The sequence below is a fragment of the Aethalodelphis obliquidens genome, unplaced genomic scaffold, assembly GCF_003676395.1.
Source record: "Aethalodelphis obliquidens isolate GAN/ISIS:26980383/991018 unplaced genomic scaffold, ASM367639v1 scaffold38, whole genome shotgun sequence".
Taxonomy (NCBI): Eukaryota; Metazoa; Chordata; class Mammalia; order Artiodactyla; family Delphinidae; genus Aethalodelphis; species Aethalodelphis obliquidens.
In genome coordinates, this window is record NW_020837982.1 from 15,639,665 (window position 1) to 15,776,763 (window position 137,099).

General features: G+C 45.3%; 1 protein-coding gene across 2 annotated transcripts; it reads left to right on the plus strand.

The window, feature by feature from the left end:
* Positions 1-4,005: 4,005 nt before the first annotated feature.
* COX10 (cytochrome c oxidase assembly factor heme A:farnesyltransferase COX10) lies at positions 4,006-114,589 on the plus strand. Of its 2 annotated transcripts, none has more exons than XM_027131094.1 (7): positions 4,006-4,139; positions 9,480-9,613; positions 11,334-11,655; positions 25,896-26,020; positions 79,249-79,319; positions 100,195-100,427; positions 112,747-114,589. In XM_027131094.1, the coding sequence occupies exons 1-7, from the start codon at positions 4,097-4,099 to the stop codon at positions 113,148-113,150; spliced, it is 1,332 nt and encodes a 443-aa protein (XP_026986895.1). In that variant the 5' UTR covers positions 4,006-4,096; the 3' UTR covers positions 113,151-114,589. The 2 variants fall into 2 exon arrangements, with proteins under 2 accessions (XP_026986895.1, XP_026986894.1); XM_027131093.1 differs by having other exon boundaries at positions 4,010-4,139; positions 25,896-26,026.
* Positions 114,590-137,099: the final 22,510 nt, after the last annotated feature.

Below are 137,099 nucleotides of genomic sequence, written 5' to 3' on the forward strand. Positions count from 1 at the left end.
CTGAAATACTCCACGCTTCCCACACCTGAGTTGCCTACTGTAGCAGTGGTCACCTTTGCTAAGCCTCCAGAGGAGGACAAGCGTGGGTAAACGCCAGTTTATTATCACACTGAGGCTCTGGACACACACACTTATGTGGGAGCCCTGACGCTGGTGAGCAGAGCTACATCTGGTGGGAGCCCAGCTCACTGGAAGGAGCCTGAGCATCGGCCTTTTCACAGCAGGAGGGAGGCCTCCCTCAAGCACGAAGCAAACCAGGCCTGTCTCGTCACCACCTACCCCCAACATCATGGGACCAGGGGAAGAACCCTGTCTTTCTATTGTTGAGTAAGTATGTCTTCATTTCTCCATCTAGGAGTGGAACTGCTGGGTCATATGACAGCCCTTTATTTAACTTTTTGAAAAACTGCCAAACTGTTTTCAAAGGCAGCTGCACCATTTTACATTCCCAGCAGTAGCACATCAGGTTTCCAATTTGATTTTAAGTCTTATTTCTCTGACTGCTAATGCTGTTGACCACCTTTTCATGTACTTATTGGCCATTTGTATATCTTCTTTGGAAAAACTCGATTCAGATCCTTTGCCTATCCTTGGGCTCTGAAATCTATTTTGCTTTTAGATAGATAATTCTGTGCTAACTGATTACATCCTGCATACTAGGTTGGGATTTTGCCTAGAGGAAGCTACGTCTGTATCTACTGCAGTAAATTCACCAAGGCTTTGAGAGAGTTAGCATCCACTCAGAAGTCACATCAGATGGAATAAAATGCAGATTGGATTCAGTACAGACTCTGCAAGGAGAAACTTTGAGATTCTGCTTTGAAATTCTGAAGCAAATCCACTACAGGACAAAGTGGGAGTTGAGGGTAGCTTGGTTTTTAACTGAGTGCTAAGCCATTATCTAGGTAAATCGTGATAACATTAGTTTCAAGAGACAAAGTACAAAGCTTTACATTGGTTATTCAGAATCACTGTTTAAAAATACATATGCAAGTGATAACTGTGGTTAATGACCACATTAACATAAAATTGAATACAACTCAACTTTCAGTAACTGTGGGCTAATTAAAACTATGCTTTTAGCTAAAAATAATGCTTTTAATTCTTTATGTCTCTTGTCATAAGCAATATTAAACAAAATAAGCAGGTAATTAAAAATATATTCTACAAAAATCTAAGAAACATATTTATTTTACTTGAAATGTAAAAATTTAAAAATCCAAAGTCAAAGAAATATATATAATTGTGAAGCCCTACTTAATTTCATTAGTGAAGATGCCACAGGTAGAGTCAGGGACAAGAAAGACAATATAATGAGATGGAAAAATGCTGGCCTGGGTGTCTGGAGACAAAGTTCTATCACTCAGAGTAAATTACTTAACCACTCTGGACCTCAGTTTCCAAATCTATAAGATGAAAAGGTGCAGTTATATGGCTGTTGAGGCCCATCTCTACATGTCCTATTAATCTACAGTGACCGAAGGGCAGAGCTTGTATATGGCGTTTTCTAAGGAAACCTGTCCAGGAAAAGTAAGTCGAATGAAGTTAAGATGTTCCAAATCAGGAAGTCTATTCACCTTCGAATAAGTGAAAACTGTCAACACAAACATAGTCCAAGCCCCAAATTGTTTGTTTGTTTGGCTGTGTGTGTGTGAGAGAGGCTGGCACTTCCCAAGTTTTCAGGGTATTTCACAAAAGGGTTTGTTTCCAAAATGTTTGGAAAACAACAGGTTCAACAAAACTGTGGCACACCCTTTTAGCTGCTTAACCAAAATCCATTCTCTACTTTTTTCTTAGTTTAACATCACTGTGGTTTGATTCCAGACAGCACTATGTCTGGGGGATGGATTGTGACTGGCCTAAGCTCATCACTACAATCCTGCTCTCTGCTTTCTCAGCCTCCCTTGCAGCTACAGGCAGCCAATTCACCGCACATGGCAGTGGAATTCTCTTCCTCCCAGAAGTATCTCCAGGGATTACTTTTCCGGAGACTATGCTTTGGGATTATTGACATAGGCTAACTTAATTACAAATGAATGCACTTCCTGACCAATCTCATCAGAAGTTATTCATCATTTAGGCCTTTTTTCCCATATGGCACTGACTGGTTTCTCTCAATAAATAAAAACTGATGCATTCATTTATGTACTTGACCTTGCCCCCATTTTTGGAAAGAACTGAAAATGAAGAGAAAAATCTGTTGGCCAAGGAGGAACATGTCTATTAAACTTCTTGTCTATCACAAACCTAGAGAACTCAGGAATTCATATTTTCGGAGTACATGAAACATTAACACTCATGTGAATCAACCTTTTAGACATAGCTGTGTTGTCAAAAAAAGAAAAAAAAGTTGGATTCTAGTGATTCTCCGTTCTGTGTACCAAAATCACCTGTGATACTTTAAAAAGAAAATTATACGTCCGTTCCATCCATTCCCCACCTTTCCTAATTTAATAGGTCTGGAGGTGGCTCAGGCATCTGTAATTTTTAAAGCCCTACAGGTGATGCTGACAGGCAGCCAAGGTTGAAATTCTCTGTGTTTTACAAACCACAGAGGCTGTGACTCTTCAAGACGCTTGGGTGAATAAGGCCATAAGACACGGTGGAAATCACGTGGTAACAGGTATCAGAGGTTCTGGTCTTGGTCTGGAACTCAGCAGCTAGGTGACTTTGGGCAAATAAAACTCTTTGAGCCTTAACTTGTTATTCAAAAGAGGTTACCTTTTCCTGTGGATGTCAACACCAAACGTTTCTAAAAAGCACATGGAAAATTACAAGGCATTTTGAAAGCTTGTAACATAGTATTTAATGCTGTTTACCTCTTCAGGGAATATCCTTTCCCTTCCTTGTTTGCAGGATAAATCCACTGTTCCTCCAACTGAGTACCAAGTTTAAATCTCCGAAGCCTTCCCTGACCAACCACACAGAACTGCTACCTCGCCTGGGTTTCTGAAGCACTTTCTACATCACCCCCATCACACTGACCTTGCCAACTGACAACCCCTCTCGCCCCACTGGTACCGTGTCAGCTCTCACACAGTCAGGGGGTCTCATTCTTCTCGGTACCCCCGTGCCCGGCAATGCTAGCCGAGATGACCCACATGACCACCTATCACCTTATCACTGAAGACAGAGAAATTACCCTCCTGGAACCCAGTCACCTATTTCTTCTCTTTCAAATGCCGAATCTTTTTCCTTCAGTGCACTGTTAGTTGAGGAACTCCAACACCAAAACCGGAACAAAGGAGGAGTGCTGAAACCTGCCCTCCTAATCAAACACGAATGATAACTTATCAGTTCTTGGCCGTGACAGGCGTCTGGCTGGGTACCCGCTGCAGAGGCATCATTTAATTCTCTCAACCATCTTATGGGACATATGCTATTATGATCCCCGTCGCACAGCGACATAATCGAGGTTCGGGGGACTTAGGTCATTTGCTCAACACGTCAGGAGGCCAGAAGGTGGAGCCAGGAATACAGAGGTCACTCCGGAACCTGGAACCTTAAACTCTGCACGCACCTTCCTCGTCCCGAGATGCTCCTGACGACTCCTCGGCGTGGCTCAGGGGCCAGGAGCCCGCGTGCGTCGCTCCCCGCATCTGACAGCGAATATGGTAAAGCTGTAACCGATGAGGCTGGAAGCTGGGGGCACCGTCCCCAGAACCATTTCCTCCCGGCGCCTCGGCGGCCCAAAAGTATCCCGGAGATAACTGCAAGCGGCCCGCAAGCAGCCCGCGGCCGGCCCTGCCCAAGCGCCAGGCCCCTCGGGTCCGGCCAGGGATGCCGGCCTCGGGGCGGGAGGCGCAGGTCCGCCGTCGCGCGCGGCCTTTCCTCGGAAGCATCCGCCGCCCCGCGCTCCTCACGCCCCGCGAAGGTACCTCAGATCCCGTGTCCTCGTCCCAGCGCGCTCCAGCCGGGCGGCCTGTCAACGCCCCTCAGGCCACAGCCCTCCACTTCCGCGTCCCGCCCGCCGGAAGTGACGAACCGGAAGCTTCCGCTCCTCTCACGGGGGGCGGGGAAAAGAAGATGGCGGCGCCCAGCAGCCGGTGAGGAGAGAGGACGCGGGGACCACGGGAGGCCACCGGACTTGTGCGTGATGGCCGCATCCCCGCATACTCTTTCTTCGCGCGTCATGACAGGTACTGCGCCCGTTCTCGGGCACCACCTTGGGGGAATTTTCTTCTTTTTGCCACGTGTGACGCCGTGGTTCCGCCTACCTGCAACCTTGGGAGCCCTTGGCGAGGTCGGCGGGGCACCAGTGCGGGAAGTGACTTTTGGAGTAGCCTGACGTGAAGAGGCCACGGAGCTAGGGTCTAGTCTTGCACTGGGGCCCCGGTGGTCCGCACCGTCTCCATCTCCTTCTCCCCCTGGGCGCGATGTCTGGTGCTTCTTTCAGTTTTCAGAGACTGGAGACTGCGGGAGAGAGGACGGAGTAGAACCTGGGGGCTCCACGAGCCTCTGGGCTTATTAGAGTCTTAGGTCCTAGCCATTTGTAAGTTACTCGTACGTCCCGCTTGAAGGACCGGGCAAGTGCTTTTCTCCCCCACCCCCCAACCCGGAAGCCTTGTTCCAGGATAAAGCGTCCTGATGGCGATGATAAAGATGATGACCACCACGGACAGCGGGCCACAACCACCCCCTGACCCCCAGACTTTTGTCTTTCTCCATTAGCGTGGTCCCTGATATAATCCTTCCACGCCAAGGACCTGTCACAGCTGTATGTTGAAAGTGGGATGCACTTTCCTGCCCCTTGGCTCGGTTTCAGCTCAAATGTTACCTGTTCAGAGAGGCCTGACCACCCTATCTAAGGAGAGCCCCCCGCCCCTCTGTTCTTGCATCACCCTGTTTCTTTCATGATGGTTAGCACAGTCTGTAGTTATTTATTTATAACCGGTTTATTACGTGTTTCTCCTAACTAGAAGATTGAACCTTGTGCAGGCAGGGACGGTATCTCTCTGGTTCACCTCTGTGTCCCCAGTGCCCGACACAGTACCGGGGGTACACTGTTGGTGCTGAATAATTACATGTGAATGAATGAAATTTCTCCTGATGGAGTTATTAAACTGGAGGTTGGGAACTGTTTTGCCCCCCTCCCCCCCGTAGTTTAGGATGATAACTTATGGGTCACAAATGTGTTGCTGGTGGCCCATGTTGGAGATGGACTCCCTTTGGGCCTATTAAATGAGACAGTTCAACTATTAAATGAGACAGTTCAACTAGATGATCTCCAAGGTCTCTTCTGGTTCAAAAGGAGGGCAGGAGGGTGAGAAGTGGGAGTGTGTATAGATGAAACAAGATTGGCAGAGGTTTGGTAGTTGTTGAAGCTGGGGGATCAGTGATGGGGGCTCATTGTGTTCTGCTATTGCGTATGACTGGGATTTTCCATAATGATACATTTTATCTAAAGGGTCTGTAGTTCTTTTTGAATTTCTTTGTTGCCTTCTCCCATCCCCGACTGTGCATGTTTGATCCTGACCCTAGACACTCATTCTCAGAGAGCTCATCCTTTCTTAGTGCTTGAATTACTACCTCTGTAGGGAGGTTTTTCCAGTGTGCGTTCCTCAAGATTGGCTGCTTTTCTGCCTTTCAGTTCTGTATTTTCAGCTTCCTATAGGACAAGTCCACCTGACTACTTAGAATTCCCCAGTTCAGTAAGTGGACTGCATATGGTCCACATGGTTTGTTGCTGGACCCATCTTTCTGATGCAGGTATGGGGGGAATTAACAGACAGCTTAGCTTCCTGAAGCTATGAACATAATCGCCAAAAGATCTGCTAGTAAGTGGTCTGTGCAACCTGCTATGATCCACTTGGAAGATCCACTGGAAGAGCTTGATATGGAAGCAGCATGGGGGGAAGGTGGCAGAAGGGTAAATAGGGACTGTATCAGGTATCTAGGGGTCATGCCTGACTGTTCTTCTAAAGCTTCAAAGAATTTTATAGCCATTAAAAACTTTTCAGGACCTTTCAGCTTCTTATCTGTGCACTTCATTTTTTTAAAAAACTTAATTAATTAATTTATTTATTTTTGGCTGCATTGGGTCTTCGTTGCTGCGCGCGGGCTTTCTCTAGTTGTAGTGAGCGGGGGCTACTCTTCGTTGCAGTGTGCGGGCTTCTCATTGAGGTGGCTTCTCTTGTTGCGGAGCACAGGCTCTAAGGCGTGTGGGCTTCAGTAGCTGTGGCACACGGGCTCAGTAGTTGTGGCTCGCGGGCTCTAGAGAGCAGGCTCAGTAGTTGTGGCGCACGGGCAGAGTTGTTCCATGGCATGTGGGATCTTCCCGGACCCGGGCTCGAACCCGTGTGCCCTGCATTGGCAGGTGGATTCTTAGCCACTGCACCACCAGGGAAGTCATGTGTACTTCATTTTAAAAGCCCTACGATCATGACTCAGTGTTGATGATGCATAGTGGATAAGATCATATGTTTCCAGGTTTTTTTTTGTTCTTTTTTTTTTTTGCGGTACGCGGGCCTCTCACTGTTGTGGCCTCTCCCGTTGCGGAGCACAGGCTCCGGATGCGCAGGCTCAACGGCCATGACCCACGGGCCCAGCCGCTCTGTGGTACGTGGGATCCTCCCAGACCGGGGCACGAACCCGTGTCCCCTGCATCGGCAGGCGGACTCTCAACCACTGCGCCACCAGGGAAGCCCTGTTTCCAGATTTTTAATGCATCTATTATAAGCCATGTGTATCTTCAAACCTACATTTGTTTACATGGGACCAAAATGTCTTTAAATTTCTGGGCACTGACTCATAGAGATATGACGTGTTTTGACTAAATGAAGTGTTTTTTTCCATCATTTAAAAGTACAGTTTTCCTAGCTGTTTTTTCCCCCCCGTAAAATCTCGGTTTTAACCCACATAATCTTGAGAGATATTTTCCAAAGTGGTTCTTTTCCTCACAGGAACATGCATTTCTCATTGGACCAATGGAACTCAAAACTCGTTTTGAAATTAAGGCCCAGAACAATAAAACTTGATGTCTTCTCAACATAATCTTTTAATACTGAAAATTGTATTATCCCAAAGAACAATGTCAAGGCAAAAAAGGAAATACACGCAGCATCAAATAAATAGATAACAGACCCTTACTATCAGAGGACTGAATTCAAAGGAAATTTCAATCAGTGGCCTGATTTCAACACTACTGTTCCTTCCTGTACCTATATACAGACAACACATATTCTCATGTATGTGGAAAATAAGCGTTTCATACTTACCTGAGGGTTGAGAGTATGATTCCAGTGAAGAAGGGACTTATCTCCAGTCTAAGATAATTGCCATGTTTACTGAGGGGTGGTGATAGCTCTCCTTCCCACAGTCCAGGTGAGCGATGTGGGTGACCCAGTCATCAGACATCATCTCATTCTTATATGGAAGGCACTCTGCTAGCTGTTGTAACGGAGGTGAGGAAAGGAGAGTCCCTACCCCCGAGGAACTGAAAAACATGATGCAGAAACAAATGGAAATATTTGCATTAAGAAGTGCCACAAGTGACTTCCCTGGCGGTCCAGTGGTTGGGACTCCGCCTTCCAATGCAGGGGGTGCAGGTTCCAGCCCTGGTCGGGGAGCTAAGATCCCACATGCCTCTCGGCCGAAGAGCCAACACATAAAACGAGGCAATATTGTAAAAAATTCAATAACGACTTTAAAAGTGGTCCACATCACAAAAAATCTTTAAAAAGAAAGAAAGAAAGAAGTGCCACACAGAAACAGTGTGACGTGATAGGGCAGCTGAAGGAGACTTCGACAGTTTACAGGCAGCGGGTGGAGGCAGGACCGTGCCAGCGAGGAAGCAGCGTCAGCGCAGAGGCACGAGCTGGAATGGTGGCGCGTGCAGTGCAGAGCCCGAGACAGCGAGTCATAGGTACAGGTTTGGGCAGGTGATGTGTATTTCGGGCTTCAGAAGAAAACCGTTGGCTCTATGGGACTTGGGTTGGAGAGGAAAGAGAGTTAACCGAAGTCAGGGCGAGTGGCTTGAATCCCACGCCTGTACCGTAGTCCAAGTGTGGGATGACAGGGGTCTGTATCTCTCAGCGGCAGGGAAAGAAGTGGACAGATTTGACCAGTGTTTCCGAGTTGACTGGAGTTGATGATTATTAGGTGATGAAGGAAGAGTTCAAGGTGGTCCTAGAATCTCAAGTAGGCGATGGTTCTATCAGCAGTAGGGAACAGAGTAAAGATAAGGGTGAGAGTAACATTCTCAGAGACGTACTAGAACCCATCCACGTGGAGATACTCAGCAGATGGAAGGAGGCGTAGTGACTCTAGAAATGGGTTGAAGATGAACAATTACCCTGGAATTACGTTTGTTCAGAGACAGTATGTAGTGCTCAGAACAGCAACGACACAGCTGCCTTCACGTGGCTGACACAGCAAGAGGAGCCACCGCAGGAACCCGAGAACTGATAAGTTGCGGGCGGTGGAGAACCACGGGTCCTTAGGGTCATGGAAGCCATGGAAGGAGAGACTTAAAAGAAAGGTGGAGAGGGGGTCTGTGCTGTGGTCCTGTTGAAGGCTTGCCCAGGATGAGGCCTTACATGGAAGCATTGGATTTGTTGATGTTTGAGAGAAGGTTTAGAGAGAAATGATTAAAAGCCAAATTCAGATACAACAAAAATAGCTTCTTCCTAACTAGGTTCATAGACTCATACTTTATTGAGAGCTATTTCCTCTCCCTTTTCCTTGGCTTACCTGACATGGCCAAAATATTAATCTGAAACATATCTTCCAGTTTACTGTTATTTATTGAGAAAAATTCTGCTTCTTATTTTATACTTTTTAAAAAGTGACTGAACTGATTGTTTTATATTTTATTCTTTTTTAAAAATTAAAAAAAAATTTAATTAATTTATTTTTGGCTGCATTGGGTCTTTGTTGCTGTGCGCGGGCTTTCTCCAGTTGTGGCGAGCGGGGGCTACTCTTTGTTGCGGTGCGCGGGCTTCTCATTGCGGTGGCTTCTCTTGTTGCAGAGCACAGGCTCTAGGCGCCTGGGCTTCAGGAGTTGTGGCTCGTGAGCTCAGGAGTTGTGGCTCGCAGGCCCTGGAGCGCTGGCTCAGTAGTTGTGGCACATGGGCTTAGTTGCTCCGCCGCATGTGGGATCTTCCCGAACCAGGGATTGAACCCGTGTCCCCTGCATTGGCAGGTGGATTCTTAACCACTGCACCACCAGGGAAGCCTTATATTTTATTCTTAAAAAGATCTATGGTTTGGTCATTTCAGCATTTGATGTAATAAAAGCCTAATGATCCTGAGATGAAAGTGTTCCCTAGCCCTGCTGGAGAATTACACTCACTTAAACGGTGAGCAGGGCTGATCAATACCGTTCATTCACAGGTCTGGATCAGGTCATTTCAAAGTTCTGACCCATCACTCATGTGTTGCTTACCGTGGTGTGGGCTCTGCTTCTGGGTAGGTCCAGTCATCACTTGGTGAGAAGTATTAACGATTTTAACATTTTTCCCCCTTCCTCTCTATTACAGGCTGGGTAGGAGGATGTGTCTGGTATCTAGAAAGGAGAGCCTTGCAGGAGTCACCTCGTAGGTTCCTGCATCTTCTCAGGAACGTCAATCAACAGTGGGTTACATTTCAGCACTTTAACTTCCTCAGGCACATGGTACGTTGAGAAGACCATCCTCACTTTGTGCTCCCTGCCTTTACTTTCCCTGTATGAGGGGACTGTAAGAAGAGTTTTAAGAAGTACTCTTTGAAAAGGACTTTTATTTCATGTGGTCTGAAGTTTATCCACAACTTTAATCCCTTGTTCTGTTTATACTTAACTGAAACCAGAATAATTCTGGTGTCTGAGTTTTAAAGTATGATCTTGAACTTATTGATTAAGTTTGGGAAAAGATTGAAAACTGCTGGCATGTTTTGACTAGGCCACAATTAGGAAAAGCTGAACTGTTATGATGCAACTTTTTAAATTCTTTAAAGTTCTGTGAATACATCAGTAATACAGAAATAATTGCTTTAACCGTGTGACCTTCCTGTTTTCTAACATCAGCAGTGTATTCAAAAGTCTTTTAAACACATGCCCTTCTGAGCAGATTCAAACAAATTGAGTTTGTGATTTGCTGGGCATTTTACAGTGGGCGTTGGTAATATAGCTCAGTAGACTTTTGTCCAGGTCGACTTCGTGGTATCAGCAGTGTGGTAACTTACATTTGCCACTTTCTCAAATGGCAAAGAATCATAGGATGAAGAAACGACAGCTAAAAACTCATGATTTCAGTGCAAGCAGGAAAGAATAGCAAATTCATACTCTGAAGTCCTATTTGACATTTCTCTCACCTTTTTTTTTTAATTTAAAATGCCCACTTTAACTTTTAAAATCTTAATGAAGCACATTGTTTTGATGAGGGATTTTAATTTCCAGAAATGTTCAGACTTTTAAAGTTGGGGATCGAGGATAATGGATGTTTAGAAGAGAAACTCAAATATGTTTAATGCCTTTTTTATGTAAACAGAGCTCTGAATTCATTCATGAGTTTGTAACTCCTTTCTAAGATGAGTATATGTAATTTCAAGTCTTTGTGATGTAATGAAAAATTGCTTAACTAGTTATCAGGATAGGTTGCTCCAAGTCCCAGGAGCATCTATAAGTAACTAGTTGTTGATTCTTTTCTCTGTCAGTTTATTTCCGAGCCTTGGTTTCCTCATCTGAAAATTAAAGCGAGAGATACTAATAATGATCCATCTTTTTTAACAACTTTTGAGAACATTGGATGAGATACATATTCGATAAACTCTAAAGATATATGTTATATAAAACTGTAAAGTGCCTCAAGGATATTAGTCATAGTTACTCCTTTTGCTAGTAAGTAATAGAGATGATCTGACTCTAAAATCCAATTCTTTCCCCACACCCACTGCCCTAAGGTCACTGAGCCCTGGGTTGTGTCCCCCACTGAGTACGTCTGCACGCACTGTTCACCTGGGAACATGGAAAGTCTACAGGTTGCCTTGGCTCTTGATTATAGAAAACTTTTTCATTGTATTTGGAATATGCAACCTCCAGTTTCTGGTACTACATGGAGGGAAATTCTGGGGGAGATGAATATGAAATAAATTTATCTTTCTTTCAAGGAACTTAAATTCCTAGGATTTTCTAAGCCGTAGAATTTGAAAAACCAGTTAATTGTATTCTCCATATTTCTTAGTAGAATGATTCCCATGTAACACTCTAACACAAGTTACTTCAGTGAGTATTTTTAAAGGTATAGGAAAATCTTTTAGGTATTTTACAAGTTGGACTGATGGAAGGTGCTACTGAATAAACATTTAAGAGCATTTTGGGCCTTGGTTTCCTAGTAACGTGTACCTTTTTTATTCAGTATGTCACACAACTGAACAGAAGCTTCAACCAGCAAATGAAACCAAAGCCGGAACCAGTGGCATCTCCTTTCCTTGAAAAAGCATCTTTGGATGAGGCCAAAGCCGAAATATACGAGATGAGACCTCTTTCACCCCCAAGCCTGTCTCTGTCCAGAAAGCCAAATGAAAAAGAATCAATAGAACTCGAACCCACCCCAGTAATTGAAGGCTCTATAGCTGTGGGAACAGAGACAAAAGAAGAAAAGCAGTGGAAAGAGATGAAGCTGCGTGTGGATGATTTGCCAGGAATTTTGGCTCGGCTGTCCAAAATCAAACTCACAGGTACTTTGTTTTTCCAGTCTAGTCAGATTCTTACTTGAGAGTGGTTTGGTTTTTTTTTTTTGTTTGTTTTTTGGTTAAACAAAATGCTAATTTTGTTATTGCCCCAAAAGGAATGATTTTGAAACTACGGGTCCCCTCTTAGTACTTTTCCTCTCTTCAACTTAATTGGGATTTGAAATCAAATTTTTGGAATTCTGTTTACGCAGAATAGTAAATAGTATTACCCTAAACATATTGTACTAAAAATGGTCTCTCTTTTATTTGCAGTTAACACAGAATATTTATCCTGCTTATTTCCTTGTCTTTTGTGTGTTCACACCTACTACCCTGTGACGATGCAGTAAGATAATGTGTTCCGTTTCAGTTCTGGAAACAAGAAGGACTGCACTGCTGGGCTTGATGGGCAGTGAACACACGGGCCCTGGGACTCCCAGCTCACTGTTGTGCTTTGCTTCTTGTAGGGCCTCTGGGATTGTCCCACATGTGTGGGAATGTAGATTGTTTCTCTGCGAAGAAAGCTGGTGACTACACTGTTGAGCAAAGCCTGTCTGATTTTGTAAATAAAGTTTTATTGGAACACAGCCATAGCTGTTGGTTCTGTGCTGGTGTCATGCTACCTCAGCAGAATTGAGTCATTGCCACAGAAAACTTATGTCCTGGAAAGCCTGGAATATTTCCTGTCTGGCCCTTTAGAGAAAAAGTTTGCTGACCCCAGCTATAGAGCATGGACTAGTGAGAGGCAAGGATGATGGGAAGCAAATCAGTGGTGGTCAACTGAGAAATGACTTGGGGCTGAGTTAAGGAGAAAAGGGGGGAGAGAGAGAGAGAGAGAAATATTAAGGAAGTGGAATGAACAGAACCTCAGGTAGACGTGGTGGAGTGCTGGGGGCCATAAGATAGAAGGTTTAGGACACAGACTTGCAAGGAGTCTTAACTGCTGTTAGGGGAAGCAAGCCTTCCCTGGTCCTGGGCACTGTGCTCCTTGCTATCCTCCACGCGGCCCAGTTCTGAGAGAGAACGTAGAGTAGTGACCTCTGAGCTGGAGTCCCTGCCCTCAAATCCTCTCTCTCACTGGTTGAGTAACCTTGAGCAAGTTCCATACATCTCCGTGCCTCAGTTTACCCATCTGTAAAGTAGGGATAATAATGATACCTACTTCCTAGGTCAATACTGAGTTTTAAATGGGGTGACATCTGCAAATTGTGTAGAAGAGACCATGTTAAGACCTATACACTTGTTTCTTAAATAAATAAAATAACTTCGTCACCTGGGTGCCCCTGCAGGCACTTGAGTTTGCTGCCCCTGCTCTAGGACAACTTGGGGCCTTCTGCTGTGGAAGACTGGATGAATGGTTGTGTTGAGATTTAAGAATGTGAACAATGAAGGGAGAACCAGGTTTGGGGGGAGAACAGTTTTGGACACACAGAATTCGAGTTGCTGCTGGCATATCCAGGTGGAGAGGTCCAGTGGGCACTGGCTGTGAAGGACAGGAGCTCAGCTAGACCACTGGGCCAGAAGAGCAAGCGGTCTTCAGTGTAGGGTTGACTGTGAAGCCGTGGTGGTGAGCAGGGTTGCCAGGGGTCAAGTGTAGAGTGACCAGAGCAGAAGGCCAAGGACAGGACTTTGGGGCATGTCCCCTTTTAAGGATTGCGCAGAGTGTATAATGGAGTCTGCAAGGAAATAAATGGTCAGAGGAAGGGAAAGAGGAAGTGGCTTTGCCACGGAAGCCAAAAGAAAGCCAGTCCATAAAGGAAGTGATCAACACTTAAATGGTAGAGGTCTCCTAAGATGCCTGGCTGTGAAGTTATTTTATTTGGCAGTTAGGAAGTCAGTGATGACAGCCTGCAAAGTCAGGAACTAATTATCAATGTTTCTTGTTAGAGTCTCAAACGAGGTACTTTAAATTATTAATTTAAAATAACGTCTTCAAGTTTGTTTCATAATGCTTATTTCTTTAGGGACAGATAGGAAAGGATGATAACTGGTTTAGGATCATTTGGGGGGGGGCTGGGGGCACATTTTCCTTCCCTTCATACCAGATGTTGTATTGGTTTTCCTTTTCTGTACCTTATAGTGCTGTATATCTGAATAGGCATTCCAGATGCAGGGTTTGATATTTAAAACATGGTGTCTGAAATCTAAAGCAATGACTACATCCCTTCTTTAATGGTACATGTTGTGCTCTATTTATGTTGCTTGTCGACTTACCAGTCCCCAGGTGTCAGTTGCTAAGGAGCATACGTGGCACGTGTGTTCAAACGGGGCTTCTGCTGTCCCCTGAGATCAACTCCCAGAGGCCTGGGACCCAAAGCTCTGCATTTTGGCACGCATGCAGATGATGTGCTGCCGGTGGTCCTGGACCACCCTTCGAGAAAGTGAAGGAAGGGTTGCACAGGCAGAGGGCCAGGCCCAGCCCCAGTGGCCTGGAGGATGTGGGAGAGCTCGCGCCTTACTTCCCGTGAGCCAGAGCAGCCCTTGCCACCACTGGCACGGGAGCAGCCAGCTGGGGGCTCTGGACCACACAGGAGAGATGTGCACAGGCGAGGTACACATCTCGGAGGGGGCAGAGAGCAGCAGCCTCCCCTCCAGCCACAGATGGAAAAGCCCTGGGCAGTAAATTTGTCCTGGGAGCATTTTATATATTCCATGCCCCAGGCTTCTGGACGAGCTAATTGAATTAAAGTCATTTCCTTCTGCTTATTCCATTTAAAGAGGCAGCACCCTTTGGGTGACCCCGACCCTCTTATTTGACCTCTTACCTCCCTGTTTATTTTATTACTTGAATTCACACGTCTTGGAGTCAGCAGGATTTTTTTTTTTTTTTTAAAGAAAATCCCTGGTATCTATAAATTGATTTCTTTTGGACTCTTAATATCTTGGGCAATTCGTTTATGGCTGATGATAGCCGAGACAGAAATACCTGGGAGTCAGTGATCACTTTTAGAGAACTAGTCTTCCTTTCTTTGCCTCCTTCTGTTTATAGCTGAAATACGCCGAGGATAACTAACTGTAGACTTAAGTGAAGAGCCACACAGTGACATCTTTGCATTTCCTTTGTAGGATAAGAGGGTGGCAGTGGGATGATGCTTTGGCATTTATGCCAGGATCTGGGCCAAAGTTTGCAGGAGATAATGCCATTTAAAGATATTTTTTTTCTGTGAAAGGAAGTAAGACTGAGTTTATAAAGAAGTAATAATATGTCTCCCTTGAGTTTCTCTTGCCAGCTGAGCTATTTACAATATGTTTTTGGAGTTTGTTGCAAGGACCACACTGGGGTGAAGAAATTTTATTGGGATTAGGATCATAAGAAGCTTTGGTGACTCAGCTGAGTTTATACTTAATATGTGTCAATAAAAAGCAGAAATTTTTTCCTGAATAATGTCTGTGCTGAAAAGCTACAACACATTTTCTGAGACCAGAATACTAAAATAGATTGTTTATTGGAACCAATAGATTAGGCTGTCCATGGAACTGATATAAACTACAGTCTGTCAGTGTATAGATTTTTTTCCCCCTAGAACCTAGAATGCTGCTTTTTATTAAAAGGAAAAAAAAAAAAACCAAGAATAGAGGATACAATTTTATTTTAGATTGCTTGTAGTTTTTAAAAGTCAACGTACTGTAATCATCAGCTCTCAGATACCGCGTAAAGGATTTTTCTCATTTTCATAAAAATATTGAGTAGAATTTTAATTTTTAAAATTTTAATATATATTTTGAAATAAATACCTTAATATTTATATACTTGTTAAATGTTAAAGCAGTATTTTTATTAGTAAGTGTTTACTTTTAGAACAAATAGATAAGCAAAAGTAAGACGAATGGAATCTCCTTATAAGTCTACCCTCTCAAAATAATAACCATTTTGATGATTTTGGTGTATTCTAGAATGTTTTTCTATACATGCCATTCAGATATTTTTGCTTTTTAAACAAAAGTAAGATCATAATGTAAATGCTTTCTGTACTTTTTTAAAAATTCTGATTCTGTGCATATCTTTTTGGGTCCCTGTGCTCACCCTGTTTTTGATGACCTTCTCTTTTAATAAGTAGTGTTGTCTGAAGACACAAAAGCACATGATAACCTACCACCCAGTTTGACGTGGTGTTGTTGGACTTCTCTTGCATTTTAAGCTTGAGGATAGAGGCTCTCAGTTTCCATTACTGGTAAAACATTCCTGTGGCCCAAAGGAGACACAGAGGCAACCAGCAAGGGAACTTTTTCTCTGAAAAGGTTTTTCCAATGTGTTTTTGAAACCACAGAGCCAGCATCCTACTTTTTCCCAAGTCTGGTTTCTCGTGCCATCCGCTTCCATGCTCAGCACACAGTGTGTCTGTGCCCAGCTTTTGCCCCAGTGCCCCCGCCTGCTGGGCATACCCGCTGTGCAGGAGCAGTGTTGGTGTGGGGCTTGCTCTTTGGGTTAAGGTCCTCAGATTCATCTCTGCCTTGGCTCTGTGAGAAGTACGTCTGGGCCAGGCCTTGCTTTCTCTCTGGTGTGACTGCTCTTCTCTCCCTCCAGCTGTGATGCAGTCCTGCTGTTGCATGAAGTGGGTCCATGTCGCCGTGGTCCACCCTGGCCTCTGCTTCTGGCCCCTCACCCTCCACACCAGCCAGGAAGACAGGGTCCCGTCAGATAGCCTTTATTTCCCATATTTATCCATTTTCTTCCCACTTGGTATTAAGGTAGTCTAATTTTCTACTATTCAAATAGTGAAAGTAATAAGTCAGCTCTCAGCAACTGTCTTCAATTTCAACTCATCTGCACTGTATTTAACAAACATTTCTTGAGGGTTTTAGTATCATCTCTTTACTTAATTTATTGCTGATGTAGGTTTTTCTCCAATTTTCATTTTTATTCCATCATTTCATTTGGTTTCTGGTAGGAGTGGGCCACGTAGATGCCTCAGCCAGTGTTCTAAGTTAGATGAAAAATGCATTTATCTCGGCTATTCTGTTTTCTATTGATATAATTGTTTTAAATTCAGTTTGATGTTATTTGGATTGATTGTAAGTGTAAGAGGTGTGGTAGATGCTCGAAGAATGTAGAGATAAATTTCACGTGGATGATAATCATTCTCAAAAAAACATTGACGACTTTAAAGAAGAGAAGGAGGAAAAGCTATGAGTTGAGAATGGGCTCAGCTCCATGTAACTGAAAACTTGAAGAACAGTGACTTAAGCAAATAAAGGGTTTATTACTCTTTTGTAATAAACCTCAAGAGAGGTTTATTACTCTCTTGAGTCTGAAATTAGGAGCCCAGAGCTAGTGCTCAAGGATGTTGTCTACATAGCTGGCTGCTGTTTTTTGCTCTGTTGTCATTAGCCTGTGGCTTTTGTCCTCAAGACCACAAGATAGCTGCCACTCCCCCATCATCATGTTATGTTCCAGGCAAAAAGAATGAAGAAAGGGGATGGTGTAGAAAAGCAGAAGCCTCCTTATGAGACTTGGCCTTTTTAGGGATTTCCCTGGTGGTCCAGTGGTTAGGATCCTACACTTTCACTGCCGAGGATGTGGGTTCGATTCCTGCTTAGGGAACTAAGAGCCCTCAAGCCGTGCTGCCTTTTTACTTGGGAAGGGAAGCTTTTGATAGGAATGTCTCCTTATATCTCATTGGCCAGGACTGTACAGCATGGCTTTACAGCTAAAAGGGAGGTTGTAAAAAATTCTTACCTCTATCATTTAAAAAGCCAAAGCATTTGAAGTCTAGCCTAGTCAACTCTGTCGGTATCCAGCTTCTCTGTATTCTCACAGCACCCCCCGGGCTGTCTCATTATGCAGTGTATCCCCTCCCAGGAAGAGGATGCAGGGCTGCCCACCTCTTCACCCCCAGTTTTCCAAAGAAAATAGAACAGCACCCCTAGGGCTGCTCTGGGACTACACCACACGTGCACTTCACATGTAACGTGTTTAAATGAAGACTGCTTTGCCACCTCAACATGCACTTTCCCAGTGGTGGCTGTGGACGTGTAGCCATCTGTCGGCAGTCTTTCCCTGTCGTCTTGATAATCAGATACACATTTGAGAATCCTAGTTTGTGCTGGGGAGTTGTCAACCCTGGACTGTACAGTGAGGAAGGCCACCCAGCCCAAGACTACCTTGACAAGTGTAGGTTTTAGGTTGACAGTGAAACTTGAGCTAAGCAAGGGAACGAGCCAGGTGGTCCCACGGAATTTCCTCTTTCCTTTCTTTGTTGCATTTAACAGTCACTGAAGGCTTTGGCATCCTAAGTTTTCTTCCTCACCCCAAATTCCATCATCGACCTAGGGGACTTCACTATCTTTAGTGGTTCTGAAACTCCTCGAATCGCTTGTTATAATGCAGATTTCTGGGCTTCATCTCCATAAACCCCTTCCCTCAAGGTCTGGGATGGGGCCTAGGAATCTGTATTTTAACAGAGGGCCCTGGTAGGCATGGTCCCCAGAACATATTTGAGGAGCTCTTCTTACCTGGAGAACTCATTCACCACCTCTGTACCACCTCATCTTCATTCTCAGCAAACTACCTTGCTTTCCAATTCAGAAAAAAACAGCTTTAGTTCTCATCAAGTGGGAACTCAGCAACTTCCTGCAAACCGAATTTATCTGAATTCTCACCTATCATTGCCTCTTCTCCCCTCTGCCTGTTCCCCCGACCCTCCCCCCCATCAGTGGACGGCTCCATCACCGTGGCACCTGGGAGTCCTCTTAGACTCTGCAAACGCAAGCAGGCCTCCCTCCTCTGTGGAGGGCGGGTTACTGCATCTCTGGAGGGGACCAGACGATTGCTTCCCAACCCTGCAGGTCAGAAATGCCCGGGTGCCTAATTAGCACTTGGGGGTATTATCAAGGGCTTGGTTTCCAGTTCAAAGCAAAACATGGTAGCATCTCATTTATTAAGTTTAAGGAATGAAAAACTTACAGAAGTGAATTTATAAGAATGTTACAGGGTTATCTCTAAGTACTAAAAGTAGTTTTTGCTCAATACCATTACTTTTTTATACCTTAAGGGGGTGGATAGTGAATTGGGAAGTTAAGAATGAAAAGAGGAGTGCTAACATATCAGTGATTTGCTAAAAAAAAAATACAGGGGCCCGCTTTTTATCTGTATTCACACGGGCAGGGGAGGAGGGTAGGTCTGTCTGGCGCTCCGTCACCCTGCGGCCTTGTCCTTGCCGTCGCCCTGCCTCTCGCAGTCACGTCTCCCTGCTTCCCCATCGCAGGCCAGCTCCTCCTCAGCCTTCGGTCACACCTCTGAGCTCAGTGTGAGCGGGCACTCGGTCGGGAGCCCTTCACCTCCCTCACGGCGTCCGTCCGCAACTGCACCCTCTGACATGCTCCCACGCTCTGTGGTCATGCCTGCTGGCTTGTCTGAATCTTCCCCAGCCTGTGGGCACCAGGAGGCCTGGGACCACATCCATCTTCCTGCCTTGTTGCATTGCCAGGGCCTCGCTCCTGTTCTGCCCATAATAGGTGCTCAAAAAGCAGAAGCTCGATGGGAAAAAAAGAAAACTAATGAACTCTGTTGCCACCATTTGTAGAATTTGGAACAGCTTAGCCTTTTAATTACAAATAATTATTTTACTGTGATATAATAGTTGAAATGTTTAGTGGTGACTGAAAAGTATTGTACTTGAACTAGATGACCTGGGGCCCCTAGATTTCCTCTGTCTGCTTTGTATAGTGTCACCTTCACCTGTTGTCATTGATAGGAAACTGAGAAAAATCTTCGTTATTTTAATGAAAAGTGCTCAACTAACAGTTTCTTCTTGCCAAACTCATTTTTCAAAAGAAGTGTTTTTACTTCTTAAAAGCTTGATAAGCATCAGTTTTATGGAAACGTTTTTTAGTTAGTTACAAAGGTTGTAAAGTGTTGGTTATTAAGTATATTGAAAAGAAAAATTTCTTTATTGAAAAGGAAAACTAAAAATAGGACGACAAAGTAGAAAATCTTTGATGGTTCAAGGAAAAACTGTGATTGAAAGAACACTCTTAGGGCCTCACTCTGTGTTGCATAATTAACTTGGATATAAACAGCTTTTATTTATGTGTTTTATTTATGTGTATCACCGACCTGATAGCAATTTCATCTTCCTTTTCTGAATGCCGTTTGGGTGCAAACCCAGCGCTTCCTCGGGACTGTACTTAAATGTTTCCTTTTGGTAACAGTGTTGCTCAGTAAATTTGAAGTTAGGGGTTTTAATTTGGTTTTAGGATTTTTAAGACCAGCTCTGGTCACTGAGTATGAAAAAAAGAAAGGGGAAAACTAGAAGGCCCGGCAAGTTCTTAGTTTTGCAGCTGTGTTATTAAAAATCTCCACTAAAAAGTCTTTATCTTTTAACCAGAAGTGGCTATGGTTTGTAATCAGTTACCCCCTGATTGACAGGCTTTAATGTAGCTGAGAAGAAAGTACCGTGTCTCTCATCAATTGACTTTTCATCTGAACATAACAATAAGCGTAGAAGTCGCCACCTTCCTCCGTACACGTGTGGGTAAGATAACCGTTGGGACGGTCGCGGAACACGGCCAAGCTGTGGAGGCTAAAAACTCTTAAATTAGACATTGAACCATTTGAAGCTTACGGTGTTAACAGAAATGAAGAGAGAGGAAGAAATCATTAAGTACAGCTACCAAGTAAAAATACATGCTCGTCTGAAAATCAGAAAAAACTTAATTCTTGCCTCTGAATTAAGTTGTATAATTTTGAACTTTGAGATCTGCTAACAAAAACATTCCATTGCTTGGAGCCACCGGTGAACAAAACCACGTACAAATTCATTAACCGCCTGTTCTTGGGCAGCTTTGTACATAAAAGAGCTTTCAAGAGATTCATCACAGGCTTGTAGGATTTGGGTTATAATATTGCATAGTATCTGCTATCAAGGATAATGAGATGTAATAGATCACAAGGATAATTTGAAATCTATAGAGAATCTCAAACTCTCATTTAGCCAGTGGTTTCAATCTTTTGAGCAGATCTTTTATCAGAGTTGATAACTATCCAAATTGACTTATTGGAGTTTTGTTTTTCACTTAATTCTTTTGGGGCCAGGGCTGAAAAATAGCGAGGCCTTGAAAGACAGAGATAAAGCAGGATGTAGATGACCAGTGTGTTAATATAATCGTTAGAGTTATTTCTAAATGACGATCTCAGAAGAGAAAGCACCTCCATTATGCTTACGCTCAGAGACCAACAGTTCTCAGAGTATTGAGCCTTTATCAAAAAAAAAAAAAAAATCGTTCCTGACAAAGCTGCTGCTGCGGGAAAACCTATTGCTTATTGGAAAAGGCGAAACCCTTCAGTGGCTCCCGGCTGCCCTGGAAAGCACACTGCGAGCTGGAGCTGGGGAGCCTGGCTATGCGTGCACGCAGGACGTGCAGGCGGCGTCCCCGCAGCGCGGGGCTCCCTCCTCTGGGACCTGTGGCCATCCCCCTTGAGACCCGTGCTGCAGGGGCGTCGTGGGTTATGCGCAGGGACGCGGTGTCCTGCGAGCCCTGCTGGCCTGGTGGTGGTTTTGTCATCAGCTGGGTGGTGCGTGTGTATATCTTCCCTTCCTTTAGCGGAATTTTCTTCTGAAAATGAGTCTTTGGAGTACTTGCTACAGTACATCCCATAAAGCAGAGAGCCAAATATTATGCCTAAAGCGTATGACTCTGGGTTAGACAGTAGATTGCGTTCACTGCCGCTGGTTGACGCCTGGATCTCCGTGTATAAAATCAGACGTAATACCCACCAATGCTTGCCTTGCTTTTCATTTTAGAGCAAGCTTCTGCAAAGTTTGTTAGTCGTGTACTTTATCAGTAAAACAGTTTTAAGTGCACGTGTGTATATTTATAAAATATTTATGCTATTGTATATAAATATGTCATATATAACAAAAATGTAAAGTTACTTGTAAGTAAAATTCATGTATTCTTACACCAATGTATTATATTCATTTTAAGATATACAAAGTGTGTTTTAAAAGAGAGGGTTGAGAAGTCAAATATAAGTGAAAGTTCTCATGTTTTCTTCCCATAAGTGCAGTGTTTCCGGGATTTAAATAAATGTAAAGGCACTTTGGCATTGCAAAGTGCTTCACAAATGTAAGTCTTGTTTTTATCACTATCATGGTTAGTCCACATTTCTTAAGGACTGCACGGGCACTCCCCTGGACGTTCTAAGACAGAGGCGCGTGGAGCTTGTGTGAAGTGTTTTGCTGTTTCTCAGAGTTCCTTAAGACACCACTTTGAAATATTAAGTCTAAGCATAGTGGCTGGAAAAATACATCATCTTGAAGCGCATTTTAATAATTACCAAGAGCGCTGCTTATTAAGCCCTTATTACTTGCCAGGCACTGTGCTGAGTGCTTTTGTTATACTAGAAACTAGTGTTTCTCTAAAAGGTGTCCCTCAGTGTGGACAGGAGCATGGAGGCTCCGCGTGGCTGGTCCCGTGGACAGTACGCCTGGAGAGACAGAGGCTGTGGGTAGTGGCATTTGCATGATTGAAGGTTGTACTAAGAGAGGTTAACTCGGTGTTGCTCCAGAGACAAGGGTTCTATCCAGAGGGAGTCGTCCTGACTTGATCTGGGAGAGAGAGAGAGAGAGACCCATCCGACAGCTGGAGCCCTTCTGTGCAGGGCTGCCTGGGGAGAAACCGCTTCCTGTTGCCAGATCCAGGGATAGTGTCCATTCCTCCATCAGGACAGAGATGAGACTAGTTGACCCTAAATTCCCTCTGACCTTTTAGGGCTTTATTATTCTTGGAGTCACTGAATTGCGTTTCGCTCCTCTGCTTGTACCCATTCCGCTTATTCCATATTGAAGGCCCGTGTCACTGCCTTAAGATCACTCACGCCACCTGTGTTTGCACCATCGCCACCCTTGCCAGGTCCTCTCCCTGCCCACCTGGTTCCCTGCAGTGGCCTTTGCATGGTTCCTGAGCGAGCTTTCCCCCACTCCGGTCAGTCCTCTGTGTCCTGAAGTCTAGTCTTCCTTAAGTGCCACCCTTGTTACAGTATCACACGTTTTCTCTTACTGCAAACCATGATACCACAAACTTTGCAGGTTAAAACAGCACGAGGTTCTTACTTTGTAGTTCCTAAAGGTCGGAAGTCCAGGTGTGGCCTGGCCGGATCCTCCACTCAGGGTCCCCCTGGGCTGAAATCACTGTGGGCCGGGGCCGTGCTTCTCCCCTGGGGCTCGGGGGCCGCTGGCAGAACTCATACCTTTGCATCTCTGCGTCTGAGGTCCCTGGACCACTCTGCTCCTAGCAGCCGCCTGGGCTTCTTTGCCATGTGGTCCTCAGGTAGCTCACACGGGGAGGCTTGCTTTCTTCTAGGCCAGCCAGGGTGTGCCTGCTTGCGACCGTTTGAAAATCTAACAACCTGTTTTTAATTATAGAGAGCTTCTCCCTGGAGGAGGCAGGCAGACCAGAGACCGCATCTGGTCACTCCTTGTCAGCGACGGCATCTGGGAGGACGTGGCCCTGACCAGTCTTAGGTCCAGCCTGATGGTTCCAAAAAGAGTTGTGGGTAGAGCTGCAGCTGCTAGGTGTCAGGGCTGCCTTTGTCACCATGCACCTCCCTAGGTGGCTGCTGAGTCTCTGCATGGCGGTGATTGTGGCTGGGCTGGACCTCCACCTACGAGCCAGGGGCAGGTGGGAGTGGGTGCATCGGGGTAGGGGTATCCCTCTTCCTTGGACCTCCAGAGTCACCCCTGGGCCTGCAGGACAGCGCTTCTGGGCTTCTGTTGGATGGGTCACACTTCATTGGCAACATTGATTTTATGTTTATTTGTGAAGGGACAATATGAGATTACCAAATAAAATATAATTTCAAGTGCTGTGAATGAAAGAATATATTACATTCACTGTTAATGAGATCCTGGTGCTGCAAAATGATTCCATGTAATGAATCCCAGGAAATCAATGAACAGTTTAATTACCATTGTGGCAGTGCTGTGTGAGAGTATTGCTTTGGTCAGTTTTACAATTTATCAATTTTCTTTTCCTTTCTTTAAATTAATTGCTTTGATGAAGTAAGTATAAATACATTCTTTGTTAGCTTTTGATCTTTTTTTTAGAAATGTGTTACAAAATTCAGATTTCTTCCTTTTTAGTAATACTGGCCCCTGTATTATAAAAAATAATGGCCCCTGTATTATAAAAAAATACACATTTTTTAATGTATATTACCGTTTACAATTTGTATATTTTTAAATGAGGCAGTATTTCCATTTTGTAAATTTAATCATTGCTAAGTCTTACTAAAACATTGTCCTGGGCTTCCCTGGTGGCGCAGTGGTTGAGAGTCCGCCTGCCGATGCAGGGGACATGGGTTCGTGCCCCGGTCCGGGAAGATCCCACATGCCGCGGAGCGGCTGGGCCTGTGAGCCATGACCGCTGAGCCTGCGCGTCCGGAGCCTGTGCTCCGCAACGGGAGAGGCCTCAACAGTGAGAGGCCCGCGTACCACAAAAAAAAAACCCAAAAAACAAAAAAAAACATTGTCCTTTTCTCTCTGTCATTCTTTTGTAAACTGCTTTCTGTCTCTTCTCAACTTACCACTTGACCCATCAGTCAAAAATTTGATGTGCTTTCTGTGTTTATTGTCCATTACCCAGTCATGCTCTGGGGGCAAATAAAAAGAAAAACACTGCTTTTGTGTGTCTGCATACCTTTTTCAATTTTAAACAAAGTGAATTTTCTTTTTACAGTATTTTTAGCTTGACAGTTCAGTGACTGTGTTGCTATCTTTTCCACTATGGTGGTAATTGATTTTTAAAACTTATTTATAAATCACAATACAAAATATTGACCTGGATATTTAGAGACATCTAAAGTTGTTTTTTATTTTGGTGACTCTAGATTTTACTAATTATATATTGAGAAAGTTATGGATTTTCTACACTCTTTTAACTTACCATAGATGTTTATAAGTAGTCTACTTTTTAAAAAATAACTTTATTTGTTTATTTTTGGCTGTGTTGGGTCTTCGTTGCTGCATGCAGGCTTTCTCTAGTTGCGGCGAGCAGCGGCTGCTCTTCGTTGCAGTGCGCGGGCTTCTCATTGTGGTGGCTTCTCTTGTTGTGGAGCACGGGCTCTAGGCACACGAGCTCAGTAGTTGTGGCTCACGGGCTGTAGAGCACAGGCTCAGTAGTTGTGGCGCACGGGCTTAGCCGCTCCGTGGCATGTGGGATCTTCCCAGGCCAGGGTTCGAACACGTGTCCCCTGTGTTGGCAGGCGGATCCTTAACCACTGAGCCACCAGGGAAGCCCAGTAGTCTACTTTTGGTCTAAGATTCAAGGTCTCAAAATAGAGGCAAGAATTATTTCAACTGATTTACTCTATGGAGAGAAGCAATTTACTGAGTTCCACTTTGAAAGGGAGAACCCTGCTGTCTCTTTTCCTTTGAATTCCCGCATTGACACCATGGACCCTTTGTTCTTCGGGTACTGCTGGGAAGGAGCCTGGGTGTTGAGAACTCTTCTCCCAGTCCTGGCTTGTCGCCACACATGGGGTGACACGTGAGGAGCCACTGAACCCATGTTCAGGGCTGCTGAGTTGTGCAAAACAAGATGACTGATCCTAGAACACAGCCTGTTGTAAGGCTTAGCGGTTGATGTTGTGATGTCTGGAAAGAGTGACAAGACTCCGCAAAGGAGGATGCTGCTTGAGTTTTGCGCATCTCTTGCTAGGTAGGTGTGGCTAGGGCTCCTGCCTCCACGGGCTTATATTCCATGGAGGCGCTGGAGTGTGACAAGTACCAGGAGGGAAATTGAAGGGTGATGTACCTGGGGAGAGCCTCCCGCACGTGAGATGGTCAGGGAAGTTCTCCCTAAGACGTGATATTTAAGACAAGATCTGAAGGACGAGAAGGATCCAGTTATGGGAAGAGGCAGAGGGAACAAAAAGTACAAGGACCTTGAGGCAAAAAAGAGCCTGACCTGCTCAGAACAATGCCTCATGTCCAGCACAGTACCGATTGTGGGTTAGGTGTGCAGTAAATGTTTGTTGAGTGAATAAGTGAATGACTGGATCTGAAATACCTATCTTATTTTTCACTTTTGAGTGTAATGGAGTTAAAGGAAAATTGGCGTTTTTCTATAGTGAACACATATAGTTTTTATAATCAGAAAAATGTTTTGTAAAACTTTTTTTTTAATGAAAGATCAGCCTACAGGTCATGTTGTTGTAGTGGATTGTTTCACATGGAGGGGGCTTGCTTGGCCGTTACCGTCTGGCCCTGCGTGGTGACGAGCTCTGCTCTGTTTCTGTGTTGCAGCCCTTGTGGTCAGCACCACCTCAGCCGGATTTGCCTTGGCCCCAGCACCTTTTGACTGGCCCTGCTTCCTGCTGACTTTTGTCGGAACTGGCCTGGCTTCCTGCGCTGCCAACTCCATCAATCAGGTCAGTGTGTCACCTTTCAGCTGGATCACGATTTTGTTACTTCTTAGATGATGATATTGTCACATAAAAAAAAAAAAACCTTCCAGGCTTGCACCTGTAACTGGGAAGGTCCTGTGAACCTGTGTCCTACAAGGTCTGGGACACAGAATCAATTTGTCTTTTCTATTGAGGCGAAAGGTTTTCACATATTTTCAGGGGAGAGAGTGTTAGAGTATCTGCCTCAAATGACCAGGATTTGGGGTTAGGAAGTGTTTTAGGGCCGTCAGACTTTCTCCTCTTACCCACTTCAGGTACATTCCCCTGCGCTTACATTATTATGTGCTGTTCTTTCTTTGGTTTGACTTGTTTGCGTTTTAAACCACCCCTATGCAAAACAGTGTATTTTAAACAAGCATATCCAGCTTAAAATAAAAAATCAAAAATTCAGTATTCAGTAAACTTGGTGTGTGGAGTCAGAATATATCAAAAAATTAATTAGCACATTATTTTTAATGCATCTTCTCCTCCCTATTATGTATTATTTTAAACATCAAAGTGATTCTCTAAAATAGTTTTTTCCCTCCGCCTGGTCATTGTGGGGTGCCCCAGCCTTGTGGCTTTCTCATAAGATGCTGTGGTGGAAAAGTCTTGGCTAAAACGTAAAGAAAGTCATTTTCATCACCAGAACACCCAAGAGGAGTTGGCACGGTTTTAAAACTGGCGTCCAAGTTACCAGCAGGAAAACAGCTTGGCTGAGTGCATGCGTGAGTCGGTAGTCTGAAAAACATGAGTGTTTTCATTCGGTGATGCCGAACATCATTGTGGGGTTTACAATGTGTTACCAGCTTTTTGGAGAAGGATCCATCTATTTCAAATGAAGTTAATTTTCTGTTACAATTTTAAGCATCAAGACAGTCTTACAGTGAGGTTCAGACAGCCCTGCTCCTTTGTCCCTCCTGTAAACCATGATGCCATCTCTTCCAAGTTGCTCCTACCCTTTGCTGCCCTCCCATATTCCCTGGCTAAGAGAACGGTCATGGTTTCACAATGAACATGTTTTTAATGAAAATTGGAATAAAAAGCAGTACAAGCAAAATGGATTTATGTGGCTATTTTGGGGTCTAGGTTTCAAAATAGTTTTTAAATTATTACTTTTATGTAATTGTAAATCTGGGTCAAAAGATTAAGCCAGGAAAACATTCTAGTTTTCAGGCTCCTTTTAAAAATTGAAGAACTGCATTTATCCTTGGGATATTAACTGCTGTCTTCTGTTTCAATTACACGGATTTTTAAATAGAGGCTTCAGACAAAAGTGTGGAGACTCAGAAAACAACAAGAAACTAATAAGCATCAAATGGTTCAGAAATGCCCCAATATTATAAAAGATAATACAGAATGGCCTTGAGTTGGAGCTGCCTGCCTCCGCTCCCACCACCACCAGAAAGAAAAAGGTGGTTCAAGAATTCATCACGGGGAAAAGCCCTTCAGTTGTAGCAAAGAAATATCTGGAGGAAATAAATGATTTACATTTAGGCAGAAATTTGTGGAAGCTGAACATAAACCAAGGTTTTAGAAATTTTAGAAGTTTAAATGAGTTTAGATGGCTATGTTAGTTCGCAGTCTGTAGGAAGTACGTTTGCTGCAGGGGGTGAGTTGGGTTCTGTTGGTTTTAAACTGGTGGGGTTCTTTCTGTGCTGACAAGTGGCAGTGCCTGTCGCTTCCGTTTGTCACCTCCGTAGGCTGGTTTCCTCGCCTGGCCCACCTCTCACGCACACAGCCGTCCTCCTCTTCTTCTGGAACTTTCTCACACCCTCTGCAGCAGCGTTGGGCGTGGCGTCCGCCCTTCATCAGTGCTATTGGACGCATGAATAATTTCTTCATCTTACTGTATTCATTACATTGCTTCCTTCCTCTTGCCTTGGACTGTGATTTCATTGGGAAGCCTTGTAATTACTTAAAAATCTCAATGGTTTCCACTGCTGTTGAATTTCATGGTTATTATGGTATCAGTTAGCTTCTTAAATTACAGTATTTTCTAAATAACGTTGGAAATATTTTAGTTCTAGTGTTGTTAAGCAGTCTCATAAAATTAAAATAAGGGCATGTGAGGCGATTTTCATTAGTGCTTTTCTTTAGTGTAGGCAGAACGAAGAGCACAAGGCCACAAGAATTTGCCTGAGTTTTTGACCAGCAGATAAAGAGTCCTTGGCAAAAAGGAAGCCCTTCCTGCTTTTTTTTATCTGCGACCCGCAGCATGTAGGATCTTAGTTCCCCGACCAGGCGTCGAACCTATGCCCCCTGCATTGGAAGCGCGGAGTCTTAACCACTGGGCCACCAGGGAAGTCCCTTCCTGCCTTTTTGAGGGAGCTGGTGTTCAACTGAAAGAATGCAGATGTGTGGTTGGTGTGCCCGAACATTCTCCAGCTTCTGATAGAGTTCTATAGGGAGAAAATGTCCTTCCGTCACGTTTATAATAGGATTCAAGTAGCATTTCACATTTTTTTAATACTTCTCTTAGCTGTTATTCATTTAGTTCTGAGGATTTCTTCTTCGTACCCTGCTTCTGTGATCTCTCTTTGTGAAAGTAGGAAAAATAAAGCGTTGGAAAACAGTTCTTATATTTCTTTTAAGGAGGGAAAATGAGGTTTAGCTTCTGATTTATGAAGTCCTGACTAATGCATAAAGAGATTCATGTATATGTAAGAAACCACTAACATGACAATATAAAAAGGAATTTTACACCCATGTTTTGTAAACCATATGCATACTTCATTTAAAGCCATAGGGCAGCTTGAAAGCGGGAATGCCTTCCAAGGATGAAAGCAATCCATAAAATTCAGCGACTGGAAGATAAAATGTTATATAGATGGCTTTGACTGATCGAATCTTGTAAAACAAGAGACCAAAAGGAAGAAGCTGAATAAATTCAATTAGAATGAATTAACAAGTTGAAAGATAAGAATTATCAGAAAATTATCATCACAGCTCTTGGCTATTTGACGTAAGGGATACTGTTGTAATAAGCTGTATTGGGGATTATTTTACTTATGTTACACATATATGAATTTTTTTAATAAAGGTCAAGAGTGTATGTCAGTAAGTGCATTTCTACAGGATGAATTTTAACAGTGATTCCATTTTATGGGTGTGCCACAACTTTCCCAGCCAATCCTCTACGGTTGCAACTTTTTGCTTCTACAAGTAATGCCACACGCACCTCTGTTTTTAAAGGACAAAATACTGGAAGTGAAATTGCTGAGAGAAAGGCTACCAGCCAAAGCATTTATGAAAATGATTTAATGCTGGAATGTATGATCTTAGCAGAATAATTAATTTCTAATATTCATACAATGCTTTAGAGTTTACAAAGCGTATTTACATAAATTATTACTTAAGCCGTACAACCCTGTGGGGTAGGTGGCATTATTTCCATTTCTGTTTGTAAAACGTTTTGTTTTGCCGTTGAATTATTCTTTTTAAAAGCAACATTTAAAATTATGATGAAAATAAAGTGTTTATTGCACATCAGTGAGAAACTGTAAGTAAAAATAACAGTAACATTTTTTATTTTATGTCCCCTTGTGCCAGGCACTGTTTTGTGTGAGTCACAGCAGAGAAAAAGCAAAAATCCCTGCCCTCGTATCTTGCATCCCAGCACCCAAATAGATCCACTGCTCTAGTAGCTTGTATCCCAGCACCCAAATAGATCCACCACTTACCATTGTAATTTATGTTATTACTGTGCAGACTTTTTTCACGCACATACCTTCATATTAATTTCTCACAGAAATGATATATATATAATATGTATATTTTCTATATATTTTTTCTTTTAAGTAGTATGTCATGAATGTCTTTCCATGTCGATATTTGCTATATAGCATGATTTTAAGAGTCCTATATAGATATACCATGATTTGTTTAATTGGTTTCTCCTTATTTGACATTTTAGGGATTTTCAATTTTTGCCCAAATAAATAATGCTGAGCTGAAATTCTTGTAGCTGAATCTTTGAACATGTCCACAACTATTTCTTTAGGTAGATTCCTGGAATTGTGCCCCTGTATTAAAAGATACATAGTTTTCAAAATAAAAAGTTAAAATTAAAAAAGATACGTATTTTAAGTACAGCTTAATTTCTTCCCTGAAGGTCTTTTTTTGTTTGTTTGCTTCAAACAAACTTACGCTTCCACTTGGCAGTGTGTGACAGCTCATCACTGACGCTGCGTATTGGAAAATCTATGCTGGGTTTATAGGTGACCTTAGATGTGTCCTTTTAATTCAAAGTGTTTTGATTCCTCAGGAGGTAGAGTGGTTTTTTATTTGGGGAGACTGTTTAAATGCTTATTTGCCATTTCTGTTTGCCCATTTTGCTGTCCGATGCTTGCCTTTGTTTAAGAAGTCTCGAAGTACGTAGATTGGATTAACTTTTTCTCACTTAAGGTCGGAATATTTTCTGCAGTTTTTTGGGGTTGTTTTTGAAGTGCAGATGTTTCATATGTTTATACAGTCAGATCTTTTAATTTTTAATACAGGGTTTCTTAGTCTTGGCCCTCTTGACTGGGCTGGAAAACTTTGTCCTGTGCATCCTGGGGTGTTTCCCATGGTCCCTGGTCTTTGCCCACTGGATGCTGTTAGCACCAACCCCCTAGTTGTGACGCCTGAAAATGTCTTCAGACGTTGCCAAATGTTGCTTGGGGACTTGGTTGAGAACTACGGCTTTGATGATTTCTACTTTTGGTTTCACTCTAGATCCTGGCTACAGCTCCTGCCTCGGGCAGTCTCTGGCTCACCTTTCTTCTTATGTAACTGCCCACTGATGGCTGGGGTGACCATGTGGCCTGGTTTATGCTGGTGTTCCTCGTGTAATTATTAACAACGCCCCTTTTAACTCAGTTTAGACAAGAAATCCTGTGTCTCTCTCTTCATAGCCCACCTACGCCTTCCATCTTTCACTGTAAGTGTGGTGTGGTAAAAGCATCTTTGTATCAAGTGATTTGGGCTTGGGTTCTGGCTTTTCTACTCCCAAGTGCACTGATTGGACCCGGGTCAACTGGCTTGCCTCACCTTCACCCTCTCTGTAGTTACGGGTTGGATCTACTGTCAGGCTGATTGTGGTGCTGTGTGTGCGCCTGCAAATAAGACCAAGAATATCTTCCTCCATTATTACTCTGCTGTTGGTAGATTGTTCAGGAAGTTTGGTGACTCGTTTTGTGTTGGATCTCTTTAGTTTTTATAATATCCCTGGCATACTGAATACTACGGTTGCCATTTACTTTCAGGGTAACTGGCTCTGTTGATGGGCAGCCTGATGATTCGAAATGTCTTCCTCCTATTGAGCCAAAGTCGGCCTCCTTATCCCTCCAGACTATGGGTCATCGCGCTCCTGTCTGTGACAGTTCAGTGTCCCTTCTTCCTTGTGACCGTGCTCCCAGTCTATCACTTCCTAACTGTGGTTAATAGGCTCTTGTGGTGTTGCAGCGAAATTATTCATCTGTAGCTCATCCCTAGGGAACGCTGAACTCCTTGAGACCAGTGATTATGATTTACTGATCTTGTCTGACCATCACCTCTTCCCACAGCATATAGCTGGCCAGGAGGGTGAAATTCCAAAGGAAGTCATACTGGGAAAAAAAGGAATATTTATGGGGGAAGCGGGGGAAAGTAGTAAGAGATTTCCATAATAACAGTAGTCGCAGCTGACACTTATTTCGCACTTAACCAGATGCCAAGTAAGGTTCTAAGCATTTTGTAAGTATTAGCTTGTTTGTTTAAATCTACGTTCATGGGATTTCAAAAAATGGCTCCTTTGAAAGATGAAATAAATGATGAATGAATTCATAACCTAGACTTAGCTCTAAGAAGAACTATTGATGTTCTCAGAGACTTTATTTTGGAGAAAATTACAAGAAAGGCACAAAACGTAAGTAGAGTTTCAGATCTGAGAGGTAGGTTATAATTAGAGAAGTAAAGGAGATAAGGTCATGTTATTTTTGGGATCTAGTGTATCAGAATGTTGAAGAATTTTTATGAAAGGAAATGAAAGAGATCAAGAGGTGTGAATAAAATAGGGTCAAGAAGAGACCTGTTTTTTGTTTGATACTGACAGTACTTGAGAGACTTTTCATGGCTGAAGTAAGGTAAAAAGGAAGAGCTTTGGATAAAGAGCTCTGAATTATAGGGTGAGTAGGGCAAAAGAAAATTCACAGCCTTTTAAACTGTGAGAGGAGAGACAGATAAAGATTTTCCTGTTTTCTCAGTGAATATGAGATTAATATCTAAAGCATCTTTCTCTGTTTTCCCTTTCTCTGATTTTTTTTTTGTTTTGACTCTGCAGTCTGCCTTGAGCAATAGGAGTTGACTTTCATCTTCCATGTTGAACAGAAGTGGTTAGGAAACTCGGTGTTGTATTCTGGGGGAGGAAGGCTGATGTCAGCGAACACTGGCGATGTGATGTATAGAACATATCGTCTGTGTAAGAAAAAGCAATATGAGAAATGTATTTTTCTTCTGAATGTTGTGATTTGTTTGACGTCGATGTTTTAACTGGTGGGCAACTTGCGTTCACTCCGAGGCTTCTGCAGTCCGCAACTTGTGGCTTAGTCAGATGACTCAGATTAGCTACTGCGCTAGATCAGTTTTGCAGAGTCTTCGAATAGCATGTGGGAAGAAGTCTCCAACTAAATATGTTTTTTACATAAGGCAAATGATGAGCATTACTGAGCAACGTCAGAAAGAAAATGCGTTTTCAATGCAGAGTCTCTTTCCCTGCATTGATATAACCCCAAATAGTTCCTAAATTACATTTGATTCCTTACTCCAGCATGATCCGTCTAAGTAGAGTGAGTTTGGCATTGGAATTCATAACCACATAACTCTAGGTGAAGTTTGGCCAGCAAATGTAGAGATGACGATAATTTGAACATATATTCGTAGACAGTATTTTATAATTTACATGCCACCTTAACTGACCATTATTTTGTTTGCTTCTTACAACAACTCTGAGGTGGCATCGTCCCAGTGCTATCGAAGAAAAAACTTGATCACACATCTGAACCTGGTCAAATTGAGAGCAGAATCTGTGGGCCGTGGGCCCCTAGTTCACTGCTTCTTCCCCTCGCTTGAAATGTGTTAGTCCGGGCACCACTTGGAATAGGGCTGTTCCCACTGAATGAGTCACTTCCCTCAGCTGACTGGCATCCTTGCTGCGGAGCCCTGGAGGTGAAGGAACCGTCATGGGCCGGCAATGTCTCTGTCTCTAGTGAGACAGGGAGGATTTGAAGCACTTACGCCCTGTAGAAGCCAAGTGCTCCATTAATGTTAGATGTTATTATTGTTATTGATATAAAAGTGTGGTCTGTTTCTGGCTCACTTTCAGAATCTGATTACCGTCCAGTTATCTCCAGTTAGGGTCATAATATAGAGAATGGGATATTTTCCTCAGTGTACTAAGAGCCTTGGGTTAGCCCTGCAAACTGTAATATATGCATGTGCGTGAATATGCGTATATATTTATTTCAAGCGTGTAACACCTGCACGTGGTATTGGAATATGTGGTGACTTGGGCTCAGCAGGCATTATTCGTCCTCTGCCACTTCATAGCCATGTGGAGTTGTGTAGTCAATCTGAGAAATACTGGTGAAAAAGGTTGATAAATCACAAAAGCAGGAATTTAATTGAGACATAATGGAATTAATGGAAGTGATACTAATGTAGGTTTTTGGAGTTGTGGTTCTTGGCTTGTGTCTCTGGGCAGCGGGTTGTGATTGACTGTGATGTGGGAGGTTTAGAAACTTGCTTCCTGCCTGGATGGCTCCCTGTCTTCTGAACCCAGCAGGAGTCAGGCTGAGTTTTTCCCAAATTATCTTTCTTTTCTTTTCTTTTTTCCCCAAGTCTTCAGTTATGTTTTGCCTTTCCTGATAGCTTGTTCATCTGAATCCCTTCAGCTTGTTTGTTCTCTGCTCGGAGCCAGCCTCCCTGCCCCGCTGTTTTCTAGGTGAGGTTGACTCTTGGTTGACTGATGACACTGATGTCAAACTTGACCATGAGGACTGACCCTGGGAAGCCATCTCATACTCACACTCTCTTTGTCTTAGTCGCTGCTCTTAGTGTTTAACACGTGAAAAATTTCAATGTTTTAGTATTTTCACTTTAAAATCGGAGTCATTTGATGACTCTGAATTCCATACTGAACTTCCAGACACTTGAATAAGAATAGGAATCAGGCTGTCAGCGATGGACAGTGGAACAGATCTGTTAGACCTGTGCTCTTGAATGCAAACCGACTTTTGAGGATCCTTTGTTTGTTGCTATTTCTAACCAGTAAAGGAGCTCCATACTGCTTTAGGCAAGGTATTAGACCTTTAAAATTTGTATGTAAGTAATTAAGTAAATCCTAAAATTCACATTTTCACGACCACCCAGTCCTGTCTTATCGATTTTCCAAGAAGTTTTAGAAAATATTGTTTGGTAAGAAGGGGAAATTACTTACCTGTGTGATTAATCTTAAGGAAAATTTCACTGTGGCATTTCCTTCAGATCCTATGCCAGATTTCTCTTGGAAGCAGTGATCACAGGGGGAACAAAGAAATTCTAAAGGATTTGAATGATGGAGTGTAAAGATAAGATGAAACAAAAGAGAAAATTGGGTAGTAGTTAATAAGATTTATGTATACTTGTAATATAGAGTATCCTTATACCTGAAAATATACTGTGTAACCTTAAAATACTAAGAAAATACGCAGTTTTAGCTTTTATTCCAACGGAGATTTCTTTAATCCCAGAAGATATTTACCTGCTAGCTTATAAAAAAGAAAACTACGGCTGAAATAAAAGTCTAGTGTATTATCCTAACATTTTCATTAATATATCTGAGTAAAATTACGTTATTCTGATACCACTTTTAGCAAAAATATGGTTGATGATCTAGAAAATTGCTACTGTTCATATTGCTGTTATTAGGTGAACTAATACGAAGGATTAAACGGTGCTGTGTATAATTTCCTTAAACAGCTTGCTCAAGATACGTGACTAAAGATCTCTCTCCTAAAGCTAATGCTGTCAACTCCTAATTTAAAATAATGGGGATTAAACAAGACGTGGGATGTTAAGAATTTAAAAATATCTTAAGACCAGATTCTCAGTTCTTATCAGAATATTCAGGGATTTTGTAAATTAGGGTATTAGTAAAGGACACTTTTGACTGAGCCTGGATTCCCTCCTTGATTTTCACTTGCTCTTGAGTAAATGACGGAATGGCAAAATAGCTTATTTAAATAAGCATGCGGTTAACCTGGAACAATTAGACAGTCCCCGGATTCAAAGTCTAACATGTTTTCGCAGAAGAAGAAAAATCGTTCTTAAGTTTTTCAGCAGAGAGATATTTAGCCATCCCAAATGCCTCTGGCTTAAGTAAAGTCAGGTCGCATTAAAAAATGATGCTTTCCATAAGTATGTGGTGAACAATCAGGCGTCAGGACTTTGCTTTAATGCTTTTGAAAGTCAGGAAGATGTGACTGAGCTGGCTTTCACTCGCGCAGAGTTTTGTTTGTTCTGCTGAGTTCAAGTCCAAATCGCCGAGGCGGGGAGGGGGGAGGCTGTTGGAGTCTCCCCGGCATCCCCCGCCTGTTGGAGAGAGGCTCCGATTTGCCCGTGACCAAAAAAGCAGGGTGCCGTTACGTAGTAGGAACTGCTAGTACCAGGTGGTCGTCTCTTCCTGAAAGTCATTTTCGGGAAGGATCCTCGCACGTTCATCGGCTCCTTTTGCCAGTGATCAAAAGGTCAGTCCCTGCTCTGAAGTAGCACCTAGCCTGGTAGGGAAGACAGTTGTGTAAATAAGTACAGTGGAATAATAAAGCACACTAGTATAGGCGAAGAATACAGGCACTGTACAGGGAAGGGGCCGGGAGTGGGCATTGCCCCCTCTGGAGGGCAGGAGAGCTTCCCCAAGAAGGGACCAGAGCCTCCAAAGGTCAGGTGGGTGTTTACCAGCTAGATGCGTGTGAGAGGGGAACTTTCCAGGCAGAGAGAAGGTCATGAGTAAAGACCCGGAGACTGAGGCCCCAGTTGGGGCTGTGCTGTGAGATTCGGCCGAAGGACTCAGCAGGGGTGGGGCATCGCAGCCGGCCTGCCATGCTCAAGCATCCGGACTACCCTGTAGGTGCTGGGCAACCATGGTGGGTGGTCATAAAGCCATCACACCTGTAACGGCTCTCGAGCACTCTAAGGGTGGAGAAGAAGGCGCTGACTTTGACCCACGGACGCTGCGTGGTCCGTTTCCTCTCCAGCCCCACCTCCTTCCACGTCCCCGTCTTAGATCATGGAGTCTGCCGGGATCACAGCTGAAGTGTCATTCATTCAGCAGACGCTTCCTGCAGGCCTGTGTCCTGCCAGGCACTGTGCTTGGTGCTGGCAGCAGGAAGGTCGCTCGTCTGTTGGAGTTTAAGTGGAAAAGCAAAAGGTGGGCGATAAATATTTTAACAAGAAAACACCAGGCAGGGACGAGGACGCGATGAACATAGAAGCAGGCAGTGCAGCAGCGTCAGGTCCCCACCTGCATCACCTGGGCAGCGTGCCTTCATGGCGCTTTTCACGATTGTAAGGATGCGTTTGGGTGATTGATTGATTGTAAGCTCAGTGCGGGCAGTGATCTTGTCTGTTTCTCTGGCGCAAGGGAGCCGCTCAGAGAGGCCAGGAAGGCTGAGGGTCGAGCCCAGGCTTACTGACCAGGCTGCTGGTGGAGGTTCGGTATCTGCCACCCGTGCGCCCTGTGACTCGGGCGGTTGACCGAACCTGTCTCAGCAGAGGACGTTGTTGAGAAAGTAAATGACGCAGTTAGTTCTTAGAGAGGGGCCCGGTACTTAGAAGGCAGGCAGGCATTGTTAATTATTATGACTTCTTATTAACAGGAATTTATTGACTGAGGAAAGGAGATGGGGAGATTTTCTTTCTATAAAAATTGATTCAGCTTTTCTGGGACGCCAAGCTTGAGGACAGACCGCTTCAGATAACAAGTAGAGCTCATGAGAGCTTGAAGGGGCGTCGTTAGGAGAGATGCCAAGTTAGAGGACTTGATCGTTAATTTGATGTCCTAGTGCAGAAAAGAAAGGTGTGTACACACTTGGTAGATTTCTGACACGGGGGAGTGGGTGGATAGAGTGCCATCCACCCATGATGCCCAGGTGGGGAACACAGAAGAAGGAGCAGGTCTTGGCAAAGAAATAATAATGCAGTCTGGATTTGGCGGCGTGGAGTCGGGGGGAGAGGGGTGGCGGGTAATGTTTGCCGCGCTTTTGGCGTCTCCAGGTGGAGATGGGTAGGGCCAGCATCTGAGCAGGAGACAGAGACAACGAAAATGTGGAGAGCTGGTACCAGAAAACTGGCGGCGGGCATCCAGGTGAGAGTGAATGGGGGCTGGGGGCAGAGGGCAGCCTGGACTTGAGGACAGTAGAGAAGCTGCACTCTGTGGGCTGGGACTGGTGTGAACATTTTGGGTGTTTTCTGTGATGGGAAAATAAAGATCTTGGACAGAGGGAAGTTATGTCAGAGGCGTGTGGATGGATCGACTCAGAGTAAAACCCCAAGTCCCCCCGCCTGGGTGCTGCTCTCCTCCCTCTGGCAGCCTTGCTCATCCAGCTCCAGCCACGCGGCTTCTTTGCCCTCACCCCAGCCCGTCAGTAACGCTCCTGGCGAGAGTCTGGGGGTCTTCGTGCCCACTGCCTCCTCACAGGTGTCCATGTGGCTTCGCTCCAGCTTCCGCTCAGGTTTCTCCGGCCCTGAGCCAAGGGCAGGCCCACACTCTGCACTCCTGTCCCTCTCCTCTGACCTTGGTTTTATCTATTGCTCTTCCCCCAGGGCCTAGAAAACGGTCCGACACATAGTAGGAGCTCAGCGTGTGAATGAGTCAGTGATGACTGTTGCTTATGGTTTGGTGGGAGAGATGGATGTCAATCAAAAAAGGACACAGATAAATGTAAAATCCCAACTGTGGTGAGTGGCTGAGGCATTCAGGGCACACAGAGGGGATGCCTAGCCCGTCCGTGAGGAAGACAGTCAGTGCGTTGATGCTGAAGAAGCAAACTGGAAACCTGTGCTTGGCCTCGTCATTCACCCCGGTCTTCCTGTGGATTGCGTCTTGGGGTGAGGAGGGACTTACCTGGGGGCAGATCCAGCTGTGCACCCCCCAGCCCCTTAGGCTACCTAGTTCCTGGGACTATAATTGTGTTTGTAGGAAACAGTCTTGCTGGAAAGTGATTATAGACAAGCCTAAGAAGTGAGATTTTTTTTTTTTAACCTTTTCCGTGATCACAGGGAATTCGTCTCAGTTACCACAGTGATTTTTTCCACTTCAGAGACAAATGCTTTGGTGTCTCTTCCTTCCATGTTTTATTTGCCATTTGGGGGCTGTGTGGTGGCCTTGATGAACTGGAGGGTGAGTGCCCTGACCAGGGAGCAGCTGCTGTGCTCAGCCCAGATCAATGCAGAACCCGTGCAGCTGGAACCTCCGGTTTTTCAATACAAGCTAGGCACTTGGGTTTTCCTGTGAAATTTCCTGAGTTTTCAGTGTGAAGTGTTGGCTCAGTTTTTTGAAACCCTGTGTATTCCAAACAAAACCTGTCAGTGGATTGAATTTTCCTTGAGGACTCCACCCCCAAGTCTAGCCTTTGAAATAGGACACACAATTTATATATTATCATTTACCAAAAATTTTTTAAGAAGAAGAAAGCATAGAAAAATCTTCCTTCTGAAAACAGAATTTTCACAACTAAATGGTGGAATGTACTTTTCTCCCCTTATTTTCATCATGCCAAGAAAAGTGAAGCACAAAATATCTCAGTAAGTTAGATAGAATCAAGCCGGTGAATCTCAGGCTGGAGATGAAGCGGCTGCCTTTCTTGGACACGTGTGTCTTCGCAAGCTGTACCATAGAAGAGCTCGTTATTTCCAAATTTAAGAAAGGGGGTATGGTACTGTGGTAGCATACAAAAGGGAAAGACAAGGAGGGCCAACTGAAAATTGCTTCAAGAAACACCTGGAAATTTCAAATGTGTTTACAATTATTTTATCACCGATGGTGACGGGGTTACATTTCAGAAAGTGCCGTTAATTGTAATGGAGTAACAGACAGCTCTCTGTGCAATTTAAGTCCGTTGAGTATCAGCACCTTCAAAGACAATAAAAATTCCAGCCTGCATTTATCTATCCCCCTGTGATGAGTTACTACAATGGATATTGTATCATTCCATGTGAAATTCTTTGCCTTAATCGTCTCTCATTTATTTGCAGTTGTCTGAGGTCAGTTTTCCATTTTGCAGTTGTCAAACAGCTGTCAAATTAAAAGACCAGATCCTGTGTTAATTTACATTTCGTGCCATTCCATATTAGTACATTTCTTGGCTCAAGTGTTTAAATAGTTATCCACATGTCTTAATCATCCTTTCCCTCATTAGCCCATGTTTTCCCCCACAAATGTCCACATACAAATTAAGTATGATACTCTAAATATCTTTATTACTTTCTAAGCATAGCTTTAAACAATTTGCGCGAACTTTTAACAAAATCACTTGAATTAACCAGTTAATCCGCCGTTGCTTTTGCAAGAAGAGAAAGTCAAATCAATGTAAACATGTCATTTTCTTACTTTCATTGTCATGCTTGTTTGCATGCTTACTTTTATAATTTCTGTCAGATTGAAGCCTAAATAGTCACTGAATGTAGAATTCTTAATTTGCTTTCTAAATGTCTGCGTAGGAGAGTGTAACAGTAAAAAAATTCAGCGTCCATTTTTAAAGTTCATTGATCAAAGACGTGTTTCTGGATATGCCACTGATGTTTTACAACAAAGTGTCTCAGGCTGCCAGCAAGTGACATTAACACTGTAATCCTCTGTAAAGAGGTGTTAAAAGATAAACTGAGGCATCTTAAATTTTTCAAGTTTCTTCGAGCAAAAATTGGTCCAGGCTGGGCAGCACCAAACCAGAAGTGGTTAGGGATGCTCCCAAGACAGGAGCCAAGGAAAAGGCTTTTCCTAGAGAGGAGGCTAGCGAAGCCAGGAAATGATTTGATTGGCTGTAGCTTGAGCCTTATTTGGGAACCTGGTTGGCTGTTTGTGTTTGGCTGTCCTTAGGTTTTGACTCCTTCACCTCTGAGATGTTTACAGGCTTAGGTTTTGTTTTGCGTACGCAGGCTGCTGAGACATTAGGGACATCTCAGTCTAAAGGGCTCCTTGTTTATTGAATTTAACAGAGGTTCACTCTAGGTGTTTGAGGCATATGTCAGAGTTAAGTAATTCAATCAAAGAATTACAATCATAAGCATATATAATTCTTAGTTATTCGATAGGAAGCACTTTAAGTGGATATTCTTAAGTATGGCCATTAGAGATTAGTATGTGGTGGCACAAAAACATTCCCCTATCAAGTTATATTTAACCTTTTGCACTCAGGTCATTTTAATCAATATTTGTTTAGTATGTGTTTTCCATAAACTTGTATGTTAGGGCTTAATTTAACCTCTTTTGGATTTTGATGCATTCTGCCCTGATCTCATAATTCCCTGTAGCTTTCTGTGACACCGTTTATTAGATTGCATTTTATGTTTTGCATATCTGAACGTGCACTAGCCTCTGAGCCCCTTTCTGGCTGCAAGGGCATATTTTGTTTATCTTAATTCCCGGCACCTGCACTCACTGAATGGCTGTTGAATAAGAAAATGAGCCCTCAAGTGATAAGGTAGATCAGTGGTCAAAGGGGCCTAAATCAGCATTGTTGCTCTGGGCCTTTGTTATTCTAACCTCATCGCAGCTGTTATTTAAAAAAATCACATTTTACAAGGTAAAGAGGAGGATAATCCTGTTGTTTGTACAAATTCTCTTGGAAACTTATTAGCCATCTTTGAAAGGATTAGCATTAAGATTATAATAAAACAAGCTGAATTAAAATTGAATAATACGAAGGGAGCAGATAGAATCAAGCTTAAGTTAATGACAATGTAAAAGTTATTTATTACAGCACAGTAGGTTTTTTCATACAGTACTAAATGAGAGTGTTTATTAATTTCATCTTTGTCATTTGAAGACTTTAAAAAATTATTCTTCATTAATTGGTATTGCAAAACGTGTGGATGAAATGAGTTATGTGTTCTCTGTGCTTACAACTAATAGCTATTAGTGAAAACATATTCCAGTGATTCATTTCCTCACAGAAACCTCATTACCAGAGGAAGAAATTAGATAGGAGGTACAGAAGCCCAGACTCTTCACATACCCTGCTGTCTACTCGACAGCTCTGCTTGGATTTCTGTAAGATGCCGGAAAGGTAATGTCTAAAACTGAACTTCTCATCTTTCCCCGTAAACCTGCTCTGACTGCCCATCTCCATTGCTGTCAATCAATCCAGTGTGATGGTTGTTCAGACCAGAGACTTTGGAGTCATCCACGACCCCTGGTTTTCTCTCAAACCCCAGATTCAGTCCATCAGGAAATTATGCCGATTGGACACACACACACACACACACACACACACACACACACACACTTAGCTGTAGAAGTTATGAGGAGTGACAGGAGGATGGTTGGACCGTCACATCACCACCACTGGTGTGTCTTGCCTGGGTTATGAATAGCCTCTCACTGGGGTTGCTGCTTCTTCAGCCTGTTCTCAACATGACATCCAGAGTGACGTTCTAAAACGTTAAGTGAGATCACATCCCTCCTCTACTCAAAACCCACCAGGGACTCCCCAGACCCCTGTGAACATGCTGCCTCTCTCCCCCGCAAGTTCAGTTTCTTCACATTGGTCAACACATTTTCTCATCTCGCTCATCTTAGGTCTTGAGAAAAGGAAACCAGTCTTATGTTCATAATGTGTTAATTACAAGGATTTGTTAGTCATTGTACTTTCTTGTTGGTTAATTGCTATGATTGTTCTGTCATGTCTTTTGTCTATTTTAGCATGAAGACATTTTCTTTTCAAATGATATGTAAGAGCTTTATGTGTGTTTAATAATTTGTTGCAAATATTTTTCCGAACCTTTCCTTGACATTGCCCTTTATTTATGTTATTTTGGAGTATAGGGAAGCCTTACATTTTTTAAATACGCAAATCTGTTGTTTTATGAGGTTTCTCCCTTGCGAAGGGTAATTAGAAGGACCTTCTACCTTCTACCTATATTTGGATTCTTTAAAAAAACAATAGGTTATGAGGTGGTAATTTAACTTAATATGGTCCTGAATTGTTAGCTTGTCATCCCAGGATTATTTTGAACTGCCACTCTTAAAATAGCTACCATTCTGTTATATTTGGATTATTTCTGTTTCACTAATCTGTTCATTCTGTTGTTTCTAGAACCACACCCTCTTAAGAAGCTGATCTCTGTAATGTACTTTGATGTCTGAGGTTGCATGTCTCCTGCAGTGCACTTCTTCTTCAAGACTTTTTTTGGTGATTCTCATCAGTTTATTGTTTCAGGTGAAGTTGAGAATCTTTGTTTTGAAGTTCTTAAAAGAAAAAAACCCTTTGGGTTGTCATTAGAACTACATTGTACCTGTGAATTTACTTGTGGAAAACAGACATCTTTGCAGTATTCAGCCTTCTTATCCAAAAGCATTTCCTAGCTCCTAAAGACTATTTGCTAACTCTGGAGGGCAGGAAGGTGCAAATATAACAGGAGACAGCACTAGATAGACCAGCCAATCTGCAGATGAATCCCAGCTTCAGAAAGGTTAAAATATAGGGGAGAAGAGCACATAGAAGAATCAAAGAAATACACTGATTTTTTTTCCGGTTTGCTCACACTTTATATTCTTAGTAAACGTAATTTCTAAAATTTAGACCTTCTCCCATTTTTGAATGTTCATTCCTAGGTTTTCTTAACTCTTAGATTTTTAGTTTCTTTAAAATCAGGTCCCATTTCTCACTTGTTTTTCTGTTATATCTGCCTGTACTCAGGAAGCTTTTTCTTTTTTCCCATACAGGTATGCTGTTATGTCTTCCTTTAGTTCTTCTTTATGGTATTGAGAGTAAAAAGCAAATGCTTTCCAAAACTTACTTTTATTTTTACTAGTAGGATTTTTTCGAACATACTTTCTACTGCCTCTTGGTACTGTTTCCACTGTTTCTGTGGGAAAGTTTTGATGGTCCCACTGTTACTCCCCGTCTGTTCACCACTCAGCTCACAGAGGTCTCTCCAGCCACAGTCCCTGCGCCGGTGCAGGGTGTGCAGTATTTGCTTGAAACTGCAGGCGTGGGTGCTACTCCTTCTCTCTGCCCTCACGCTTTGCCACAGTGCGTATGGGTCTCCCTTCCACCGAACGCTGGTAGTTCTGGGTTCTTCATCTGCCCCGAGGTAACATCCCCTGGTCCCACTTCCTATATTTTGTGTAAGTTTGTAATTTATGCCTTTATTGAAGCAACTGGTTCAGTTATTCAACTTGTTTTCAACTATTTTGTCCTCCTCTGAGCATCTATTGTATATACCCGTCACTAGGCAACGGAGTTCCCAGGAAACTCCCCGATACCTGGGAAGTGAGGAGGCAGACAGTAATTCAATGATCACAAATTGTATTTGAAAATTACAGGATTGCTTTAGTGAGTTCTGCAGATGAGAGGTGCCTGGTACTATTTGAGTTTGTGAGAGGGACGGAAACGATGCCCAAGCTGAGAAAGATGAGTGAGAGTTTCCCAGGGAAATGGGGGAGGGAAGAGCGTTCTAGGCAGAGTGGCTAATTCGTGCACAGGCCCCACGGCAGAAGGGAGCGTGGTTGAGGACAGCTCGGGGCGCTGTCACTGGAGAGAGATGGGAAGGGGGCTGTTGAGTGCAGGGAGGCCGCGTGGGAGGAGGGCAGAGGGCAGGCCATGGATGGTGTGCGTGCCACGGCAAGGTTTCTAAGAGCATTTGGAAACCATTGTCACGCTCTAGCATCTCTAGAGGGATCACCTGATCAGATTTGGTATTTAAGCCAGAATGGATACGGCGAGAACCGTCAAGAGGCTTTGCCATTCTCTAGGGAAAAGCTGGTGGTGGCTTAGACCAGAGTGATGCCGGAGGGGGTGAGTCAGAGAGATATTTAAGAGAGAAAATGAACAGCACCTACAGATTGATTCACACTCGAGGAAAGAGGGAGAGAAGTTGTCAAGGATGACTCCTAGGGTGTAACTTGTGAGATTAGGTGGATGGTGATACCATTCACTCAAAGAGGACCTAGGTTTGATGGAAGAATCATGAGTTCAGTTTTGGACATGTTGAGTTTGAGGTACCTTCATTATAGCCAAGAGGAGATGACAAGTGGACAGATGGATATATGGGTCTGGAAGTCAGAATAGAGGAACGTGTTGCAGATGGAAATTTGAGAGTCATCCCAGAGGTGGTGGTTGTAGCTGTGGACACGAATGAGCCCAGCCTTGAGGAGCTGTGCTGTTTCATGGCACGAGGAGGGGGATGCCCTTGCCGAGGACACTGGGGAGACAGAGGAGGAGAAAACCAGGGTAGCAGGGTAGCAGAGGGCATAATGAAGAGGGAGGGAGTGGTCAGCAGTGTAGAAAGCTGCCGGAGGCCATGCGGGCCGAATCCTAAGGCAGTCTGCTGGGGGAGTGGGGAGGGGTTGTGGGCGATGGGTTCAGGAAGAGCTGTTCCCACAGTCGCTGGGTGGGAAGTCACGAGCCCACAGTGAGGCAGGATTCCAGAAGATCCCGTTCCCACGGAATAGAAGCGCATGGTGCTTGCGGGAGTTGTGCGGCGTGGTGTTCGTGGTGGCCAGGGTGGAAAGAGGACTAGCCATAGAAGAGGATGAAATGGTGGCAGCGGGTGTGGGAAACTTCACACGGAAATGGTGAGTGATGGCCACGCCCCCTGGGACACAGTGTCCCGAGGCTTGTTCAGGCCTGGTCTCTCCACCCGATGACTTTGTATCTCCGCAGCTTAGATCCTTAGAAGTAGACATTATGATGTGGAGAATCCGTACCTTTGGAATGCTTGGTCGTCCCGTGCAGGCGTCGGTTGTGTTTTCCTTCTCCGTTGTCTGCCCTCCCCACCGTGAATTTCCTTCCTCCGTGCTTTCGTCTCTTGGTCCTTTCCTTCTGTGGTCTGGGTGAATGTGTCCTGCTTGCTCTGCCTGGGACTGGCTTAATCTCCTTCAGGGTGGATTTTTTTCTTTAATATTGCTAGGGCTGATTTTAATTCTGTAATTATATTTTTAATTTATTTGTCCCTGTTCTGCAGCTCTCTTTTTATATCTTGTCTGCCTCAGCCAGTTGTATTTCATCTCACCTTTGATTTCAGGCTTTATGATCTGAATTTTATTATGAGTAGTCAATGTCCATTTAAAAAATTATATGTTTATTCCCAGGCACTTTCTGAGAACCATGACAAGGAAGAAAGAGTGACCAGTTGAAAAACTTAAGCCAGAAGCAAGGTTAATGCTTAGGGATGCATGTCTTAAACTTAGGCACTTCAGTTTTAAGCAGCCTAGTAATCAACATGAAAGAGAAAATAACGCAGTAGGGAGGCTATGTAGTATGATGGCTAAGGACACAGGTGTGAGTCTTGCCTGTTAGTAGTGGTGTGACTGGAGCAGATTACTTCACCTTCCTAACGTTTTGATTTCTTGGTAACAATAGTATCTTGTTATTTCTTGGTAACAATAGTATCTAGTACCAATAGCAGATGGTAACAATAGTATCTGCCTGTGTCATGTGGTGGCATTCGAGACAGGCAAATGAAACATTATTTCTGTTCTTACAGCCTAGTGGGAAATAGATATATACACAAGTAACTGCAGTTGAAAGTAGAAAATAAATAAGAGAAATAAAGTTGTATAGGATATCATAGAAGAAAGATTATCTCCGGCTTCTAGAGGAGGGAGCACATTTAGCTTGGTAGACCGTGCAGGATTTGAAGTTGAGGAGAGGATGGATCCAGTTCGAAGAAATAAGCTGAGCCTGAGCAGGGCAGCTGGAGGGCATCAGGCAGACATGCACGTGTGTGGTGTGGAGGGGCCTCCAGTGGCAGGTGGCCACAAACAGAAGCCGTACGTCAGGTGTCATAATCGCCGGGCGAGGGAGTCCAGGTCTGATTCAGTAGGAGAGTCGCTGACGTGGGAAAAGCCTAGAGGCCTGTGACCAGTGAGGGTGTTGTTACCACGGCCCCAGCGAGACTGTAGGACACAGGAACTCAGAAATGATGGTGATAATACTGAAATGGATTTGAGAAAAAAAGGGCCTTCGTTCTGAGAAATTAATTTACCTTGAGCTTGACTCTTAGTGTGCAAGTGTGTCCGCCGGCCTGGGTGACAGCCACCACTCTGTGACAGGGTCCCCTTCCTCCTAGGACATGCGAGACCACCAAGCCTTCGGCGTGCTCCGGCAACCTCCGGAGTGAGGTCGCCGTCACCCTGTTGAACCAGTTGGTATCTGCCATCTTCCCAAGTCCATGGTAGCCTACTGTTTGTAGTTTATCACAGTTTTATCATAATTTCTTTGGTTAACATTTTAAAACCAGTGAGAATCAAGAGAAGTGTAATACAATTATAAATAAGACTGTGATCCAGAGAAAATATGTTTTCTGAACTTTTAACTATAAGTAAATGATTAGCAGTGCTTTTTCATGAAATTGAAAGAAAATTATAAGAAATACCAAATTTTCTCTTTAAGTCTCTTTGAGTAGTTAGTTCCCTAACTTTTACTACATGGAAATTTCACAAATGTTAAAATTAGGTTATATTACAAGTGAAACAGATTTACTTGGCTAAAGATCATTTCTTACACATTCTTGTTCTCATCTGAAGTTCCAGTATGGTGGTTATGGGACCATGAACTTGTCAGTTGCTGACCCGATGACAGTGGGCCATGTCAGTGGGGAATAAACCTAGCCTGCTGACATCCTTCTTTTTGGCTGATTTTTCTTTCGGTAGACATTTTTTATTGGCAGTTGTCCAATTTGTTGAGGGAGGGATGGGGTAAGATGGTAAGAGGCCTGCTTCTGGAAAGGGAGGTGTGTGTGTGTGGGTATCCTTGGACTGTTATGAAAACTCATCTCCCAGTAGGAACCTCACAATCATCAGAGTGTAAATACAGGGCTAAAAGTTGCCTGCTAGAGGCTGCTCCTTTCCTCACTCCACATGATTCTGTCCATTCGGGTGTGTTCCCAGTAATCTGCTTCCGTCTTCTGTCTAATCTGTTCCTGGATTGATTGTATTGGGTTGTTTCCTGCCTCTGCTGGAACAGTATTAATGCCGTATGCCACAGGCCAGGGATCACCCTGATTCTGCCCCTATGTCTGCCCAGGCGTCCCTCCACCCCTAAGTGCTTGTGTCCCCTGGTTCCCAGCGAAATGGGTTATACTTTGAATAAATACGTATTCAAATATATATATTAAATATATATATTTTTCTGCTTGCGGCCTGCAGGGCCTCCCGGTGAGTCACTGCAAATAACCGTAATCATAATGATGCTAATAGTAGCATCACTTTACATACGTCATCTGATTTTATCTTCGTAGCAGCACTGTTAGCTAGGTCTTGCTTTCCCTGTTGGACAGATGAGAAAATGGTTGCTCAGAGAAGTTAAGTGAGTTGTCTCCCGTTATTTGGCCAAATGGCAGAGCTGGAAGTCCTTCCAGTTTTATCTGACTCTGGAGCCCCTTCTCTCTTGACCCTGACTTACCCACCAGATTCCTAACCTTGCTTTCACCAAACATCAACACACAAGGCACCTGTTCCCAGATTCTTGCTGCCCTTTCACCAGCAGTGGATTTCTGGGCCTGACCTGCTCCTCTGATGTTTTCTGCATGTTGACCTTAAGCCTTGCCGTACCTCTCTCTGCTCTATTCCCACCCCTCACCCCACAGTCGGAGATTTTCTAGGCACAGGGCTGACTGCAGTCCTGGTTGGTGGCAGTGGCTGTGGGGATGCTCTGAGGAAGAAAAATGCCCTTGACCAACTGAGGGAAGTCCTGCCAAGCGGCAGGCGGTGCTGGGACGGCTGAGACTGGCCTCTCAGTCTTCACGAAAGCCAAGTGCTGGACAGTCCACTGGCCAGGAGACCGCTGCTTCAGTAAACTGCGTTGAATTAAGATCTTTCCTAAGTATGTGTCTACCAGAAACCTGCTAAATCCTCCCTGAATCCTAAGAAACCGAGGTAAGGTTTCCAGCACTTGCCTCTGGGGGAGTTGCCTTTACACGGGGTCTGCCTCCTTTCAGAAGGGCTTGAGAGCAGAAGCCAAGCCCATTCAGCCCCCGGAGAGGATGTGCAGGGGGACGGATGTGGAGAGAAGGCTGGCAGTGAGGACGATACTGCGGTGCCTTGCGTTTCGAGGGTACCTCACAGTTTACAGAGCTCTTTCCTGAGCCAGGTCTTTGATCTTCCCCGCAGTTCCCTGAGGTGCATGGAACAGGGGTCACCATATGAGTACCGCTCTACTGCTCCGGACACTGAGGCTTAGAGTTAAATAATCACCCTGCCTTGGGTGCCAGAGCTCAAACTCAGAATTCTAGCTTTTCTTCTGTCACGGAACCTATTGGTTCTTCTGCTGGCTCATGCAGTAAACCTTTGATCTGGGGAAGCCACGGCTTCTGAACTTTTCTTTACACGGCAGGCTCACAATTCATCATAAAGAATCTGGATCCCCAAATCGTAGCTCTCTTCTCAGCAGCCTTAAGTCAGTAATTTTCTTAAGACTATCTGAGTATAGAATGGATTCACATAGGTAATATTATTGATGCACGAGCTGTGAAAATTAAAACTTTTTTTAGAACTCAGGCTTTTTCCTAGTGTGGATAAAGTAGCCCAGAGCATGATGGAAGCATACGAAACTAATTTGTCTGATTAAAAAGAAAAATTTTTACAAATCATAAAATTAGGAAGGCAGTTTATAATGAAAGGCATTCGATAGAGAATGTAAATGTTATTTCTGTGGTCTATTTGGTATTACATTTTAATGTAAATCATGTATCCCGAAGAAACTGTGAAATTGAGAAATAAACCCACTCTTCTCCGAGTTAGGCAATGTGAGATGGTGTGAGCAGGGCTTTCTGTGCGGGACCAGCGTTCTCATGCTCACAGGGGTGAGGCGGGGCAGGCAGCCTGAGAGCAACAGGTGCCTGCGGTGTATGTTCAGAGCCGTTTAAGTATCTTTAATCTGTCTGTTTTAAGTCAAACCATGTGATGTGTGGACTTGGACCATTTTCCCTTCAGTATCAAGTGCCTTTCCCTTTTCTTCTCTTTTGGTGCCCCGTGTATCAGTGGTACCCAGCTGTGAAACTAGGCTTGGTTAGTGTTACTGAAAAGCAGATACGGTATTTACAACAGTTACAGTCGATTGCATGCTGTTGGTTTCACATCGATTGCATGCTGTTGGTTTCACGTCTCTCTCTCCTGTCACTGTGACAGTGGGTCTCTAAAGAATAAATCAGGTACCTGATTCTTGTCTTCTGCTCAGTTCAGCTGTGAATAGGTTAGTTATTGCATCAGATACTGCAGGGTGACCACTCTGTTAGACTCGGACAGCTATGTAGCCATAGAAGGAATCGCTTCATCTCTTGAACTTGGCACAAAATTTGTGAATTGGGGGGCAACCCCTTTAGAGAGACTAGTGTTTAGCATTTATTACACACCATTGCCATTCCTTCGAGGATGGAGAAGTGAGGGATAGTTTTAGTGAAGTGAGCCATATCCTAAGAATATTCTGCAGGCAGTTTCCCGTTGTTGTTTTCCCTAATTTCAATGAACATAGAATTATGAAGTTAAGACTTCCATAGGACAATCCAGAGTTGATTATTTTTCCTCATTCCGTTCAGAACATGAGTTTGGCTGCTGCCGCCAGTTCCGCTGTCCTTTGTTGGTGGACATGTGCCCTCACGGTCTGTGTTGCACATGTAATTTGTTAATGGGCCTCTTGATAATTAGGATGGTGTATTCATTTCACAGCACCCGCTTGTTAGATGATTACTTGTGGGAATACGTACGGGGGTGGCTGGGGGGGGAGGCCTGTCGCGGTCTTGCCGTCAGTGGTCCAGTGCCGAGCACCCTCTGTGCCCTGGGTGTCGCTCCGCTCCCCGGCTCCCCTCTCTCTGCTTTGGTTTCTTTATCTGTCAAAGCATGGAGTCTCCTTTCCCACTCTTAGGAGGCTCCTGAGGGTTGGGTGTTTTCATTATGTGACTGTGGCCTAATGCTGGAGATTATTTGTTTAATGTTGAATCAGAACCAGTTTATAAGTTATACTTGAAACAAGTGTTCTTAATTTTAGAAATGTTCCTTTTCGTGTAGAATTACTTAAATCTCATTTTTTCTTCCTATTGCGTTATCAGTTTTCACTTTGATTTGAAATCCAGTAGAAAATGGCCAGTTAAAGCAGGTGACAAATTGATTTAGGAGATGCTGGTTGGGTTTCTTCCGCCCTGAAATGTGAACAACGAAACGTGAACTTCATCTTTAAGATGTATTTACACAGGTTGTCACTGATGAATGCACATCAGTAAAATAGCTACAGGGATGTTTTTATCCTGTCACCTCCAGTTGAGACGTTTCACGGAGGCCGTAGTTTTCAACATGCGCTGAAAACAGAAGGCGCCACTCCTACAGCTGATAGGAGGTGACAGCGTGCCCTTCTTGTTCCACGTTGTCATCTTACTAATAAAAATGTAATAAAGTCCTGAAACTGTTGAGAACTGGATTTCAGGTGCTACTGGTAATTTTCGCAGTGTTCAAGTCATTCTTTGCTGAATTAGCCTTGGACCAAAGAGGTTCATTGAAAGAAAAACATTTGGGCTATTGAAAAATAAAGTTTTATTTCCATACTGAAAACCACGCTGTAAAATTTAAAACATATTCATAGGCCAGCGTTCAGAGCCAGACAACAAAATGCAGCTCTCCGGGGAGGTAAACCAATTGGATCACGGATTACAAACGGGATGCCTGTGAGTTTAAAGAACTGAACCAGGGCTCCTGCTGGTGTTAGGACTTGAGACCTGTGTGTCTCCATCTTTATTGTAAGGCCTCTGAGAAGACTTCACAGCGAATGTTCTGGGTAGTTGAAGGCATCCAGTTCACTTTCAGGCTTTAAAATACATGTCAGTACTTAAGTCGGGTAGACAGCAGCACTAATCATATTAAGCACAGTGTCTGAACTTGCAGCGAATGCATAATTAATGCATTGTTTTAAAGGACCTGATGTATTAGTCAAGGGCAAGAGCTCCACGCCCAGCATGTCCTGGGGGCGAGGAGGAAAGCCGTTCCCGGGCCGCCTGCACCACCGCAGCGAACTCGGTGCACGAAATCTATTTTGTTACACCTCTAATACGAGCGGAAGCCACCAGACAACCCCCATTAAAGTGCTTGCCACGGAGAACTCTCTCTGGGGTAGTAAATGCTAATTCAGTGTCAATTAGAAAAATGCTTCTAACAAAAAACACTGCGATTAATAAGGGGGTACTTGTGTTGATTCATTGCTGAGATTTTTTTTTTCCCTCTGATTCCTTATAAGGATGCATCTTTCATTACTTTCTATTTATTATTTTAAATATGTTTAGTTTGAAGGCACTTTACCATTTCATCTTTATTTTAAAATGTACCCAAATGTTTACTTCTCCATCAATATCCATTTAAACTTAAGCCATTTGGGTCTCGCTAACTTAAATTCCTTTAGTCAGCCCATTGAATAAAAGGTTCAGTATAAACTCTTGAATTAGGGCATTCAAACACAGGTTTAAAAGTTTTTGATTTCTATAATCCTCTTCCTCGTTTTAAAGATGTATAATGTATATTTTAAAAATAAATCAAGCTTTAATAAACATCCTGTTACCACAGCTAATTAGCGAAAAGTAACTCTTTGCAACTTTCAGACTTTATATAGATGTGTTTATATGTTAATAGGGTATTCTGCACTTTTATTAGTATACATTTTTCAAGCCATTTAATTGAACCAAGTGTGTTTAATGGTGAAAGTGGTTATAGTTCTGTCTGTCTTACTGTTTTGAGGAAAATCGACTTTGTTAAGCTCACTGGTATGTGAGTGTGTGTGAGGAGGGGAGTGTCGTTGGGTGGAGTTGGGCGGAGACCTGCGACGGGGTGTGATTCCATGGGGTGAGCTTGCTAGTGTTCCTCTGGTGACTCCGTGTTTAATTCTCTCCAGCTTTTGCAGCATTAACATCTATATATTTTTTGTTCTCTGCAGTGTTTTATTAGTGTTTAAAATTACAAGGAAATATTTAAGTATTAATCAGTATGAGCATTACTGAAATACGCTGAATCGTATTGATTTGGTTTCTGACTTGTTTTTAACTTTAGAAGAGATAGATTGTTATAACTATAATTCGTCTCTCCTTGAATAAAAGAATCACGTTTGGTGCAAAGGACTGAAAGTGCGAGGCTTCATATTAAAATCTTTGAAATATAATCTTGAAAGAAAATAGTTTAATTTGACCAAGACTATGGTATAACTTTTGAATTAACTTCAGCTCTTTTAAAGAGAGTTGGTTTTAAAGTAGATGATGGAGCAATGGTAAATTTAAGCTATGTGCTTTCTTTACTAAACCAATTTCTCTAGGTGTATGTTTTCATAAATTTAATGTTTTGAATAGATTATTTTCTGAAGACTGTTCTTCCTGTATCTACTTTCCTGGTGCTACCACTAAGTAAAGTTATACCACTGAGACATTATAGTGGGGTTGGCGACAGCTCTGTCATAATAAGCGTATTTCAGCTATTTATTATTCTTACCTCAGTTTTCTCATGTATTTACATACTGGTGGTGAGGAGGGAGAGGTAAGATATATTCTGAGGTAAAGCATTAACATTTATAAATAAAAATAAGCCATACTCACTTTAAATTTTCTCTCCCTAGAGGAAGTTTTAAGATTATTGAACAAAAATTCAAATGCAGTAAATGCATTCTACTTATTAAGTTCAGGTAGGTCAAAACTAAGAACTAGACATTTGAGCTAGTGACTTCTATTAAATAAAAACTGTATGTGTGTGAGTGTGCTTCATTGAGAATTTATGCATTTGCCCTACGTTTAGACTGTTAATATTGTTACTGTCATTCTGTACTTAAAAATTAAAAAGTAATTTTTTTTTTTTGCACACTTAGCTGTTATTCTATTAATTACACGCTATTGAGAAGTTACTGTTTTGCCCTCAGGTACCAAAACAGTCTGGTAACACAGCCACATCAAAGTTAGCACCACCTTCAGAAGTGTTTTTAATTTTTTCAAAAGTTGCATTTTTAATAGTAATTTGAATCTTGTGTGTGTGTGTATGTGTGTGTGTGGTTTTTAAATTATAGCATGGAATCTTGAAGCCCTAGCCAGTACCTCAAATTTGTTGCAGATGCTGTGTATAAATCTGATTTATCTTTTTTCGTTTTTTTTTTTTTTTTTTACAGTGTAGACATTTTCTGTTTAATTTTGCTCTTTTGGTACCTCTAATAGTTTAATAAGCAATTTCACTGAACTGAATTTTTAGTTAAAAAAAAGATATGAAAAACTACTCATATGCTTATGAGTAGATTAAAACATGAAAGGATTTTAAATTGTGTTGTTTCATCTACATTTTAATGCTGCAATTTTGAGCATTTGCATTTTCAGCTGTAATCTTTTTTTTTTAGTTTGTCCTATACTTATGCGACATGTTAGCTGTGAACATGCTTATTTGACAATAAACTGTTCCTGCAGTTATTAATTTAAAAAATAGTAAGTATCAGATATCTTTTTTTTCAGTTATGACTTGATTATAATACTTGTGTTCTTTTTATGCTATTTTATATTTCTGGATAGAAAGTAACTCTGCAAATATTCTTTTGGTCAGAATAAACCATTAAAATTGAATGACTTATGATACAAATTATGAATTCTCCAAATAGGGTGTGCATATAGTAGGGATTCTCTATTTTTTTTTTTGCATGCGTGGTGACTTCTTGTAAAAATGCTTTCACCTCAGATATTTAGATAATTAAATAAAAAGGTTTGTGGAGGAGGGGAGAGGGTGCTTTGAGAGGGGGCAGTTAAGTACATTATGGATGGATTTATGATTGTACAGCTGGGCCGAGTTACAGCAGGAGTACCGAACCCAAACAAAAGTGTTCAAGAAGAGTATATCTCAAGGTGCATTTCTAAAATCTGTATTTCTACATTTATTTTTTCTAAAACACCCGTTTTGCGTTAGTAAAAATAAATCTTTTTCTTTAGATTTAAGAGATTGCCAGGTCCATTATGCTTCAGTTGTAGTTTGCAGAAATGAAATTTCTTCCCTTTGATGAAATAGTATTTTATATTTCTGCATTGGTGTATAAATAATGTAACCTTTCCTCAGCTGATGAGCCCCTTGCCATGAAGAACTATTAACTCAAGTTCTCAGTTTCTCCTACCTGAATTCCATTGTTTGATTTCCAGTTATACACATACTGTCTGAATCAGCTTAAAACTTCCTGTGGTATCTGCATCTTTTGTAATCTTTACCAGGATCTTACTCTCAGTGGTTATGTAGGAGAGCTATTTTTATTTAGGCTTATGTGGGTAGACCAGCTCTTTCAGCCTCCTATATTTTTGTTTGCCTTTACTCTGTTTCTTTAAGGCCCCTTGAGAAAACTACTCATAATCACCTCAATCATTTTCTTCATCGCACTGTAAGCCATGCGTCCCTTTAGCAAAAGATGTGAAGATGTAGGTTCTTTGTGCTCCACAAAAACAGACCTCCTTACTTGGGAAGCACGCCTGCAGAAAAGCCCACTTTTGCAGAGCCGTGAAAGCAAAAGGTCGGGAATAGTATGTGTAAAATACAGCCAGATATCCTTGGCGGTTTTTTTCTTTATTTATTGAAGAATAAAGGTGGTAAGCCTCCTTCTCCTTTTTCAGCCTAAGGACCAACTTGTCCAGGAGACACTGTAGTCGCGTATTAAGAAGCGTGCATAAGTTATAGCTTGTGATACTCCTTAACCCCACGTGTGTACACCTGTGAGCCCAGCATCTTCCCACATCTCTTCCTCTGGGGGGCTGGAGTGGACGTGCTGAAGTCAACCTCTGCCAGTCTGCGGCTTCAACAAAAGTCAGGGAAGTAAAAGCCTTTGGACGTAAGTGGAGAGATTTTAGTCCCCAATTAAATTACACGGAAGAAGTAAGAATCCCGTGAGTGAATGTGTTGTGCCCCCCTCAGGATTATTCCTCCCTTCCTAGGAAGACATTGCTCCCATAATTGTAAAATATTTCTGCAAGTAAAGACACTAGATATATTACTGTTACTAAGTAGATTTGCCTCTTTAAGATAAAATCTGAGTAATGTCCATCAGTGATTGGAAGATTTGAAGCCCAGTCACTGCCTCTGTAATGATCAACTGATCTGTAATAGACAAAGTCCATCAAATAATGTCCTGGTGAAGGTCAGAAGTTTGGGAGCAGAACAGGCCCAGAGTCAAATTCCCGCTCCACTTACTAGGTGTACTATTTTTGTCACCAGGCAATCTCACTGAACCCCAGCTTTCTCACGCAGGAACTGAAGCCTGTAACATCTACCCTGTAGAATTTTCCCTAAGGGTTAAGCTAGGTCAGTTGGTTTCAGAACTTCCTCCTTTGCCGTCTTCCTCACCGTCGCGTTTATCTTCCTGGCCATCGTCTCTGTGGTCCTCACCGTCTCGCCATCTCGCATCCTCCAGGCCATCTTCCTGGTTGTCATCTTCATCTTTGCTCCCCTCTATCTCCTTTGCAGCTTTCTTTTCTCCTCTTCTTCCTGTCCCCCATCTTTCCCTCCTCCTTTTCTCCTCTTCTCCCCCAGCATTCCCTATAACAGAAGACTTTTCAGGGACCTTCACAGAACTTTGGGGTTCTTCAAACACTGTGTGAAAACCGCCGAATTAGGCTGTGTTTGAAAAGCCCTCACACCGTGGCTGGTCTCTGGTTGTGCCGTCATTGACTAGTGGTTCCCCTAGATCAGGAACCTAGTTCCCTACCGTATCCCCAGCAGCACATAATAGATGCCTAATAAAATTCTTCTTGAGTAAATGAACAATTGGATTTTCATTGTGATGTGTAGCTTGGATATATTCAAGTCATTTAAATGAAGGGCCAAATGGCCATTGATTTATAGACATCTTAAAAGGGCAGTTTATTGAAGAGAAAGTCAAAAGGCATTTCTAAGTAGTTACTGTAATTTAGAAGAAGAACCAAAAAGCTGCTCAAGAAAAACTAAAAGGAGATTGTTTAAATACATCTTGATTTGTCCAGTGAAAGAAATACTCTGCAGTCATTATAGGTGATGAGGTAGATCTATTTGTGTATGTATGTGTGTGTGTGTATGTGTATATATATATATATATATATTTTTTAACACAAATGATGTTCACTCTATAATGTTAAGTGAAAGAGCATATTCAGAGCAATATGTAGGGAGATAGAGATAAAAATATATTAACTTTGTATGTATCAGTACTATGGTTTATCTTTTATTTTTCTTTTTTTTTCTGATTTTATAATTAGAAAACAAAGCATGAAACTGGTTTTTAAAGCTTAAGAAAGCTGCTTTATATATTAAATATACAGGTGTAAACAGATCAATTTCCTTGTTGTTAGGGGTTCTGAATACTCCCGTCCAGTTTAAGATTATCTTTGAAGTCTTAGTTCCAGTTCCTAATTAAACATGATCTTCGGTACTCTATGTCCAAAATTTTCTCAGTGCTTTAAAATTTTGAACATCTTCTTCACCGTCAAATACACCATCTCCCGGCTTAATCCAATAAATAAAAGCCAGAGGGCACAAGCTTTAGGCACAGGTTTTCCTCTTCAGTTTCTCTGATCACTAGTCCCTATGCTTTCCATTTTCTGTTCTCTACTCATTTTGTAAATATGAGAGAAGACTCAGTAAAATATTTAAATAATTTCGCTAATACTATGGTTGAGACAAAAATAGCGCAGCTAAACTCAAATGTGAGGAGGTAGAAAACCACACTTTGTAATAGCTCAGATATTTTATTTGTCAGCTGATGTACAAGTGTTTATATCACAGAAGACCATTTTTAGGGGCATCAAACATGTATAATGTACAAGAAGGGACATCCAGGGAGTTGAAGACTGTACATGAGATTAGAAGAATGAGTTCTCGGGGCCCATTCTAGCATCCCCCCCATATAGCCCAACGGTCCACTTTATTTATTTATTTATTTAAAAAAATTTTTGGCCATGCCACGCAGCATGGGGGATCTTAGTTCCCTGACCAGGGATCGAACCCACACCCCATGCAGTGCAAGTGCAGAGTCTATACCACTGGACCTAAACGGTCCACTTTAAACACGGGGATAAAAACCTACGTGCAGGGCTGCTAGTCAGGAGATGCTGGCTGTTAACCTATGGGTTGGTAAGTCAGGCAGCCACCCACCCAGCGCCCAGGACTCCACAGACATCAGAGCAGGGCTGAGGGCGGGGGCAGCGTCTCTTTGGATTAGCCCCAGGCCCATGCTCTATTGGTGGTTAAGTATTTTGAATGGCCCCTGCTATGTATCACTTACATGTTGTGGTTAGAAGTTTGCATCAACAGTCTTTGTAGCCAAAAGACCTCAGTTTCATGCAGTTAAATCTTAGCCCAAGAGAAAATCTAGAACAACCAAACAGGATATGATACACAGAGGCAAAAAGTGGCACAGACCTACCCATCTCATTTTACCTAAGGTTGTGTCTATGAAAAAACACTTTCAAGTGAAATAACGTATGTGAAAGCATTATGTAAGCTGTGAAACGCTGTTTAAAGGTAATTTATTCATAAGTCTGTGAGGCGGAGAAATTTCAAACGTTCCATGGGAATAGGTTGATTCAAACTAAGAAACTGTTGAATGCCGGTTGCAAGGGTGGGAACAAAGAAGCACATAGCACATGCCAGACAAAGATGCTGCACCCGTGCGGTTCCGTAACCCTTACAGCAGCTCTGGGAGGCAGGTATGGGTAGCCTGTCATAGAGCCTGGGGATCAGTTAGAAGAGACGCAGAAAGCCCTGCCTTAGCTTGTGTTTCCTTTCTGTTCCCCGGCCTGATTTCCTCCATCCACGGGAGGTCCTCTACCTCTGCCTTTCCTCCCCTCTTGGGGCACTAGGGAGACATTAAAACTGCCACCATGTCTGGCAGGACCCCTTAGCAAAAATCAAGGAAGTAGGAAGGGGAAGCTCCAATTCTCAGCTCATTTTCACTGAGAGAAGGGCTCTGTCCTGGCCCCGGCTTTGCTCAGTGGGATAGTTTTAGGTCACTGAACGTGACCGCGTGATCACATTATACCATAAAATACGCTGGATGCAGCAAATAAAACAGATAACATTCCATTTCAAATATTCTAATGGAAGTAATTTAGAAAGTAATATTAAAAAATTATGAAACAGATTTTTCCCTTAAAATTATTATACGACAGCCTATATTGTTACCATGTGATAGTAGCAAATGCACAGGAGTGTTAGACGGACAGACTCAGTATAATAAAGAACGCTGATTTGTGTGTTGCAATCTTGGCATTCATCAGGTGGGTAGAGTAATTAGGAAGGAGATTCTGAAACCAAAGCCAGTAGCTTTTTGACAAAGTCCCTTTCATTCAGAGCATTTTCCAACTAAAAAAACTGGGGGATTAAATGATAAAATGATGAACAAATGAATTGTTTATGACTTCCTTCTAAGTAGACATTTCCTTAGTGATCTATACATTTTCATCATTTATAGTTATGTTAAAAATACTTGAACCTCAAAAAAAAAAAAAATACTTGAACTTGCTTTTGTTTGGGTTTCCCTTTCCATAATATTTCTACATTCTACGTTAGAATTTAATCATGAACAAAATGCCACATCATTCCTTATCCAAACATCATGAAATCATTGCAGATGAGATGAGGAGATAAAGTAATTGGATTAGAAATGGATGGTTTAAGTTTACACCATTTTATTATATCAGGAATTTTTGATATTTGAGACGTAGATTTCCACAGCTGTTCAATCACTTGTGCCTAAGATGCGTATATGAAACCAGGTTCTGTAATTTTGTTATTTTAAATTCCGAAGGAGGATAAGTGTAGATGGTGAAATCCATTCACCTGAAAAAGTTTTATATGAAGTAAAACAACTGATGTATCAATTTTAAACAACATGGAGGTATGATCCTTGTATTACTAAATATGCGTTAGCTTGATTCTCTGCTTTCTCTCACGTTGGGTTTATAAGCACTTTAATGAATGGTGGTCATAGTATCTGAGCATAAAAGTTTGCTTTTTAAAAATTTTCTAACCATAATGTTCTCCTAATCTTAAAAAATAAAATTTTATGTATTTTTTCCCATCTGACAATTACATTGGCCTATTGTAGAACAGTTTTTGATAAAGTGTTAAATTTTCTGTGGGATATACATGTATTTTAACCTCTAACCTATTAAATTATTTGAGAAGAAGAAAAAGAAATTTGTTGTGCTAAGAAACTATATCAAAGAATAATCCTTGTTATTTTTACTTATTCTCTGCCTATGCTGATGCTAAATCATAGCATAAAAAATCTTTGGGTAGTATTAGAGAAAAATTATGCACTGTTGCTATAGAAATTTAATAATCTAATGTTGAAAGAATTGTGTCATTAGAACTTTTTAACCGTTCTGATTTTGAGTTTAGTTCCTTTTAGATTTATTTAATTCCTAAAGAAAACAGTACAGTTCAGTCAGTTGGAGATTTTGTTGAACATTTTAAGTTAAAAATTTGTAATGTGGTAACTCTTGTAGCTTCTTTATTGAGGGGATGTGTGATGCTTGTGAAGTTCTTTACACAGGGACCAGATGAAGCTTGGGTTAATGTGAATTTGAAAACCTTTCCTAGAATTTCCCTGCAATTTATTAAAAATAAGCCATTTATTCACTAGTTTTCTTTATTAGAAATGATGGAGTAAAACTTTAAAACTTAGTATTTCAGTAATTAGACTGTATTCATTTAGTTGGATTGGACTGCAGTTTACTTTTGTACTTTCCGTGAAAACAAAAAATCAAAAATGTAATAACTGTAGTTTGTTGAATGTATTTTTAAAAATAGAAATATTTTACAAATGCATATTTAGGACTAAATAAAGGAATTGTTAATAAATTACTTTTGTGACTCATACATTAAAGGAAGCTTTAAGGGGACCTCTGGTTATCCATTAATCTGTATTACTGTAGCCGCAGTTAAATTACACTAATTTGTACTAGCTGGATTTGTGAAAGGTTCAAATTATGGAATATTTCTGAAGAAATCCAGTATTATTTTTCAAATTAAATCAGAATACTAAAGTTCTTGAAGAGTTTCTTCTTATTAAGAGTAATCTTTGAGTGTGGGCACTGTGTCTATGTTTATATGCCCCCATTGTAGCTAATGGTGTAATTCATTGAATTAACAAACATGATTTGTAATTATACCCATTGTGTAATACAGAGTACTTGACAAAATATATTTGAAGATACTTAAACAGTTGGTTATCAAGCATTTTAAATGCCTGCTGTCACTACCAACACCAAATATTGTTAAAACTACGAAATGGCATTCTGTAGAATGAAAAAGTTTTCTAAATGGAAATCGGTTTCATCCTGACTCTAGTATGGGTGATGAAAAAAATGACTAATTAAGTAAAGTTTTAAATTCATGAAACCTTTATCATAATTGAAATCAAGGAAGGAAACATCCTTTTTAAGAAAAATTAGTCTTTAATTCAGATTTTTCATTAATTCTAGTACAGTCTTAATTAGTGAAGTTTTAGTCTGCATTGACTTTATGGGACGTAAGTGAGACTCTGTGTTACCATACAGAAATCTTTTCTTTTTGTGAGAATGTTAATAACCTAGATGCTGAATGACGTGACTTTTACAGAGAGGAACCCCGGTGTTCACGGCGGTTCTTTGAGCCAGTGTCTCTGAGCTCTCTTTGGTTCTTTGCTTTGGTGTTAAAGAATTCCTTTCTACACAATAAATATTAATAACAGTTTTTCAGTTACTTGTAACTAAAAGGCTTCGTGATGCAGACCGCATAATGTCTTCAAATTCAACGAATGTTAGTGTCTGAAGGAAAAAAGCAATGATTCTTCACAATCCATTCCATCTAGATCTTTAAAGAGTATAGTTTTTCACGTTTCATCGAGTTGTCTCTGACACTTGTGACCTTTGGGAATATTATTGATGATATGCTTACATGCTTGTTAACGTGCTCTTAAAGAAAATCGAGATAAAAATACAAAGTTACAGTATCTGTTGGCTTTAGTAAACAACTTACGTGTTAGAAAATGTCTGTTTTCTGGAAAATATTAACTGGGTCTTAGAATTACCTTAATGGTTGCTCATATTGGAAGATGAAAAGCATCGCCTCTGTCAGATAGGGTTTCAGAGGCACAGAATGACTGTAAGATGCCTAATTTTGCTTTATACGTGGGACACAGATGGTTTCACCTCTAAGAAGGGATCACAAGCACATAAAAAGGAAATTAAACCTGTTCCCAAGGAATATGTGTGGTGTAGTACACTTTCGGAGAGAATTTTGAAATCGGCTAGCTTAATAAGCTAATAAAGCCAGCATTGCCACTGAACTTCAGTAGCAGAAAGTATGCCTTCCAAAGCGGTAGTTCTTTGACCAGACCTGGGTAAAATCAGTGCCTTTGGAGGTTTTTTGTTTTTTTTAATTAAACTCTTTATTTTGAGATCATCATAGACTCACATGCAGTTGTGAGAAATGATACAGAGGGGTCTCATATACCCTCCACCCAGTTCCTCTCTGTGGTAGCGTCTTGCAAAAACATCACATGACATCATAGCCAGGATACCAACTCGCCTTCATGTTTTCAAAATGCTTTTTGAGTCTGTCCACAAGGCCAAAGCATAGCACTATGTTTTTTCTTTCATTCTGAATAAAGAGCAACTGTGCATAACTATACATATAAAAATTATCTTTAAAATTAACCTGATGTATATATGATGAGATCTCTGTTATTACCTTTTGGGCACAAAGATCCATGCTGTAAAGCTGTTCATTTGCGAATAGTTGACTCTTAACAGATTTTACGTGGAGTGGTCTTTGTTTTCCTTCACAGTTTAGTTTATTGGTTCTGTTGACACATTTTACTTTGATTTTTTTTTTAAATCAGAAGTTGAAATCTTTGAATAATTTTGGTAATTAACCATTATCGTAATGGTAAAATTTCTTTGGAGCTCATGCAGCTATTTTGTTGGGAACAAAAGTGTGTTAGCATGTCGCAAGCACGCCACCGGCTTTAGATTCTAGGTTAGTAGTTCTGAAATTTTATGGATATAAAGACTCACCTGCAGAGCTGATGGAAAAGGCAGGCTCCAGTCCCCACTCCTAGATGTTCTTCGTTTTAGAAGGTCAGGGGCGGGGCCCAGGGATCTGCATTTGTAATTAAGTACCGCAGAGGATTCTGATGCACTCGGCCCCTGAACTGCATTTTGAAAAACACTGTACTAGACATGGAGCCTTTCTAGCATTATATTGTAGAAGCAATAGAATGTTTTTGTTTTTCTCTAAATATGTATAGAGAACATCATCTTCATTTTCTAAATTTTTGTTCAAATATGGAATTACTGTTTTTCATAGTCTTATTACTGAATCTATTAGAATTTTTATATTTTTTTAAAACTGAGTTATAATTGACATGTAACATTATATTAGTTTCAGGTGTACAACATAACAATTTGCTATTTATATATATTATGAAATGATCACCATACAGTTACAAATTTGTTACTCTGGTGATGAGAATGTTTAAGGTCTCCTCTCTTAGCAACGGTTAAATCTGCATACAGCGTTATTAACGATAGTCGCCATGCTGTGCGCCACGTCACCAGATTTATTTTTTTTATAACTGGACATTTGTACCATTTGACCACCTTCACCATATTTCAACCATATTGAAACAGTTAGATTTCAGTATTGCAAGTCAGTCACACCTCTGTCCCCCAGTTGAAATCGTTTTTCAAACCTAGAGAAGCAAAGGCATTTGCACAGTAAAGGGCTTGGAATAGAGATTGAGGAACAAACACCCTAAAAGCGCTGCCTTTGATGATTGCATTTAATCAAGTAGTTTGGTTGGTTGTCCTCTCCTACCACCCCCCCCCCCCCCCCCTGTCTAGTTTTTTTTTTTTTTTTTTTTTTTTTTAAGAAATGACAGAAAATTAAAAGTAATAAGGATTCGAGATGAAGGTAAAGAGGAAGAAAACGCTGGCGTAAAACAAAACAAGAAAAATAAAGGTGATTTATTTTTAAAAGCTTAGGAGTTCGAGCACTCTCCTGTGAAGGCAAGCATCCTGAGTCATTGCAAACAAGGTCAGATGAGGCTCAGTAAATTGTTCTGAAAGCTCAGAAACAGGAGAAGTTTTAGAAACATTTCCATCCAAAACTGATTTTCATTTTATAAATACTTGGCTATTCAAAATAGAAAATTACTTCATTAATCTAGAAAATTAGTCTGTGTGCATCGTTTTCTTTCTCAGAGATGACAGAAAAATGAGGTGTGACTTATTCACTTGACCTCTGAGTAACAAGCATCCTTTTAAGGAAAAGCTGGGGAATTATATATACCTTTTTTTAGATGTTTTTCTTGCTACTTAACCCAAAAGTCTAGATTTGCTTTCATTCATTACCAGTTTGCTTAACCCCCTTTTTTGCTGTTGGCTTGGCCGCACCATACTGATGTTATAGGAGATTTCTCACCATAAAGCCCAGTTGAGACTCTTGTTGTTTGAATGCTGTACTTAATTTGTTTTTTTGATATGTGCATGTCAAAACTTAGAGTGAATCTCCTCCTTCAAAATACATTTTTTGCTGGGGTGTTCTTTTTTGTGATTATCTTATTTATGAGGTTAGCAGAACAAGAACTCTACCTTGATTCACAGTGTTTGGAATTAATTATAGTGAAAGGGGACAGAAAAACATGCATGACTGTAGTCTGTTCATACAGATATTTGCATGTGCTGATGACTTCATTTTAACAATCAACGCTTTATTAACTTAAGACTTTTTGTAAAGTTGTAAGGTTTAGTTTACATCCTATGTTGAAATCTTTTTTTTAAGTCAATGAGAAATCTTTTTTTAAATCAATGAGAAATTAAATGAGTAAAGATGTTTTAGGTTTTTTTTTTTTTTTTTTTAATTGTTTTACCTAATGCTGGCGAGGATGCTGGAAGGCAGGTCCTCTCAGGCTGTTGAGAATGTAAATTGGGACAGTCTTTCTGGAGGGAAATTTTGGAAGTATAGTTTAAAATTGTTAAAAATGTACATTCCCCTCAACCCAGCAATTCCATTTCTAGAAATGTTTTAAATTATCAAAATACGTGCATGTATTTTATGTATTAAAATTCGTTAGACATAATTTCAACATACAGAAATGGGCTCCATTAAATTATGTCTTATCCATACAATGGCATGCTATGAACATCATAAAAGTCACATTTCCAAATAGCATTTAATGACATGGTAAGTTTGTGAGTGTTATGAAACAAATATTAGATTATTATAGTGAATACAATATGTATATGTCTGAGTGGTAGATCCAAAAGTATTTATAGCTTTTAACCTAGTAATTTTCCTTTTGGAAATGAATGTATATAAAGTGAAAGTAAACAAATATTTACACTTCTTTTAAAACACTGAACCAAGATAAGGAGAATAAAAATAATTCTCCCTATGAGTTATTATATATTTAATGTTTTAATACAGAAAATCTTAAGGGTAGTGTTAAAAGACTGTGGTTAGGATTCTGACGCATGCTTATCTACAGACTGTAAGAACTTTCTAAAACAAATCACTTTAAAATAAATGGGTGAACGGAGAAAAAATAAACAGCATTAAGATAGACTGGAAAGGACACTCTCTGGGATGTCAAAAGGACAGAGGGATTTGAGTCCTGACATTCCGGGAGCTGGGGTGGAGTGGGTATCTCTTCAATTCGGTATTGGGAAATCACTGCTATTTTCAGTTGTCAAATGCAGTTTATATCGAGATTCATCGGCATGCCCTTAGACAAATTGCTTATATTTCTATGTTGTTTTTCTCCATGCAGATTTACAACTAGTTTTGTGATTGTTATCAGAGCTCTTTAATACCAAAAGGTTCTTGAAGTATTCTTTCAAATATTTCATACAGTGATGATCATCAAAGGGACACTCATGAATAAAATTTCCTTAGAGAGGGAATAGCATCCCTCAGTTATAATATATTGGTTTATAGCTCTTGTCCGATCTTTTTCAATACACATACACAGATAGGCACTATACTGTATATGGCATGTCATAATTTTATTTTTTTCTCTTAGTACCGAATCATGAACTTCCCAAGTCACTCAATATCATTTGCTTTTAAAAGGCTTTAAACATTTTGTATATTATGCCATTATACAAATAAAGCAAAATTTACATTAACTAAGCCCATATTGTTGGATATTGGAATTGTGTCCAATACTTTGTGTTTCCACTGCAGTTAAGCATGTCAGTGGTTCTTTTGGAAAAGAATAAAATCATTTGAAACATATTATTATTATTGCGGTACGCGGGCCTCTCACTGCTGTGGCCTCTCCCGTTGCGGAGCACAGGTTCCGGACGCGCAGGCTCAGCGGCCATGGCTCATGGGCCCAGCCACTCCGCGGCCAGGGCACAAACCCGTGTCCCCTGCATCGGCAGGCGGACTCTCAACCACTGCGCCACCGGGGAAGCCCCGAAACATATTCTTTATATTATTATACCCCTGAACCTTATTTTGGGCAGTTATCGTCTGCATCTCTGTGAATCTTATCATGCCGCCTCATTATTTTATAAATTAAGTATCTTATCTCCCGAGCTGGGCTGTGATCTGGGGCCAGGGTCTCCATCTCGCAGCCCCTCAGAGCATCCTCATCCCAGCCGTGTCTCTCGCTCAAGCCTCCTGTGCCGGGGTGGCGTGTAGGGCCATGATTGAGCACAGGGACTCAGGCAGCCCAGGTTCAAATCCAAGCCTTACGACCCTGGTTAATTACTTGTCTGGGTTTCAGTTATCTCGACTTTCAAATGAAGATAATGGTAATACCTACCTACAGGAGATAAGGCTTAATACACAAAACACTGAGCCCAGGCGTGGGAATAGTAAACCCTCGGTGAGTAATAGCTAATAGCGGTACTTATTCCTGATTTGTTCAGAATAAGTCAGTGCACTGCTGTAGCCTCATCAGTATTAAGAAGGCATTTTCCCATTGCTCTTCTGTGTTTGCTTGTCCGTTACATTCATTTAGTCATGAAACTAACTATAGATTTTCACCTGCTTCACGTTGTGACTGGTTATTGTGAGAAGCTAACATTTGAATGAACCCTCACAATATTAGCCAGAATCCATCAATTATTTTATGCATAGCAAATTTGCTGGTCACCTCATGGGAAATATATTTCCTTCATTACTAAATCCATAGCTGAGAATGTGCACTGTCTTTCAAGTAAAAAGCTGATCAAAATAAAAGGTTTTACAATTTTATTATTTAAGGTTTCATAAGACAGTTTCAAATGAAATAACCTAGCTTTATATTTTTGTAATGTCTAAGTCAGTGGATTTTTTAGCAGTAAAATAAAATTGCATAGTGATTGCAAACTTAGGTATTTTGTTCATCAGCATCACAGCTCAAAGTGGAAAAACTACAGATGTGCACACTTGAGGCCTTCTTCGTGGAAGAAACCCTCTGTCACCTCCAATATTTAGTATCAGAAATGGTTTCAGCTGGTAGTCCTAAGCTTGCTGGACTAATAAATGTCTGTAAATTCTTGAGCAAATCAGAGTATGCTATAATAGTAAAATTAAAACAAAACTTCTGAGAAATACGGCCTTAGCGAGCTACAGCCATGAATAAACAAATAAAGCTATGGAAAATATAGGTTTGAAGACTTCTTAAAAGTGAAGAAACCTTTTCTAAAAGAAGCCTCTTCTCTTAAGTCTGCTTGACCTGCCATGTTTATAAGGGCCTTTCTCCCTCAAACTAACCTTCAAAAGTGTTTGTGATGAAACTTTTATATTTCTAATGTGTTTTGGAAAACCTGAAAGATTTAATGTGGTTTGGAAAATGTAATGTAACATTTAATTTTTAAAAATACTCCCAGAACATCTGCAAATCTTTCTTTAAATGTAGCCACATCTATCTGTTTAATTTACTCCTTGTGCTTATTATTTTTCTCATTATTATAATAAAACAAAATTGAAAAAGAGAGCAAAAATCCATAGACCCACCACTCTGAACAAATTATAAACTATAAACTATATTATTAGTGTTTGAAGCATTTTCCCAGATTATTAGAGTCTTAATTATCATCTTTAATGACTGCCTGAGATTCCATTAAGGTGTCTTACCACATTGTAACCGTTCCTTTAGTGCTCTTCCAGTGTTTATCTGTTAAAAGCAACCCTGCAGCAGACGTTTTAAATTTTTATCATGTAGTTTTCTCCTATACTTCTGTATCATTTCCTTGATATGTAGTTCCAGAAGTGGAATTTATTAGAAACAAACTAAGCTCGTTAAATTTAGAGTTCCTTACTGCCCTTCATAAGAACGTTTTCTTTTTCTTTTGTAAATGATATTGAAATAATATATCCTTATTTTCATATTCCTGTTTTTGTTAATTTCAGGCATTTTATATCCTTAATAGTAATCTCATTGACTTGTTATGAAGCAATACAAAATTTAGATTATTAAATATCATGTAATATGTGGTCAGTAAATCTTCAGCGAGCCTGTTCATTTAATTGCAATGTTACATCTGAGCTTTCAAAATCTTGATTTGTGGTGGTAGTTTTCTTTTTAAAAAAACTTTTAATAGAATTAATTTTTACATCATCACATTATGATAAATAAAATGAGGTATATATTCTCATTTATATATTTTTAAGGTACATATTCTCTCAAATATATTTAATTATAAGAGCTGTCATTTTGAAAAATTATACTAGTATAAACTAGACTCTGCTTTATTGCTGTTCCTCATATATTCTTTCAAGAATTCATATGTGGATATTGTCTGGGATTTTTAAGCCTAGTTATAAGTTATAGTGCTAATTTTTATCTGTTAAAGATCAGTTGACGAAGTCCCAAACCCCTCTTCCCAGTGTGACTTGTCTTATTAATTTGTATTATACCTGTAAAGACTGTCTTTTAAAGAATGAGAAGTATTTTAGTCACGTCTCGTTATGGAATAAAAGTCACTGTCAACGGATAAACTGAAATAAATGTCTTAATGGTTAGGTAGTTCGGCAGACTGTGTTTTTATAAAGACATTCATTACGCAACATTGTTTTTCATCATTACAGATTTAATTATAAAAGTCTATTTGCCTTTCTGTCTGCTGTGGCTGCTTGTGGGAGTGGTAGTTACTTACTGTTTTCCTGGCACATAAATTCAGGGTTTCTCTGCTTCACAGAAGAAAGACTAGTACATGATCTGGAAGGCTTTTTTTTTTTTTTTTGCCGTACGCGGGCCTCTCACTGTCATGGACTCTCCCGTTGAGGAGCACAGGCTCCGGACGCGCAGGCTCAGCGGCCATGGCTCACCGGCCCAGCCGCTCCGTGGCATGTGGGATCTTCCCAGACCGGGGCACGAACCCGTGTCCCCTGCATCAGCAGGCGGACTCTCAACCACTGCATCACCGGGGAAGCCCCTGGAAGGCTTTTTTTAAATATAGGAGAACGGTGGTCCACCTGGTATTTCTAAAGTAAAATCTCTGATTAGACGTGCACTCAAATAAGTTCTTACATGTTTTGTCCGTAAAATCTGACTCTGGGTACCGTTTAGAGTTTAACCTGGTGCCAGCTCCTCCTCATTTGCTTTTTTACCCATCCTCAGCGTAGAGGCTTCCTTCTGCTGCTTTCACTGTCTCCTGTCACCAACAGTAAGAAAGGGAGTACTTGCATCTCTTTGAAAGCCTGCCCTCCCATTAGTGTATTTAAAAGGAAACTGGAGGGGAATTCCCTGGCGGTCCAGTGGTTAGGACACCGGGCTTCCACTGCTGGGGGCTCGGGTTTGATCCCTGGTCGGGGAACTGAGATCCTGCAAGCCGTGAGGTGCAGCCAAAAAAATTAAAATTAAAAAAAAAAAATTAAAACTGGTTAAGAAAGGTGGTCGTTAAAATTAGAACCTTTTCTGTTTGGAAGTATTTCATTAAGACATTAATGCTGTCCGTTTAACTCATATTTATTAGAAAACTAGATTGCTACTTTACACGGATAGTTGTGCAAACGCAGAAAATCGTATATATTCTAAGAATTGCCTCTGAGGCAAAAAACTGTGATGCTGACAGAAACTACATGGACATGTAATCGGTTGCAATTCTTTAAGTATTGGGATTTGATGACCAAATAAATAGCTTAGCCATTCACCTAAGCTGCATGATCATACTAATAAGTTCACAGTCACATATCACTTACTGTAATTCATAGGCATTTTTAAATGTTTGCCTGTTTTCTGGGATTATATTGATATTTGACAGAAAAGTTAGAAATATTTAAGTTCTCTTTAATGCCACTTTTAATTAATTAAATTTAAAACTTTAAAAAAGTTCCCACTGAAAAACTCAAAGTGAACGTCAGAACCCTATTATATCTTTTCTCTCCTAGAAACTCCAAGTAATTTGGAATTTTTATCCACATATCTTAGAAAAGGAAACATTTCTTCCCGGTTTGCTTTTAACAGGAAGACTGAAAATATTGTGTGTGTGGATGGAAAGCGTTTCTTCCGTGGATCAACCACTGTGTTACTTCGGCATCGTTCTGTAAGGTGGTCAATGCACGTGTTACACTCTCAGAACACGGTAACCATGCTTATAACATGTCACAGGTTTTTGTTTGGCTTCTCAGGAAAGAAGTTCTATACTTAAACTTTTCTCAGTTCTGGGAAATTTCCCAGTATCCTTCCCTTGCCCATGACATATGTCTTGCCCTACCAAAAGAATTTTCCGCCGTTTCCTGTGTTTCAGTGAAGGAACTGTAGGTCCTTCTCTGTAGGCCCAACTCTATGCTCAGATACATATTCTGAATATATCAGACACAGAATCAAGGCATGTCCAGTAATCAGGTTGAAAGGAAAGCAGTGGGAATATAGGAACAGAAACAATTATAAAAGGCTGTCGGAAGTATTCCACTTAATGACTACTTATATAACACCTGTGTTCCCTTCTTAAGCCTTTGAAAATGCCCCAATATATTTTATGTGCTATTTTATTTTTTGATTCAAGTATTATTTCCATTATTATTTATTTATTGTTTTGATGTAATAGTCCTTGTTTTTATTCACCATTCCAGTCTTTTTCTTTTTCACTTAAGTTCCTAAAGAAGCTCATTTTGTAATACACCTGCTTTCAGCACGAAGACTTTCAAAAGGTTATTTAAAAATAATTTTAGGTGATCAGTAAGAGACTGAGGATTGTAGGGGAAAATAGGCAGCAGAAAAATTTTACTAAAGTTAAAATGCACTATAATTGTACCCCCATCACAGAATCTCAGAGACAGAAGGGAATGGGGTCATTAAAGAGCGGTTTCGAGTCACTTTGCTTAAGATAACATAGTAAGTAAGTAGGTAGTTGGTGTCTCCTCAGAAGACGAATCATTTCCCTTTGCAGCCGTATAGGATCTGAAGTTCAAAAATAAACCGTAATCTGAGAAGAAATGTGTTAATCTTACAACACGTTATTGAACATTTACAGAAGGCCTGCGTAACTATATTTTTAAGGTATTTATTCTCTGATCGGCAGAATGAGTGAGACACATTTTTCCCCCATTCCCCCAGCCTCCTCCTCTCTGCCGCCCCCTCCTGGGTGTGTAGAGTAACGCGACGATTAAACCAACAGGGGCCGAGGGGCCGGGGTGCCGGCGCAGGCTGGCTCCGGGCCACGTGCGGACAGGGGAGGTTTTGTGTTACTCCAGGTTTTGGTGTATCGACGTGTCCTCGCGAGGGAGGGGATCACCCAGTTGAAATACATACTGCAACCCCTGAGGGATTAAGTGTGTTTCCTTTGCTTTATAGTTAAGAATTTTACAGTTTCTTTGTTTGGAACATCTCCGATGGCTTAATGATTTCTGTAGCTCCCACCCCCGCCCCGATGGGACCAGATGTGTATCACAGCAGCAGCTGAATCTCTGTAGATTTGCCAGTTTTACTGCTCACCTTGTGGTATAACCTTTTCTTTTTGAGTATCGTTTCATTCTTCTGCCATGGATCCCAGATAAAGGTGATTTTACTTATTTCTTGCCTTTTAAAATGTTCATGTTCTATTTTTTTTTTTTAATGGTGGCATTTAAGCTCTTTGTAGTGTTTTAGGGAACTGTTTCAGAGGTCAGACTTGTCATATTATTGCTAGTTTATCACCATTAATGGTTTCAGTCAGCATGCCTGTTTTTTTATAGTTGTGGAGGGATCCACAAGACTTTATTAATTTGCTAGTCTTTTGTCCCCATTAGATTAGGATGAAGTAGCACTGGTTGAGGAAAGGTTCCTTTAATCTGTGAGACCCAAGTTTTAAAAAGTTGGGTTTGAAAAAACAATTTGAAATCTAAATAGTCTGTTCATATTAGTCGCCTTTAGTGGACTTTAATGCATTTCCTTATTGTTCTTCAAAACTGGCCTTCAGAATTACCTGTTTTAAAAATGATTTTTGCAAAGATGGAATTATGGTCCTTGGCAGGTGTTAGAATAGAAATCCCTTGGAGCTTGTTGCGAGATCTCTGGAGGGTTCTTAGCCTCGCCCCGGACACCTCCTGCTGTTGACCGTGCTGGCTAAGATGAGGGGCCCGAACTTCATGTGCTGTAGGAGCAGAGACCACGTCCTCTCTTTTCCAAATGCTAACCTGGTGCTCAAGTCTGCTGATGACACGGGGAGACGTGTGGGCTTGGGGGAAAACTAAGCATGTTGAGGTGGGGGTGGGAAAGATCCAGCTAAAAGACACCATGCTGTGGAGAAAAGGGGTGCCTGATGGACTAGGTTTCATAGGAGGTGGGAGGGAACAGGGTCGCCAGCCCAGGTGGAGGGAAGGAGGAGGCTGCACCCATCGGTTGAGAGCGGACCAGATTGAACTCGCCCCCCACCCTCCCGTGAAGGGGAGCAGAGCCAGTGGGCTAGAGAGGTCCAGGGGGCTCACCAGGGAGTGGTACGAGCCCCCTTTGAAACTGGTGACTCTGAACTTGAAGTGAGCCCTCTTGTCCTGTCGGTGGTTGTTCGGGCAGAGCTCCACTGCCGAGGCACACACGAGAAGCAGAATGTATGGCAGACCAGTGAGTCAGCTCTGCGCTAATGATGGATGCGGCACGGCTACCACGAAGGGTCCCTGCGGGCGGGGTGCCCCTGAGGACCTGACAGGAGGTTCTGACCCTTAGAGGGGAGCAATCAGGGGTGAGAGAAGATGAGGCCTCGGGAGGTAGAGGGGCCGGAGCTTCTGTGAAGGGCTTTCTGTGCCACGTGAGTGCCTGGACTTTATTCCCTGGGCAGCGGGTAGCCATGAAGAGTTTTAGGCTGGGAACTAACATGATCAGGTCTGTACCTGAAAAGATCGTGTTGGCTGCTGTGTGAGAATTTGATAGGGGTAATCAATAATGCAGATAGGAAGTGTGGGGAGTCGCTGTAATCTAGGCAAAATAAAATGGTCGCCTGAGTTAAAGGAATGGCACCAAGGATGGAGGGAAATGGGCGTCCTTGAGAAATATTTAGGATCAGCATTTTACCCTGCGGTTCTTTCTGGGGGAAAAAAAGGATTCTAATTGACTAAGGCTCCATTGATATTGGCTTTCTACTAGATAAGTTTAGTTATTCTTTATTAGTTAACCTAACGAAGGTCTGTCCAGATTTTATATTTGTATCATTTAGGTAAAAATTTTTATTACTTTTTCTTTTTCCTAAGTAGAACATACATGGTCTTTATAGACAATTATAAAATACAAAAAGAATACTCACCCCACATCTCTCTACCCAGATCTTGTAAATATTTTGCTGTGTTTTCCTTCCATCTCTTTTCAGAAAGCAGTGTTACAAATTGAGTTCCCTCTGGCAGGAGAAAGGGTGACCTATAACACCATTTCTGAAGCTCGTCAAAACCAGTGCAACTTTCTGAGTTTTCTTTTACTTATAGGATATGGTACTTCAGGCCCCTGATAAGTGCTGGGTGACCTTTTAGGGCGAAGCCTCAAAATACAGCTTAATGAGCGACGGCCTGAGTAGCATGTTTGGAGGAGAACATTACCCCAGCACCACGTTGAGCACACACACACCTTATTTCAAATACCTCGTGGGGAAAAATCAATGGGAACAGCGAGTCTCACTTAATTTGTTTATTCTTGGTATGGCTGTGGAACACTGGTAACAACCAAAGAGCCATGGCTGACCGCGTATCTTAACTGATTTGTAAGCTGAAAGTAATGGTATGTGGAACCCTGCTGGATAAGGTGCCTCTCCCGGTGCTTTATTTATTTATTTTTGTTAACATCCCTTTTAACTTGGTCTGAGACCGATTGAGACATTATCTTGGACCTGGGAGGCTGTGAGCCATACTGGAATGACAAACACTTGTTGACAGCTTTGAGAAGATGGATGGAAAAACAAACTCTGACAGGGTTCACACGTTTGTTTTTCCTTTGAGTCTTTAGAAGAACGTTGCCCCCATTATTTAGCATAGGGGAAGAAAAAGTTGCACCTCGTTATCAAAGTCAATATTTCCTGAGCCTGACTTGCAGACATCTCTAGAACACATCTACTTTTTGCATAGCGTGTAATTAATCAAAATAGGAATAGGAAGTTCATCACTAGGGCCAAGTTATATTTCGACCTGCTTTTGGTGTCTGTGTCATTTTAGCTTACAAAATTCAGTAGTGTGGTAAGTATGTTGTTATCTGTTAGAAGGGCTAATAAGTATATTTTATATCTGAGCAGCATCTCTCTGGAGTAATAATAATTATCTACTAATATAAAAGCATGGTATAATAGAAAAGCACAAATCTGATATTAGGAATCTAATAAATATTTACCCATTGGTGTAATAGTGACCCATATCTTCATGTGATTACAAGGAGGAAAAAGTAATCCATTTACTACTCTGTTAAATAGACAGAACTATTGATCCCCAAACTGATTATGAGACAAAGATTAATATAAATTATTTACTATGTTTATAATGATTAATGCCTTTCAGATACTTAAACTAGGAGTAACGTAGGTAAGTTATTTTATAGGTATGACGTGAGATGAAATGATTTGGGGCTGTTAGCTTTACAGTGAGTTAGAAATAATTTCACTGCATCCGTCTGCCTAACATCTTCCCATTTTCTTCTGGTAATAGAATTGTCCTTTCCTATCGAGAAAATAACACTCACGATTTGAGGGCGATACAGTATCACTGTGTCTCTCCACCTGCACCCTCCCCGTGGTCACAGGCTAGTCGCATCATCACCTAGCTGTGAGGATTCATGGCCATGGTGGTTCTGGACTTTTCTTTTGGAGGTATCAGGCAATAAACTTTCTGCTAGGGTCACCAGGAGGATGAGAGTCTAGGGCTGCCTGTGCCATTTTGCCTGCTTCCTGGAAGGCGCCTGCATGCAGGAGTGCTCGGGGTAGATGCGAGAGACGGAAAGAGCCAGAATCATGACAGCACATTTGGCACTGGACCCAGTAATTCCTAAAAGCAAGGCACAGCCCTGTAGTAAGAAATTAAACCCCATTTTTGCTTTGAGCTGTTTGGGTTGTGTTTCTACCATTTGCAGCCCCAAGAGCCTGACTCATATAACAGCTCATATGATAGCTGGGGGGCAAGAAACTAGGAGGAGTGTCACCAGTGGAGGCTGGTGGGGTGGGGAGCCGGGATTAAAGGGGAAATTTTAAATGAAAAGAATTCCAGAAGAACGACGGATTTTTATGAGGGAAAGAGACTGAGAGAAAAACTTCTTTTGGAAATGAACATAGACAGAAAATAAGTTGTTTGCTGAAGGAAAAGCAAGTATTATTCACTCCTGGGCAACGCACTGCTCTGATGTTTGAAGTTCTTACAGCCTTTCCTGTATTGGGATGTTGGAACTAAGAGGCCCGGACCCATATGGTGTTGGCTTCAACTGGAAAGGGCGGAGGTGGAGCCTTGGAGGTAACTTGACCCAAGGAATCAGTGTTGGGCCTCTCCTCCACTTCCCTTTCTCCTGTTCCGTGGCCACAGGCAACCCAAGAGAAGGGAGGACATACCTTCCTGGGCTTTTGGTTTGTAAAATCCCAAGGAAAGACTCTGTTTGAATCCGATACCACTCAGTAAACCAGTCACTGTGTCCAGGCGTGGGGTAAAGTACTGGGTGACATGGCCATTTGAGACCTAATGACTAGAGCCTTCTAAAGGAAGGGCCCGAGAGGACAGGCCTGGGTTGAGCGGCTGTCCAAGTGTGTTCACCGAAGCGTATCACTGGGGGTGGTATTCGAAGCAGCGAGGGTATATGAAAAGGGCCGAACAGTGTGTTCTAAGGGTTGGTAAGACAACATTCGTATTTTATTTTCAACACAAGTTGTAGCAGTTTTACTTCTCTGCTTCGGACGTAGTTGGAGCCAACTGAAATGATAATAACATTACGAAAAAATTGCAAAGCACAGGGGAAAAATGTGAGTAGATTATCAAGGCAGCTATGTGTTCTAAAGTGTTTAAATTTCTCATCTGTATCACCGCCGCTTTACGTTTTGGGAGTGTGGTTTCAATAGCTAAACCAAAGCAGTGAGCCTCGCTGAAAGGCATTATAGGCAACGCATGAAAAACAGCGTAAAGCAGCATAATGTGCTTGGAGGAATTGTCTGGCCCTCGCTGGAATGAACCAGAAGTCTTGGTCAGCGTGGTATTTCTACCCAGATGTGGCTTGTCCTGATAAATTTGAGCGTTCGTGGGAGTCAGAAGCTACTGCCAAGTTTTGGCACCCTGCAGTTCAGTTGCTGTGCTCTAGACCTCAGTTCCCATCTTGGATGGCTGACTTGCCAGAAACAGAGAAAATATAACATCTTTTTTCATCCAGATGAAACCATTCATTACAATTCCTGAACTAAGTGTGTGTGTGTGTGTGTGCGCGCGCACAGACTTGAGAACTGCCAAGATAGTTATTTATACAAGAGTTTCTGTGTTATATTGGATAACACCTTACCAGCATTTAAATAACATGATTTGTAATTGGAATCCTCATTAGTCCTGTGAAATTAAATTAATAGGTCAAATACTTATAGAATGTGTTTGAATATTGGGGAAGGGAGGGAATGTGACAGACGGAACATTTTAATTATGTGTAACTTGAACACATTCAAAGAATTTTTAACACTTATAAATTGTAAATCGTTTCAACGTGTAATTCAGTCTACAAATATAGTTACTTGCAGTGATGGTTTATTTAATAAATTATTTATTGAGTGCCTATTTGCGTAGTTCCCTTTAACGTTAAGGTTGGGATATTCACATATCTCAGGAAGCCTGTCATTGAGATCATAAGATGGTCATACTGGACAGGTAACTACTTTTAAACAGCGGCCCTGTTGAAAGTATTAGAGAAGAGGCCTGTATCAGTTAAGGTTTGATCGGGATGTCGGAACCACTTGAGAGATATAAGGGATTAGGCCTGGTGGGACCATGGATGTGATGCAGTCCCGTAAGCCTCTTGCCCCTGTACCTGGTGCCAGGCCTGAGGAAAGCAGAGGAGAGCAGGAGTGACCCGGAATCCGCAAGGAGGAGCAGAAGCGCATGAGAAAAGACTGGACCACGTGTCTGTTTCCTGCGGCTTCCAAGCCTGCACCTTTGATGATGCAGGTTGACCTGCAGGAGAGCATGCACTTGACCATGGAACAGCACACAGACTTGGCCCAGGATCACGAGACGTGGACAAGCTCGGCGGGCAGCTGCGGGCCCCGTGCCGCTCCAGGCCAGCAAGGTGAGCCAACGGATCCCAGCTGCCACGTGTGAGCCGCAGTAGAGCCAGACCTCACATCAGTTTTGCAAGTGTAAACATGGCCGCTCCTGCATTCCCACCTTCCAGATCTCATGTGTGCTTCCGTGGCTGCCCCTAAGCTACAGCTGTGGGGAGAGGGCGTTCCGGGCAGCATGGTTCCCGGTGAGCTAAATCAACGCGGCACAGACCCATCACAGCTCGTCGTTGTCGGCCTGGCGCTTGGATACACCCTTCAGTCGTACTTCCAGATAAGGCGATAGCAAAAAGTTGTGTGTACACTGAACATGATGAAATTCTCCTTACAACCAACAGTTCACTGATCCACTCCCTGAAAGAGGACAAAGTCCCTTTATTCATCTCTGGGGGAATGTTCACTTCTCTTCCAGCTGATCCTGTGTAACTTCAATACTGAGGCACGAGAGTAAATACTATTAGCATATATTCAGTGGTAGGAGAATGGGAGACAAATAAAAAATGTGGTTTATATATACAAACATATTTATAGTAAAACAAGGAGAAAATACTCAGAACTATTACATTCCTTGTTTCTGCAACTGGTCGTAGGGTTGTAGCTGGTGTTTATAACTACCTTCTGCTGGCCAGTCCGCGTGCCCTTGGACGGCTGTAGTTCCTTGCCACAAGAGATGACCCAAAGCTTAGTTCTTGGAGGCTCTGGGACTGGACCTCTTATACTCTGGGGGCAGGAAGGTAACGTGGCAATCCACCTCGTGGAACAGTTTCCTGAGTAGTTTCAACGTGCATCTCCTCGATGACTCACTCCAGTGTGTTTACCTATGAGAAATAAAAGCATGTGTTCATGCAGCGACTTATACACAGATGTTCATCGCAGCTTTTTCGTAATAGGTAAAACCCGGAAACAACCCAAATATGCAACAAGTGAATGGATGTACAGATTGTGGTATTACCGTGTCATGGAATATTAACAGTAAAAAGGAATGACCTATTGATACACTCAGTGATAGGATGAATCTCAAAATAATTATGCCACGTGAAAAAAAATCCAGACGAAGAGAGGGCATATTATTTGATTCCATTTACGTAAAAGTCTAGAAAATGCAAATAGTCTATAGGGGCACAGAGTAGTTGCGTGTCTGCCTAAGGATGAGGTGTGGACAGGAGGGTGGGGGAGAGGGACTGCAAGGGGGCATGACCGAGCTTTTGGGAAGATGGATGCGTGCGGTGTCTTCATGTGGTGATAGCTTCAGGGGTGTGTACAGATGTCAAAACTTAACCAAGTCGTATATTTTAAATACATGCAGTTTATTGTATATCAAGTAGACCTCAGTAAAGTTAAAAAAAAAAAGATTGAACCAAAAAATGGACAGTCTGTATTTTCATTTACCAACTAGAGTGACACTGCTATCATGTGAAATCAGAAACAGACTTATCACCTTTTAAATTCTGTAATTCTTGACAAGTGATTGTTGTATTTGCAGCATTTCGATTTCACCTCAGGTGCAGCCACATTTCCAAGTGGTTCAGGCAGGTGCCATGGGGATTGAAAGGAGGAGGGGATCACATCAGATCAGAGGTTCGGGCTTCAATTAAACCGGACCTTAGTCTTGAAGGAAGGGTCGGTCTGTGAGGGGCTGGGAGTCTTGTGGGCGGGTGCAGGTGTGGGGGAGAATCGGCAGCTCTCGGCCTGCATGGCAGCAGTGTCGTCACACACTGCCCGACGTCGGTAGGTGAGAGCAACTGTTCTCATTTGCTGCTGAGGAAACTCTTGAGGCTCCAGACACTAAGTATTTCCTGCAGCCTCAGACCTAGAAGCCACCTAAGTCTCCATCCCCCGGGCACTTTGCTGTGTTCATAAGACAGTGACAGGTGTGACACCCTGGTCTCAGGTGTACAGGAGAGCTGTCCCAGGCAGAGGGGCATGTGGCCTTAGTCTCAGTGTAAGCTCCTCACTTGTGTATGGTTTCATCTGGCATCTTATTCCCTTCAGACCTGGCCTTGGCTCTAGTAGCCCATTTCCTGTGTCATCTGGTGCTTGGTTAATTCACAGGCTTTGGGATGTGTGAAAAGTTCTGAAATTGTGGACAGCACTAATGCTCTAAAGCTGAAACATTGGCTTTGAGGAATGCAACTGTGTGTTTAACACGTGGTTTTCAAAGCGGGTAAAAGTAGAACTGTGCATGTTCCTGATAATTAGTGCATATATTTTTAAAAATGTGTCTCTCCCAGAGAATTTTTCTCTAAAGAGTACCAAGAGTATGAGTTTGTAGTATCAAAATTAAAATGAAATTTACTGTGGAAAAAAAAACTGTAGAATTAAAGCGGGAGAGAATAATTGTTTCACACTGTATTTAATGTTTTGTTTTGTTTTCAATCTTTTTGCAGTTTTTTGAGGTTCCATTTGATTCAAACATGAATAGGACAAAGAACAGACCTCTGGTTCGTGGACAGATCAGGTAAAATCATGAATGTCAGTCTCCTCCATGTTACAGAACATTCATTTGCTTGTCCATCCTGAATCATTTCCTGGTATTTTGCCTTGAGTTGTAAAGTGAAAAGAACACCCCACCCCCAAAGGGACATACGGGGAGGGGGATATGTAGTGCTCTCCAACTCTAACCAGAATGCAGGGCTCAGAGCTCAGAATGGATCTGAGATGGGCAGTTTTGCTGTGGGAATAACTGATGCGATAGTTTCCCTTATTAGACTCGATTTTGAGACGTGGGCTTGTTTTGCTCGTAGTGGCTAAAGGTAAAAACATTCCATTAACACAGGTGATTTCAGACAGATCCATACAGGGTCTCAGCAGCAAGCTATGTCTGAATCCTTGTGTTTTCAGATGAGCTGAGAGCACCGTTAGACCCCAAGTAAAGCACTGCGTCCTTTACTCTCCTCTCCACCAAATTCAACTAAGTAGAACTAAAAGGCATATGAATATTTTAATACCACTAACGGTTAATAATTAAACATTTTACTTCCTGGAGGCCTCGAAACCGGCATTTTAAAATATTTTTTAAAGTCTAATAGCCAGCACAGGTGAGAAGAATAGAAAGGACCAGTGGTTCATACTGCATGACTGTTGTAAGTCAGAGAAACCCCTGTCCACCTGTCCCGGCGGAGCCCTCACGGAGCTTCAGATTCATTGGCGTAACACCGTGGATCAAATAATCATACATATCAAGCAAAACAATAAAGGAAGCAAGTTCAGATGCAGTCAGATGTCTGTGTAAACGTAATTTTTAGTATTTGCTGCTTTCAGCCATTCAGTTCTTAAATGAATCTAAATATTGAAAGGGCAGGAGATCCAGATGAAAACACCTAAGGACAGAAACCTCATACCTGACTGATCCTTTATTTCCCTTTGTGAGATCTGATGCAGCTGTCTGCTGTCTTTATGTTTAGAAAGTGTCAGAAGCACTTTGATTTGAGTAAAGTCGTTTTAGAGGGCACACGTAAGCCCCGTAACCCATCTCAAAAGCTAAACGATGCTCCTGCCACCGCTGAAATCACTGGTGCCTTCCTACTTGTTTGGAATTTCTGTCCAGGCTTTCTTCCTCAGTGAAATCATACTCCTTTAGGACCAAGGGAAACGGGATAAGCCCAGCAAACAGCCATTAGGCATGGCATGGTCATCAGATACAGACCGTCATTCTTCTAGTAGCTCGTCTTACTTCGCCCAGCGTGCTCATTTCCTCGCACCCAGGAAAGCACAGTCTCTCAGTACATCCAGGAGGGAGGAGCGTCACGGCATTGGTGGCTGGTGTTGGCAGTGCCCTTGCGTTAAACGAAGAGGCTACAGTACGAGATTATTAGTCTTGATAGACTTGGAACTTATCTTTTGTTTGCAAGATGACCGAGGCAGAATCTCATTTATGATAATAAACCGTAATTGCTCTTCTAGAGGGCAAATTATAGGCCTGAAAAATCTAGACTCAGACTTATTTTTCTAGCTAGGATGTATTTTATTAAATAGGTACAAGGAGCTGTTATGAGTCTGTGGCAAAATCTTGCATTGAGAATCATAGTTTTAAAACTGAAGACTTAATATCTTGCCAGTTAGTGTTTACTATAATTCAGTAAATCATTTTCTTCTACACAGATATTTTATAAATGAGCGGCCATAGGGGTATAGTAGAAAGTCTTGTAGACGACCATTGACATTTATCTCTCAGCTTTGGTGGCTCTCCCATTCATAACGGCTGTTCGGCCTTAAGTCCAAAGCCTAGCCAGTTTGCTCTGAAATTCTCTTTTGGTGTTTACTGTCCCATTTGATCTGGGCCTGTATGAATCTGCACAACCCTGTAGACTTAGTCACAATTTGGCAGGTAAAGTGTGATCCCTGTCATTGTTGACGGGCAGCGGTGAAGTGAATCTGGGGAAGAAATCCTTAAAGGTCTTTTGCTGATGACAGCTTTTGTCCATAGCTTGGTTGTATCCATTTGACAGACATACTGTAGACGTTTATTTTCATTATCTTTTTCAAGTGATTGCAGATTTTTTTGAAAATTTTTGTTTAAGTGAACTAAATTCTATTCTAGGGAGTTAAAGTAATATAGCAATCCTGAAGGAAAGAAGCACATGCCTGCACTGGTCGTTCTGAGAGCTCTCGAGGACCTGGGGGAGCTCCCTGAAGGAGCTCTTCGCTTGTGTGCACCGTCGGTGCAGTTTGCATGTGCCTGGCTGCCTTCTCTGCGCTCCTAGGTGGCTTCCCTTCTAGAAAAACACGACAGGGAGGGTTCGGAGCTGGCAGAGGGAATAGTGCCTTCTTGCTTACTTATTTTATTCTTTATTCCAGAAAGGATTAGAGGCTTCATAAGACTATTAGTAAAGTAGAGAAATATGTAAAGAAAGTCGGGGTTACAGAAAATAGAATGGGGATAAATGGTAAGATCACAAGAAAAGCATATCAAATTCACATAGTTAATAAGGTTGAACTGTAAATGTCATTCTACATTTCCTGGTGAAACCACACTTACATCATAATGAAAAGCATTATACGCGTTATTTATATTTAAGTCTCACTATAGCACTGTGAGGTAGATGCTTTATTTTATTTTATTTTATTTTGTGGTACGCGGGCCTCTCACTGCTGTGGCCTCCCCTGTTGCGGAGCACAGGCCCCGGACACGCAGGCTCAGCGGCTATGGTTCACGGGCCTAGCCGCTCCGCGGCATGTGGGATCTTCCCGGACCGGGGCACGAACCCGCGTCCCCTGAGTCGGCAGGCGGACTCCCAACCACTGTGCCACCAGGGAAGCCCAGGTAGATGCTTTTAAATTCCTCCCAGTATTCACGTGAGAAAACTGGGGATCCAAGTACGATGAATAAATTTGGCCTCGGCCACTTGACTCCACACCCTGAGTTCCTAACAGCTGCACATAACTCTCTGTAAAAGTCTCTCTGTCCATGAGAAGAAAACACCACTCCAGGGAGACCAGTCTTCTGCCTCTTAGTTCTTAAAAAGTAAGAAAGAAGGGGCACTTGGATGATATTAGAGGAACGGCCTCAGTGACTTCTGTAGCGGCGGCAAATCATGGATTTCAAAGGCATCGCTGGGTACAAGCCAGAGACAGGACACCAAGCACCAGCTCCCATTGGGACCCACGGCGAGTGCATGCGTGGCCTCGACACGAGCGGGGAGGGGAATGGACTCACTGGCCCTTCAGCCTGACCCAGGGTTAAACCGACATGGTGAAAAGAAAGAAGAGAGGAGCTGCCTGTGTGAGTGAGTCCCAGGTGAGGGCCATGACCAGAGATGCTCGGGGACAGCACTCTGCCACAAGTGTGACCGTCGTGTGGGCTGAAGTCAAGGGGCCCGTCCTCCCAGCTTACCCAGGACAGGCCTGCTTTATACCCGTTGTCCCAGCAGAATTGTGGGAGGTGTCCCCTCTCCCTGTCAACAATGTCCAGCTTGAGTGTTGACCAAATGCCACCTACATGAAGGGAGTGACGGTGACAATTGTGATGTTCACAGAATTCCCTTACTTTTAAGGCTGTTTCATACAAATTCCAATTGTTTATTTTGCCTCGAAGAGAAGAAAGAGCATAAATGGAAAGTACGATGTACCTAAGTCAGTTTGCGGGTAGGCATTGTCATACCAACCCCTTAAATAGCTTTTTATTCAATGACTCTCAATATCTTTATGTCTTATAAATTGGAAAAGATAAATAAGGTCAGCTGACTTGTTTGGACATTCCTGGCCAGACTGTCATGGCTCTGGTCATCGCTGTGCGGGGGGGACTTGGGCTTAGAGCTCCCTTTCATTCTCAGACAAAGAACATTCCCGAGAACTCACCTTGCTGGTGAGGAAACCCACTGAGGAGGTTGAATCTGCAGACTCAAAGGCAAGAGTGAAGGTAGATGTCAGAGGAGCTGACGTTCTTATCAAGAAGGTCATATAATCCCATAGCGTTAGGAAATAATGAAAACATCTGTGTGAAACTTTTGAAAATTGTAAAGCACTATAGAATTTAAAGACTCATTCAGTTTTTCAGAAAAAAGGCAGATTTGGTATAATCCAATTTTAACTTGATGATCGGAAAAAGTGAATTAGCAATCTTTAAAAACTGTATGTAATAGAAAACATCTCAGTCTTCAGATCTTCTTCGTGTGGTCATTGCAGTCTAGGAAAAACGTTATCTCACTCACTGAGCCTGGGCAAGTCAGTGAATGGCTCTTCCCACACCACCACTTCCTCACGTGCAGGGTGAGATCGTATCTCCTACCTTGTTCATCTCATAGCATTGTTGGGGGGACAACGTAAGATCGATAAAACCATGTAAACTGAAGTGCATTGTTGGGGAGTGGGTTTGACACTCCAGAGGAATGTAGAGTTGTTTGCAGAACTTTCATCTTTTTCCAAATCTGCTTTGAAATACAAATATTTTCATACTTATCAGGCAATAACATAAAAAAGAAATTCAGATTCGTTTCAAGGGATGGGGGAAAGGAAGCAAAACACTTGGCAGATAAGGGAACTCAGAAGATGAAAGTGCATGTTTCCATGTTCACGGTTAAGTTGGTCCAGCCAGTGGCAGGTTAGTGAATGCTTCGTTCATCCTGTCATTATCAGGACGCATTTATGGAGGATGTCGTCCCTTAGAGGATGTGCTGGTTGCTAGAGTGACGAAGAGGCAAATGACATGGGCTCCATTCGTGGAATCCCATTGGAGAGAGCGGGGCACACAAGCATGAGGACCCTAAGTGCTGTCCAAGGTACAGCTCACTCAACAAATGTAATTTTTGAATACACCTGCCAACCAGACAGACCCCACGCCAGACACTGAAGGGGTAGCGGTAGAACCTGTGCTGGGGGGTGCCCAGGGGAGGTGGGAGCACAGAGAACCTGACCCAGACCGAGGGGGTCAGGGCGACCATCAGGGAGTGGGGTCTTGGAGCTGAGGACCGAAGGGTGAGTAGGCATGGGGCCTCCGGCTCTCCTTTCTGCCCCTCCCTCCCCCGTCTGCGCCCTGTCACTGGTCCTCTTCCCATCTCACTCCTCCCCTGAGGTGCTGCCCTCCACATTGCTGTGCCCACAGCCCAGACTCCTCTTCCGAGCCTGGACCCTTTGAAATTCTCTTCTGGGTGCCCTGAGGCATCTCACATTCCGTAAGCTCATCATTTTCTCTCCCAAGTCTGTCTTTTTCCTTCTATGCTTGTTAATTTACATTCTAAAGTCAGGCACCTGGAACTCATTCTAGACTTTCTCTTTCTCTTATCCCCTTCATCTGACTATTCAATATATTGTGTCTTTTCCACCACCTGGATCGCCCTGGCGTCTGCCCTTAGACCATCCTCCGTTTTGTGGGGTGATTACAGCAGTGCCCCAGCCGCCATCTCTGCTTTCTCGCTCACCCCCTCTCCATCCATCTTCCACTCAGCTGGCAGATAAGCATCACGCTCGTGTCTGGCTTAAAACTTTTTGGGGTCTTCCAAACATATTTGGAGAAAAAATGTGTTTTAAATTCTTTACTATGTCATACAAGGCCTTTCAGAGTCTGGTCCTTTCTAGTCCTTCCAGCCTCATCCCTCTGTTCTCCTTTTTATTCACGCTTTTATGTTGTATTGTCACTAAGTGGAATTGCTGCGTTTTCCACCAAAATGCCCTGCTTTCTCTGAGCCCTGCCAGCTGTGCTAGCCTTGCCCTTCCATGCCCGGGTAGGTCTTCAGCCAAGCGGGGCTGCCCCCGGACGGATCGCTGTGTCCACACTCCAGTAACGGGGTGCTGGGCTTTGGTCTTGGTGGCTTTCTTGTTCTTTGTGCTTGTGTCTGCCACTGCACCACTCAGCACACCTGTCCTTGGGCATCTTGCACTACCATGTTGTGAGCTCTTCCAAGACGAAGACTGAGCCTTCCATCTGTTTATGTCCACTGCATAGGATTATTTATATAACACGGATATCCTGAGGGCCTAATATGCACCAGGCATGATTTTTAATGCTGTGACACAGCAGACAACAGAACAGACGAAAACCCCGGACGTCATGGAGCATTCTTGCTCGCCATCACATGTGGCAGTGGCACATCTCTTGGTGCTGAATGAGGGATGGGTGGGTGGGTGGACGGACAGATAGACGTTAGAGAAGTGGAAATGACCTCCAGGCGAGGGAAGTACAGACACCGAGGAGTGAATGACATGTGACATCAGGTGACGAGAAGGACGGGAGTGGAGAATTAATGAGAGAAAGTGAGGCCGAAGGTTAGAGCGAGCTTGCAGACCTTGGAGGACAACTTGACTTTGGTAGGTGGAGAAGCAAGCCAGGCAGGGTGGGCATGGCCAGCAGAGGAGCAGAGCAGGAGTGCAAATACGTGTTTCAGGATGAAGACAGGTGACCGGGCTGGGCTTAGTGTGAAGGGTTCCTGGAGGAGAATAGTAAGGAAGGAAAGCTGGGGAGGAGGGCGAGGCAAATGTGCCTGCCGGCTGAGCTGTGAGGGCCTCCTGGAGGAAGTGGAGCGCTGTCCACGTTGTTCTGGAGCTCCTGACTCACTGGTCAGCAAGGCAGGAGGAAACAGAGGTCATCCCTGTTGGGAAGGAAGAAATGAAACAGACAAATACGATTGTTTACCTGGAAAATTCAGAGGAATTGACAAAAAAGCTGCTAGAACTAGTTAAGTGAATTTAGGAAGTGCACGAGATACAAGGTCAATAGACAAAAACCAACTCTAGGAGTTGCACTTCTGGGGTGACAGCTTGAGCTGCCCCGCAGACCCACCCCCAGTGAGACCAGGCCAGGCAAAGAAGTCTGAGATCTTAACACCCCTTCCCTGAGCTGTAACCTGTCTGTTCTCGACCTCTCATTTTTCTTAAATTCTGCAGCCCTCCGTGCCAGTACCACAGATTCATTATAAGGTAGAGAAGCAAAGCAGGCATTAGGACACAACCCCCAGAGAAGGTGTGGCCTCACAGCCTCACGACCACAGCAGAAATCCATGCCTTTTCAGTCGACGTTAAGACAGAAGGGCATACGCCCTACAGGGAAGCAGAACCCTGTAGAGTTCTCCACCTCCCCTCTGCCGAGTCGTCTCAAAGGCAGATGCTCTGAGCACCCAGCCACCTAAATATAGACTTTTCTTTTCTTCTCTCTTTTAATTTAACTCAGCGCTTCTCAAACTTCAGTGGACTTAGTCATTATTTTCCAGATTTGTACATATATAAGCTTGCATGTACTTTATGGTTGACCTCGGCGGGTCATGAAGGATGATTTTGAGCAGAATATATTTTCCACCTTAGGGCTGACCGACACAGGCTGAATGAACTGCAGCTCAGTTGTGTCTCAAGAAAGGGAAATGCACCCAGTCCTCCCAAGGTGTCGCTCGCCAGGCTTCATGCTGTTGCCTTTCTTCTTGCTGAGCTGCAGTTTGTCTCTGTTGCTTCAGATATTGGAGAAGGTGACACTGAATACATATTTAATAAACAAGGCAGGACTTCCCTGGTGGTGCAGTGTAAGAATCCGCCTGCCGATGCAGGGGACACGGGTTCGAGCCCTGGTCCGGGAAGATCCCACATGCCGCGGAGCAACTAAGCCCGCGAGCCACAACTATTGAGCCCACGTGCCACAACCACTGAAACCCGGGTGCTTAGAGCCCGTGCTCCGCAGCAAGAGAAGCCACTGCAATGAGAAGCCCGCGCACCACAATGAAGAGTAGACCCCGCTCGCTGCAACTAAAGAAAGTCCGCACGCAACAAAGACCCAACGCAGCCAAAAATAAATATTAAAAAAAATAAAATAAACAAGGCATAGTAACATAATTGGCTATTTTTGAAAGTCAATTACAGTAAAAATACACCCCTTACATCTTAGGCCATAGAAGTTTTCTCTAATTTTTTTGAGGATCAAAGGAAAAAAATCTTTACAGCTAAAATGCCATTTGATGACCATAAAAATCTATGAAATTGCATTATTATTTACTTCATTTTTCCAAGGAGGATACAGAGGACAGCACTTTTAATTATCTGTTGGTTACCTACATAAAATACCAATTCTGTGTGTCTAAAATTTTTACAGTTGAAAAAAAGAAGTGTCAGCCATTTGGGACTGCTTCTTATGTCTTTTTCACTAGTGGAAAGAAAAGGCATTTTTATATTTAGATGGCATGTTTGAATTCATCTTAACTCTTTCAGGGACCCAGTTACGAGTTACTCCGGTGGTCTCGTCTAGCGGGCACTGCGGCTCACAGTAATTGCCGGTGGTTGCTGGCGACATCCTTTGCAGCTTCTGTTTCCTGTGGAAACACTTGACCCCATGGCTTTCTGCTTTCTACTCCAGCTCCGGGGCCTTTATGGTGGAATTACTTATCGGAGTCTTTAATGGCTCGGGGGCCACTTGGTGAACTTGAGTATGTTGTCCCCATGTCACTTAGGTGCATGCCTTACGCACACCGCTGGTCGCGGAGTCTCGGTGCGTTTGGTAAAGAGCTCAGCGTCTGCCTCTGAGAACGTCTGGAGAGGGGCTGCAGGGGTCAGATGGCGCTGTCTTACCTCCAGGACTGGCTCTTCCCTGCAGACTTGACCTCTGTTAACTGTGGGCCACACCCCTGCATCTGTGCCCCTGAGGCTGTCGGCACAGCCGCAGCACCGCCCAGGGGACCATGGCTCTGGGAGCCTGGATGACTCGGGGTTGAGCAAGGCAAAACCAAGAAGGAATTTGAGACCTCTGGGCCCCCCGTTTTTCTGCTGTTTTGTATTCTCACCAGTAACTTCCTTCCTTCCTTCCTGCCACTTACATGTCACACGCGTATCCAGTGTCCTTGAACGCCCTCTGTGTGATGAAGCTCTGTATTTACTTGCAACATTGGTCCTAATTGGATAAAACGGTTCGTAGTTCTCGGGTGGCCGAGGGGAGGGCAGATGATGAGTGGTTAAAATGGATGTCCTCAGTAGTTCTTCCTGAGACAGCCCTCGTTTCTTCCGAGGAGGATGAGACCAGGTGCTTTTGCACAGGTTTTCGCTGTCAGCATCTAACACTTGTTTTTGGCGGCTGGGGCCCCGTTTCTGCCTTCTGGGCCCCAAGCTCCAGCCCTAGAGGGCAGCTTGCAGAGCGTGGGTGCCTGGCCTAGAGGCTCCCTGGGCCTCCCAGGCCCTCTGCCCCGTCAGGGCCTTTCCTTCTGACTTGATATTTGGACAAGTGGTCCTTCTGTCACAGAGATGAGTGTTAAATCAGCCCCTCCACCTGGTTTTTCGTCTCTTTTTACAGCCAGACTTCCGGAAAGCATGGCACCCCTCACCCCTCCCACCCCCGTGTCGAGGCTGCTGCTCTCTGCGCTTCCACCTCATTCCTCTCTGCCTGTTGGGTCTTCGGGTCCCAATTCCACTTAAACTGACTCATCATAGACATGGAACCCTCCGCCTTGGCCCCCAGGTCTTCCGGCCGAGTCCTCTGTCCCAGTTCCCAGGCCCAGTGTGAGAAGACTTGCTGGCCCAAGTTCTGGTCCAGCGCCCTGGGCCAAGGGCAAGGCTTGTAGGGGCAGTTAAGCGGGGCGGGGGCGCGGATTCAGGGCACAGAGAGCACAAGGCCACGCCTCCAGGGCTGCTTTCCAACAGCTTGAGCCACCCTCGGCCTCATTCTACTTGGTCACCTTCTAACTGGGGCCCACCTCCCCACCCCCAGAGCACCCACTTGGCGTCAGATCCGTTCTGTGACCTGTAGGCAGAGCCTCCGGAAGACCTTCTGAGGTTAGACGTTCACTGTTTGCCTCAGTGCACAGACCTGTGTGTGCTCTCACTGTCCTCCTGTATCTGGCGCTCTTGTCTAGGAGGGTTTCCTGGTTCTGTCAGAGTTGGAGCTTTCTGTTTTCTGTTCACTCTCCTGTTTGTTTTCAAAGAGGACAGAGGGATACATCTTTCTCTGAGTTGAAGTCCTTCAGACTTAAATTTCTAACATAGCTTATATATTTTTTTAAGTAATAACCTTTTTTCATGGTCTACCCTAATTAAAATTAATCTTTTTTAAGAATGTCAAGGCCAAATGTATCTTGTCTATATTTTAGAGTTACATACTTCCCTTGTTTAATTCATCAAAAATTTATTGATTACCTGGAATGGAAGCAACACTGTCAGTTTTATTGTTATCATGCTCAAAAGGCTTATAATCTGGTTGAAAAATTAGCCAAATGCATAAAATGCTTAGCAGACAAGACGGGGCAGCCTATAAACGTGTTGACGGAAATAAATGAATTGGTACAAACAAGAAGGTCTCCGGGAGGTCAGAAAGGGGAGATTCGGATAAGGACCAGCTGGGCAGTGAAAGCTTCCTGAAGAAGTCAGGCGTGGGCTGGGCCTTCTTTTTTATTTTGATTCCGTCTCCTTTGAATTATCCATTTTCCAGCTCAGTCATGTTGACAGGGAAAGACTACATGTCAGCGTTAGTTTTCCCAACTTAATGGCTCCGATGAGAGAGCTCCATAACTGGTAAGCTTGAGGTGTGGGCTGTGAGCCGGAGAGACAGCGATAAGAGCAGAGTGGAAGGTGATTCAGAGAGGATGAATCAGAGCACTTGGAATTGGGGGCAGCCCATACCCGGTTTTGAAATGAATGATGAAGATTGAGTTTTCGGAGTGAAATTAATGGATTGTTTAGTTGGCATTATTAACTTAAAGAACGGGGTTTAGCTGAAGTATTATAGGGATTTACAGGAGACATTTTTCACATTTACTGAAGGTTTTACCAGTAAGCAGTTAAGCAAATGTAAACATCTTGCAGGCTGCAGGGGACCTGGGAGTGTTATTCATTCCCCCCCCCCCCCCCCCCCCCCCCCGCCACGCTGGTCTAGTAGACACGTAGCCGGCCCTGGTGAAGCTCTGCAGAGCTTCTGGGTGGTTACGATTAGTCTCTCGTTGTGTATATAATGCGAATGTAATAAGAACATAAACATTTCATAAGTGTAGAAATTTCTTTTTTTTTTAGTGTTAACCAGTCATTTGGAGTGGCAGGAAGAACAGATTTGGTCTCAACTTAATAATAGTGGTGCTAACAGACAGAACTTCATCCTTAAAATAAAATCATTCAACGTATGAAACATACTAGGAAGAACCAGCAAAAGGCCTGTGTGCACGTCATTGTGACAAGTCATCACAGTGGCTCTATGAGAGGAACACGGGAGTTTTCTGAAAGTTAACATGCTTTTCTCTCATGGTCATAAGAAAAAAAAAAAGAAAGCATTTATGAAAGCATCATGAGTTGTGAGCATTTGTTGACAGCAGTCCTGGGGATGGAGGAATCCTTCAGCCCCCAGGCCCCTTTGTATAACCAGACAATACTTAGATATTCTAAGAAACGTGAATATACAAAGTAACTATCGTATCGTAGCGACATAGCCAGTACTTTGCAGTCACGTGGGAAATAAGTCATAGGACCTTTTACTAATAACCTGGAGTCATGTGGTCTAACGTCCTATCACTTTATTTCCTCCCTTTTCAAATAAGATGATGATGTGAAAAGATTCGACACCATCAAATGCTACTCCCATTGACTGCTGTTACGGGAGCAGTAGTCTTAAGATCGTGTCCTCTCTTTTGCCTGGTTTGTAAAGGTTTGTTTCAGCCAACATTTTGGGCCCCAGCCTTAGGTACAGGGCATATAAAGATGAATGGTACAGAGTCGCACTGAAAAACTGTACGTCGGGGATGGGTAGACAAGGCAGCAGACGAGGTTAGCATGAGACCAAGAAGTGCTGTGACAGCAGAGGGCACGTGGACCACCCATGGGGGGCCAACAGGGAGGAGAGAGGGGTGAGGGAAGATGTTCTTGGAGGACGTGTTTTGATGTCAAGGCTGAATTTGGAGGATGAGTAAGAAACGGCCACACCAAAGATAAGAGAAGTGTCGCTGGGGGCAGGGTGTGGGGTCGTCCTGGGGCAGAGGAGCTGCACGCACTCGACAGCAGAGACCTTCCACCTAGACCACAGACTGCAGAACAGCAGCCACCAGACCAGATCCCGAGGAGGCACTTTTTTGTTTGTTGCACTGCTTTTCTGCAGTTGCCAGCATCTAAAAATAGAAACTTTGCACATAAAACCACAGATTTCTAGGCTTCTTTGGCTCGCTCCCACGTGGAATCTGCCAGCGCAACCTGACTAGCAGTTCCCACAGTCCTCAGGCCTCCTGTTTTTTCTTAAGTCCGCCCACTTTACGCTTCACATTGCCAGCCTGGTCCCTACAGATGTCCATGTTTGCAAACACTGTTTGGACCTGTGGACCAAAGGCTCCGGTCCCAGGCGGTGCAGGAGATGCAACCTCCCACATCTGCACCCTCATGTCCAAGTAGCTGCACGTGCATGCAGCTCCCAGGAGTCTCCAGAGCTGTAGGGATGGATAGTTTTATTTCCTAGCTTCATTTTTTATAAATTGTGTTTTATTAAAGCTTTTCAAAGACTCCTAACAATTCACTGACCCTAAGTTTATGTAAGTGAACAAAGCTGCTTTTTTTTTTCTAGATTCCTATAAATTAAAAAGGGAGGGGGGTCAGAATTAAACCATCTGGCTCAACCAGGAAAAAGGAAAAGTATGTGTCTCCCACCTAGGCAGGCCTAGGTGTTCCTCTCTGGGGCCTGGGGGTAACGGAGGAATTCCATAGGTGGTCCCGCCCTCAAGGATGTGAGAAAACACTGAGATTGGACCACTACACTAGACACTTGCTTTTCACGGAGGAGATCGAACAATAGGAATCTTCTCTTCGAAAATTCCAGAGTCTTCGTACAAATAACATATTCTTAATTTGAGCTGAATCGATGGAGCGTCATTCAAGAGGTAACCATTCACTTCCTCCCTGAGTTAGAAGGCTGAATCTGAGAGGTCAACAGCGGGCCAGTGTTCCTTTGAGTGTTTTTTGTTTTTTTTTTCCCTTAACCTATCTTTCTTATCTTCCCCCTAGATTAATAAGATTCTTCAGTCAGTTTTCAAAAACTCATTCAGCTCAGACCTGCTTTGTTTTCCTCCTTAAAGTTTTACTTAATGTAGTACCACAGTCCCCATATTTTGAATATAATCATGCCAGAAATACATACTTATTCTTGCATTTCTCTTAAACATGTTGTAAAATTTAATTTTTTCCTGAAGCAGGTTACCATCATTTTATATGTAACTGATAGTCTTTCAAAACTTGCTGTAACTAATTTCCTTTTAAAGTATGTTTTGTGTCCTCATTGTCATCACATATTCCTTAAATTCTAAATTTACATCAGTCCCCTGCCACCTTCCAGTATCTGTAACTTCAGACTTGTTCAGAAATAGAAAACTCCTAAATCAGGTTCTGAAGAGATATTTTCAAAACAGTTATTTGTGAACACTTTTCCCAAAAACTCAGGTCAGGGCTCAAATGTGGGATTTATGTAGGAAATTAAAGTTAAATTGGCTTGGTTTGATTAAGGTTTTGAGTTTTCTTTTGTTTTTGAAGAAAGGGAATTTCGTTTTACAATTTAAAAATCATTTATTCTGGAAAAATGACCAAGAAGTATGAGATTCGTTTTTGTCTAAACCAATTCCCTGCAGAGCTGCTTAAAATATAAAGCCTTCTTGATTTAATATAACGTTTCATAGACCTCTCTGACACATCACTTAAACAGAAAGGCCACGTTTCTCCAGTAAATTATTTAAAAGTCAGGTAATTTAAATTACATTTAAGTGTAATAAGTAGGTATCATATTAAAGCTTGTATTTTCTCATTTGTTCCTAATTTCTATAGATTCCACTTTGATAGAGCTACTAAGGATTGGTCCTTAGTAAACAAAGAAATACTAGATTTTATGGGAGGAATAAATAATTCATAGAAATGTGTTGACAAATCCCCCTCCCACTCGTATCTCTTAGTTTCTTTCCACGGTAGCCTTGTCCAGGAAAGGCAAAGGTAGAAAGACCTCACGCTGGTGCTCAGTAGAAAGATCTCTCAATTTAAAATGTAATTCAGTTTTGGATGTGAGTTTGGAAATAAATCATCATTCCACCCGCAGCATGAGGCGTGAACCTATTTGCATGAGTGAGTGAAGGGATTCAAAAGAATATTTTTTAGCTCAAGAAAATTGCTAGATCTTTTCCTGCCACCATTCCCGGCCCCCATCAAGTAGTGCTGTTTTCCTTATTCACACATTTATTTTTCTGTTTTATTGACAATGAGGAATGTTTTGCAGCAGTATCACACCCCGTTCCCTGCTTTTCTGATCTTTCCTTTATAAATTCACTCCAGCAACATCCACTCACAGAGATAACTCCTCGGTTCTTAATAAAAGCCATGACAGCTACTGTGGTAGACGTGTAAGCACACATTTAAAAAAAAAATGTTTGGGGGCTTCCCTGGTGGCACAGTGTTAAGAACCCGCCTGCCAATGCAGGGGACACGGGTTCGAGCCCTGGTCCGGGAAGATCCCACATGCCGCGGAGCAACTAAGCCCGCAACTAAGCCCGTGCGCCACAACTCCTGAAGCCCACACACCTAGACCCCCGTGCGCCACAACTCCTGAAGCCCGCACACCTAGACCCCGTGCTCCACGACAAGAGAAGCCACCACAATGAGCAGCCCGCTCGCCGCAGAGAAAGCCCGCGCACAACAACGAAGACACAACGCAGCCAAAAATAAATAAATAAATAAATTTATTTTAAAAATGTTTTGCAGGTGATCAACCCAGTTTCTCCTGGTTCTGGTTTATTTGTTTGTAATTTGCTGTAATAAAATTAAATTCTTAATTTAAAGTTATAATTAGAGATAGAAATATTCTGCCATTTTAATTGTTATTATTAGAAACATGCTTCACAGCCATCATACATTTATAATTTATGATTAAGAACTGACATTCTTGAGTATATATACATGCGTTTTCATATTCTAGTATATATCCGTTACATCTTTATAATTTTGAAAAAATAAATCGGGAAACAATTTATTGCAAGTTTATCAGCCTCTACCTCCAGCTCTATTTAAATAAGTCCTCTATTTAATAACTGTTTCGTATCACCTGTTCTTTTTCTTGTAGCTGATGTTGCAACTTGAGAGTTCATAGTACTTGTGTTTGTTTAACGTCTGTCTTCCTTTCTAGACTAAACTCTGCTCTCTGTCTTGTTCACGGCTGCTGTACCCACACCCAGTGTAGCGGCTGGCTGTGTAGGCAGTGAGAGATTTGAATGAATAATGAATGAACACCTTGAGTGAGCACTCTTAAGTGCTTTATTTACATTATTGCATTTAATTCATAAGCAATTCTGTGGCGTAAGTGTCTCCCACTTCCCAGATGAAGGAACTGAGGCCAGCAGGTTAAATAATTTGCTCCAGGTCCCATAGCTCCATGGGGTGAAACCCCTGCCTTCCCCGTAGTCTTGTTACCGAGCCTTATGTGTAAGCCAGTTTGACTCGGGTTGCAATCTTGCCATCAAAAGAGTCCTAATACAACCCTTACTTTACAGTTGAGGAAACTAAGGACCAGAGAGGTTAAATAATCCGCCCACTTTTATGTAGATAGTTTACATCAGAGTTCTCATGAGAGAACTCGGAACCACCTGATTCCTGTACAACATGCTTAGTTATGCCATATACAGAAACCAGAATGATAATATGAATAAAGAGTATCAAAGCATTTTCGGAAACATTTTTGTTGTGAAACGTTCCATGGGACACAATGGTAGAGAGAGCACACTGAACCCCAGGACACCCGTCACCCAGAGTCAACAGTTATCAAGACGTTGCCACACTTGCTTCATCCTGCCCTTTCAGTGGCCAGAACACGTTAAGCCACATGACTAGGTTAGATTCAAGGTCTTTGGAACAGAGGGGTTGAGGGATACAGCTGAGTTCCTGCGTTAGCTGATGACAGATCTAGTTCACAGCGCTGAGTGCTTTCCACTGCAGTGACATTTATGTAAAGACAAGTGAAAGTGGGCGACTTACCAGGCCAGCACAGTCAGCACTGGAAGCAGAACAAGGGTGCAGGGTTCTGTCAGCTCAGCCTGCGTCAGCTTGGCCAGACGCAGGCCAGGTAGGACCAGCGTCACGTTGGTGATAGTGTAGCGGCGGGTCTCCAGATCACCTGGGTTCCTAACAAGTTCCCAGAGGGAACTTTGTGGACTCTGCATCTGCCCAGAGACCTCCCCATGGCCCTCCCTACCTCTGCTCTCTGGCCCCCAAAGCACGCTGCCCCGCCCTTTGCCTGCCTCCCATCCGTTTGGGTTGGGTTTGGCTTCAACATCCCCCGAACTTCCCGTGTCTGCTCCACACCTCCGCCCACACTGGGTTCCTGCTCCCGGAAGGCTCGCCCCTCACTTGACTGTTGCACCTGTTTCACTGTCGCCCACTGTGGGATAAGCACCCCCAGCATGAGGACCATGTCTGTCTTGCTCACCGTGTTACATCCCAGGTCTGTCCTTTGTTTCAAAGAAATGGAGTGCTTCCCAGTCATTTCCATGTCAGGGAATGCATAGGAAGTTAGGCCACGTGGGCAGAGGGGTGAACTGAAGGAGCTGTGAGCACACAGGAGGCTGCTCCCAGCTGAAGACCCCAACCTCCCAGCCCCCTGCAGCCCCCAGAAGTGAGAGCATCAGTAAATGGTATTAGACCAGTGCCCTCCACGTACCAGTTAGAGGGTGAACCCCGGGTTACCTGAATGAGCCCGCAAGGAAACCCGAGTACAGGTCCTGGTTCCGAGTCTCAGGTTCTCATCTGTAAAATGGGGATAATACTATCTATCTCAGTAAACTTGTCTGACTTTGTTCATTTTTGTTTTGTTTTCAATGCCGCCGTGCCCAGTGTTGATACAGGTTCTGGGAATAGGCTTTCTCATATACTGCTGGTTGGAGTGTAAACTAGTATAAACTCTCGAGTACAGGCTGGGGTACAAGTCAGAACCCCTAAAAATGTTCATGTCATCTGACTTAGTGATCTGGGAACTTATCCTCAGAATGTATTATAGTCAGAGCTGTGAACAACGACCTGTCTATGAGATATTCATCCCAACATTATTTCTAATTAAAAACTGGAAAAATGCTGTGTCCAAAAAGACATATTGATTGAATTAATTGCGGTATATCCACGGAATAGGCCACTATGTAACTATTAATGATAATGGTGTGAAATAATTCTTAACTGCATAGGGAAATTATTAAGATATATTGAAAATAGAATAAGCAACAAAACCACAATTCATTGTGTTCTCAGTTTTTTTTTTTTTTAAAGAGCCAAGCAAAGTAATTCTTTCTTCATTTTTGGCTGCATTGGGTCTTTGTTGCTGCACGTGGGCTTTCTCTAGTTGCGGCGAGCAGGGGCTGCTCTTCATTGAGGTGCGTGGGCTTCTCATTGCGGTGGCTTCTCTTGTTGCGGAGCACGAGCTCTAGGCGCTCAGGCTTCAGTAGTTGTGGCGTGCAGGCTTCAGTAGTTGTGGCACGTGGGCTCTAGAGCGCAGTCTCAGTAGTTGTGGCGCACGGGCTTAGTTGCTCTGTGGCATGTGGCATCTTCCTGGACCAGGACTCGAACCCGTGTCCCCTGCATTGGCAGGCAGATTCTTAACCACTGCACCACCAGGGAAGTCCCTGTTCTCAGTTATTTTTAAAGTAGATGTATCATTGGAAAAAGACTAGAGGGCTTCCCTGGTGGCACAGTGGTTGAGAGTCCGCCTGCCGATGCAGGGGACATGGGTTCGTGCCCCGGTCCGGGAAGATCCCACATGCCGCGGAGCGGCTGGGCCCGTGGGCCATGGCCGCTGAGCCTGCGTGTCCGGAGCCTGTGCTCCGCAACGGGAGAGGTCACAACAGTGAAAGGCCTGCGTACCGCAAAAAAAAAAAAGTCTAGAAAGCTATAAACCAATGTTTCTTTGAAAAGCTAATTTAGAATATTTTGTGTGATTTTCTGTCCTTCCAAATTTTTGGAAATGAACATGTTACTTTTATGGGTTTTTTTCCGCCCTCTCTCCCTCCTTTCCTCAAATGTAGGGGGAAGAGTAAGTACTTTTTAAATTTTTTTTAAATTTTATTTTATTTATTTATTTTTCAGTACGCAGGCCTCTCACTGTTGTGGCCTCTCCCATTGTGGAGCACAGGCTCCGGACGCGCAGGCTCAGTGGCCATGGCTCACGGGCCCAGCCGCTCCACGGCATGTGGGATCCTCCCGGACCGGGGCACGAACCCGTGTCCCCTGCATCGACAGGTGGACTCTCAACCACTGCGCCACCAGGGAAGCCCCTTAATTTTATTTTTTAAAAATTTTTATCAGAGTATAGTTGATTTACAATGTTGTGTTAGTTTCAGGTATACAGCAAAGTGAATCAGTTATTCATATACAACTATCCACTCTTTTTTTAGGTTCTTTTCCCATATAGGCCATTACAGAGTATTGAGTAGAGGTCCCTGTGCTATACAGTAGGTTCTTATTAGTTATCTATTTTATATATAGTAGCGTGTATATGTCAATCCCAGTCTCCTGATTTACCCCTCCCCCCCTTATCCCCTGGTAACTATGTTTGTTTTCTACATCTGTGACTATACATTCCACATATAAGTGGTATCATATGATATTTGTCTTTCTCTGTCGGACTTAACTTCACTCAGTATGACAATCTCTAGTTCCATCCATGTTGCTGCAAAGGGCATTATTTTGTTCTTTTTTATGGCTGAGTAACATTCCATTGTATATAAGTACCACATCTTTATCCATTCCTCTGTTGATAAACATATATGTTTATGAAAAATAAAGCACAGGAGTATAAACTTCACAGAATTAGTCATTGGGGCACTTTTACCCACAACACGAGCCGACCCCAGGCTCCTTGGACCGGGAAGGAAATGGGTTCCCTGAGTGTCTGGGTGCTGAGAGTGCTCACCCCTACCAGGGCGGATATCCTCATTTTTGTTTACATGGTTTGTCAACCTACCCAATTTTCATTCGTGCCCCTGAGCACGGATTTAAACACCAAACTTGAGTCTCATGATTTTCTGTGATTCCGACAAGGGTCAGAAACTAAACTTCCACGTAAAATCGCCTATCTCAATAAATTAAGTTCACGTGCACTTTTGTAAAAGGGCTTTTTACAACACTAATACCTTTGAATCCAACTGGCTTCCACAGTCCTTGGAGAAGGAGTGAACAGCCTTTTTTTTTTCCCCACAAGGTCCAATTCAGGAAAAATAAAAATGTTTATGAGCCACATTTTTCTTCCACCCAAATAAAACTAGCTTTTCAGAGTACCATAGGGAAAAAAAAATCTGTTCTTATAAGCTATAAAGTACCTGATTGAAAGAAGAACAGCAGTTACAATTTTTGCACTGCTTCTCAGCCGTTTCAGTTCCGCTTTCTGGACCAATGTGAGAGGTGACCCCAGGCGTCTTCCTCCCCGTGCCCCTGGAAAACAGTGTGTCTGCTCTACAGGGAAGTTAGGTGGTCCAGGTCACATGGTGTGTATCACATGGTGTTTATCCAGGTCACAGCAGAGAGAAATCTACTTCAGTAGGTGTGAGGGAGAGAGTTGGGGCCGATAGCAGAGGGAGGGATGGGGAAGTCAAGGCTAGTTGGGTTTGGAGGGGATGGTCAGACCTTGGAGAAATGTGAACAAGGCCGTTGACGTGAGGATGTGGCTCAGTGGAGGGAGAAGGTGAAAGACAGACAGGGAGGGGATTACACAAGAGCAAAACTGGAGCGTTTACCTTTAAAAATGAGAGAGAAAATGGGAGGAAGAAGTCAAGATGAAGGTATCCATCACTCATAGTAAGAGGGAAGGATGTCTGTTGAGGGGTTGGGGGCTCCTCGCACCCCGCCCCCCCCGCATCTTGTCTTTTCCTTGAGGGACAGGCAGGCAGTGTCAGGGACATGGCCGCACCCACACGCGTGCCTGCAGGGACGCGAGCCGGCCTCCCTAAAACCAGAGCCCCCTCGGAGCTGCACCTGTGACGCCTGTGTCCCCATGGGCACGTGCTGGGGCCTGCGAGTGAGCCATGGCTTCTCCAAGGAGGAGACAGGCTCAAGCGCCCTCCTTAGGTTTCTTCAGGGGAGTAAAGAAACATGCAGATGGGCAGGGACTAGTAGATGCAGTTTATCCACACTTTCGAAAAGCCTTTCACAAGAGGCCCCAGGAAGTCCACTGTATAAAGTAGGCTCTGTTGAGAACCAGGCTTGCGGTCATCTTTAGCGCTGTAGACTTTTATCTGACAATTTACATATAGGGCGTTGTGCTGCCTCTTTTGAAAGCTGTGTGTCCGTAAACCACGGTTCGGCCGGGCAGCGTGATCACCGCGGGCGGCCCCTGGTGTCTCATTGCTGGCCCAGAGCTGGTGCCGTGCTGAGCCTGTAATTTATTACACATAGTGGTACTCAGACACACTGTCCTGACGCATTAGTACTAACTGGGTGATGTTTTTAAATAAAGAATAAGTAAATGGACAGAACTGCTTCCAGAAGTAAGATACTGGTTTTTGCCCAAATCCTAAATCCTGGGTTCCGAAGGGTTCATCTGTCACGATCACTTAACTTCCCACCAGCTGTGCAACAGAACCGTGTACAAAGCAGGTGCCTTGTTGGGCAGCCCTCGCGTCAGCCCTGGGAGGAGGGGGTGGTCACTGCTGCTCAGATAAGGACAGGGAGGCCAGGACATCCTGCGGCCTGGGAGGTGGGGCAGGGCCTCCTGTTGAGTCCGGGCCTCGGCGGCCTCCACTCTCTTCACTTTGTTAGTCCCGGCTGGCGAAGCCAGGAGGAGCAGCCCGAGCTCCTGCAAGCCAGTCCCTCCTCGTTGTAAATGTCATCCAGAGGATGTCCTGGTTCAGGGCAGAAGCCAGGCCAGCACCGCCCCCCAGCTCACTTCCCTGTACCTGTGCCCCATGTCATGATTGCCTGGAGCTGAAAGTGATGGCTCTGTGTCCCCTGTTCTCTTCCAGCCCGTTGCTAGCTGTGTCCTTTGCCACTTGCTGTGCAGTTCCGGGAGTTGCCCTTCTGACCTGGGGCGTAAACCCACTCACGGGAGCTCTGGGGCTCTTCAACATTTTCCTGTACACCTGCTGCTACACCCCGCTCAAGAGGATCAGCATTGCCAACACGTGGGTGGGAGCCGTCGTGGGGGCCATCCCTCCCCTCATGGGCTGGACCGCGGCCACGGGCAGCCTGGATGCTGGTGAGTGTCTCAGCGTCTCTCCACAGACCCGGGGCCTGGGTGCTGGCCCCGCGAGCTCAGGGGCTCTTCCATGCGCTAACGCCGCTGGTCAGAGGCCACTTCCTTCCCTGAGCTGCGGTACTTGGTGGTAGATACCGTTCTATTCAGTACCAATCCTTTGGCACGTGTGCGGTTGTGGCCGTCGGAAGTATCGAGTGTAGAGCTGCAGGGAGACCGTGTCAGCCTGGGTTCTGGGTGAACAGATGCTCTCACCAGTAGGGAAGGGCTGAGAGAAAACAAAGGGCAACAGGTAGAATGAGAAGAAAGCACCTGGAAGTCAGGAGCCAAGGCAGGCCTGGTGCTGTGTGGGGTCGGTCCCGATCCTGGAGTGGGTATCAGGGCCGGCCCGGGCACAGCGGATGCTGCCTCGTCAGCAGGCCTCCTGCACCAGCTCTTCGCTCCCCCAGAACCAGACTATTTTCCCCTCTTAGGAGAGGACAGACTATTTTCATTAGTTTCTAATTTATTTTTATATGATTTGCTTACATTTTTCATGCTGTCTACAATAAAACCATTGAAACATTCCTCCAGTTTTTTGGCTGGGATGTCACAAGTAAATTTGTGGGGTGAAAATAGCTCCTTTTTACCATCTGTAAGGGAAGTTTCACAGTCTAATTAGTCAAGTAATTATTGTTTTTCACCGACGCTTAGGAAGGAAGTGGTGAGGTTTCCTGCAATATATGTAAGTACATATTTTTCACATGAGCGATCAAAAGGCTGTTGGCCATAAACCGTTGCCCTAGAAGCCACGTTTCTGAAACGTTTTCGTAAAAGCTCTTACGTTCCCATTTGGAAGCTTACAGAGGTGATCGCACCTTTACCAGGATTGTCTCTTACAGTGGCTTTAATATCCTGTAAATGTTGGCGTTTCATGAATCTGCGAATATAATATTCTGAAACGTATGTGCCTGTTTGTTCTGTGATGAGCCTGAAGCCAGTCTCCTGCGAGCGGGAGATGGTGTCAGCCCATCGGTGAAGGGCTTGGCCCTGGGGGAGGGGGCTTGGGTTTGGGGCGCGCCCGCCCTTAGCTGGCTGCCCTTCAGAACCAAACTTGACCTCCTTACGCGGTGTCTCCTCGCCTCCCACCTGGGACTGGAAAGACCCTTCTCATGGAGCTGTTGTGAGGATTTGCTGACTTGTTATTGAATCTCCCTCAATCATAAAGCTGGTGTTAATTAGTACAGATGAAGGAAGGTGGTGAGATTTGATTCATTGGCAGAGTCTGAGCAGTTCCCGATTGTTCCCTGGCTGTTGTTTTGGGACAGGGAGATGCCTCCCGGCTTAGAGGGAAAGCACTGGGTCCATCAGCGATCTGTGTCTTGGGTGAGGGAAGTGGGAGGGAAAGCAGGGCTCTGGCATCCCTGGACCAGATGACGAATGAGCTCCCGCCCCCACCCTCCACCCCCGGTTTTCAGTTGTAAATTTAAAGAGCCCACCTGGGCACTGCCAAACCTCCTGGTCAGATTCCTGCTGTTCAGTTCAGCCTGGATCCCCACGCTTGACCCAGCTAGCCTCCCCCTGCTGTGCCCTCCAGGCCTTTCCAGTCATCGCCCAGACACTGGAAAGCAAGCAGGTCGCTCCCAGGCTCTGCCTCCCCGCCCGCCCCGCACTGTGTGCTCTGTTCCCATCCACGTCCTCCTGCCTAAGCCCTCGGATGCCTGCTCCAAGCCACCTGCCTGCCGGATGGACACAGCCCTGTTCAGTTTCCTCAAACCTGTCACAAGGAACAAGGCACCAGAAACTACCTTTTCTGTCCAGGGAATCCGAGCCAGGGCCAGGGTCAGGGCCAAGTGTGACAGCCCCAGGGACAGGTATCGCTTGGAGGTATGTGAGGGCTGTCCAGTCCAGGGCCGTGGAGAACTCAGTCACCTTTGTCATGCAGGGTCCTCGGACCCAGGTTCTTGCTGAAGGCTGGAGGCCCCTGGCAGTTTCCTGCGAAGAGCTTGGGCTTCAGCATGTGTTCGAGCTGCCTCCCTGGAGGCCAGAGAGAGAAGCTTTTCAGGTCCTCCCACTTAGGACGCACATCCAGGTGGAGCCCTTATTTGTTCAGCCACGTCCGGATCTGGCTAAAATGCTAATGGGCATATTTAATTTTTTTAATTTGAGGTATAGTATTTTTTTTTTTTTTTTAATTTGAGGTATAGTATTTCTGCAATCCAAAGTTAATTGTTTGTATACAAACTCATTAATGAGGAACAGCTCAGGGCCAGGCTGTACCTTTTATAGGTAGCGGCCTGAAAATGCACGTTTGTCTTGAGAAACGAGACCCTTCATCTACCTGAACTGACCCTGGTGTAAAGCAGAGCAGCCTGAAAGGTCTGTAAAGCCACAAGAAGAAGGTCCTTTTGCAGTTGTTGTGATTGATTTCTATTATATCCCTTTTGTATAAATCTTGAAGGTGCATTGTGTGATTCTGCCCCCAGAATCCTTAATTACCACAGATCAAATCACACACCCAAAGCCTTGTGAGGTTTATACAGAAAGAGGAACGCTACTTTAAATAATGCTTGCAATTGCTTCAAAAGTTTCAAGACATTAATTTGATAGGTAGAGCCAACTTGAGCTAAGCAGTAGATCTTTGAATGAATTGAGTAAATGAAATAATGGATGAATGAAACAGTGAATAAGTAGCTTCCATTTTAAAGATGAAAAACCTCTAAGGTATTCCAAGGTCAATCGCCAGATATTTATTGAGCATCACCTATGAGTACAGAAGGAAATGACTCAAAGAAATAAGGCAGAATCTGAGAGAATGTAGTTGAAAGATTTTTATTCCTGGATTTTAGGGACTAAGTCAGCTATGATTTTGTATAGTTTTATCATCTTCTAGAACTGCACTTTGTACTGTGGCAGCCGCTAGCCAAAGTCCAACACGATGGTGCTCAAACTTCAGTGCATATCAATCACCTGGATGGAGGGCTTGTTAAAACTCGGGATCCTGGGCCCTTCCCCCAAAGTTTCTGACTCAGTGGTTCTGGGGAGGTGCCTGAGAGTCTGCATTTCTAACAAGTTCCCACGTGATGCTGATACCCCTGGTCCAGGGACTACATTTGAGAACCGCCAATCTGAAAAGGCAGCACCAGCGAGCGCTCTTACTGTTAGAATGCCCTGGAAATACCGAGGGATTTGGGCCAAGGGCTTGGCAGATGGTTTTATCAGAGATGCGCTAACAGTGTCATCTGTACTATTTACCGAGGTGGTTGTATCTCTTCTGGGTTCTTATCTTTGGGGACGTGTTTGTTTGAAGGAGCCCTTCTGAGAAAAAACAGCCAGCAATGTTTCCTTTCTTCTGTGGTATCTCCAAACCATCTTGTCTTTAAACCTCCAAAAACTGGTCACTGTGGAGCAGCCATGAGGAGAGAAGTGTTTGGAAAACTCTGTCGAGCTTGCTGCTGGGGAGGGAGGGGGAGGTGGGTGACAGAGGTGACAGAGGCCCACTCGGCTCGCGCCTTCCCGAACCGTCCCCCCAGCCGCCACTGCATGCGGGGCCCTGAGAGATACAGGGTCACTTAAACCCAGTCCCGGTTCTCACTTGTGTCTCATGTCTCAGAGTCTTCAGGGAGAGGCAGGCCGGTGATCAAGTATTTCCCTGAGCAGAGAGCTTTAGCGGGGGCTCCGGGCTCTCTTAAATTGGCCCCCAAATCGGTCCAGGAAGCCTTCGGAGCCGCGTGACTTCTGAGTTAAGTCGCGGCCCGTTTAGTTGAGGAGGGAAAGTGCTTTCCAAGAAACGGAAAGTGTGTGCACAGGGGTTGGTAGGCATACAAGTCTACACAGACCGAAATCCATGCCTCCGCCTCAGGACGCCGCATACCAGCCCCGGCGTTCATTTCAGTCGCCGTCCCCCTGACCAGGTGGACTTGGGCTGAAGCCCTTTCCTGGGGCTTGGTGGACATTGGTTACGATTGGGGAGCAGCAGCTCGGGGCCGTGTGTGATGGGGACCCTGAAGCCTCACCTTCAGGGTCCTGCCTCGAAGGAACTGACTCTGGATGGGAGGAAAGATACCAGATTTGTAGCTACAGAAAACTGTGTGCTTCCCAGACGGCCGACAGAGTGAAGAAATGCAGTGTTCGGAAGCACCCTTCTTAGCATCTAGATCTTTCTGTGGTTTTTGTAGTGGCCACGGGGCCAATCAAGACCTCCAGGGCACCAAGCACGGAAGAGATGGTGCTGCCTTCCCGCCTCCAGTAAAGACGTGAAACATAAGACAGCCATGGGGTTCTGATTTCTTTTCCCCACAACATTATTGTTGTTGTTGGTTTTGTTTGTTTGTGTTTACCACTAGTGGAAAAGAATTTCTCGCTGTTCTAGATGCCCCAGTGGTGTGGGTCCAAAGCCTGTGCTTGATGTGACCCTTCAGAATCCAGCTCAGTGTGGGTGGGCGAGTGAGGCCGGATTGGTGGGCAGGGGGAGGGGTGAGGTGAAGACAAACAGACTAAAGGATGGAAATTGTAAAAGCTAAACAAACATTAGGTGTTCTTGGTGTTTGCTGCTTTGTAGCTGCACAAAGAACTGTGAACAGCTAGCTCTTCTCTCCCAGTGGAATTTTTGTTTCAGAGGGTGCCAGCCCCAGCCAGGGCCCAGCCCTAAAAGCGCTTTTTGTGTCAATAGAGGTGATCATTACAGTGGAATTTTCTCCTGTGTCCATTCTCCTCTGAGACCCAGGCTTAGACCTTTCCTCCCACCTGCCTAATTACTTTGCTTTTTTTTTGGGGGGGGGGACGGGGGAGCTTAACTGCTGTTAGCAGAAAACATTAAAAATGCTTAGCAACTAAAACTCAGGAAGGCCCAGTAAGAGGGCTGGCCCGTGGTGCAGCCAGCTCACTGCCTTAGGAACGGAAATGCTTGGTTTGATTCTGCAGGCAGTGGCCAGCAAGGAGACAAGTGACCTGCACGCCCGGGGGAGGGCGTGGGGGTGGGGGGCACACCGCGGATAAGTGCCCAACAGCAGATGCTCCTGCTTGGCCCGGCCTGGAGCCGCACATGGTAGCCTCTCAACAGCGTTCACCTCCAGAGACGGTCTAGTTTATCCCGAAGGCTTCGGGTTAAAGTCCTTTCCCCTCTCCCATGCCAAAGCCACCTCTCTTCCCATCACCCCCATTTCTTAAAAAGGCTCAGATTCTGTTTTGTTATTTTCCTATATTTGAATAAATCCCCGGTCTTGGGTCTTTCCTATATTTGAATAAATCCCCGGTCTTATGGCATGCTTCTGGTGACTGCCTTGAAGAGATTTGTAAATGGCCTTTGGTTTGTAATTCAGATGTTATTGTGTGGTCAACATTAATTATGTCAGCCAACATTCAGTTACAAATGAGGACTCGGAGACGGACTCTTATCAGGAAGTGACATTTGACAGATGGATGGTTCTAGTAACAAAAAGAGAATGAGTTTTTTTAGCCTCAGCTGGTAAACTACAAAATGTTAAATACCATTCCACTTTATTTACCTCCTTTATTCTGGGATGGGAAGGTAGAATAGAATTTACTCACTCATTCATTCCACAAATATTTATTGAGGGCTAACGAGTACCAGGCACTGTTGAACCCAAGCCCTTTTGAAGATTTCCTTTAAAACACTGCCTCACTTTGAGATCAAACTCGAAAACGAGTAAATTCCTTTTGTGTGAGATTTTTCCATAACTAGTCTTAGAGCTTGAGATTGATTAAGATAAATGACATTTCTAAAGACAGAGTGACCAAGAGACATTGCAGGAATATTAGCAAACCAAACGATATTTAGAGCCCTCTTGTCTTCAAAGACGAAGAAACAAAAGTCAGAAGGACCACATGAGAAACACGCAGCGAGCCGGAGGTCGGCGGTGTAATTGGCGACCGTTTGGCACAAAAAGGCCCAGCCTTGTCACCCCCGGGTCGCGTAGCTGGGCAGGATCACAGGAGCTGGACCACAGTAGGTGAGGCCTGGCCCGCAGTGCACATTTAGTCAGTTCTGTTCAACAAACAGATTCATGCTCGGGTGATAAACGGACAGACCTTCAAGTGTGAGCTGGCGAGTGGGGAGCAGGTGAGTTTCCTAGAGCACCCACAGAGGGGAGGGGTCACCTTGCTCAGAGTCAGGGCTTTGTGCTGCCTCTTCCCCCGACTGTGCTTCAAATGAAACCTCGGGCGGCTCCGCATGGACGGTGGGGCGTGGACAGCGGGGCTGGGACCGTGCGGAGTGGACCATGGAGGGAGGCAGGGAGAGCATCCCTTCTCCTCGCCGTGCCTCTTCATCATTCCCCAGTCACTGCCAGAGCATTCTTCAAGGGCAGGCGGCCATTGCCGACTCTATTTCCTATTTCCAGGGGACTTTTCATCTCCCCTTTGTCGCCATGCAGTTGATGAACTGGCCCCCGTCCTCTTCCCTTTCTCTGCGGCGCCGTGGAATTTCATCACATGGGGGAGGCTGACCTGTCCCACAGGCGCCTCTGTGTTCACCCTCAAAAGAAGGGCTTTGAAACTGCTGACCATGAAGCTTTCGACTTGGCTGTGCTCCCCCAGCCAGCCCCAGTTTACATGAGCACGACACCCCAAAGCTGCTGAGGGCCACGTGGAGAGAGGGAGCCCACTGTCCACGGAGGGAGGACTGCCCGAGCCCAGCCCAGGCTTTGCTGGACCTGCGTCTCTCCTCCTTTTCAAGTCCCTGCGTGGGCAGCGAAGGGCAGTGAATGGTTGGGGTCGGGGTGGGAAGGGTTGAACGTAAGCCTGCCAGGCAGCAGAGAAAGCAAGCTGAAACCACTGAGCTCCATTCCAGAGGAGTGTGTTTTGGAAGAGCCCGTACAGAGTCAGAGCTCCAACTTGGAGATTTTTGTCTCCACCCTGTTGGGAAGCCATTGGCTGGGATTGCCTTGGCTTTGTTTGCCAACAAAATGATGGAAGTACGCTACGGACCTGAGCAGAGGGGACAAGGGTGAGGGTCTCCACCTGCCGGTGTGGCGTAGAGATGCTTGGGAGATGTTCCGAGAGTATTTTCCAAGAGTCACTGGGAAGACACTGTCTGGCCTTGCCTCACCTAAGGAGCCCCCCTAATCGGAGAGGGTGCCAGGAGATAAGGGTTCCCCTCAGCTGGTCACACACAGCACAGTCGACGAGCTCACCTCTGTTTTCTGTGTGTGGAGGGAAGGAAGTAAGGCCGCTGACACCTGGCCCTTCTCTGGAGTTGGCCTCCAAGCTGGGATCATGGCATCATGATCTCAGGAAGTTGCTGTCCTCTGGAGAGTCCATTCGCACAGATACGCCAACTATCTCACAAGTTTCCGTATCCTGTGTATTCATAGACCAACAGGTATTTGATTAAAAGAAAGGAAGCAGACATTTCTTCTGGATATGATTAAACCAAGTACATATGAAGATTCTGCAGACCGGTAGGAAAATGAGAAAACACATTGCAGAGAAGGAGGAAACGCACGGCTTGTGTGAATGGATTGAACCTCAGAGACCATCATTGAATCTCAGTTTACATATCACTTCTTCCAGGAAGCCTTCCCTGACCTCTCCAGGGCCGACTGAGGTCTTGCTCCTGTGTGCTCCCCTGAAGCCCTGCACCGAAGGTGACATTCCTGGGCTGTGATCCCTTGTGTGTTGTCTCTGTCCCTGGCCAGACTCCAGCAGAGGCCTTGAGAGTAGACCGTGCCTGCCCTATAGTGGGCCAACAGTAAATATTTGTTGTCACAGACCATGGGCCCAGTGAAAACAGACTGCTTCGTGGGGGTGAGGCTGAGGTGAAGCCTTTGAGTCAGGAAACCGAGGGCTTTATGTTCCCCCCACGAGGAAGGTGGGTTCCCCCAAGGCCCCTGGACTAATTCCAGCCTTCCTGTTCTAGCTCGCCTTATCTTGATGGAGACAGTCATTTGTTTTACATCTTTTACGGAGCCGAGGCCTTGCAGCCCATCGAGGAGAGCTGTGTGGGGTGGGGTTTTCTGATTACACTCCTTGAAGGCTAAGCTGTGATTTCTAAAGCTCTTTCATCTGTGACATGACCCAAACCCCTACCCAATTTCCTCTCCCAGAGAAAGCAGCATGCCACTCTTACGAAAGTGATTTTTTTTAAATTACGTTATTTGAAGGAGAAGCGTAACTAAAAACGTGTATTGAGCAAAACAGAATACTCCAGTTGGCACGGGGAAAAAAGAGGGCTTTTGAGAAAGACAAGATTCCACGTGGGAGCCTGATGTCTTAACCGTTTCGAGCCTGGTTTCCTGGCTGAATTGGCTCTTTCTCAGCCATTGCAAGAGCAAAACAGCTCCTAAGCCCTGACCTAACCGTCCCCTCCCCCGTCTCTACGTGAGCCCTGATGCCATTCCTCTGGGGACACAGCTTGGTCTTGTCGGGGCCCCTGGGCTAGGGCTGCGCTCAAAGCCTCCGAGTGGCCTGGTGCCCCGAGAACCAGTCACACTGCCTCCTCTGTGCTGGCCCCTCTGACATCCAGAGATGGCTCTATTTTGCCATCGGAATACGAAGGAGAAGTCTCCTTCTGTCGCTCTGTTTTCCACTTCACTTGTACCTGGGTGCTGCCCCCTTCCCTTCTGTCTTGGCTAATTCCCCAAGGGTGCTCACTGTCAAGAAAAATATTACCTGTGTGTTTGTAATTGAACAACCTTGGTGGTTTGTTTTTTTTAAGGCACCAGCACTCTTAATACATGGGCTTCTCCTTCCAGCAAGCCCTCCTCTGCTCTGCTCCACTGGCCTTCTGACGACCACCTGGCAGTCCCTTGTTACTGTTCGGCAACAACTTTCTAGGAGAAGGTGCTGGTACACGGTGCCGGGGTGCTGAATAGCCTTGGGCAAGTTACTTAATCTCTCATCTATGAGGTGAGAGCAGCTGTGCCTGTAGAAAGGTGCCGGGAACAGGAGAGCATGGACGTGATTCCCCTCCGCGGGCCTGCCTACAAGCCTCCAGGCCTTCGTGGGGATGGATGTCTGCTGGGCAAACCTAATACAGCCACAGAGAGAACCTTCACGTCTCCACATGAACCGTGCGGGTCCCCCCCCGGAGGAAAAGGCATCAGTGTGTGCCACTCCAGTGCCCCCCAACCACCTGTCCCCTCGGTGGTCTCTGCCGCCTGTCCCCCCTCCCTGCTCTCCGCTGCTCTGGGGGAGATGCCCCTCCCCATCGGGTGTGCAGGTACCCTGAGAGCCGGCCCCGCCCTTGCTGGCTGTCTCCTCACTCCCCATGCCTCCCCACAGCCTGCACGTCTCCCAGAGACACGACGAGTGACTCTTCCCAGGATCAGTGCAGTTGAGACGTGGCTCACACACCACCTTTGGGGATGCCTTCCCTGAGCAGTCACTCCCAGGTCGCCCATCCTGCCGCCCTCTTTTGATTCTCTGAGTAGCAGCCATCAGTGTTGCCTGCGTCGTGTGCGCCTCCCGCTGGACCCCGTACAGGGCTCTGTCGCTTTGGCCGCTGCCTCTCTGGCCTCCAGGGTCGTACCTGGTGGGTGGCTGACACCGTCCTCTGTTTGCCACCAGATTCAACAAATAGTAGCTGCTGCTTTTTTTTTTTTTTTCTGGCCCCACGGCATGCGGGATCTTAGGTCCCCAGCCAGGGATCGACCCTGCGTCCCCTGCAGTGGAAGCGCAGAGTCTTAACCACTGGACCGCCAGGGGAGTCCCAGTAGCTGCTCCTTTTGCTGTTCACATTGGAATGTGTCTCCATGAATGAAGATGTATATATGTGCTAGTTATAGACAGGGTTAAAATGGTCTGCAGGGGATTTGACAGCCACCCTACCGAAACAGGGACCCTGAGGGCAAGTCTTTGTTATTTTCCTCCTGGATTGGAAGGCTGACGCGGAGTCGGTTGACTCACAAATAAAGATCCAAAAGGAAGACCAGCTTCCTTCCTCTGAGCCTCTCCGGCAGGTGCGCGGCAGGACTGGGAGCCCACGCTTACTCTCTGGAGGGCTCTCAGTGATCTGACTGTGTTCTCTCCTGCTGAGGGTCCTGTGTTAGCAGTCGCCGCCCCAGACCCCGCCCCGTTTTTCTGCACATTCCCACAGACGAGGGGCTCAGCAGATCTGCATCACCATCTAAGATAGGACAGTGGGTGCACATGCTCAAGCCCCCTGCAGCACAGTGCTTCCCAGGGTGGGTTCCAGTGGGTCCTCAACCTCCCAGTTCTCGGATCAGGGGCCCCAGAGGCAGGTGGGGGTCTGAGACACAGGGAACCCCGAGTGAGTCAGCGCGTCCGGGACCCTCCGAGGAGGAAGGAAGCAGGGGCAGTAGAAGGTCCTAAGGTTTACACGTCAGTGCTGGAAACGGGGGTCTTGGGAATGGCTTTTGTGGAGCAGTTCTCTGTGCACATGGGCTCCGGGGCTGGGCTGGAGGACCCTTTGCCCCATGGTATGCAGCACTTCTCTCTGGAGATGAAAAAAAGAGCAACAAACCCTCACGGAGTTCACATCCCGGAGGGGAAAGGAAACAGGTAGTGACGGGATAGGTGGCTCACCCCGTGGGGGACGCATCGCAGCCCAGACCCTCCTCACGACTTGCCGTGTGGATATCCCAAGGGCGTGTCAGACCGAACACACCAGAGTTACCCTTAGGAGCTGCCCTGCACGGCTTCCGGGTGTGTCCTCTAGGGCGCGAGGTCTCCGGGCACCCCTGGGCCCGGGAATCGCTCCCGACACCTCCCTCCCTTCTCTGCACTCACGTCCTGTCACCTTTGCCTCCTTGGTCCCTCTCAGGCCCATCTCTTCTGCTGCGCCGTCACCGCCCCGATCCTCACTCCCCTCATCTCATCTCTCCTCTCCTCTCCTCTCCCGAGTGATCCGTCCAGAGCTGCCTGGGCCCCTCCAGTGTGTCCTTTCACCAGGGCCCCTCTCCTCAGCCCTGCTCGCCACACGCACATGTGCACTCTCACGCGTTAAGTCCCCTCCATGGCTTTCTGCTGCTTCTAGGATGGAACGGTCCTTGGCGCCGCCTGCAGAGCGGGGGCGGGTGGCCCTGCCCGTCCCTCTGGCTGATCCTGGAACCTGGCCCCGCTGCTCTCTGCACTCCAGACACATGCCTGCCTTCTTTATTTTAATTTACTTTTTAAATTATCATACAGTAAAATCGACCTTGTTGTTCTGACGTACAGCTCTGTGGATCCTAACACGCGCCCTAGTCGTCTTGTCATGCTGTGACTGCCGCGCCTCCTGCCCGGGGGCCTTGATTACCGCACTGGCCTGGTCAATCCTCTCTGGGCGCAGACGTCCTCCTCTAGACGTCTGCTCCGCTCCATGCGCTGCGCCCCCGTGCGCTGCGCACCGGTGCCCTGCGCCCCCTTGCACATGCTTCTGCACAGCCGCCGCAGGCCTCTGGATGCGCGGCTCTGGGGGAACTCGGCCCACGTGGCTTGGCGCTCACGCTGCATCCGCGGTGCCTAGGCCGCGCTCGCCTCTCAGTGGGCGCTCGGGGAACACGCCCTGTGTGAGGAGAGGAGGAATGAACCGTCCGCTCAGGAATGGCTGCAGCCCCTTCCGGAGACCCGGCCCAGTGCCGCGGGGGAGCCGGGGCTGCAACCAGACGGGCTCCCGCTGAGTTCCTCCTTCAGCTCTTGTTGGAGAACTTAGCATCATCTGATTCGTTCGCTTAATGAGGATTATAAAACCTACCTCAAGTCCTGCAGTCGGATTAAGTGAGGTGACTGTAGAAGTCTTTGTTAGAAGGAGGCACTCAGTAACTGGCAGCCTTCACCCCACCGTGTTGGGGGGAAGATCCAGTTCCGGAGAAAGGGTGCTCAGGTGTTCACCTGTTCTGAGAAACAGCGGAGCCTCTGCTCCTGTGCCGCTCTGCGTATTCAGGTTGCGCTGGGGAGTCCCCCGCCCTCCCTGCGGTGCGGGCCGTGCGCCCCGCCTGCTGCCCCCGCGTCCCCAGTGCCGCCCATAAGGACTGCGGTTCTGTCGGTGCTGAGCGGGGAGCTGCCACCTGCCCGGAGCGGCCTTCCACCTCGCTGCCCAAGCCCCTCACTCGCGAGCCGGCTGGTGGAAACAGCTAAAAGCCCGGCCCAGAAGGCCCTCTGGGACTGGGCCGCCCCTGCACGTGACCCCCTTTGTTGTCGCGGTGTTGGCACCGCAGGGGGCGGGGGGCGGTCAGGTGCCACAGGTGCTAAGCCTTGTGGGAAGCCTCCCGCCCCCGCCCACCACCATCTCCGAGCAGAGAGGGAAGCGCAGACGCGCGAGGACCCGAGGGAGTCTGGCTTGCGGGGTGGGAGCGCGCCGCCAGGGCCGGCAGCTGTCGGAAAGGGTGCCTCTGTAGATCTCTGATGACGGCGTGTCTTGCTTCTCCAAACCTCTGTGCAGGAGCGTGTCTTTTGGGAGGAATCCTCTACTCCTGGCAGTTTCCTCATTTCAACGCGCTGAGCTGGAGCCTCCGCGAAGACTACTCCCGGGGCGGCTACTGCATGATGTCCGTCACCCACCCGGACCTGTGCCGGCGCGTCGCCCTGCGCCACTGCCTGGCCTTGGTCGCCATGTCCGCCGCGGCCCCCGCCCTGGACGTCACCACGTGGACCTTCCCCGTCATCGCCCTCCCCATCAACCTGTACATTTCCTACCTCAGCTTTCGGTTCTACAGGGACGCAGACCGGAAGAGCTCCCGGAAGCTGTTCTTCTGCAGCCTCTGGCATCTGCCCCTTTTCCTGCTGCTGATGCTGACCTGCAAGAGGCCGGCTGCGCAGGGCGACGCGGGCGGGCCTCAGAGTTGACGGCGACCGGCGTGTGGGGAGGAGCAAAAATCATCCAGAGAGACGCACAGGGTTTTTCTTTTTTCCCCCTTTGCTGTTAGGCAAGGATATTTTGGTAATTCCAAAGCACCAGGAGAGAAGTCGCTGTGTTGAGAACAAGACTGTAAACTAATTTGGTGCTCGGTGATCACTCGACAACTCTTTCCGCGGTGATATCCAAAATGATCCCCAAATAAGAATTGGGTTGGCTCCGCAGTTTTACGTGAGGAGCGCATTTCTCTTTGAGGGTCTTTACAGAGCTCTTCCTCTAACCCCACCCACTTTGTCCTCTCCCTCAGGTAGAAGTGCAAGCGCACCTTCCTTTCTTAGCCCCTCCACACACACTCCCCAGCTGCCGACCGGGGTGGCCGGACGAGGTGCACACTCGCACTCTGGTATCTGTGGTTCCGTGGCCTCTGGCCCCTCGCCGGCTGTCAGAAGAAATGCAGGCTGCCAGTCGCAGCCCCCCTTCCTGTGAATGAGCCAGGGCCCCCGGGTCCACCTTCCTCTGTCCCACACACATCCTCAGCCTCATTTTCCCTCAGACGATAACAGAACGCCAAGGACATGCTGCTGCCCAGCCTCTGCGGGAGGAATTCCAAACGGTTGTCTGGGGAATCTCAGACTGGACCACCCACCGCCCACCCGATCACGTATCAGCATTTCAGAAACTCCAAGGAATCAAAGGCATCTTTAAAGTTCACTTTAAAATATCAGAGGTGTCAGAGCGTTTCTTTCTGGAAGGGTCATGCTGGACTTAAAACTAGAAATCCCTCCGGCTCCGATCCATCTCGTCCTCTTTAGTCACTGCTGCGGTCATCAGCTCGGCTCAAGGCTGAGTGAGAAGGGAAATCAGAAAGGGGCCAGCCGGCCCACATAGCTCACATTCTTGTCCCTTTAGTGAGGAACACATTTCCATCCTGCTATCTTCTAAATTCAGAAATCAGCCTCCACACGTCCAGTGGCTTGGAGAGCCGGAAGCAGGAGCTGGACTCCGGATGGGGATGCCTAATGGTCCTGGGAGGCGCATGGGTCCCCGCAGACAGGGGTGGCCTCCGTCACCAGCAGCCTCCTCAGCCCCCACATCCACCTGCTTGTCCGCTGTCTGTCCATTTGCCCGAAGGTCTTGAAGCTGAACAGGATACTTTAGTCACTCAGTGCCCCGGAAGGAATCCATCTGGGAATTTAGGCAACACTTAAACAGTGCCTGCAATACGCCTGTTCTCTCAAAACCTTCCAAAGCGATTGCGGGTAGCATCTGAGTTCTGTCTCTGCTTACCTGAAACATCACCTCCTGGCTGCATCCAGGTGGCCCTGTGGGAGCTGGCATGAGTGTGTCTGGTGGGGACGTCCACAGCCCTCGGATCTGTAAAGCGAGTCGGTTCTCTTCCTGCTGCAATAAACCAGCACCTGGAACCATAGTGTGTGTGGCGTCATTCCACTCCATCTCCGGTTCCTGGTGGAACCGATAACACTTGCCTCACTTTCATGAGCCGGGAGGAGAGCAGAATGTCCCACCCGGAGATGTTTCTTATTGATGTTTCTTATTGCACTCCCGAAAGAATCCGCCTGACACCCACCCTCTGCTCTGGATCACCTAGTCTCTCCCTTCCCCTCCCTTCAGAACCATCGCCCTAGAAATGGTCCTTGGGGCCTCTCTGACCTCCTGACTTGTCGTTCCCCGGCTCAGAAAATACAGTGCCCAGTGTGCAGTCTGCACCACCAATGATGTCTCAGCTCCTTGGTGCTCAGACCCCAGGATGAGAACCTTCCACAGGAACCCCTCACTGCCATCCCCACCCCCACCCCACCACCGTGCTGCTTCTCACACCTCCCCGGGGCTACCCTGTGCTCAGACCACCACCTCCCCAGACCCCTGTCCCTTCATCCCTGCGGGAACGTGGAATTCACGCTCCCATGACCCCCTCAGCCCTAGAGCCCAGACAGCTGCTCGGTCACCTGGGCTCCTGACGTCCCGGGGCTTCACCTCCACAGCTGGGTGTTCTGACCCTGGCCGATGACCAGTAGCATTTCCCTCACAGTGAAGCCCGTGTGTTTCAAGCATCCCTCGGCAGGTCTCTGGGAAATCCTGTCACCCCACTGGGGAGGCACGAGCATGTGCAGAGGACCTCCCAGGGACCCAAGGTTAAAGACAGGAGGGTCTGAGTTTGCTCATCCTGATGATTCCCTGGCCATGTCAGGAGCCCAGCCTGGGACGCACTGTCTGGACCTGATCTGCAGAGTTTCACTCAGCCTGTCAGGCCAGTGGCTGCAAGGACAGGACTCAAGCTGCGGGCCCTGACTCAGGAGGGGGGCCACACGGGTAGGAGCAGAAGCCTGTGCTTTGAAACGGGATTGCACTTGCACTTTATTTCACAATATGGCAAACTAATGACAAGGAAAGGGGTCATGTCCAGTTTCCTTATTTAGCTTTTTAAGAAACATGATTCTTAACACGCTATTCCTTCTGACTCTGGGAAAATTGCACCAACTTCCTTTTAGTAAAACCACTGTATCCGTTGAGGATAAAACCAAATTTCACCAAAGGGTCTGTCTCTGTAGGCCGACAGTGAGGGGGATGCTGTTCGTTGCCTCTTCCCAGGATTGGTTTGTGTTTTCAGACATAAAAATAGGGTCTGTCTTGCCCAATCAAAACACCTTTATTGCGCTTTAAATACACTTTAAGTGCCCCATGCCCTGATGCTAGAGGGAAAAAACAAGGCTGTCGGAAACTGTGCTTTGCTCTGCGGATGTACAGAGTTGAATTTCCCTCTGACCGTGTATTTTTTCTCAGTCCATCCTCACTCCTTTTGCCTTGTTAAGAAAATAGCTAGGACTCAGCACTTCTCTGCCCCATGGCAGTGCTGGGACCAGAGCAAAGGTTTTTCTGCTTGCTGACGCAGGTGTGATGGGAGACTCACTTCTCTGAGTTCAGTTGGAGTCAGGGTCTCCGTCCTCTGACCTCCACCCACCCCCCCTCCCCAGCACACTCCTGTTACAGCAGGACACTTGTAACTGACGGCAGGAGGGACTCAGGGGAGAAAGGTTTTCGGGAAATGCTCTCTTGACCTTTCTAATGACATGCTCACAGCCCAAGAGATTTTGACTTAAAGACGAACTGAGTTGGGATGTTGCCTTGTTTTTTCTCTGGAATCATCGGCCAGCTAGCGATCGTCCACAAAGCTCTTTGTGTCCGGGGCATGTTTTCTCCATCCGTCTTGTAGGATCAGTGGTGTCAACTGACAGGCAACTAAATAAAAAGCAAGTGGAAAACAAACAGGGTCCAACAATCAACTTGACTGCTGCTCCACGGCACTTTTTCCCCAGTGTCTAGAGCAATGCTTGGCCCAGAGTAGGTGCTCAGTAAGTGCTTTTTAAAAATTATTATTATTTTTTTTATTTTTGGCTGCATTGGGTCTTCACTGCTGCATGCAGGCTTTCTCTAGTTGGGGCGAGAGGGGGCTACTCTTCGTTGCGGTGCGTGGGCTTCTCATTGCGGTGGCTTCTCTTGTTGCGGAGCACGGGCTCTAGGTGTGCGGGCTTCAGTAGTTGTGGCACGTGGGCTCAGTAGTTGTGGCTCGCGGGCTTAGTTGCTCCGTGGCATGTGGGATCTTCCCGACCAGGGCTCGAACCCGTGTCTCCTGCATTGGCAGGCAGATGCTTAACCACTGCGCCACCAGGGAAGTCCCTCAGTAAGTGCTTTTTGAGTGAATAACCCCATCTGGGCTACGAGAGGCCCCTGTGGTCAGAAGCACAGGGTCTCTTAGCCTGGGATCAAGAAGGAACTGATTCGGAAAGCTGTTTATAACAGGCGGTTTTGTGAGAGAAAATGGCTTGTAAACCGTCCTTATCCCACTGCTGGGACAGTCCCCGTTCCCACCCCACCCGCAGGACAGTCCGAGGCTGCACCGACCAGAGCCCCACCCCCACCCCCGCTTCCAGACCAGCACCCGCAGCTTCTCTTGTTTCTGGAATCTCCCTTCTCTGACTTCAGACCATCCCCCCCACTGTTCCTGCTGTGTCTCCCAGGGCACCTGTCAGTGTGCAGCCTGCAGGTGTTACCTGTCCATGCACCATCTCCCTGCCCCACCATCAGAGCCTAAGCCCAGTAAGGCAGAAGCGTCTGCTGCTCATTGCTGGATCCACGGGCACGCAGAATAGAAGGGACTTGGGAGTGACCATGAGGCGGGTGCTCCGTCAGTGAGCAAAGGAATGAGTGGGTGGCTGTAGGGCAGGTGCTGGGGCCGGAGCGACACTTGTCTCGGCTCCACTGGGACCAGCACGGGGTGGGGGGGTGAGTAGGGCACACGCCCCATGTGACTGAATCCAGGGCAGACGCAGCTCTCGACCTGTCTTGTGAAGGAAACAGCCAGGGTCGAGCCAAGATGATGACTATCGTTCCTTCCTGATGTTACTCGGTCTTTGTTTTCCGAAGTGTGGTACATTTTCGCTCTTTCCTGTGGCTTCAGGGCTGTCTTGGCTCAACGACGAAGCAGCAAGGAGTTCTTAGTCAAGTCGGCTTCTTGGCCACGATTTTTCTTGCTCTCTCTTTTTGCTTTTTAAATGCATTAGCAGAGAATCTAGTGTCTAGCTCCATCTTCTTCCTTAATCGTCACCCACCTCCGGCGGGTGAGAGCCAGCCCGTGCATCCAGGTTAGCTTAAAGGAATGGGACCCCGACCTGGCGCATAAGCTGGGGGGCTGCCTAGGAAGTGGAAGCCAAGAGGGGGAGGATCCCAAGTGCGAGACGGCAGGTTGGCCAGGCCGGGGGTGAGGATGGAGTGCCAGGGTCTTGGTAAAAGCCAGTGTGTCCTCAGCAGACAGCTCCTACCTGACAGCTCCTCTCTCTAAAGCAAAGCCCAGAACAGAGCTGGGGATGGGCAGGAGGGGGGAGGGGAGGGGAGCAGAGGAAACTTTGGAGGAGACAGAGCAGGGTGCTTTGCTGAGTAACCCTACCCCCAACATCTAAAGAGGGGCCAGGTGACAAGACGAACAATCCTGGGAGCATTAGCTGGGCTAACACAAACACCGCCCTCCACCCTTCCCACCCTCAACAAACAGACAGACACAAACCAAACAAAGCGTCAGTGAGGGGAGAGGCACCTGCCCCTCTGTCATCCGCTGAGCAAGTGACCGTCCACGTGCCGTGAGCCGGGCCTGGTGTGGGACAAAGGGACGAACCCAGCTTCGGCCGCGACCCCCAGGAGCTTACTCTCTGGAGAGTTCTCAGAGAGGGAGTGGAAGGCGCATTCCAGCTTCTTCCCCAAAGTCCTCCGCTTCTAGGTACTTTGGCCACAAAACTAATTGGCCGGGAGGCAACTGCTGAAAAGATAAAATAACAAAAAATAAAAGAGGGACGTTAAAAAGGACATGATGGTACATGAGGAACGAATAACAAAATTAGAAAGACTATTGCAAAATCAAAATATCTGAATACATTTTAAAGGTGTGTAGGGAATTCTCTGGCGCCAGTGGTTGGGACTCCGGGCTCTCACTGCCGAGGGGCCTGTGTTCAATCCCTGGTGGGGGAACTAAGATCACGCAAGCTGTGCAGCATGGCCAAAAATTTAAAAAATAAATAAATAAAATTTTAAAAGATTAAAAAAACTTAAAAGGTGTAAAGATTCATGGCAGTACTGTGCAAATAACTTCTTTTATTTTGTGGGTTGGACCTCAGAGCTTGTCTTCCAAGTCCTTCATTCATAGTATTAACTTTTTTTTTTTTTTTTTTTTTTGGTGGTTCATCTCCTCGTTTGGCATCACGCTTTTTATGTTTTGCTAAAATCTCTTCCTTCATTAAGAGAGATATCTGTTTCCAGACGGTGGGGTCCCAGCTTGCACCTGAACTGTCTCGCGCCGTGAAAGCCTCACCCCACTTGGTGCCCTAGACACAGTGTCACGTGTCCTCTGACCGACGTTCCTACGTCCTACAGGAAACGGGGGTGTAGCTCTGCACCTTCGAGATCCTCGGCCTCTTTCCCCTCCAATGCAATGTGTTTCAAAATAAGAAACCAACTCTGGGGGCAAAGCATCGTCACCCATCAGCTCCAGAAAGCCATCTATAACGTCACTGGCTGGAGAAAGGCTAGCGCATTTCAGCGAGCTAAGATCAGGCACGGCTCGATCCAGGCAGCAGAATCTCTCTCCACTTGCTGTTGTCACCACTCTTGGCAGGCTCTCTCCCCATAAGAAGCAGACACCCCTTAAACAATTATTCATTCCTTTATTCACAAATACTTGTTTACTACTTACCTCGAGTGAGGTGCTGGGGTGCAGAAGTGAAAAAAACAAACCCCCCCTGTCTTCCTGCCTGGGATATCTTGAGAAGAAAACAAAAGCCCCCGGTAACTGGTTGCCTCCTCGGCGGGCCACTGGGTGACTGGAGCCAGCTGCTTGTTCAAACCTAAAGGAAAAGAAAGTGGACGTTGAGATGCTGGCCCTGTTTGGCCTGATGTAGGGTTTGTGCTGATTCCTGACCCACTCGGCCTGGTTCACATCGATCAGCCTGCGTGCGGGACGCAGCCGTCCCCTCCCACCGTGAAGGTTTGAGGAACTCGGTGAGACGAGGGTGGACAAAGGGGAATTACACTGTACTGGGTTGGCCAAAAAGTCCCTTCGAGGTTTTCGTCACATGTTCTGCCAAGCCCCGCGTGAGCTTTTTGGCCACCCCATAGTTTGGTCCTCCGAGAGGCCTTGGGGTCAGGGCCATGAGGAAGTGGGCCCAGGAGAGGCACGGGGAAAGGGGTCGCAGCAAAGGCAGTGCCCAGCGGCTATGCGGACCCTCAGATGCCACTGCCCATCACCACGATAAGCCTCTCCTGACCACCTGACACCTGTGGTCCCCGACTCATCGTAAGGAAGGACCTCCTTTATATACAGACCCGGGTGAAGGTCCACTTATTACAAGACCATTAACAAGGTGAAAACCCAGGGCATTTTACTACCTGCTCTTTACACCAAGTCAGCCGCACCCCCGGGACTTCCCAGGCCGGCACCCTCTTCGGGGTGGCAGAGCCACCCTCAGAGCTAAGTCAATTCCTGTCAAGAGCATTTGCCTCAGCACCTTTCTTCTCCAAGTAAAGTGCTTCTTAGAAGACGCTTCCATTTTCTCAGGAATCGTTTAGGGAAAACTTTGGATTAAAGAGCCAGGAATGAGCCAGGCAGGTCCGTTTTCCAGTAGCCCCAACCCTAAGCTTCCGTGGGCATTGGGGTCCCCGTGCTCCCTGGCTCCCCGCCAACCACCCGGCTCCTGCCCAGACACACGGGACAGGAAAGCATCAGCCGCAAGCGGGGCTCCCTCGGAATTGTCCCTGCCCCCCCATCTAGAAAGGGACACTTGGCATTCTCGCGAGGCATTTTAATGCTAATTTGTTTAGCCCAAAAAGAGGAGCCCAAACAGATGTGGTCCATTTGGCGGGGATGTCGTGCATTTGTTAGTCAGTGCGAAAGCCTCCTTGGCAGGAGGTTAAATATTACCCTGGCTATTCACGAACACTTCATATTTCAAGAAAGGAAGGGAGGCTAAGGCTGCGTCCTATAAATCAGCCTTTCGAAGAGGCAGAAAGAGGCAAACATTTGATAAGTCTATGTCGTCGTGCTCGGAGATCAAAGGCGCTACCGTCTGTACTCACGCATCCGGCGTTCCGGCAGCAGCTCTGACACACCGAGGCTGGGCCGGCTGGGGAGGAAAGGATTAGCCAGTTCTGATCTGTGATCAGCTGGGTCTCGGGAGAAGTAGGAGGGTGTTACGGCCGAGTTCTGGGCTGGCTGCGGCAGGAGAGGCAGAGGGCCACCCCCTTCAGGCTCTCGCTTCGGACGGTGGTGCATCTGCTCCCTGAACCCACTTCACTTGGAGACAAACGTGACCAGGGATAGACCCGCAGCCCCCAGCATCGAAAAGCTGAAAATACCTTGGCTGTTGGGCACAGCAGGAGGCCAGGTGGCCAGCCCCCTCTGCGGAGGGGCTCCCTGGGTCTCAGGCTACTCTCACCACCCTGGGCCACCCCTGGGCCTGTCCCACAGCCCCGTCCCTTTACTTACTCTTGCATCCACTTTGCCTTCCCCCAGCTTCTCTTTTACGCAGGGGTACCATTGGGAGCCCCAAGGAATGTGCTCCAGAAGCCCTGACCCTGGTGCCCATATGGACAAAAGGACAGTGAACACAGGTGGACAGACATCTTCATGCAAACACCACGGGTTAGAATCGAGCCACTTGGTTCATCTTCCGCAAGAGCACAGACCAGTGCCCACCGTCTGGTGTATGCAGCTCTCGCCTGTGATCTAGATTTATAGGGTGGCCACTAGGATTTTCCCACCTGATTACTTGAGATCTGATACGGTCCCTTCAGTGATTATAATTCCTGGTTCCCAGATGGATGCGGCTGGAAGGTTGGCTCCATTTCCAGGAGAGTTAAGGGAAGCAGGATGGACCCAGGGCCTCTTGCCCACCTTGAAGTCCAACAGGTGTTCTTAAGCTGCAGGAACGTGAGCAATCTCAGCAGACACGGGCAGAAATCTTTTTCTCTTTTTGGACGACACCGGTCACAGCTCCCAGACGCAGACTGGACCGTATCATCGGCTCTCCTGGGTCAACAGCTTGCCGACTGCGGGTCTTGGGACTTTGTCTCTGTAACTGCAGGAGCCAATTCCTATCAACCAGCCAATCACTCAGTCCTCTTGGTCCTGTTCCTCTGGAGAGCCCAGGCTCGTCCAGATGGGTTTTGTCAGAACAAACGTGTAAGGATGAAATCTCTGCCCACGCTGACTCAAGCTTTCTCTCCCTTACTTGTCTATGTTTCTCTGATGTAGAGGGGGCCGCCCTGTTAATTAACCTTTGTCACCTCACTGAGAAGGGCCCCTAGCAGTTTAGAAAGTCTCAGGGAGATGAGTAGGGCATGTAGACACGAGGCTTTAAAGAATTTTGATAGAGTCTTTATGTAGCTGTGAATGACTTGGTAACTTCTGGGTTTCCTTTTGGGGGGCACCTTTTATATCTTTATATCATACCTACGTGTGACCAGAGCTGCCCAGACAGATGTTGCCTGGGCTGAGAAGTAAAACAAACATATGTATATGTCAGTTTTATAGCCTCTTCCCAAAGCACTGTCTTTGTCTGTGGATTAGGGGCAGCCAACTGGCATTAGATTTAGAAAGACTGATGGTTACTCACAGAGCCTGGCATGGTGCCCTATGTCTAGAGCAGCAAGATTAACGTATTTTAAGGTGTAGGAGTTGAGGCCCTTGCCACCTAGCAAATGGACACATGCCTGTACAATTTTGCAAACTATTTCAGAGGGTCCATGGGTCCCCCTGGTCTCTAATATGGGGAGGTGGCTCTCAACAGATTTCCCCTCTCTCTTTTCAAGTGTCTTAGTCATGCTGACACATGTCTTATCTCAGGCCAACTGCTTCAGAAATCTCAAAGAGCATATATATCCATTCCCTCCACACACTGATGGAGAAATCATGCATTTAGGAGGCAGACAGATCCAAGTCTGAATTCGGGTCTGCCCCCGGGCAGGGGTCTGTTGCCACCTCTACGAGTTCCCATCTGTGATGCGGTACGATTCCCGCCATTTCCGAAGTTGGTGAGGCAGGCTCGGGGACGGGACTGGAGAAAGTAATTCACGCGCTTTGCTCTGTACTGTGCTGCCCCGCTGAACTGTCTGACGAATGATTTTCCTGAATTGCCCAGCTGTTCTGGCCTCGAGCAGACACAGCCCACGGCTCTGAAGTAGAGCAAGATTGGAAACAGAACGATGATGCTTCCGCGTGTGGGGTACGGGCGTGCGCGCGGTTTGCCCTGCAGGGTGTCTGGCTCTGTTTTCCCACCGCCCCCCTCCTCGCAGGTCCTTTCTGTTTCTGTTTCGACGCCTGAGTTCATCTTCACCCAACAGTGCCTCCTATAGGGGACCCCGGTCTTCTACTCACCCTGCTTCCTCCTGAAATCTGTACTGGGTGTTCAACACGTCGTACTTCTGTCCTCGTTTTTCAAGGGTGAGCATGTACAGTTCACGGCGTCAAACAGCATCAGCTACAGAACTTGTGTATGGAGGTGAATCGTCGTCCGTTCCACTTTCCTTTCCTCTGCACGTGCCCCTGAGTTCTCCTGGTCCCTCCTTCCTGCAGGAGCTATGACTTAGGGCCAAATCAGCCCTGACTTCCGCCCCATTTGTATCAGCGTCCTAGGGCTGCTGTCACGAGTTGCCACACACCGGGGGGCTTAAAAGCAACAGAGATGTGTTCTCTCGCGGTTCTAAAGGTCTGCAGTCTGAAGGCGGTCGGTATCAAGGGCTGAAATGAGGGTGTCTACAGGAGTAAGCCCCCTCCGAAGCTCCTAGGGGAGAACCCTTCCCTGCTTCCTCCAGCTGCTTGTGGCTCCTGGTGTTCGTTGGTTTATGGCTTCATGACCATCACACTCCAGTCTCGGCCTCCTTTCTCACACAGCCCTTTCCCTTGTGTGCGTGTGTGTGTGTGTGTGTGTGTGTGTGTGTGTGTGTGTGTGACATCTCCCCCACCCCCGACCTCTCTCCTAGAAGGACATGGACATCCTTAGCCAGATCCCACCCAGATAATCCAGGTTAGCCCACCCATCTCAACATCCTTAACTTAGTCCCATCTTTTGCTATGTAATAGTCACAGCCTCTGGGGAGTAGGGCCTGATATCTTTGGGGGACATTTTTCAATGTCATTATCAGCACCTAAAACTCCAGCCATTCATCTGTTCAATACTTGCCGGATAATCCCTGCCCACAGCCCCTTCCCATGAGAGCTCAGCTCCCCCCGAGACCATCTCAACCCTGTGTTTATCCCTCTTTTTCTCTTCACATCCCCTGCCGTCATCCTCATGGACAACAGCATCCGTTTTTAATGAACTGGTGACTCCCTTTGATCTGACAGCCCTCAGCCTCCCCACCGGCTTGAGCCCCAGCCTCACACCCCACCTCCACCTGCCAGCAGGCCTGCGTCCCTAGGTCCCCTGTTCCCTCCACACAGGTCTGCAGCAGGAGCTGGACGGGACACACGGTTGCTCACCTCGAATCTCCGCAGCGGCCCTCTTCCTTTCCCGGTCTCTTTGTGGACAGCCCCATCGGTGTATTTGTTGGTCTGTGTTTCCTAGAGCTGCTGTAACAAATGAGCACAGACGTGGTGGCTTAAAGCGGCGAAGTTTATCCTTTCGCAGCCCTGGAGGTCCCAGCGTGGGCAGGCCTGGCTGGCTCCCGAGCCTCCGGTGGAGGATGGGCCCCTGGCCTCCTTCAGCTTCTGGGGATCCCTCGGCTCGTGGCAGCAAAACTCCAGGCTCTGCCTCTGTCTTCACTGGCCTCTCTTCCGTGTCATCCTCTTCTAAGGACACTTGTCATTGGATTTAGGGCCCGCCCTGATCCAAGATGATCTCAACTCAGAATCCTTACCTTAATTACATCTGTAGAGACCCTTTATTCAAATAGAGTTGCATCACAAATTCCAGGTGTACATACCTTTTGGGAGACCCCCACTCAGACCCCTGCACCTCTCCAGCTTCCAAACCTGAAAAACACAGCGTGCTGCCGGGCGCGGGGGCTGCTTGCTGTAGCCAACAAAGGGCCAGGTGATGCGGTCTGGGACTCCTGAGGAAATAACTCAGAACTGATGGACCTTGACCAGTGGGGGACAAGAGAAGGAGGAAACCCCCTGCAGTGGTAGATAAACCCCCGTCCCATCCTGTGGACCTCCTTCCACTCTTCTGAAGAAGGCTAGTGAAAAAAAAGATAAAATCAAATAAAAATAAAGAAGGCTAACGAGCTAGCCTGCCTACCTCTTCCAAGCTCTTCTCCAAGTCGCCCACAAAGTACAGCCTCTCCTCTCTCCTTCCCTGGCCTCACTTCCCGTGGCCGCTGGTCTGCACCCTGTGGGCTTGTGCCTCTCCAGTAGATTGTTAGCATGTTGCTGCTCGCCTCATGCCTTGTTTTCCAGAGGAATGAAGCTGCGACTCTGTACAGCTGTGCCCTGAGTTCCCTTCGAAGGGGCTGGGGTTAGGATGTTAGCTGTGGGCTTTATGTATATAGCCTCTATCATGTTGAAGAAGCTCCTTTCTATTCTTAGTTGATTGTGTGCTTTTTATCATGAAAGTGTGTGGAATTCTGTCAAATGTTTTTTCTGCATCAATTGAGATGATCATGAGTGTTTTTAAAATTTTTTCCTTCATTATATATATATATATATATTTAACATCTTCATTGGAGTGTAATTGCTTTACAATGGTGTGTTAGTTTCTGCTTTATAACAAAGTGAATCAGCTCTACGTATACATATATCCCCACATCTCTTCCCTCTTGCGTCTTCCTCCCTCCCACCCTCCCTATCCCACCCCTCTAGGTGGTCACAAAGCACTGAGCTGATCTCCCTGTACTATGCGGCTGCTTCCCACTAGCTAGCTATTTTACGTTTGGTAGTGTATATATGTCCATGCCACTCTCTCACTTTGCCCCAGCTTAACCTTCCCCCTCCCTGTGTCCTCAAGTCCATTCTCTAGTAGATCTGCGTCTTTATTCCCGTCCTGCCCCTAGGTTCTTCATGACCATTTTTTTTTTTTTGGATTCCATATATATGTGTTAGCCTACGGTATTTGTTTTTCTCTTTCTGACTTACTTCACTCAGTATGACAGACTCTAGGTCCATCCACCTCACTACAAATAACTCAATTTCGTTTCTTTTTATGGCTGAGTAATATTCCACTGTATATATGTGCCACATCTTCTTTATCCATTCATCTGTCGATGGACACTTAGGTTGCTTCCATGTCCTGGCTATTGTAAATAGAGCTGCAGTGAACATTGTGGTACATGACTCTTTTTGAATTATGGTTTTCTCAGAGTATATGCCCAGCAGTGGGATTGCTGGGTCGTATGGTAGTTCTATTTTTAGTTTTCCTTCATTATATCAATGGAATGTGTTACACTGATTAATTTTCATATTTTGAACCACCCTTGCATTTCAGGAATAAATGCTGCTTGGTCATGGTGTATAATCCTTTCAATATACTGCTAAATTCACTTGCTGTTATTTTATTGAGGATTTTTGCATCAGTATTAATAAGGGATAATTCCGCTGCATCCTGTACATTTTGGTGTTTTTTTTTCATTTGTTTCAAGGTATCTTTAAGTTTCCCTTATGATTTAACCTTTGACCCATTGGTTGTTGAGAATGTGCTGTTTAATTTCTACATATTTGTGAAATTTCCTATTTTACTTCTACCATTGATTTCTAGTTTCATTCCATTGTGTCCAGAAAAGATACTTTGCATGATTTCAGTCTTTTAAAATTTATTAAGATTTGTTTTGTGACCTAACATACAGTCTATCCTAAGAATGTTCCACATGCTCTTGAGAAAAATGTGTATTCTGCTGCTGTTGGGTAGGGTATTCTGTATGTCTGTTAAGTCCAGTTGGTTTATATTGTTGTTCAAATCCTCTATTTCCATATTTATTGATCGTCTGTCTGATGATTCTATCCATTATTGAAAGTGGGGTATTGAAGTCTCCAACTATCACTATATAACCCTCTTTACTTCTGTTGATATTTGCTTTATAAATTTTGGGGGGAGGGTGTCTGTTGTTCAATGCACATATGATTTTAATTGTTATATCATCTTGATGAATTGACCCCTTTATCAATATATAATGTCCTCCTTTGTCTCTTATAACAGTTTTTAAATTTAAAGTCTGTTTTGTCTGATGATAGTATATCACTATCTCTTTTGGTTTAGCTATTTGCATAGAATATCTTCATTCTTTCACTGTCAACTCATTTGTGTCTTTAGATCTAAAGTGAGGCTCTTCTGGACAACACATAGTTGGATAACGTTTTCTTTATCCACTCTGCCAATATCTGCTTTTTGAAGGTCTAATCCATTTACATTTAATGTAATTACTTATAAGGAAGGACATCTGCCATTTTGCTATTTGTGTTCTGTATGTCTTATAGATTTTTTGGTCCCTCACTTCCTCCATTGCTACCTTCTTTTATGTTTAGTTGATTTTTTCATAGTGACACACTTTGATTTCCTTCTTACTTACTTTTGTGTATATTTATAGATCTTTTCTTCATGGTTACTATGATACATTTAAAATCTTAAAGTTATAACAATCTAATTTTAATTGCTATCAACTTAACTTCAGTAGCACACACTCTGCTCTTATACAGCTCCTTACCCACCTCTTTAATGTTGTTGTTGTTACAAACTACATCTTTATGTAGTTTGTAACTGTGTGTTACACTGTGTGTCCAACATCATATTACTTTGATTTTTATGCCTTTGTCTTTTAAAACATGTAGAAAATAACAATAATACTGGCTCCTATATTTGCCCATGTATTTACTTTTATCAAAGATCTTTATTTGTTTATCCAGCTTTAAGTGGCTCTCCAGCATCCTCTCATTTCAACCTGAAAGAGTCCCTTTATTATTTCTTGTAGGGCAAGGCTGAATTCACCAAAACAAACTTTCTCTGGAATTACCCAATGGGATCTAATTGCTTGAATCATTACTTAGGTAGTACCTGTGTTTATACTCAGGAGTCCTTGAGGCCAAAGACAGATGGAAGGTCATGAAATGCTGCCTTCAAAGGTCAATAATTCCTTCCTGGATGGGGCAAAGGCTCACCAAGTTCTCTTCTGGATCTCTGCTCCTCTGGTGCCAAGTCTGTGCAGGAATCATTCAGGCTTCCTCGGTTGCTTTAGGAAATAACTATTTGTTTCTGAGCCACCAGATAGGAGGCCTGGGGAGGGGGAAGAGATTCCTTGTGTACAGCTGTCTCAGTTTCCAACCGAATTCCCCCTGTGTATCCATGTATTAAATTAATCTGTCCTTTTCACTTGTATAATGAATAGATACCTTTATAATATCTACACTTAAAGCTATCAAGATGGTCCTGGAGATTGTGAGCGGTATGAAGGCATGGACTGCATTTCTGTTACTAGCACAGGGCCTAGCCACAGGGGTAGCTCAAGAAAGGACAAATAAATGCATGAATAGATGTGAATCAGCGAAGGCTTTGAGCTAGTGAAAAATCCAGAAACTCACTTACTTTATAATCTAGGGGCTCCAAAGCAGACCACAGACTGACATTACAGGGTATTTAAGTGGCCATTAAGTAAGCTATTACTCTAATGCAGTAACCCAACGTGCTTAATTACTTTAATTACTTTGAGCAGCAAGAATTCGTTGGCCACCGACTATCAGTCTGGGACGGTGCCTGGCGCCAGGGCAGGGTTGGAGGAGGGTTTACACGAAGTGGGAGAGTTGGTGTATGGATGGTGATGTGTATAAATAGGGGAACATGAGCCATGCGCAAGCGGTCTGGGCGTCTCCCCAAAGGCGGCTGGATTGGGAGGCTCTTGCGTGGTGGGGAGGGAGGCAGTGGGAATCAAGCTCTGTCTGGCCCCTTTTGCTGCGGTTTAGATGACCTTCGCTTTGCTGAAAATCAGTGCTCGCGTCTGTAAACAAGAGTCAGAAGTCCTCTTGCTCTCAGGAGCTCTCTGGAAGGAACAGGGGTTTGTAAAGGTCAGAGGTTGGCAGTTGGATTTCCTCCGTCTGAACTACCTGTGTTTGGCTCAGATATTAATGACCCCCAAGGCTGTTCTTAAATTTTATCTCAAACATGTAACTTTTTAAATCTCCTCACATATAAACTGCAGGCAATTTCACATAAAGATCCAGTTTTCTAGCTTTGCTGGGAAAAATCGGGAGATCTGGCAACAGCGACCCACTAGCCCAGAGTGGCGTCTGCTGCTTTCCTGTTCACTCAGCCTCTCAGTCCTTTCTAACCTGGCCAGGCTTGGTCTAAACTATCGGCCAAGTTTCAGGACGGGTATCTGAACAGGAGGGGTTCACGTGATTCTCATGAGGGAATGCCAGTGGGGTTGGAGGGCGGGAGAGTGCTCCCTAGTGAGTTAGATCAGAACATCTGAGTGTGTTTTCAGCCCCAGAGGTTCCGAAGGTGCCCTCTCTCCGCTTCTTCATCTGAGAATCACGGGCCATCATGAGCTACAGGACAGAGGAGAGCAGTGGGGCAAGGGAGAGGGCTGTGACAGTCATTTATTTACGTGTGATGAGGAGAGCTAGCATCCCTTTAATGCCAGCACGGGTCTGGCATTGCTCTCAGCCCTGACAGCATTACCAACCCATTTTACAGACGGAAACTGAGGCACAGAGACATTAGTAACTTTTCAAAGAGCCCTAGGATGGCAGGTGACAGAACCAGACAGCCTTGTCCGGATGAAATCAGAGTTGAGTGAGGTGGACACAACCAAGAACCACGGAGAGTCTTCGAGTGGAAGAGTGACAGGTAGAAATCAGTGTCGGTGAGCGCAGTTAATCAAGGTGGGCAGAGCAGAGCCTGCAGGTTAAACACTCATTGAACAGATGGTCAAACAATTTCCACAAAGAGCTTTTACTCCAGAACAGTGTGTTACTTTCAGCATACTGGTAACCTCCTCGGGACACAGTCTTAGGGAAACCAAGTAAGAGGCAGCTCTGGGTTTTAAAAACCAACCTCATTTTTTAGGTAGATTCACCTTTGTGCTGTTGCACCTTTCAGATGGATACGGGATTGAAAGTGTGATACTGGCCCCTGGAATTTTGAGAGGTGGGCAGACCGCTATGGAGACAAAGCCCACCTTCAGTGTCATAACTAATTGTCATGGGTGGCCAGTGGAAGTCAGCATCACTATTTTATACTCATACTCTTACTTCACAAAAAGTACCAGGCGTTCCTATTTCAAACGGGTTTCCCAAAGGCTCAAAGTTAAGAAATTCATCAAGCGCTAATGGAAGTCAACAGGAAACCCATCTTCCTCCTAAGGCCAGTTTTTCCAGTAATGCACTTAGCAAAGCCAGGGAAATGGCCGGTGGTGTTTATGACAACGGGAAACTCACTTATCTGTTACTTCAGCCTCTTTGTGGACTGTTGGGAATCGGAGATGAGGAATAGGTTATAGAGGTGATCTCCAGAGGGAGAAAGTGAAAAGTGGAAAAGAAGGGTCAGAAATGGAAGAGGAGAAAGCGTCCATAGTGAAGTGGATGTGACATTAGAGTCCACACGACACTGTACTCAGTTACTTCCCGCCACTTGAAGAGGGACCGGTTTGAAATACCTGAGAGCTGTACACAGACCTTTGGGAGATAAGTTATAAGAAGCACTGGTGCCCCCAGATACCTCTGAAGATTTTCTCTTCAATTAAAACAGGATTCCTCTCTAGCCAATAAGTAAGGAGGATCTGGTTCAAAGGCTCTCAGGCTGCCACCTGCTACTTCAAAAGCGCTTTCAATCCCCTGAGCAATTGACTATAGGACATTTGCACTCCTGGGTGCCGTTTCTACCATTTTCTAGACATGCTGTCTCTGTCTCTTTTTTTTTTTTTTTTTGAGGTACGCGGGCCTCTCCCGTCGCGGAGCACAGGCTCCGGACGCGCGGGCTCAGCGGCCATGGCTCACGGGCCCAGCCGCTCTGCGGCATGTGGGATCCTCCCGGACCGGGGCACAAACCCGTGTCCCCTGCATCGGCAGGCGGACTCTCAACCACTGCGCCCCCAGGGCAGCCCCATGCTGTCTCTCTCTGCCTGAAGGAAGGAGCAGTCTGTGAAGGTGGGCTTCAGTGCAGACGTGATGCATATTTGTCAGGCTTTACGGCTGTGATGGTAGAAGTGGGACAAAAAAAAAAAAAAAAGTCCTATTTTGATGGCTGAAAAATACAGATAGGTCAGGATTTTAAGGGCATTGATAAGGAATCTGGATTTGGGTTCTACGTTTAATATTAAACGTTGAAGTGACTGAAAATTCCCCATCTATGTTGTGACAGGTACTCTGCCATCATATAAACAGGGCCTATAAACTACAAAAAGGTTATCCTAGAAACGTGTAAAAGTACTCTAAAGCACGCTAATTATTAGAGAAATGCAAATTAAAAAGAAAAAAACACAGTGAGCTCACCCATTAGGATGGCCGCTATCAGAAAAAATAAAATAACAAGTGTTGACAAGGGTGTGGAAAAAGTGGGACTCTTGTGCCCTGCTGGTAGGAATGTAAAATGGAGTAGCTGCCATGGAAAACGGGGTGGCGGTTCCTCAAAAAGTGAAACGAGAATTACCGTAGGATCCAGGAATTCCTCTTCTGGGTAGATATCCAGAAAAATTGATAGGAGGGTCTTGAAGAAATACGGGTACACCCTTGCTCGTAGCAGCATCATTCCTAATAGCCCAAAGGTGGAAGCAACTCCACTGTCCATTGATGGATAAACAGATAAACTAAATGTGGTTTATACAATGGAATATTATCCATCCTTAAAAAGGAAAGAAATTCTGACACATGGTACAACATGGATGACCCTTGAAGACATAATCTGAGTTAAATAAGCCAGACACCAAAGGTCAAATACTGTACGATTCTGCTTAAATAGGTACCTACAGTAGTCAAATTCACAGAAAGACAAAGTAGAATGGTGGTTGCCAGGGGCCGGGGAGGGGGAAAGAGGGAGTCATTATTTAATGGGAGCAGAGTTTTGGTTTTGCAAGATGAAACGATTTCAGGAGATTGGCTGCATAGCAGTGTCAATGTAGCTAACGCTACTGAACTGTACATTAAGAAATGGTTAAGATGTAAAGCTTACGTTATGTATTTTTACCACAATTCAAAATAAAAAGAGAACAAAACAAAAAAAATACCGTAAGGAATGGTTCTCAAACTCAGGCACACGTCAGAAGCTACTGGGGGAGTCTTGTTACAACACAGACTACTGGGCCCCGCCCCCAGAGTTTCGGGTTTCTTTCCTAACGAGTTCCCAGGTGCTGCTACTGCTGCTGGTCTAAGGACCACACCTTGAGAACCACTGCTCCAAGGGTTCCATAAAGTGTATCTATTTTTTCTTCCCAAAACAATGGGAATTTGCTGAAATTTTCACCAATAACACCTAGCACCTTTGTAGAAACAACCTCATTCTCACTGAGGTGGAATTTAATCGTTGCCAAACTTGTACAATGTGTCAGGCACGTTATTAGACACCTTATATGCATTTTAATTCAGTCCTTACAGACTAATTCATTTATTCAACAAATACACATTGAAAGCCTACCCGGGGCCCAATGCCAGGTGTTCAGTGATAAAGAAAGCAAGTGTGTTCCTAGCCAAGGGCGGTGGGGTGTCCAGTGATACAGTGAATGAACAAACAAAATAACGACAACAGTTATAAATTACTGAAAGTGCTGGGAAGAAACAAAGTGGAGCTGGGCTCGAAGAAGACCTACTTTTGATAAAATGATCAGACAAGGGCTCTGAAGGTGTGATATTTAAACCGAAAACTAAGGATTAGTAGGAGCCCAGTCACGCAAAAAGGAGGGAAAGAGCCAGTATAAGGAGAGGAATCAGCGTGCGCAAAGGGCACGTGATGGGCGTGGGAGGGGGACTTGGGATATTGAAGAAGTTGATCATGGCTGGGTTGTCATGGTCATTGGAGTGTAGAACAAGGTGAGCTGGAAGGTCAGCAGAGCTGCAGCAGGTGGGGTTTGTAAGCTGCGGTAAAGGGTGAGGGTTTGATACGCGTGTTGGGGAAACGCTGGTGGCTTGTGAGCAGTGTCAAGGAAGACCCAATGGTCACCCCAATCTAACGCCGCTTAGACCTCATGGAAAATTCAGACAGAAGCATGTCCACTGGATTTGACTTCCGGGGGAAGCAGGGTGTCTTCGTCAGCTCGAGCTGCCGTGACAAAATCCTATACGCTGGTTGGCTTCAGCGACAGACATTGTTTTCTCACCATCCTGGAACTGTGAGAGTTCTGGAACAGGCCGAGAAGTCCAAGATCAAGATGACGGGCGATTCAGTGGCTGGTGAAGATTCTCTCCCTGCCTTGCAGACGGCCACCTGCTGCCATGTCCCCACTTGGTGGGAGTGGGGGTGGGAAGGAGGAAAGGGGGAGTGTGTGTGAGCCCTCTGATGTCTGTTCTTCTTGACAACATGAAATAAAGTATACACTAGTTAATTTTTTTTTAACTTGGAAAGGGTGAAAGCAAATATAAGTGTGTTAATTATTTCTCAAAGCAAGGAGTCAATAAATACTGTCTAGAAGTAAGATATGTAGTTTAGAAAGTTATTTTATTTTCTTCTTAACTTTAGCAGAATCTTTTAGGAAACTGTACTCCCAGGGATAGAGACATTTATTACTTCAATAATTCCTTCATTTTCAAATGGAAGTTATCTATAGTTAGCATTTTTAAAAACTCACACACACACACACACACACACACACACACACACTGACATGGAATGATCACCCATATCATGGCATTACTATTTTCTTAATGCTCCCATTTGAAAAATAAAAGACACAGTAATATATACTCGTTTACTTGTATTTGCATAAAATGTTTAGCAACAGTGGTTGCCTTTGGAGAGAGAAACTTGAGGATCTGGGTTAGAGAGTCATACTCTACTCTGTATTTCTTACAGATTTTTCAGTGTATGCACAAGCTGTTCATTGTTTAAAAAAAAAAGATGGGACTTCTCTGGTGGTCCAGTGGATAAGACTCCATGTTCCCAATGCAGGGGGCCCAGGTTCCATCCCTGGTCAGGTAACTAGATCCCACATGCATGCCACAACTAAGAGTTCACATGCCGCAACTAAGACCTGATGCAACCGAATAAATAAATATTTTTAGAAAAGAATAACTGGCATTATAAAGAGGAAATAAGAGGTGAGAAAGTAGGACCTGCATGTGTGTTTGGCTCTGAAAAAGAGCAAAAAACAAACAAACAAACAAACAAAATATATATATATACACACTGTGTATATACATGTATAGGAGTGTGTTTGGATACTGATTTGAACCATACCATAGGGAGGGAGGGACACAGGTCAGGTCGGGTTCCTGGGCGATGCCCTTGGGACCAACACCTGTAGAAGGAAGGGGAAGGCTTGGGCAGGGGCCGATCCCAGCTGTGACACGGGCCCCTCGTCCTCTGCCAACTGGGCAGGAAGCCCTCAGAGATGCCGGGAGCCTGCTGGGACGACCAGGCCTTTTCTCCCTGCTCCGTCATTGGATGGGGCCCTCCTGGAAAGGGGCGTGACTTCCGGCCCTCAGTCTGGAGGTGCTGACAGCCGGAGGCTGTGTGCTGACAGCACTCCCGCAGCTGGGGCAACGCGTCCTTCACTAACGGGGTCTGGCTGGCACATCCGTGTCCACACCGCAGAGACTGGTGTCAGGGACAAGGAGATGGGAGGGGAGAAGGGCTGAGGTCCAGAGCAGTACTGGGGGTCACTGTGTGTCAGGCTGGCCCGCAGCTTCTTCCACTGCAACGAGAGGGAAGAAGGAGGGGTAGGAAGGAGTTGGGTGAGTGCTGATGTGCGTGGATGTCTGGTGGTAGGAAGGTGTAGACAATCCCCGTCAGCATCTACGTTCTCAAAGAGGCTTTGAGAAATGCTGGAGGGATCAAAGGTAAGAAACGCTGTCTCAGGAGCTGGGGAAGTGGGCCTCCTGGGGACATTTAGGAGAGTTGCGCCCTTATGTGCCCGTGGAAGGCTGTGGTGGGGAAGTTGAAGCAGGACCAACCATCCCTAAGGCACCATCTCTTCCCGCAACTCAGCAGCTCAGGCCCAGAAGGTTGAAGGCAAGATTAGCCTTGCATTTCCACCGCCAGGAGAGCTTAGGGGAGGAAGAGGGGGCTGAAGGCTTCTGTAGGAGAGGAGCTCAGGCTCAGAAGAGGTGTGGAACTTATTCAAAGTCACACAGCCAGCCGGTAAGTGGTTGGGAACCAGATGAGAGAAAGTAATGCAGCCCTGGCGTACCAAAGTCAGAGTCCTGGCAGGAAAGACAGGGCACACTGCCGCTGGGTAATGTGGCAGCTACTTAAAAGATGCTGGAGGGGAGAACACAGGGAGGGCATGTGCCTTGACGCTGGAAAGGGGACGTGTCGTCACCCCCCTAGGCCCGCAGAGGCCAGGCGGACAGCCATTCCAGAACCTGGTGACAGCAAGGCTGTGTGGGAGGACTTCCCAGCAGGAGCTGTGTCTTGCCGAACGGGAAGCCACCAGCCTCTGATGACCCAGCGGAGAGGGATCCTGGGGCATAAATACCTGTTCTGCAGTCTCCCCACCATGCCCTGCCTCTTGGCCGAGGGCCAGGGAAGCTGTGGGCCCAGAGCAGGGGGCCACGAGGGCCAGGGAGCCGGAATCAGCACACGACCTTGACTCCTCTGGACACCAGCCCCCAAAGCAATCTGGGCACCAAACTTCTTTTATCCATAAGACAAGAGCCATCATCCCTCTTCTGTGATGTGCAGAGGGCTCCTCTTAGACGGCCACGTGCCTGCGACGTCGCGAGGCGATGTGTCCAACTAAGCCCGGTGGGCACACGGTCCCCGAGATGCAGCTGGAGCGCAGCCTGGGAAAGGGTTTCCTCTCGGCGGAGCCCTCAGGCCACGCGGTGTCAGATCTCGCGTCTGCCTGGCCAGCCTGAGCTGCGGGCCCGGGCAAAGGCCCGCCTCTGGCCGGCAGCTCCCCGCAAGGAGAGGGCGGGTCCGGGGCGCGCCGGGGACAGGTTCCCTCCTCTGGGCGCTGGGGCGCCGCGACCCTCTCCCCACCGCCGCAGCCGTCGGAGCGACCCCTGCGGGCGGGCATCTGGGCGCAGTGGGGCACAGGGCGGAGCGAGCCTGCAGTCGCCAACCCGGGGCCCGCCTCGCTGCGGAGTCGTGGGGGGGGGGGGGGACACGGGTTTCGGTGACGGGAACCGGGCTCCGGGCCAACAGCTCAGGCAGCCCAGGAAGTGCGACCCTTGCGGCGGGCAGCTGGGGGGCCGACCCCCGGGGGAGCTGGAGGGTCGGTGGGCGGAGCGGCGGGGGCTCGAGCCCAGAACCAGAGAACCTTCAGGCGGAAGAGATCGTGGGCATCTTTCGGCTCAAGTATCCTACTCTACAGGCGGGGAATTTTAGGGCCAGAGAGTGACCCGACGGGGGTCGTGGGCAGCAGGACCTGGGGGAAGAGGGACATAAGGTGGCCCCTGAGGCGGCCTGTGCGTTTCTGAGGGAGAGGGGCTGCCTGCCACGTTAGCCCGACCGAGGCCCGAGGCGAGCACCCCATTAGGTAAGCGCAACAAGCCAACCGAAAGAAAACATAAACCCTACAGTTGTGCTCAAATTCAATTCGCTCCTCTGCAGGTTTCTCGAGGGCAAAACTTCTGAATAAGTTTATCCAAGGGAACCCTTTCTCCGGGTCTGGGTGGACGCGTTGTGCTGACGGCCAGGTCCGGGCGTGGGGCACCCCTGACTGCTGAGCCATGATTGGGGGCAGAGGCTCCAGCTGGGTTCACGGGCAGCCTCGCCACCAACTCCGCACAGGCTGGCCTCGGGTTGCGCCTCCGCAGAACCTGCAGCGGCCCCCACGCCTGGAGATTTCGGGGCGCGTCTCTGGGCTCCAGAGCGCAGCGAGCGGACCAGGCGAGTGGGCGGAAGGGTCAGAGCGCGGGGTCACTGTGCAGGTCCGCTCCGCCCGCCCCGCCCCGCCCCACGTAACGGTCCGCCGGGCGCTGCTCAGTCCCGGATCACCGTGCGCATGAGGCCGCGGAGCCCAGCTCTGCGCGCTGCCGATTGCTGGGCGGTCGGGGCCGAACGCGCTCGGGTGGCCTCGGCGGCGACTTGGCCTGGGGAGCGCTGGGCTCCGCGGAACTCTCCGGGCAATTTCCGATGCCCATGCCTTTGCTTCCTCTCTCTCCTTCCTTTCACCCCCGGAAAAAGAAGTCCTAAATATAGCCGGCGGACTCGCTCACTCTTTTTTCTTTTACACTGGACTTTACTAACCCGCAGGACAGACACCATTTTTGTTAGGATTATCAAAAAAACAAAAAAATTTAAACCATGGCATTCACACCCAACCAGGCCTGAAGTTAGCCATGTGGGAGCTACAATTCGCCT

Bases quoted from the DNA above. Each gene is read 5' to 3' on its own strand.
- COX10 (XM_027131093.1), top strand. From the start codon at position 4,097: ATGGCCGCATCCCCGCATACTCTTTCTTCGCGCGTCATGACAG. The intron at 26,027-79,248 runs GTGTCACCTTTC...ATCTTTTTGCAG, and splicing joins ACTCCATCAATCAGGTCAGT to TTTTTTGAGGTTCCATTTGA. The intron at 100,428-112,746 runs GTGAGTGTCTCA...ACCTCTGTGCAG, and splicing joins CACGGGCAGCCTGGATGCTG to GAGCGTGTCTTTTGGGAGGA.